The sequence below is a fragment of the Neovison vison genome, chromosome 4, assembly GCF_020171115.1.
Source record: "Neovison vison isolate M4711 chromosome 4, ASM_NN_V1, whole genome shotgun sequence".
Classification (NCBI taxonomy): Eukaryota; Metazoa; Chordata; class Mammalia; order Carnivora; family Mustelidae; genus Neogale; species Neogale vison.
In genome coordinates, this window is record NC_058094.1 from 135,813,428 (window position 1) to 135,954,676 (window position 141,249).

Below are 141,249 nucleotides of genomic sequence, written 5' to 3' on the forward strand. Positions count from 1 at the left end.
CTTACTTCAGCGCCAAGGGAGAGGATTTGCATCGCGGCTGGGATTAACGCTACCAGAGCGGGGCTCTCAGATTGTGGCTGCCCTCAGTGTCCCCGTGTCCCCTCCCATCCTGGCTTCTGACTCCATGTACCTGGCATGTCTCACCAGTGCCTGGTGATGCTGGTGCCACTGGTCCTGGGACCCCACTTTGGGAACTGGGACAGTGGGCCCCGCCATCAGATTCCACTCGGTCTCCATCCCTTCTGCTCAGACCACTATGTTCTCTGAAGCTGTCCTTCTCTCTCCCCACAGCTCCCTCAGCCACGATGGCTCAGCATGCTGGCCTCATCCCAAGCAGCTCTGTCCCCCTGCTCAATGTCACCCTGGAGCCGTCTCCATGCACGTTCCTGCTGACGCGGTGGACCCCGCTGTCTGTGGCTTCCCAGACACGGATGCTTGGGCGCTGCCCTGTTTGGGGTTCGGGGTCCAGGTGGCTTCACAAGCAGCTCTGCATCTGATAGTGGATTTCGGAGACGGCTCTGGGGTTCAAGTGACGGTCTGCAATGTGTCCGGGGGAATGATGGTCACCGCCTACCACCAATTTGGAAAAGGTAGGTTACTTGGTGTCAGGATCTGAACCCAGGCAGGGAGTACAGGTACAGCGAGACCCTGGAAGTAGCATTGGCCACACCAGGGCCGAAAGGAGACCCCATTCCCCCCCACTCCACCCGTGCCTGCCGTGTTCTGATAACAAAGGCTCGGGTGCCCACACTGTGCCTCCCCTATATACATTTCCTCATTGAGTCCCACCATCGCCCTGTCCTCCATTTGGAGGAGCACGGGGAAGCCAGAAGGGCAGGGGTTTGTCATGTGGTCACACACCTAGCGAGCCACGTGACCCCTCCACGGGGAAAGCTCTGAGCTTTGGTGTGGACTGCGGATACGGTCCTTCAGGTGCACACACACTCACACACACGCACACACTCGCACACACTCACACACGTGCACGCGCACACACACAACATTCACACTTAATCTTTTGCACTAAGAGGTCAAACACTTTGCATTTAGGCAAAGTCACAAAAGCTGTCTTTCTCCAGACATCTTGGCACTAGAACCAATCTGCGTGGACAAGGACCGAGTCCCCGGAGCTGGTGTTGGCGGGTGGAGGCGGGGGGCAGAATTCCGACCTTGTCCTGCTCACCGGCACCATGTCACCGTTTGCTTTCTGTTTATTTTTTATTATTATTTTTTGAGTATGATACATTCTCGAAGTTCCAACCCCCACCTTATAGGGAGCTGGGGACCATGAGTTCACCCCTCAGGCAGAGTTCTCGTCTCTGAGATGTCCGCTCAGTTGAATATTTAGTGCATTGCACTGTGCGTTCCAGCCACGAGTCTGAGGGGGCTGGCTTTGCTTTCTTTTTATCTGAATGGCCACCCCCAGGTGCTGCTGGCTCTGCCCTTGGGGGTCGGGAGAGCACCAGTCCCCACCCCCCAGCCTGCCCTCCTCACCCCCTGCTTGTGGGTTGGGTTCTGCTGTCCATGCAGCTGAGCTCCCCTCTGTTACTCGTCTTTTCTAAAATTACTCTGGTTATTTTTACTTGTCCGTTTTCCCACGTGGACTTTAGACTCCAGTGGCTCGCATAAAAACATCTTATTGCCCTTTTTGTCCGCATAATGTTAAATTCATGAGTTGATTTCCGCAGACTGTTTATGTTCAAGAAGCTCCCCCCTTGTGAAAATACCTTTCTCTGCCCAAGTCTTCCTTGTGTCTTTAGGAGAATTTAAAAGTGTCTTCACAGGGAAAGTACACGATTCTCGGGAGAGATTTTATTTTCTGTGCTGGGATATGTGAGATCTTTTCTTTCATTTTCTCTTCCAGTGGGTTGTCATTGGGACATGGAAGAGTCACTCGTGTTCGCTATGAATTCTGTACCCTCTGTCGCTCTGAATGACCACAGTGTGTGTAGTTACTGTGAAGCTCACTCCTTAGTGTTGGCCAGTCACGTGAACAGTATTTACAGATGGGGACACGCCGTCCCTGTCCCTCCAAGCTGACACCTGTCCCATCCTCGTCTCACTCACTCAGCGTGGCTGCTGCTTCCAGAACAAGGTGGCCAAGGACAGAGGACAGTGGCATCTTTGTTTCGAGATGCTTTTGGTGTCGCCCGTTAAGCTTGGTACCAGATTTGGGGCCGGTAGAACTTCCTGAATGTTGAGGAGCTTCTCATCTTTTCTCCTTTATCAGGACTTTTTTTTTTTTTTTAAATTTTAAACCCCAGTTAGGTCGCATACAGTGCGGTGTTAGTCTCAGGTGTGCAACACAGAGTCGACATCGCCCTCCATCACGGCAGGTGCGCTCCAGCATCCCCGTCACCCGCTTCCCCCCTCCCCACCTCTCCTCTGGTGACCAGCAGCATGTTCCCTGCAGCGAAGAGTCTGTTTCTTGCTTTGTCTCTTTCTGCCCCTTTGCTTTTTGTTTTGTTTCTTAAGTTCCACATATGAGTGAAATCACATGGTGATTGTCTTTTTCTGACGGACTTATTTTGCTCAGCGTAATACTTTCTAGCTCTATCTACCTCATCACAAATGGCAAGAGGTCATTCTTTTTGATGGCTGAGTAATATTCCATTGTATATATATGTGTGTATACACACACCACATCTTCTTTATCCGTGCGTCATTTGATGGACATTTGGGCTGCTTCGATGGTTTGGCTGTGGGTGACAATGCTGCTGTAAACATCAGGCTGCATGTGTCCTTTGAATCGGTAATTTTGTATCCTTTGGATAAATGCCTCCTAGTGCAATTCCTGGGTCGTAGGGTAGCTCTATTTGTAACTTTTGGAGGGATCGACATACTGTTTTCCAGAGTGGTCGCACCAGTCTGCATTTCTACCACTGTATAAGAGGGTTCCGATCAAGGGTTTTAAAATTTTTAAAATTTTTAATTTTTAAAAAAGGTTTTATTTAAACACAGAGAAAGAAAGGGAGCCCAAGAGTGGGGAAGGGCAAAGGGAGAACCTGAATCAGACACCGTGTGATATATGGAGCCCAATGTTGGGCTCAATCCCAGGGCCCTGAAACCATGACTTGAGCTGAAATGAAGTCGGACACTCAGGGGTGCCTGGGTGGCTCAGTCAGTTAAGTGCCTGTCTTTGGCTTAGGTCATGATCCCAGGGTCCTAGGGCCAACCGCAACGAGCTCCCTGCTCAGCAGGGAGTCTGCTTCTCCCTCTCCCTCTGCCCTTCCCCACTCTTGCTCTTTTTCTCTCTCAAATTAATAAATAAATCTTTTTTTTAAAAAAAGGAACCAGTCTTGGAATTTGGAAATTGACTGCATTTCCTCTTCTAAGTTTATCAATTTCCGCTTTTTATCTTTACTGCCTTCTTCCTGCTTTTAAATAATACTTTTGTTCTGGGTTTCCATTTTGAGTTGGATGCTTGCATTATTATTTATTATTTAAGTAAAATCACCACCTGTTGCATGGTCTTTCTCGTGTTCCGGCTTCAGTATTAATTCAAAGTTCCAGCCCATCATGATGAGTAGATATTTTCTCCCATTTTGCTTAAAAAACATGCCAAGGTTGTCTTTGTGGCTTAAAACGTGGTCAGTGTTAGAAATGAAACGATGACAGCTGGCAGGTTGTCGAGTGTCATAGCCCCCTGTCCCTCATCAGAGCGGGCGTGTTGGCCCCTGACCTCTTCATGTCCTGAGCACCTGCGCTCACCTTCTGTCTGGTCCTCCTGATCACACCCCTGCCAGGAACGCATGTGCGTGTGTGCGAGTGTTATATGTGAGTGTGAGAGCGTGTGAGGAGGAGGAGGGGGACCTGGCCTGAGGCAGGATTCGGGGGTCCTCCCCTTCAGCCCCTCTCTGTCTCAGCAGATAGCCCAGCACCTCTCTGTCCCACACTCTCGTGATTGCTGGATCCTAGAGTAAGGCTGTATCTAGTTTTATTTTTTTTAAAGATTTTATTTATTTATTTGACAGACAGAGATCACAAGTAGGCAGAGAGGCAGGCAGAGAGAGAGAGAGGAGGAAGCAGGCTCCCCGCTGAGCAGAGAGCCCGATGCGGGACTCGATCCCAGGACCCTGAGATCATGACCTGAGCCAAAAGCAGCGGCTTAACCCACTGAGCCACCCAGGCGCCCTGTATCTAGTTTTAAAGAAACCACCCGACTGTCCCTCAAAGCAGCTGCACCATATTTTTTAAGTTTATGTATTTATTTATTTAAGTCATTTCTATGTCTGGCATGGGGCTGGGACTCGCGACCTTGACATCTGGAGTCGCCCACTCCTCTGACGGAGTCGGCCAGGCACCCCGCATCGGCCGTCCCACATCCCCACAGTGGTGAGCGAGTGTTCCTGGGCCCCACATGTTGGCCAACGGTGGGTGTCATCGGGGGCGATCGGAGCTGTCCCTGAGGGGTGTAGTTCCCATGTACTCGGCCTTGACGCGGATGTGGAGCATCTTGTACATGCTGGTCCCTGTCTCTCCATCTCCTTGGGTGCTGGGCCTCCATCCAGAACACCCCCGTCCAGTTTCTGATCAGGCCGTCTGCTCGCCTATTCATTGAGTGTTGAGAGACCTCCGTACGTTGGGACAGCAGCCTGGATCAGACGCGTCGTTTGGAATAGGCGTGTCAGGAAGACTCGTGGAATACTGGTCCCACTTCTTCCGTACTCAGACTTGTTACATGTGAATGACAACTTGCTGGCTCTTCCGTCCTGGTCACACATTCTCTTCTTGAGGAACGGAGGGGTTTCTCTGCTCTCATCTGGCCCGAGTGGGGTCCCTGGACTGACATCATCTGTATCTGATATCGGGATCAAGTGCAGGTTCTCCGGCCACAGACGGGGACTCAGAAGTGCAGGGGCTGGGTCCTCGTCTTCGGGGCCGCGGGGAGCCATCCGCGGGACTGTCCACACTTCTGCGCTGTGGGGCTCTACGGTCAGCTTCCTTTTTCCTCCTTGGAGACAACTTGGTGGCTTTGTCTGGCTCAAAGTCATTGTTTAGATGTGACGTCCCTGCGCGGGAACGCGTCTCAGCGCCGGCTGTCCCACGTCAACTCGGTCTGCTGCGCGCTGTGCCTTTCCAGGGTGTCGGCATGCTTCATTTCCTTTGTTTCGGGAAGGATTTTTTTAAAAAGATTTTTATTTATTTGAGAAAAAGGACATGAGTGGGGGAAATGGCAGAGAGAGAGGGAGAAACAGATTCTCCGCTGAGCAGGGAGCCCCATGAGGAACTTGATCCCAGGAACCTGGGATCATGATCTGAGCCAAAGGCAGATGCTTTGAGCCAACCAGGCATCCCCAGGAAAGATTTTTTTTTTTTTAATGATGTCTTTAAGTCATTTCTCTGCTGGCATTTCAGCTTTCTTTATGGCACTCTGGCCAGGCACGTGCTAAGTCCCTTTGCTTCTCGAATCCTTTCTGGTCCTTTCATCTGGCTTATCCTTCTTGCTTTGCCTCCAGGTCCCTCCTGTCGTGCTCTCTGGTCTGTTTCCCTCCCGCCAGCTGGCTGCACCCCACCCCTCACTCTCTAGAAGGCCGGTGTGTGCATGTGTGTGTGCGTGTGTGTGCGTGTGTGTTTGCGATCGTCACAGCTCTTGCCTTCTCTTGCCTCACCGCGGAGTGACGATGTCTGTTTGCTTCCTTGTGAATACGTTCCAGTGTGTCGTTCCCGGGACCCAGGGCCGCATGAGAACGCAGCATCCTTGGTTAACAAACGACTAAGACATTCATGGCGCCGAGCATGAAAGCACACGCCAAGCCCTGTTGCATGTGATGTGCCCCGCATGGCCTACAAGGTGGCCCCTCCGGCAAGAGAAGGCCACCCATGCTGGGTCCATCCCCAGAGGATGCACCCCTCGTCGCTCTTGCACGGACGTTCAGGGTTGCACGTGCTCTTAGTAGCTATCACGTGCCTCTTCTCTTCCCAGGAGGAGTCCACGTGCTCCGGGCATTTATCTACGAGTTCTGTGGAACTGAAAAGGAGCTGGGGCCTTACTTTGTGGAGGTCGGCCCTGCGACCGTGTCCGTGTTCATGAATTCCAGCAGCATCCACAAGGACGAGCTTCTCCTCTTTGCCGGCCCCGGCGTGGGTCAGGAAGGTAAGAGACACACGTGGAGTAGAGCGCCCAGACCCGCCTGGGCTGGCGCAGTACCATCCGGGTCCAGCTGACTGTCTGCACAGACACGCATTCCTCCTTTCCCCCGCCTCATTGGCACGGCGCTGTGCTCTGAGGGGCATGCGCGGATGAAGTCCCCAGGTCCTGGTCTCGGGGTTGACCGTCTAGGAAAGGCATTGAGGTCGGTGTCAGAAACACAGGAGCTGAGGATGGATGAGCGCTCACCGGGGTCAGGCCGTCTGCTCGTGCTCTGCTCCCATCAGCCCCCAGTCACCAGCGAGGGGCCCCGCATCCACTCAGTGTCGTAGACGAGGAACCTGGGGGTTCAGCGGGGCAGGAGCGGGGCATCAGTCACGTGTCAGCATCACGTGGAGGGAAGAGTCGTGGGCAGACATGGGCGCCCGTTGAAGACGGCCACAGAGTGCTCCGCCTGAGTGGCTGGGGCGATGGGTTATGTTTCCCAGAAGCAGGAGGAGGGGAAGCCAGTGGGGCACGTGTCCCGAGGCACCCGCTCACGAGAAGGTCTTTGCACCTTGTTCCCTACACTGACTGTCCGACTTCCATGCGGTTGGCCTCACGGGAGCCTCTCCATCCAAGAAATTAGAGGGGGCAGGGGGCGGGTGGGCAGCCTGGCCCCGGCAAACCTGTGTCAGGAGCTGGGGGTCGGAGGGCACAGGTGTACGTGGCATGCCATGTCCCGCGCAAATATGCGCTGACGCTTCTCTCCCTCCCCCAATCTCACATGTGTTTCGTTCTGTGGCTGGTGCCACGGTCCCGCCTGCGGAGCCGCAGCTGCTGCCATGGGAGGGTGTCTCTGTCAGCCACGGTGTCGATTCCTCAGAATTCTAACGCTCGACGGGAGGGTGTCTCTGTCAGCCACAGTGTCAATCCTCAGAATTCTAAAGCTCGACGGGAGGGTGTCTCTGTCAGCCACGGTGTCAATCCTCAGAATTCTAAAGCTCGACGGGAGGGTGTCTCTGTCAGCCATGGTGTCAATCCTCAGAATTCTAAAGCTCGACGGGAGGGTGTCTCTGTCAGCCACGGTGTCAATCCTCAGAATTCTAAAGCTCGACGGGAGGGTGTCTCTGTCAGCCACGGTGTCGATTCCTCAGAATTCTAAAGCTCGGGTGAACGGGACAGCACTCTGCGTGACCGTTGTTACAAATGAGCCTTTCTCCCTGTGCAGGGAAAAATGACACTGGGCAGCAGTGCTTGAAGGGAAAGACCCCTCCTTTCCTCATGCAGACACGCAGGCTGTTCTGAGCCCCCCCAGACACGCCAGTCCTCTGGGACCCAGCGGGACGTGTGGTGCCTGTCCTCCGCGTACGCCCATGCACACACGCCCACGCACACACACACGTGTGCTCCTGTCCTATATGTGCGGCACTTTGCATGGCGTATCCGAGGGGTCACCAGCCCGAGGCTCACCCGGGGCCCTGTTGAGGGCCTTGTGCAGTAAGACAGCCCTGAGTGTGCCCATCGGGGAGATCCTTCAACACAAGGCCGTCCAGCGACGGATGAACACGCCCGCCCCGAGCACAGCCGCTCTCGGGAGCAGCAAACACCGAACAGTGTTGTGAGACACGTTCCGGACAAGGCCCGTGGCCCACCGGCCTGTCCGACCTCCAGGCTCCCTCGTCAGAACTTGAACCTCACCGGACCTCAGTGGCAGAGAGTAAATGATGGAAAATACTGGTCATCCACCACGTGAGGCGGAGGCCTGGCCCTTCCGGCCCTCACACGTGTTCGTTGTGTTTTGTCGTCTGTTCAGGCTCCGTTGTCTCGCATCGATTTCCAGCCGGTCCCTCGAGCAACGTGACCTTCACATCTCAGAGCCCAGCGGGGGGCGGCCGGGCGTGGGGCCACGTGACCGTCCGGTATCACATGCAGCGTACGTCCTCCCTCGGAGTCCGGCTGGGTAGGGCCCCGGAGGTCACCTGGTGCTCTGCGGAGCTCTGCTGAGAGTCGCGTTGGCCCTCGAGTCAGCTCTGTGCTCCCCTGCGCTTCGTTCTAGTGCTGTCTAGAAACCACACGTGTCAAGGCTTCGGCCTGAAGCTGTGGGGTGGGTCACGGTGTAGAAGCCTCTCCCTGCCCCGGCCCCGACCCGTGCTCTCTGGGGAGAGCTTGCAGGTGGTCGCTTTCACTTTATGAGCTAAGACTTCGCTGGCCTTTGATCTGGGGCCAGAGTCGCCCAGCGGGTTCCCACTGCAGCCATCCAAGTGGGATGGGGACCGTCCCCCCTGGCGCCCTGTGTGGGAGGTGAGGGTGCGAGGGCCCTGGCGTCCCTGCACGGCCCCCGCCCTCCGCGCCGACGCTTCTCTCCCTCCCCCACTCTCACAGCCGTCTCCGTCTACACAAACGGAACTGTGTTTGCCACCGATGCCCACATCACTTTTCTGGCTGTTACCGAGGAAACGACCCCCCTGGAGTTCATGTGGTCATTTGGAGAAGGTCCAGCCCTGAGGACAACGTCCAGAAGCATTAAGAAAAGACTCGGCACCCCCCAGTGGTGAGTGTGCGGGCGTCACACAGGCGGCTGCGGGAAGCTTGCCCGCAGCTCGCCTGCAGACTCCCCCGCTGCTGCTGCCATGATTTCAGACGCCGCTGCGGACAGGAGGGGCACACAGGGAAGGCTAAAGGATGACGAAGTCCCTCCCGCCTAAGCTAGGGGTGGGCGTGCGGCTTTGGAACCAGCAGTTCCAGGATCAGATCTCACCTTCTCCACCTAAGTCAGTCCCCATCCAAGCCCCCGTCTCAGTGCTGCTCCTGCCCCTCTGCACATGACTGACACAAAGACGAGGGGTGGTCCCACTGTCCCACGACCTCTCCCAGTGCGTGGGGAACCATGGGGGCTGGGGTTGCCTGCAGATGAAAATGCCCCCTCCCCCAACCTTTCTTTCTTTCTTTTTTAAAATATTTTATTTAGTTATTCGACAGAGATCACAAGTAGGCAGAGAGGCAGGCAGAGAGAGAGGGGAAGCAGGCTCCCTGCTGAGCAGAGAGCCCGATGCAGGCCTTGATCCCAGGATCCTGAGATCATGACCTGAGCCGAAGGCAGAGCTTAACCCACTGGGCCACCCAGGTGCCCCTCCCCACACCTTTCTCAAGGCTGCTCTCTACCTCTGACCCGCTCTTGTCCCCCACCTGCCCTTCCTGCCCCCTTGGCGATCCCCCTGCAGGTACAACGTGACGGTACGGGCCACCAGTGGGCTGGGCAGCGTGGCCTCGGAGCCCCACCGCATCAGGACGCAGAGGAGAATTGTTGTCAATCGGCTTGCGTCCCCCTCCTCAGCGCTGCTGAACACCAGTGTGACGTTTGAGTTCAGGCTCAACTTCGGCACCGACGTCACTTTCCTCTGGGACTTTGGGGATGGCACCGTGGGCCCGGGGGACCATTTAGCCAGTCACACCTATAGCAGGTGAGCGGCTCGGTCACAGGCACAGCTCTGTGGTGGCAGCTGGAAGGGCCTTTGTGAGACGTGAGCCCCTCGTTCTCCACAGCCAACCTGGCAGTACATGCAGTTGGCAGATACCGAGGAGAGTCAGATAAACCTGCTGTCCAGGAGCTCACTGGTCCGGGGCCTGGGGCCGGCAGGCAGGAAAACAGTCACTATGAGCACCTGGAAGCAGGGACAGAGCCATGAGACGAGGGGTGGGGGCGCAGATAGAGGTAGAAGGTGCCGGAAGGACTGCCAGGTGCTCACTGTCTGCTGAAGAGCTTGGGCTGTGTCCTTTCATTTGGCATTTACTGAGCACCTGCTGTTTACCTGGAAGGAACCATTATGGAGATCCAAGCACTGCTGGGCCTGCCTGGGGGAGGCGGGCGTGTCCACGGGAAACCACCAAGACAAACCATAGGATTTCCACCGTCAAGGTTAGGGGAGTGGTGAAGGGCAGGCAGGCCAGGTCTGAGCCTGAGCCTCCCGGCTGCTGCTGCTCAGCGGGGGGCGAGCCCTACCCTGGGTTGCCCAGGCTGTGCAGACCTCTGGGCGGAGCTGGGCCTCCGGCTGGCGTGGCACCGTTTACACTGCCGTAATGAAGTAGTGACGGATGCAGAAGGGCCCAGAAGCGAGGCCTGTGTGGCCGGCAGCAGCAGGGAAAGACGGCCGACCTCCCTGAGTGCGGGACTTCCTCGAAAGCCCCCGTGGCCTCGCCACCCACAAGGACATGCCTGAACGGCCCTTGACGCGAGCTCTCCCTGTGCGCCTCCTCCGTGGGAGGTGGGTGTTCACGGGAGGAAGGAGTTGATCGGGGGCGCCTGGGCAGGCAACCACAGGGGCACACCTGGGCCCCAGACCTGGGGATGTGCTCTGTGGCTCCGGGATGGACACACACTGCTCCGCACCCCTGCCTCATCTTTGGAGTGTCCCAGGGGTGCCCAACCACCTGGACCCTGAGGGGAACCCTACAGCCTGCACTGGGGTCAGCAGGACCCACCCTCCTTAAGGACACACCATGACAGCAGGTGGCACTCTGGTCCCGTGGCTCAGGGAGCAGAGCGGGAAGATCATGCCCACTTTCTGGGTGAGGGGCCGGGGTGCCCATCACATGGAGGGTCACCGTGGGGCACAGATGGGCCAGGCCATGGCCACCGGGATCTGTCCCCATGGAACAACTGTTTCTCCATCAGCAGGTGACATCAGTCTGGGAGCTGAGCGTCCAGCTTGCCCTGCACTGGGCAGGCAGCTGGTGTGTTAACTAGGCAGCAGATGGCCCCTACGGACCAGCCTCATGAGCAGACGCCCTCTGTGCTCACGGGTGGGCTGTCAGGCCATCGGGTCCCACAGTGACCCGGTGGAGGCTATTATGAGGGGGGCGGGAGAGGCAGATGCCTGGCGGGCTGGGTGTTTGCATTCCTGTGTGCTGTGGCCCTTGCAGGGAAGGAGAGTTCACTGTCCACGCCCTTGCCTTTAATGACGTCAGCACCGCCTCCCTGAGAAAGCAACTGTTCATCGTGCGGGAGCCCTGCCAGCCGCCCCCCGTGCGGAACATGGGGCCCGGGAAGGTGCAGGTAGACTGGGCTTGGGAACAGTGGAATTTTGGGGAACAGACACCAGGGGGGGCGCCTCTTGGGGCTTCTGAGGGCCCTGGCAAGGTTGGGGGATCGCGGGGTGAGGGCCTCGTCCTGGCCTTTAACGGGCTTTGTTGGCCTTTATCACTCTGGTGTTCGGTTTGGCCTGCTTTGAGGGGCTGTTTAAGAAATTGCTTGTGCAGGCCTGGGCGGCTCAGTAGTTAGCCCTCTGCTTCCCGCTCAGGTCATTGTCCCGGGGTCCTGGGATCCAGCCCTGCATTGGACTCTGCTCAGCGGGAGCCTGCTTCTTTCTCTGCCTGCTGCTCCCCTGCTTGTGCTCTCTCTCTCTCCTGCTCTCTGTCTCTCAAATAAATGAATTTTCTTTTAAAAAAGAGAAATCGCTTGTGCCAAGCACTCAAGCATTTTCAGGAGAAAGGAATGTTTGGATTCCTATGAAGTCAACAGCCAAAGACACGATTGGTCCCTTCCCAAGCATGCACTGTGGGTTAGGAGAAGGAGGGCGCACCCTCTGTGGGTTAGGAGAAGGACGGTGGCGTTTTACTTCTTTAGTTCCTCTGAGTTAGAGCAGATTTCCCATGTCAGGGCAGAAGTGTCTGTGACACATGGAAATCCAAGCTGTGACTTGGCTGCATTTCCAGACTGCATGCTGGGCCTCCGACCAGGGTCCAGGGCCAGGTACCTCCCACCGGGGAAGAGGTGGCGGGGATCGGGGGACCCACAGAAGAGCCCCCAGGGCAAGGTCTGGATCGCTCCTGCCACATGGCTCCTGCAGGATGGGGACGGCCCCTTATAAGCAGGACCCGAGCCCCCATTAGGCCAGCACACACCTGTGTGTGTGCACGGACAGTGGGCTTTCTGGGTCGGGGGGATGGACAGAACGTCAGAGGGACCCTACCATGGAGACGGGATGGCCAGGAACCAGGAGAGACAGACTGCGTTTAAATCGTGACTCTGCTCTCAGGTTGAGGCACCGGATGTGGCCTGTCCCTGGTTAGACAAGGTCCAGGGGTGTCGTCCGCGGCATGTGGTCCAGACTGTTACTGGTGATGTGACCCGGGGTTCTGTTCTAAAGAGAAGGACTCAAGTGTTCTTCATTCTTGAAACAAAGGAACCAACAGTGATGAGTCTACTTTTCCTTTATAATTTTTTTTCTTGTACACATTTTCTGGAAGTGTAAGGGAAGGGGGATATCATTTGGAACACAGCAAGAGAGCCCCACTGTGTCCCTGGACACACTTAAGGAAGGCCAAAGGTCCACTTCTAGTGTTAAGGAATACCGGTTTTAAAATCCCATTTCCCAGCTTCTTCTAGACGTTTACCCTTTTCCCTTTGTTGTGGGAGATTTTCATTAAACTGTCCTGCAAGGAAGCTTTTGTGCTTGTTCCCTCTCTCGCTGTGTCTCTCTATGTCAAATAAATAAATACAATCTTGAAAAAAAATAAATAAAATGTTTTTTTAAAAAGACGTATTTTTTTTTAAAGAGAGAGAACATGAGCAGGGGAGGGGCAGAGAATCCCAAGAAGGGTCCCTGCTGAGAGTGGAGCCTGATGTGGGGCTCGATCTCACGGCCCTGCGATCGTGACCCAAGCGGAAATCAAGAGTCAGGCACTTAACCCACGGAGCCACTAGATGCTTCTCTGTGGCATCAAGCATAACGGACATTTCGAGACCTCTTTCTCTCTAACCCGCAGGTGTGGCGGTCTCAGCGTCTGACCCTGGCCGTGACGTTCGAGTCTGCGATCCTCTGTGACATCTCCCAAGGCCTCTCCTATACCTGGACCTTCTGGAACTCCCAGGGGTGGCCGGTGGCCCTGCCTCCCACCGTCAGCACGCACAGGCAGACAGTCACTGTCCCCAGCTACTTCCTGGCGCCTGGCAACTACACTGCTCTTGCCAGGGTAGGTGGTCCGAAGACATTTGTCCCACCAGCTCTCGGGAGCTCAGCCCCGTCCCTCCAACCTGCTGTACCCGAGATAATGACAGTCATCACAACAGGTGGGCTGGGCTCCCGAGAAATGCTTAGCACCTCTCAGAGAGCAAGTTGCATGTCCAAATGCAGAAAAGTCATCGTGAAAATCTCATTCTTTTAGCAAAAGCCTCCTGAGCATGTGCTTTGACAGTGTCGCTGAGGTAGTCCTGAAATATCAGGGAGTGTCTGTGTTGTCACCGAGCGTCCCGCCTGTAACGGGAGGGCATGTTAGTCAGACCGCGGAGTCCAGGAGGACACCCTGCGGACCGGGCTGCTGCTGGCACTTGGTGTATTTTGGCTGGAAAAATGGTGAAAATATGTCATGGTCCTTTCTAGAAGAGTTGGCTTCATGGAGCAGAGTCTGTTTGCAGGTAGAGACCAGCCTGCGTTTTCCTGCTGTCTCAGAGTTCCCTGGGAGCTCACCACCTCCCAGGGAGGGGTGGCTGTGAGTCCTGCAGCGCGCCAGGTCAGGAGAGGGTTCCAGAATGGCAGAGGCCAGGACGGTCCCCTAGAAGCACGCAGGGCTTGTGGGGGTGGGTGGGGGACACGGGACTGAACACATGAGTAGGAGGTTCTTCTGAAGACCAGGGGAAGGCAGAGATGGAGTGATCGGGCCTCAGGGCTCAGCGGGCCGTGATGGCAATGTTGGAGGGAGGGCAGGTGGATGTGGGGGAGGGAGGGAGTGTGCTGGGTCTCGGGTCAGAGGCCGGGAGCAGTGAGGGAGAAGGGAGGGCAGGCAGCCCTTGTGTTTTGGGACTGGGGCAGGGGAAGGAGCCAGACAAGGAGGCGAGGTTTGGTCCGTCTGTATTAAGCATCATTAAGATCTGTGTCACTAGTTTTCCTTAAATTTTAAAATAGTGGAAAAGTTTTATTAGTTATAGTTTAAACAAACAAACAAACAACACTTGTTCCCATAATGGTCTGCGTTGTTTTTTAGTTTAACACAGCTTAACATCTTCATGTCCGATGTCACTTGGGTAGTGACGAGTAGGTGTTCCTTTTCCGTGACTGCCCCTGAGCTCTCCTTGTCGCTGAGGAACCTGGGAAGTGACTCCTGGAAGGGTAGATTTCAGCTGGACTGACAGGGCCAGAGCAGACTCTGTGAGGTCCACTGGACCGTGTTACCAGTCTAACCACCAGCGTCCCAGCTGGGCACGAATGGGGTGGTGGAGTGTGTCTGAGGCAGGCGTCTGTCCAGCCTTGCCGAGAGGCCACCTGTCTGGTCTGGCCCCAAACTTGGCAGACCCCAGATGGTGTTGTCGGTTTTGTTAGAAATGGCCATTCCTGCGGGGTCTGGTTCATACTGCGTAAGGTCACTAGTGCCTTGTGACCTGGCAAAAAGAGAAAGGGACAGGACAGTCCATGGGGTTTCCCTTCGATCCACTGGTTCTGAGCAAGTGCGTGCAGCTGGGTAAGGTGTGTGAATGTGGGCATGGACACGATCGGTGAGACCATGTGCCGGCAGACTGTGCGTCCGGTGCCGAGAGCTCCTTTCCCCCAGGCTCTGGGCAGTGGGGTTGTGGCACTTGTCCTGCCCATGTGGAAAGAGTGGAGGCTGGGATCCAAGCTGCCAGGTGCGGCGACTCCGTGTTGGCATGCTTGCTCGCAAGCCTGTCTGTCATTGCCCACAAGCAGCTCGGACGCGTCTTCCTCCGGGTCATGGGACCTGCCCTGTTGAGATGCTTCTGCCAATGTCTGAGCTTGTCTTCACGTTGCCTTGGGGGGGTCATACCCTCCGATGTGCAGACCTCCTGCTGTCACTGCCATCCTGACCAGCAGCGCCCCGGCACGTCCCCGTCTTTGGACATTCCTGATGGTTCCTCCGGTGGCAGGAGGGGCTGAGCAGAGATGGAGGTGTAGGTGGGAGTGGGATCACACAGTCGGTCGATGGCCATCGGGGCCCCACGCAGGAGAGCCACCAGCAGGGAACCTCGGGTGCCTTTCTGAAGGAGATCACAAAGAACCGGGCCCAGACCCACGAAAAGAGCAGCAAGTATGACACTGTTGTTCCAGATTGTGTCACATCCTCAAAGAGCCCTTTGAATGGCGGGTTTACAAAATGTTCCAGTATTCCCGAGTTTCAGAATCATTGTCTTACAGCTCATTTACGTTGCTTCAAGACTGTTGCACCAGGGCTAAAAATGTAGATTTTCTTTTTTTTTTTTTGAGATTTTATTTGAGAGAGAGCAGGAGCAGGGGGAGGGGCAGAGGGAGAGTGAAGCAGACGCCCCGCTGAGTGTGCAGCCCAATGGGGCTTGATCTCACGATCCTGAGATCATGACCTGAGCCGAAATCAAGAGTTAGCTGCTCTGCCGCCTGAGCCAGCCAGGTGCCCCAGAAATGTAGCTTACAGAAGGCCAGCTAATGCCATCCAAGACCTCGGACAAGCTTCCTGTCGGCAGAGCAGGCTGGGCAGCTGGCCCGTGTGCTGATGACCGGGACCATGTCATCAAAGGTGCACCTGGGGAGTCGCAGCTCTGCGTGCCCCCAAACGTGAGTATATGTCCCTGCCCGCCCCTGCCTCAGCCACCTTGGCTGCACTGGCACACAGTAGGCGGTTTCTTTGACACAGGTGACTGGTTGGTATTCAGAATAATGGAGCGTCTTGGTGAGGCACTGTTGGAGCTGGCGGCACGCTTACATTCACAGTTTCCTTCCAGCGTTATCTTATTTTGTTTTGTTTTGTTTTTTAAAGATTTTATTTATTTATTTAACAGACAGATCACAAGTAGGCAGAGAGGCAGGCAGAGAGAGAGAGAGGAGGAGGAAGCAGGCTCTCTGCTCTGCAGAGCAGAGAGCCCGATGCGGGACTCGATCCCAGGACCCTGAGATCATGACCTGAGCTGCAGGCAGAGGCTTTAACCCACTGAACCACCCAGGTGCCCTGATATCTTGTTTTTGAACTTACTTATTTACTTCAAAGTCATCTCTACACCCAAGGTGGGGCTTGAACTCACGACCTCGAGATCAAGAGTCGCATGCTCCACCAGTGGAGCCCACCAGGTGCCCCAGTCTCCTTGCAGCGTCAGAGGGCGTCTGGCCCCAGCGCGCTTCCTGCCCAGTCCCCTGGGTGACGCCCCCTTGTCGCCGCATTCCAGGTCCAGGTGGAAGGCAGCGTGGTGCACAGCAGCTACAGCGTGGCGGTGGAGGTGCGAGCCCGGGCCCCCGTCAGCGTCATCTCCGAGGGCACGCACCTGTTCCTCTCCAGAGCCCCCTCGTTCCCCGTCATCCTCACAGGCTCCCAGTCCTACGACCCAGACCACCCGGGGGCCATCCTCAGGTGAGCACGTGGGAGCCCGACTCACATCTCCCCCGGGAGCCGAACATACGGGAGACGGGGGACGGCTGTCACTCAGAGGGGAGTAGCGCTGGACGTCGGTGTTTGAGAAGTGAGGCTGCCGTGTGTCAGTGGTGCGCTGCGGAGCTCACGGGCAGCGGATGCGGCTTCCTGTGGACTGGAGGCTGGCAGGCGGAGGGAGGGCTGGCCGTTCGGTGTCTGGGACCACCTGCCTCCTGGTTCCTAGCTGGTTCTTCTCGCGGCGATCTCACGGGGCGGGCGGGGAGGGGGTGCCAGGGGCTCCGCCATAGGCACGCCATCTGTCCCTTCCCGGAGGCTCCATCTCCTCGACCTAATCCCCTCCTGAGGCCCCTGTCGTCACCCCGTCACACAGGACATTAGGTCTCCACATCGTAGCGGGACCCCTCAGTCTTTGGCAAGCACGTTACTCTGTGACTGACATTCTTGCTCTGACGAAGGGGGGACTTGAGCTCCACGTGCCCCTCTTCCTGCGCTGCTGGAAGTCCCCCGCTCAGGCCTTGGTCCCCCTCCCCATCCACACGCCCTCCCTGGTGGCCTCACCTGATTTCCTGATGGGACCCGATCCATGTGACAGTCGCCTCCAGCAAGCATCCTGCGTCCGCACTGCTATTGGCCTCCAGGCTGGGTGTCCCGCCTTCTCCAGCCTGGTCCCTGGGTGGCCTCCCGTCTCTGCTGATGGAGGGGTCCTTCCCAGCATTCAGGCCAGTCTTCACTGAGCAGGTGGACGGAGTCTGTGAAAGCCCCGTCACCGCCCCACCCCGCCCCCTTCCATCTGCGCTCGGACATCACATGCCCGGGGAGGCTTCCAATGACCCCGCGGTGATGACTGTCCCATGCTGACTCCGTGGTGTCTTCTTCCAGAGCCCCCACCCCCATGACATCCCACAGTCCTTCATCCCTGCTGGCATGTTCATACCAGCAGGCAGGGCCGTGCCTTGGCATGTCCCTGTGCCCGGCGCAGAGTGGGTCGTCCGCGGGTATTTCTGAATAGTGAGAGTGGACAGCTGCTGCGTCCCGAGCGTGCCTGTTGGTGGAGGCGAGAGGCGGTCTGCTGGACTTGCGGGTCACACGCACGTCCTCTGAACAACACACACGCTGGCACCGTGCCCCTGTGCCCCGGCCGCGGGAGACGGAGCGGGGTCTTGTTCCTTGTGGACCCTCCCCGAGAGCCCCGCGTGCCGCCCGCAGCAGGAGCCCAGCGTGTGTCTGCGGAGACGGGCAGAGTCCGCTCCCGGGGAGGGGGGACAGTTTCCGCCCAGCCCAGGAGGAGGTCTGCTCCCCCAAGGGCCTGAGCTGGACCAGCGCCGACCAAGCTCCTACAGACTCTGGAAATAGAGAGGCTTAGAACCGGTGCCTGGGTCCAGGTCACTCACAGTGCAGATCGGGAAGTGAACTCGGAGGGGTGAGCTGTGGTGTAGACTTTGGGGTGCTGGGTGGGGAGCACGTACCTCCTCCTCACGCACCTCCCAGTGGGGCTGCTTATCTCCATGTGTCCCCCAGAGGACCTGCTCCTGGCCAGGGTTGGGGCTGGCTTCCTGATTGTTGAGTGACTGTCACAAGGCAGAGCACGGCATAGGGGAGATGCCTCGTGCTCATCTCCTGGCCTGTCCTCCTGCCTGGCCCCTGATCTTGGCAGCCCTGCTCCAGCATTGGAACCGTCCATCCTACCTCCATCAGAGAGAAGGGAGACATCCCCTGGCCCGTCTGCTCCCCTGGGGCCCCAGGAAAGCCCCGTTAGTGGCCGGGGTGGTCACCTGACTGCTGGGGCAGGTGCGATCAGCCCCGTGGTGCCTTCTCCTGCAGCTATCACTGGAAATGCGCCGTGGCCAGCAGCCCCGGGCACTCCTGCTTCGCCGCCTCCTCGCCACACAGCCTGGATGCTGGGGCTCCCTCCCTTGCCTTCCCTTCAGACTCTCTCAGCGACAGCTATGATCAGTTTGTCGTGACACTGATGGTGTCCAGCGCCGGCCGGAATTCTTCAGAGGCGCAAGTGTTCCTGTCCCCTCGCCCCGACTCGGTGCTCAGGTACCTCCTGCCCCTCATTCCCTGCAGGACGGGTCCAAGGGCCATGCCCTTCCATGCCCTGCCTGACAGGTGTGGGAGCCAGCAGAGCCTGCTGAGGAGGAACAGGGCTGGCCAGTGAGGGCGGCGGAGCCCGCGCTCCAGTGGCACAGGGGCGGAGCCTGTCCCGGCAGCTGTCCCAAGACAGGGGTCTGTTGTCGGGCTTGGGGCTGAGACTGGACAGAGGCTAAGCATCTCAGGACCTCTGCGCAGTGCCTTCCAGGCATTGTGGGGCTGGGCCAGTGGTGACGTGGGGCAGCGCAAGGAGCAAGGTCGTGCTCCAGCCACAAAGCAGACCCGCAACAGGGAGGCCAGGCCAGCACCTGAGTGAGGGACTCGCTGAGCCCTGCACTGGACACAGGCTGGCGTAAGCCGCACCTGTTCCACATGCCCCCAAGGGGACAAGTGGGATGCCTGAAGGACTGGGGCACGCAGGGCTGCTCCCATACACGAACCCTGCAAGTGGTCTGGGCATTTACCATTGCCTTGTTGTGTAAAAACAGCTCGGGGTTAAAAGTGTGGAGAAAGAGTGGGTTCTGGCAGGCTTCCTGGAGGAAGAAGAAAATTAGCTGTGGCTGGCCAGGACCAACACAAAGGAGAGGGCGCGAGTATGGCACTGAGGTCAGATAGATGACTCTGGTGGAGACCGCCCCCGCCCTTGGGGTTCAGGGTTGAGGCGGTGAAAAATGCGTCTCAGCAGGCGGGAGCGGGTGCCTCTCCACATCCAGCCAGACCCAGGTCTCCTGCACTTTCTGAAAGCTCCCAACGTAAAAGTGCAGGAATCAAGGTTCCAGGCTGGCTCAGTCAATACAGCGTGACTTCTGATCTCAGGGCCATGCGGTCAAGCCCCATGCTGGGTGTGGAACTTACTGTAAAAAATATATATATATATTTTAAAAAAAGAAAGTGAAGGAATGTCAGTACAGGGCTACAAACCTCGGGTCGTAATTTAGATAATTATATTTAATAGATTTTTAGATATGAATTGGGTTAATTAATCTCAATTAATTAGTATTAATTAGAATAAGCTTTTATTCTAAAAACACAACATACTATGTAATTCTGCTGCTCGCAAGATAAAGATTTTATTTAAAAATACTCCTTCATTGTGCAAAGATGTGCGGTGGGCGTCGGTCAGTGTGGTCAGGCACAATCTAGGCCGCTGTGGACCACGTCCTGAGGGGCCGGGGGCCAGATGGGCCTCTTCTGTCCCGAGTCCACCCCGTCCCCACCCACCAGGCGCACACACACCCCGCAGGGAGACACGTTCACACACAGAGATGCACACACACAGAGTCAGGCCCACTGAGGCTCCTCGAGGAACCTGCGTGGCCCCGCGTGCTGGGCTTCCCCCACCCCAGGGTCCTGCACTGGGAGCCACATGTGGAGGCCACAGTCCGAGACGTGTGTGGGCATGCTGCCTTCACGTGGGAGATGCTGGCCCCCCATGCGCCCTTGGAGGGCTCTTTCCCATTGTGACCTGCTGATGGCCACTGAGTCTCTCAGGAGAAGGTCCTGTGAATCAGGCCTTGGTGGCCATCCCGGGGTACCACATAATGCCCTACGGGACTGCACGTGCCAGTCAGTGAGAGAGCCTGGCTGTGGGGCCACGGGACTGAGGGAGCCGGTGGGGTTCCCCACATGGGGTAGGGGGGCCAGACCACAGGGGGCGGTGAGGCCGCGGGACATGAAGAACATACCTGGCCATTGGGGGATGTCCAGGTGAGGCTTAGGTTGGTCAGAGGGAGCCCCGAGGTGCATTGAGCACTTGGGGGGCCTCCCTTTTGTGGAAAGTGCTGGTGGGGCTGGGGTCGGGGGGCCGTGGGGCCAGGGGGCCATCCGAGCTCTGCCCTGAGCTTTGTGTGACCTGGAGGACTCGCACACCCTCTCTGGGCTCAGTGCGTGTGCGTCCTGGGACCTGGCCCATGTCATGAGGTGGTGCCGGGGGGAGCAGGGGGAGCAGGGTGCAGGCTCGGCCGCCCTGCAGTGCTCAGACATGCCGGCCCTGGCACCGACCCGCCCTTAGCACAAATGAGCGAGGCCGCCGGACTGTCCGGTGTTCTCCCTAAAATCCCCAACCGGGTTCGCACGGCACAGGTTCATCCACATCTCCTGGGTCAGCTTTAAGGACGTGTTTGTTAACTGGAACGAGGAGCTTTCTCTTCAAGCCGAGTGTGATGAGTGTGGTGAGGGGTCCCCCCTGTCTTACTCCTGGGACCTCTTCCTGGTCAACGCGACCGAAAGGACCCGAATGGAAGGTAAGGTCACGGCCGCCTTCATTTTGTTAACCCAGGCGAGGACTCGGTGTTCGAGGGTTGCTGAGAATACACAGGCTCCGTGGCGCCCAGATCCGTGTCTCTGGCTGCGCCCATCACAACGAGCTCCCCAGCCCTTCTCCTTTATGCTCACGAAGACGGAGATGCCTGAACGCTGCGGCTCAGACACCTGCACACGACCCAGAACTTGCCTCCGTCCCTCGCGGCTCCTGCTGTCCTTGGGGCCAGTCCTCGCCCCGGCTCTGAGACCCACGACTCCAGGCCCTTCTCCGGGAGGTGGTTTTCTTGGGTGGGAAGGGTGGGTTGCAGCACTGCACAGGACAGTGGCCAGGTGACGTGAGATCGCGTGTGAGAACGTGCCAGCTCCAGGATGGGACATGGCCTGGGTGCGAGCCAGGAGGGGGAGGGGTTCTCACCCGTGGCCTCTGTGGTGAGAGAGACGGCTGGGAATGGCGGACAGAGGAGCTTTTGTTTCTGAGCTGGGTATGGCTGGCTCTGGGGGCAGCAGCTTGTGCCGAGGCCTCAGAGGCCCACACTTACTCTGTATCCGTTCCATGGGGCCGCACGAAGCTTCCATACATGGGCTCTGAGCGCAGGGGACCTCCCAGCGAGGGGGACAGGAACACATAGGGGCCATTGTGCCCTTCTTTGTGGGGTTGCTGTTCCCACATTCCCAACGTAATTGGGTTTTCCAGAAGCAAAGCCGGTGGGGAACACATGGGAGGAACCGGGGCAAACCGCACCCCCCCACCCCCAGGTGGTTAAACTTGCAGCCAAGCCTGTGACTGTCCGAAGGCCATGTGTCTCCCTTTCTTGTCACAGAACCCGTGTCTGTGACAGCAGTGAGGACAAGCTCACTCTAGTGAGACGTCCTCGTGTTACATCCAGAGAGGTTTTCTTTGTCGTTCATCCTTTCTTGTAATTATACCAGTGTTCTTTAGAGTCGTTACGTGCGACGCGGACAAGTGAGGGAGGGCCAGAGGCTCCACACGCCCAGAGAGTGTCTAGAGTAGACGTGAATAACCGTGCCAGGCTTGCTGGTGCAGGGGGAGTCCGTGGCGAGCAGATCCCGGGGGAGCTATAGCGCCCGCCACCCTCCTGCTTCCCCGGGGGTGGTCGGCCGGCCTCCAGGTGAAACCCACGCTCCCCGGTATTTTCTGGGACGCGTCCTTTTCAGAGATCGGTCACGTTTGTTAAAATGGCATGCTGATGGAATCTGTAGACCTTTGTATTTATTATTATTATTTTTTTAAAGATTTTACTTATGGGGGGGCACAAGCAGGTGGGGGCAGAAGGAGACGGAGAAGCAGACTCCCCGCTGAACACAGAGCCCAGTATGGGGCTTGATTCCAGGACCTCAGGACCATGACCTGAATCAAAACTAAGTCAGACAATCAACTAACTGGGCCCCCCAAATGCCCCCATAGACTGTTTTCAACCACATAGTTTTTCTGGTCTGAACGTCTCACCCGGTCCATGTTTGTTCAAGTCCCCTCTTGCAGAACAGTGGGGCTGCTGGGCGCTGCTGGCCTGGGGGCCATTTCGAAGCTGCCAGAGCCCAGTCCACCATCCACGGAGCCGAGCTGGCTGGAGCCCCACACAACGGGCACACTGTCTTCTCGGGAGCTGTCCCCACAGACCCAGGCCCCGCCGGTCCTCTCGGCCACCAGGAAACCCTCCTCGGGGCCCACAATCAGCAGGCACTGGGTTCCTGCTGTGGGTGACCGGCGTTCCCCAGGACCCAGCCCCCCTCGGAGGTTGTCCCCCCAGAGCCCGTCCCCCACCCCCTCTGGTAAGTGCTCCTGTCCCATCACGTCCGCACAGCTTGTGGGATGCTCATAGGGTCTCAGGGCGTTCCTCCCACCCACAAACCTGTCCAGGCTCTGACAGCTGTCCGTGCACACGGCCTCCCTCGTCCCTTGTCCTTCCCAGCACCAGGCCCTTCATGGTATCGCTTGTTTTCAGGCTGCCCAGAAATGGTTTCTGGGCCTCTAAAGTCGAGAAAGGAGCTCGTTGTCAGGGAGCAAAGCTGGCCCAGACTCTGCCTGTCCCTCATTGTCCCTCCCCACTGTCACCATTGACACTGTGCTTTCCTTAGGCTGTGGTCCGGCAGGTGCCACCCTGCCCCAGGACCCCCTGGCCTCAGGTCAGCTGCTAGGACAGGACACCGTGGGGACAGAACAGTAACGTCTGCAGCAAGACGTGCTTGTGTCCCCTGCTTCCTTCTGAGAGGAGGGGGTGTGACGCTCTCTGAAGGGACAGTGGGAGTTTGGAGAGTGGGGTCCCGGCCTCGGCCTGCACCCAGCGGCTGGCTTATCCCGGGAAAGCCACACACGCAGACACCCACCTCCACTGTCGCGGTGACGCGGTGACACACGTGGAGCCAGGTGTGGACTCGAGACTCAGACCCCGGCAGCCCGCGTGTGCCGTCAGGAGGGTCGTGTGGACTTTGGGGAAGTCTGTGGCTTTCCGTGACGTAGCCTGTTTTTCTCCTCATATAGATTTTGAAGCCTATTACAGCGATCTCCAAGAAGCCGTGCCGCCCAGAGGGAGACAGCCCGCAGACTGTGAGTCTGTGACCGTCACCTCTTCCTGGGGCTCCATCCACCCGCCAGTCTCGTCTCTGAAGCCCCTGAGATCGGGAATTGCCCCTCTGCTCCCCCACAGCACGAGCTCCGAGAGCTCCCCGAGACGCAGGGCACATCTGGCCCGAATCTTCTAGCTCACCCACTGCTACACTTCAGGTCCCCTGTGCTCAGAACCCCAGGTCGTCCCACCCCCACAGGCGGGCGCCGCTGCACTCCCATGCCTTTGGTCTGTAGGCGGTCGGTGCCGAACATACCCCCGTAGCGCCCTTCCCGGGACGTCACTGTGAAGCGCTGCCTCCTGTCGGTCGCCTTCTGTTTCCTTCCTCCGGGCGTCCCCTTGATCTTGACTTGTATCCCTTCTGTCCCGTGACAGCCCAGTGTACTTGTAGTGCTTGAAGCCGGTGCATGCGATGCTCGCGGCTCTTTCCCTGGCTGTCCTGCTCTAGCTCTCCAAGGACGCATCCAGGGAGCGTGGGGACCCCCATCCCAGACGACCGTGGTGCCTGGAACCCTGGCCCACAGCGAGTGTGTTCTTGAGTGTACAGATGTGTGGTCGGTGGACGATGTAGCCATGGACAGAAGAGCTGGACGGGCAGGGGGCGGCGTGTCCGTGGGCGGAGGAGCTGGACGGTCGTGGAGGGTTTGCCCGTGGGATCTGCTCCCTGTTTTCGCCGGCTTCCTCCTCTCCTCCTCCTCTCCTCCTGCCTCTGTGGTATCGTTAGGCCTGTCTGTGCTCCCTCCTGCGACCACACCCACGTGTACGCGGCTGGCTGCACGCTCACAGCACATGTCTAATAAGTAACACTGAAGGAAGAGAACTTCATATTTGTAAAATTGCCCCTCCTGACAGTGACTCACTCAGAACGGGGGGTCACATTCTCACTATGTCTTCTGTCCGTGACTGTGAGCCTGGAGTCCGTTGCTCTCCACGGCGTCCTGCCACGCCACGTGCTGGACCATGCAGGAGTCCTTCCTCTGTCCCTGCCTCCCTTCCCACCCCCTAGACAGAGCACACCCAGACGCCCCCTGCAGACCTATCCTGGGTGGCTTTCTGGCACTTTCTCCCACCTGATTTCCCTCTTTCCCACCCCCTCCATCTACATCTCCAACCTCTCTCCAGTGTTCACTCCAGAGCTCATTCTGGCCTCTGTCCACACCTCGCCTCCCAGGGGACTGCCCGCCGATGGCCCACAGCTCTGAGTCAGTCCCTCCCCACGCCCTCCCCTATCTGTCTTTGCTCACGGTCACCCGGTTCTGGAGTCCAGGGGTGGCGAGTGTCGTCTGGTTTGCTGGGCTGACTTGTTCCACTGGGCCGCTGGCAGCCTGGCCCCTGTCACTCTGTGAGCGGCTCTGCCAGGGACCAGCTCCCGGGCTCAGCGAGCAGGGTGTCTGCGGGGCCGTGGAGGCCGGGTGGGAGGGAACAGGCTGTCACACCCCCACCGCGCGGTGCTGAAGGACGGCTCTGGAGTGTGGAGTGTCACTGTGCTGCGACACGGGCACCCAGCACCTCTGGCGCAGTTACGGATGATGTTTCAGATCAGTGGGACTCTGTCCTCAGACCACGTGCTGACTTGCCTCATCTTCCCAGGGGCCGATGCTAGCCTCCTGGGAGCAGGCCCGAGTTCGAGTCCTGATGGAGGCGGCGGGGATGGAGACAACCTGCTGGGCCCTTTGGACTCTCGGGCCGCCGCCAGGCCCACCCTCCTCGTGGACTGGCCCAAGTCCCTGGTCAGCCGCGCTCGCTTCCACGGCTACACCTCCTCTGGTAGGACTCCTCCCTCTAGATCTGGGGCTTTGTAGCCGGGTCACAAGGGTTTGGGGACCGGCCCCTCCATTTCTTCCACAGCATTTCCTTTCATTGGAGAAGTCCTTGGGGTCATCATGCCTGTTCTGCCTGTGCGTGTCCCTCCGAGGCCTGCAGGTGGACAAGGCTCCTTATGAAAGGCAGAATGTGCCCCTGGGGCCCTCCGGGAGCCTTGCCTGCAAACGGGGTGGTGGAGGGGGTTCCTGCTGAGCTGATGCCCATGCACGACCCTGAGGCCAGGTACCCCAATGCCCGTGTGCACAACGGCCATGTCCTCCTGCCTGGGGACAGTTATCCCACAAAGTGGACCCCGGGGCACTGCTCCTGTGGTACAGCTACCTTCATGCATTCGTGATGGGCTGACCTACTGCCTCTTGTGGGGACACTTGGGACCATACTTCCTCCCCCCGTGGAGGCTCTGGGCCTCCCACTGTCAGGTGGCTGCCTCCTCCCTCTTTGCCCCCACATTTTGGGAAATGATGGTTTCCCTGTTGAGACCAGCAGCCTGCGTTTCCGGGTCAGCCTCTGTCCGCTGTCACCAGTGAGCACCAGTCACACCCAGATCTAAGAAATGGTTCACTGTCGGTGTCCTTCAGGGCGAAAAACTCACCTTGAAATGCCTTAAGCATGCCTTGTGGACAAAGTCAGTGTGTCAGTGAGCCAGGTTGGACACGGAAGGCCCACGAGGGGTACAACGTGAGCTCCCACCAGCATCCCCTCGTCGCTGGGAGCTCAGTGTGACCCGGGCCTGCCCCCCAGATCCCTACTCAGGGTCACTGCCCTCGGCCAAGGGAGGCTGGAGGAGAGCCTCCAGCTCCGTAAAGAGGGTGGGTGGTGAACTTCTAGGGGCATTTGCAGGTCGGAGCAAGCACGATCCACAGGAGTAGGGGGAAGCCAGCACAGAAGGGGTCTGTGTGCTCCTGCCCTGCAGAGCCGCTGATGGCCTTTTCCCTGCGGCCCCTTCTCCTCAGGTATCACAGGACGCACGGTGACAATAAAGCCGTTCTCACTGAGCCCCGGGGACACCTATGCCCTACAAGCCTCTGTGGGTACGTTACACTCAGTCGGCCCTGGAGTGTGGGAGGGTGGGTGTTCTCATTGAATTCAGGCTGTTTCCGGAAGCTGCAACCACTTCTGACCTCCCGGGCCCTTGTTCCAGAGCGTCCTGACCCTCCTCCCTCCATCCCCATGGCCCCGCACTGCTCATTCTCACCTCCTCCTGTGTTTCCGATCCTGAGGGGGTCAGGTGGGTGTTGAGGTCACAGCAAAGGTGGAGATGTTGGCCTTTAAAAAACCCGAAACGAGGTCTGTCTTTGTCTGATTTCTCAAGACAGCTGTGCATGTTGGTCCTTTGCCTGAACCGGCTGATAACCCAGTGCGTGTGTAAAACCCAGGAGGTGGAGGTCTTTGTGGGGCCCATGTCTGTCAGCTGCACGTTGACCCGGTGGCCCACTCTGCCTTCCTTCTGGCCTTTTCCATGACGCAATCGCATCTTCCTTTGGGGGGGCGGTTTTGGACCTTCTGCCCCATTTCTAGCGGCTTTTAGTTCCCTGTGACAAGCGCAGGGGATCTGACGGTGTGCAGACAGGTTGGGATCGGAGTCCCCCAGTTTGGGCTACTTGGAACCCGGGGTGCGTTTCCAGGCTTGTCTCCCACATCGGCCTCCTCTCATGAGGAACACGAGGCCAATGTCCGTGCGAAACCCCTTGGTAGGGCCCGTAGGGTCCCCGAGCTTTGTTCTCGCTCCCCTGTCTCTGCTGACAGCTTTGCAGATGTCCCCCTGCGCCTCCCCCGGTGCGCTCAGAACCGGGCCCCCAGGCCCCTGTGTTTGGCACAAGACACAATGCTGCGTTTGCTGTCACAAGCTCCGCCCCCCAAACCTTTGGCCCTCCCCACCACGGGTGCCACATTTGTCCAAGCGACGAGCCTGAGGGCCATTTTCTGAGGCAGGTCACACTCCTCCCCATGGTGGAGACTCTAAGCCTCTGTGCGGGAGGCCCGGGGCGTCACCTGCTCATCGCCCCCGCACGCCCAGCTGCAGCACTCGCCCCCGGGCTCCCGCACACGCCGGGCCGGGCCACAGAGCCGCTACTCCCTTCTCTTTGACTTGACCTTGTGGTGGGCTCCATGACCGTGCTCCTCCGTCCTGCACTGCCAGAATCCCATGGAGGGCAGGTCTCGGGCTCTGCACCCTGGCAACCCCCGGGCTGTGCTGGGAGGCCGTCACCGTGCCCCTGTCTTTCTCTGGGGCCTTCAGCCCTCGTCCTCCTGTCTGCAGCTTCCCCGCACGGCGTCCTGGGGAAAGCTCAGCTGTTCGTGACGCTCAATCCCGCTCCGAGGGACGTGGCCTGCCAGGTGCAGCCACATCACGGCCTCGAGGCTCACACAATCTTCGGCATCTTCTGCATGGCAGGGAGACCGGTACGCTTGGCCACCCCAGGTCTGTCCCGGGGTCTGGGGGCAGAGGCCGCTCTCAGAGGGGCTGGCCAGCCCTCGGGGGAGATGCCGTGGGACGCGAAGCTACACCCCGGCGGCAGGAGTGCCGTGACGTTGTTCCCCACACTCGGGACACACCGCCCCATTCCTGTCCTGACCCTGCTCCTTCTCTCAGAGGCCCACCACGTGCATCCCTGGAGGGTTCGATCCTGGCCTTAAGTTTTATTTATTTTTTTGAAAAAGATTGTATTTATTCATTTGAAAGAGAGAAAGCAAGAGAGAGCACAAACGGAGGGAGAGGTAGAAGCAGACCCCACCCCCCATTTATCAGAGAACTCCCCTTCCCAATGCAGGGGCTCGATCCCAGGCCCCTGAGATCATGACCTGAGCCGAAGGCACACACTTAACGTGCTGAGCCCCCAGGTGCCCCCCTTGTTAAGTTTTAATTTTAATTCCATTTGGTCCACATGCAGCACAGTCTGAGTCTCAGGTGTACAACACAGAGACTCACACTCCCCTGTGTCACCCAATGCCTATCACGGCTAGTGCCGTCCTTTGTCCCATCACCTGCTTCCCCGTCCCCCACCCCCTCCCCTCTGGTGACCAGCAGCGTGTTCCCTGCGGTGAAGAGTCTGTTTCTTGGTTTCTCCTTCCCTCTCTCTCTTCAAATGCCTGTTCTGACACTGAGAGCTGAGGGCTGTTCGCATGAGCGCCCCCGCTGCCGCCCCCCGCCTGTTGTATCCCCTTCACCCTGAGCAGGCCCAGGGATCTGTGCCTCTGTGGCTTTTGGGAGTTCCCAGTTGGTTCTGGGAGAGGGGCCCTGGAGGGGCGATGTCCCGCCGTGTGCGTGTACATTTGGGGACGGGAAGTCAGTGGCTGCCCCTGCCTGTCTGTACACGAGCTCTCGGGGTGCGGGGGTGTGAAGGACACAGGGGCGTCTGCTTACTGGGGATGTAATTCACGGTTTGTTCATCTATACACTGTTTTTTTTGCTCCACGGATCCTAGGACTTCCATTACGCATTTAGTTATCAGATAGGAAATGCCTCCAAACGCACTGTGCACCACGGGAGAGACAGCCAGTACTACTCCACACTGCCAGCCGGTGAGCCCTCGGACGATTATAAAGGTAAGTCAGGCTGTGCATTTGAGTGGCTGCTGTGCTCACGTGCGGCTGTAAACCTTTCCCCCTGCCTTTGGAACAGCAGAAAATGTTCAGACTGTGTATCCGGAAAATAAAATTCTTATCTGTTCATCTCAAAAAGTTTCATGCTTTTTGGATTAGGTGGATTACCTACTTTTTATTTATTTTTCTTAAAGATTTTTATTTATTTGACAGTGAGAGAGAGTGAACATGAACAGAGGGGAGGGGTAGAGGGGGAAGCAGGCTTCCCACCGAGCAGAGAGCCCAACATTGCACTTGATCCCAGGACCCTGAGATCTTGACCTGAGCTGAAAGTAGACACTTAACCAACTGAGGTCTTACATTACAGTGGAAACATAAGGTAAATACCAAAATGCCGAAGCCTACCCAGTATTTATAAATTAACTGTTTGAGACTAAGCTATGCCTTCCTCACTAAGGAAGTTTGTGGTGTCTGGTGAGTCCAGAGTTGGTTGTCAACGTCACCAACTCGAGGGGCCGCCCCCACGAGGAGGAGGCCGGGGTAAAGGGATGCAGGGTTAGCCTGGTCGTTCTCTGAGCAAGACTAGCTGTCTGTGCTGACAACTTCCCAGACCCCAGGAGCTACCCGCCCTGAGCCTGTTAGAGACTCGGCTGTTCAGGAACGCGGCTTCATCTGTAGGACCCACGCCGTTGATTAAAACTCCAGGGCCAGGTGGTTCCACGGTGCAGGCTCACTGATCTAGAACTTTCTTGGAGCTGGCAAGGTGAGATTATCTCCACCTAAGGTCTGAGCTCGCTCATCCATTTGGTTTCCTTAAACCTCGAAGCCCAGCCAGAAAGCTTTCTTTTTCATGAAAACTTGCCTGACCCCAAGTTGGGCACATGCGCACTGGCTCCTGGGTGCAGGTCAGAGACGTGGAGCGGAGGTGTTCTGAGCCGGACGCTGTGCTCCGTGAGGATGGATGCATCCACCGCGTGTCATGATGAGCACAGCGCGTGTTGGGTGGTTGGACGGACAGAGGTGGCACTTGCCTGCCTGCATCGTAAATTCTTCCTCAGTGGAGCTGCAGTTGCCCTCTGTCTCCTGGAAACTTCCCTCCAAAGGGATGCTCACCCCCCAGACCCTCACCTTGCTGGTGCTGGATGCAGAGTCCTGTGTTTGGTTCATGCCCGGCAGGACCCTGCCCCAGATGCCCGCCTGAAGGGCCATGTGGGACCCTGTCTGCAGGGGCCTGCAGACCATGGGGCCGGACAGACACCCACATAGGATGTCGGGCAAGGCCTCTGTTCTGTGTTGGACAGAAGGGCTTCATACCACGAATTGGTAGAGCCAAACTTAAAGCCATGGCACCGAGCGGCGTCAGGGTGAGTGACGTCACTCGGGCCATTCCCAAAGAGTGCGCGAGGCCTTATAGTGGTCAACACTGGGATGGTTGACAACTTCCAGAGCCCTACACGGGTGGAGGCCAGCAGAATAAATAAGGGGCAGTGATACTGATCCTGGCCTGTCCAGCTCTTGTGTGAAGGTTCCACAGACGCGGTGTCAGGTTGGAGACCGGTCTGGACTCTGCTGGCTCTCTTGCACTCTCTGCCCTTGTGTTTCGGGCTGAGAAGGCTTTCACGCCCCTGACACGCCTCTGGTCTGCCTTCTGCATGGCTCTGTGGCCGGCCCCGTGGCCTCCATGGCAGCATGATCCACATGTCCCCGCCCCGCAAACCCCAGGCCTCCCAGGCCCGCATCCAGTGTCCCCAGCAAAGCCACATCCTGCCATGCTCCCGGGACGGGACACGGACATGGCTTCTCTTCCTTCCTCTGTACGTGCCCTGTTCCTGGACATCACTGGGGGGCTGCTAAGAATGTGACTCCCACCCTTGACCCTCCGTTGCCAGATGTGGCTTTCATTCTTGGGTCTCCTGTGACCCTGGTGTCCCATTCACCAGTGTGGTCCTGCCGCCGTGGGCACACAGGGCCTGCGGGTCAGACGAGTGAGTGAGTGGGTGGAGCATTGCCCGGCCCCCGGCCTCTGGCACTCAGTGCCCTGTACCGCCATGTGGCCACTGGATGTGGGAATGCTGGGCTCACCGCAAGGGCAGGACAGCCTCGCACTCAGAGTCCGTGCCTTGCTATGTTGGGACGTCAGCACCCTGGGCACACAGGTCCACGCCACAGAAATCCTGGTTCCTAGGGTTTGCTCTCCACCGTGACCCTCATCTGCCACGTTCTCTCCAGTCACAGTGTCCACTGTGATCACAGACGGCATGGGCTCCCAGGCACCACCGTGCACCGTGACAGTGACCGTCCTGCCCCGTTTCCAAGGGAATCTCTGCCTGGATGAGGACACGTGAGTAAGCCGCGTGGAGACACTGTTGTGCATGCCTGTGTCTCCTTGGAAGCAGGGTCTCCCCCAGGTCAGCCACAGGTGGGGGCCCATCTTCTCGGGATGAGCAAAAGAAACAGCCAGGACTCCGCAATCCTAACTCGGATCTGCGTGGGGTACGTGCAGGTTCACTGGGGCCTACAAACATGGGGCGTCCTGGGCTGCCCTCTACGTGCCATTGGTCCTCGGTTTCAGGGCACTTACATAGCCATGCATCTGCTTCCTGAGCCCTAGTGTGGGATCATCTCCTTTGTCCCCTAAACCCGTGGGCTTGTTACCTGTCACCTTCCTTCCCCCCACAGCCTCAGACGGCCGCTAGCCCACCTCCCATCCACAGATGGGCCGATGCTGGTTATGGATGCAAACAGGGTCACAGCCCGTGCTCCTGTGTGCTGGCCTCTCTCACTAGCTGTGGTGTCTTTGAGGTCTGTCATAGCACTGTTTCCTCCCATCTGCCATGAGCCGCTTGCCCTTCCTCAGTTGGCAGACAGGGGACGTGTCTTCAGACTATTAGGGATAGTGCTGTTAAGAACAGACATGTGCGGGATGCCTGGGTGGCTCAGTTGGTTAAGCAGCTGCCTTCGGCTCAGGTCATGATCCCAGCGTCCTGGGATCGAGTCCCACATCGGGCTCCTTGCTCAGCAGGGAGCCTGCTTCTCCCTCTGCCTCTGCCTGCCATTCTGTCTGCCTGTGCTCTCTCTCCCTCTCTGACAAATAAATAAAAAAATCTTTAAAAAAAAAAAAAAAAAAGAACAGACATGTGGACATGTGTTTTCGTTGTTTTGGGGTACATACCTAAGGACAGAGCTGCTGGCTCACAGGGTCATCCCGTGTATATTACGTGGGGGAGACAGCCAGACTGCTTTCCAGAGTAGCTGCCCCGTTTCCCACGAGCCTCCAGTTTGTCCCTGTCTACACCTCACTGTACTGTCTCTCTTCTTCATTCTGGCCACCCAGGACTGCTGAAAGGGCGTGCGCTGTCCCTCGAGACTTGCATTTCCCTCATGGCTAATGGTGGAGAGCGTCTTTTCATGGGCTTGCACATCTGGCTTGGAGAAATGTCTGTTCAGCTTGTTGGTTTAAAAGTTGGATTTCTCTTTCTGATTAAGCTGGAGGAGCCCTTCACATATTGTGAATGCATGTCCCTGGTCAGAGACAGGATTTGCAAACATTTCTCCCCAGTTGGTGGTTTGTGTCTTCTCTTCCACGTGGTGTCCTTTGAAGCACAGAAGGGAGTAATTCTGATGAAATCCAATATACTAACATTCTCTTTCATTGCTTGGTGTAGCCATAAGCTTTGTTGCTGTGTTTTCATGTAGAAGATTTCTAGTCGTTGCTCCCACACTGAGCTCTATGACCTGCTTGGGGCTGGTGTGTGTGTGGTGTGAGGTAAGGCTCCAAGGTCGGTCCCACAGGGAGCTGTCCAGCACTTCCAGCACCGTTCAATCGCCTTAGTCACTTTGTCAAGAGTCGGTTGGCCGTAAACGCTGTGAGGTCTCAATTCCACTCCCTTCTTCTGTGTGTGACTTATGTCAGCACCACACTGTCTTCATTAGTGTAACTTCGTGGTAAAATCTGACATCGGGAAGCATGAACCCACTGACTTTGTTCTTCTTTCTCCAGATGGTTATTTTGGATCTCCTGGTTATTATCTGTTGATTCCGCAGACAGCCCTGTGGGGTTTTGAGAGGGACTGCACTCAGTCTGTTGATCACTCTAGAATATCGTCCTCTTGAGGATATGGGATCTAATGACCATTGGATGAAGTTTTCCCTTATTTAGATTTTAATTTCTTTCAGCCATGTTTTTTAGTTTCCAGTGTACGGGTACTAAATTTTTTGGTTAAGTCTAATTATCAGCATTTTATTCTTTTTAGTGCTATTATAAATCGAGTTGTTTGCTTAAAGTCTGGTTTTGGATTCTCACTGCTCGTGCATAGATACAGAACTGGCGTTATGTGATTGCTCTTGTATCCCGCAGCCTTGCCAACCTCATTTAGTTGTTCTAGAGCTTCTTAGCACACTCTCCGGTGTTATTCCGTGTGGAAGAGCCTGCCTTCTACAGATGGAGTTTTACTCCTTCCTTTCCAGTCTGGATGACGTCCCCCCCGGCTTAACTGTCCTGGTGAGACTCTTCCAGTTCAATCGTGACTAAAGAGCCAAGTGCATGTATCCTGGTCTTGCTTCTAGTCTAGGCCGGAAGCCATCCGGCCTGTATTTCTTGAGGTTGAAGAAGTTCCCTCGTATTCCTAGGTTTGGGGTATTTCTATCATGAAAGGAAAATGGATTTTGTCACTGCTTTGCCACATCTATTAAGTGGGTTGTCCATTACTGTGGTAAGTACCTTGACTGATTTTCCTTCTGGAGTTCCTCTTGCATTCCTGGCGTAAACCCCACTTGGCCAAGGTGTGCAGTTGGTGATCATGACATAGCGTCCAAGTGCGGTCTGAGTGTGCTCTGGGCTGTGGTTGTGGGTTTGGGTCCTTGCAAACCTCCAGCCCACTGTAGCCACAGTGGTGTCTGGTCTAGCTCTGTCCTGTCTTCCCTCACTTTCATTCCACTGGGCATCTCAGTTCTGATCAGGGCTTTTATGGAATTCTGATGTTCTGCCTCACTGTGTCTTTCCCAAGTTCCTCTTACATGGACGATCTGTCCTCTGAGCCATCTGCTGTCTCCCCCTCCCACCCACGAAGCTTTCCATAGCAAAAACCCCTCCTCCTCTGGTTGGCAGGCTAGAAAGCTTGGAGCAATCCTGGTAACTCTTGGATTTCTTTTAGCTATAACTCCAGCCTGAAGCATCTCTCCACCCTTCAGCTGATGGGCAGCTACACAGAGATCAGGAACTATATCACCATGATGACCAAGGTCCTGACTCGTTGGGCTGCAGAGGACAGAAGTCCCTCATGTGACCAGTGGTCACGAATACAGGATATGCTGATTTCTTCCACGTGCAGACTGCCTTTCGCAGATCAGGTGCGCGCTGCAGCAGGGCGGGCTCAGAGCCCGCAGGTCAGTGTCCGCGTGGCAAGGCCCCTGACTGCCTGGCTCACCAGCAGGCCACCTTGCTTAGGAAACACGGTCAAGAAATGGGACCCAGAGGGCCAGACAGTGAGGCCTCTCTCGTCTGCTCATACTTTCACAAACAAATGCTGTTGGTTTGTAGAAGTGAGACCATGTGCATCAATGTCACACAGATCGTTCTGCTCGTTTCTCTAAGTCAAGCGATGTGAGTCCCATCTGACTTGACCTTGCCAACAATGAAATGGTGGAGTAAAATGTATGATGACGGCAGCTTCTAAGGACATGGGCATGTATTCAGCCCACTGTCCTTGGTCACTGCCACTGCGTGTCTCCGCCTCCTGCCCACCCCTCACCACTAGAGAGCGCTTGCATGTCACAGTGTGCCTTGTGTCCCTGTGACCCTGATACTCTTATCCATGCTGTTTCTCCCTCCCTGAGGTCTCTCACCCTTTTCGAGAATTTCCCTGAGCTCTGTCCTCCTTCTCCCTCCCCTCCCCTCTGCTGGCAGGCACACTCTGGTCACACTCCTGCTGGGCTGGTGGAGGCCAATGAATGCCCAGAGGACATGGGGCCCTGGAAGGCAATGCAGGTCAAGGCGGACGGTCCCTCCACCGTGTCTTAGCTCAGACGGCCGGGCTGCTCTGTCTGAGAGCATACGGCGGACGATGCAGCTTGGAACTCATAACTAACTTTGCCCACCTGTGTGTTTGCTCGTTTCTCCTGGGCAGGAAGAAATGAATGATTCCATTTCCATGTTAAGGGACCTCCTGCGCTTTCCTCATAAGGTGAGTGCTGTGTCTTTCCAAGTCTATTTTCCTGCCCTTTTTTTTTCTTTGCATACTTGGGAGGACCTTGATCTGTTCTTGAAGAACCCACAGTGCAGGGTTATGTTTGACACTTAAATTAGAAAGGGGATTTGCTCTGAGAATACCCTTAAATGGCATTGCCCACCCCAAATCACTGGAGAGGAACTTCTTCCCTTATACATACATTAGAAAACACAAAGTAGAAACAGGCCCTGACAGTATGACCCGTGTGCTAAATGCTTCTGGTAAGGGGACCGTTCTGTTCTTAATCCAAGTGCTGGGGTTTTCCAGCTCACACCTTCTCTGTTGTCAAGTTTTTATTTAAATTCCAGCCAGTTAGCACACAGCGTAATATTAGTCTCAGGTGTACAACACAGTGGTTCAGAACTTCCCTATGTGACCAGTGCTCGTCACAGCAGGTGCCCTCCTTCCTCCCGTCACCTGCTTCCCCACCCCCACCTCCTCCCCTCTGGTGACCAGCAGTGTGTTCCCTGCACTGTTTCTTAGTCTCTCTCTCTCTCTCTCTCTCCTTTTTTGGTTTGGGCCCTTTGCTTGTTTGTTTTGTTTCTTAAATTCCACATACGAGTGAAATCATACAGTGTTTGTCTTTCTCTGCCGACTTATTTTGCTCAGCATGATACTCACTAGTTTCATCCGCATGATTGTTGAGGGTAAGACTTCATTCCTTTTGATGGCCGAGTAATATTCCATTGCATAATTATTCCACATCTTTATCCACTCATCTGTTGACGGACACTTGGGCTGTTTGCATGATTTGGCTTTTATTGCTAATGCTGCCATCAACAGCAGGGTGCAGGTGTCCCACTGAATGAGTATTTTTGTATCTTTGGGTAAATGCCTCATAGGATGATTGCTGGGTCATAGGGTAGCTCTGTTTATAACTTTTCGAGGATCCTCCACACCATTTTCCAGAGCGGCCATGCCAGCTTGCATTCCCACCAAGAGTGCACGGGGGCTCCCCTTTCTCCACACCCTCGCCAACACCTGGTGTTTCCTGATTGTTAATTTCAGCCATTCGGATGGGTGTGAGGGGGTGTCCCATTGTGGCTGATGATGACTGACGTGGAGCATCGTCCCATGTGTCTGTTGGCCACCTGGATGTCCTCCTTGGAGAAACTTCTGTTTGTGTTTTCTTGGAGCCTGATGCGGAGCTCTATTTCGCAACCCAGAGATCATGAGCTGAGCCGAAGTCAGAGTTAGATGCTTGGCTGACTGGGGCAGCTAGGCAACTCTCTTCTGCCCATTTTTTAACCGGATTATTTGTTTTTTGGGTGTTCAGTCTTATAAGGTCTATATAGTTTTTTCCACCTGTTTTCTTCTCAAATCTCCGGCTCCCGCTCTTGAGCTCCTTGTTGCTTTTCCCATTTCTCCCTCTCTGCGGGACAGTCCCCAGCTCAGTCCGAGTGTCACTTATTTAAAATCCCCCTGGGTGCCCCCCCATTTCCATGCCCCTTGTCTTTCGGGCACTGATGACTAAAGCTACACGTGGGAACACATACGCTTCGGTGAGCATGCCAGGTCCTGTAGTGAGGACGTTCAGGGTGTTCCAGAAAGTGCTGGTGCAGAGCACTTTGCCTGGCGGATGTTTGAAATTGGTTTTAAAAGATAAGTGGGAAGACTCATGAGTCATCTTGTTCGAGGTGACCGTGGCCTCGTGGGCAAAGGTCGACGAAGCCTCTGACACTTGATTTCAGCTCAGGTCATGATCTCGAGGTCATGAGATTGAATCCTGCCTTGGCCTCCGTGCTGAACATGAAACATGCTTAAGATTCTCCCTCTGCCTCTGCCCTCCTTTTGGTGTGCTCTCTCTCCCTCTCTCAAATAAATGAATAAATAAATCTTAAAAAAAAAAAAACCCAGGGACGCCTGGGTGGCTCAGTTGGTTGAACGACTGCCTTCGGCTCAGGGCGTGATCCTGGAGTCCCGGGATCGAGTCCCGCATCAGGCTCCCAGCTCCATGGGGAGTCTGCTTCGCTCTCTGACCTTCTCCTCGCTCGTGCTCTCTCTCACTGTCTCTCTCTCTCAAATAAATAAATAAAATCTTAAAAAAAAAAAAAAACCCCAGGAGATCAAGGAGGGCTAGAAGCTAGAACACCTATTGTGATGAGTAACGGTCCCAGCTGGGAGGGGTTGTCACAGCACTGTATCTTTCTCTCTGCTTCCATGTGTGTCTGGAAATGGTCCCTGCTTAGGGTTAGGGAAAGAGTGCCACAGGATTTTGCCAGCAGACGCAGGGTAAGGGCATTGCAGGGAGAAGCCTTGGTTCTTTGCGAACCATAAGAGGATGTGTGTGCTCCAGACACCTGTAGGACGCGGCAGGGCCCATTTCAAGAAGGGTTTGTGAAGTGGTCGTTGGCTTCAACCAAGTAGTGTCTTAGCATAAACGGCCAGTAGAGAGACCTTTATATTCTGTGGTCGTTTCATGGGTCAGGAGACCGAAGACCAGAGAAGAAATCGGCACCATGACATTGGCCAAGAATCCGCTGGACACCAAATATGGGCTTGAAGCCCGCCCTCTCGAGCCCTGGTGCTGTTTCTCTCAGCTATGGAAGATGCAGGTATGGGGAGACTCTCCCTCCACCTTCCCTTTCCCCACAGTTAAGTCTTACGAGTGCGGCTGTCATCCTCAAAGCCGCCCGGGAGCTCCGGGCTCAGGGCCTGCTGCTGGGGAAGCTTGCGGTGGACGAGGGCCCAGTGCGTGAGCTCATCCTGCTCGTGGCCGAGGTCTTGGAAGCATGTGACCGGGAGAAACCGAGGACTGCGGGCTTCCTGCAAGAAGAGGGGATTGAGGTCATCTCGGATCTCTTGTTGGTAAGCCCGACTTTCTCGCCACGGTCGATGACCATCACCTCCGGTACCTACTTCTAGAAACCACAAATGGAATTGGTTCCAGAAGTACTGTGGGGATTGTTCTGGGTGGCCCTGCGGTCGTTGGAAATCTGGGGGTTGAACTGCAAGTGTTTCCATGAGCTGTTGCCTCTGCTCCATGCTTCCGCATTTTGGGAGATTTCCTTCTGGGACGTCTGGGGCAGTGCCAGACTTAGAAGCGGCGTTTCTTGGCATACTTTCTGCTTCGCGAGGAGCTACGTGAAGTTATGCAAAGGATTCCTAACATGCGCCAGGGTAGAAAGCAACCCTCTGATACTTGACTGCAGAGAAACTCACCAAAGTTTATTTCCGCAGCACTACGAGAAATTGGGATTTACTGGGATTTTTCCCCCATAAGAAATGTCTGCTTTTAAAAAGCAGTAAGTTAACAGACAGTCTTCTCTCTTATTCTACCCATTTATCCTCCCTCCTGCCCAGCCCTGCTGGTTTCCCTTACATTTGGGCAATCAGGAAATCAGCGCGCTGTCTGAATCTGGTCATAGCAAGCGTGATTAGCCACGATGCGTGTGCACACTCACACCTACCGCCTGCCCTCACTGACCCCTACGGCCCGGGGCTTTGGCCCCTGCCAAGTGTGCGGGGTGCTCAGCCTCCTCCCGGATGCGCTGAGAAGCCCCAAGAACTAGAACAGAAGTATCACACCTGTCGCAAAGCGAGTAAGATCACAGGACGCTGAGTCAAAACCGAAGAAAACGGTTTGCGTTTTATTGCTATTGGGCATTTATATCTTTATACCAAAATGTTTGCTGGGGCCAGTGAAGCCCAGCCACGCCCAGATGGGCCGCCTTTCCCACTATTTGCCTCCTCGGCCCTGGCTCCGGATGCCGGACAACGCGCTTGCTACGCACTGCGAATGTTTGGATCTCTGTCTCCGTTTCAGGATGGCCTCTCTGCGAGCAAGGAGCGCCGGCTCCACGTCAGCGCCGGCCGGATGGAGTTCCGCACGCTCCTCCATCGCGACCTGCAGGGCTGCGTGCAGAGCCTGGGCTCCGTCCGGGTGCATTTACCTGCAGACCTGGCTAGACAGAGTCCTGCAGAGGCGGCAGCGCAGGGCCCGTGCTACGTCAGCCAGCTCGTGCTCTTCAAGGAGAACCCATTTCCAGGGGGCCCAGCTCCTGGTCAGGTACAATATGACCGGTGGTGGCCAATGACCAATGACCAATGTGCAGTGGTGATGCTTTGATGACGAAGTAGGGACCAGGGTGGTGGGGCATTTGGGGGACTCAGTCAGTTGAACCTCTGCGTTCAGCTCAGACCATGACCACAGGGTCCTGGGACCGAGCCCCGCATCCTGCTTCTCGCTCAGTGGGGAGTCTGCTTCTCCCTCTCCCTCTACTTCTCCTCCTGCATGTGCTTTCTCTCTGTCAGATAAATAAATAAAATCTTTTAAAAAATCAAAAAGAAAGAAACCATCTGAAGGATCCTTGGAATGGCAGGGAGCTAGGGCGGGGGGCAGAGCCCCGTGTTTTCTGTGTGTTCCACACCCCCAGCCTGGCTCCAGGGCCTGATAATGTCTGAATGATGGAGGGGCCAATTAATGTGGACCGCTTCTTTTGGTGACAAACGCTCATCTTCCAAAGCATCGACCTTTTATTATTTTGTAGGGAAATAGAAATGGTTAGCCAGCGTAAGAAAACCATTCAGACTAACAGGCAGTAAGGAAATAGAAATGAAAATGATTTTTTTAGCATGTGGCAGTGCAGGTGTTTAAAGAGACGGGCCTGTGTGAAGGCACCACGAGTGGGCGTCCGGGGTGCGTGCTCCCCGAGCAGTGCTCCTGAAGTGCTTCGGATGCCGGACGGCCGCTGCCCTTGCAGGACCCTTCAGGGGAGGCGAGAAGAGAGTTACTCAAAGCGAGATGTGTAGCTTTATTTATTCAAGACAGCATGATTCATGATAACCCAGACAGAGCCGTACCTGAATGTTCAACGGGGACACAGCTCACTGGGGATTTAATGCGTTACGGTCATCCATACATAGCCGATTAAAATGACGTCAGCCAGGGAATTTGAGTGCCTTTGGAAGATTTTATGTGAAACATGAAGAGCGCGTACTGTGTGCTATGTAGGTAGCCAGAGCACAGAGACGGTTTCAGCCGTGGTGTCCCCAGGTGGTTCTCTGAGCCAGCGTGTTCTCTACACCTTTCTGTCCCCTCAGTCTACGATCTGCCACTCTTTCTTTCTGTGTGAGCTTCCCAGGAAACAGCAAGACTCTCGGGGTGCCTGGGTGGCCTTTGTTAATCATCCGATTCCTGATTTAGGCTGAGGTCATGATCTCAGGGTCATGGGATAGAGCCCCACGTCGGGCTCCATGCGCGGTGGGCTGTCTACTCAAGATTCCTTCTCTTCTTCTGCCCCCCCCCATTAAAAAAAAAAAAACTGTGTTAGGGGCTAAAAATTATCAAGTAGTGAGAGTAACCCTCCAAGAGCAGCACGGTGTCCTCCAATCCTGCCATCCTGACCAGTTAAAGGAGCCACGTTTTTTCTGTGCTGCCTTTACCATCGGGTGCCCAGCAGGACACAGGAGGGGTGTCACTGCTCACCCCTGCTCCTAAGTGCTCTCCTCTCCGCAGATTGGCCGGGTGATCACCCCGTCCCTGTTTAGCTGCTCCAGCAGGAAACCCATCCGCAGATGGCGGCTACGGGAGCCCGTGACCGTGGAGTTTGGGGAGGACGATGACCTGGTGAGGGGTCCTTCCAGGCCGCCTTGAGTTCACGTGGGTCATGCCAGCTGGCTTTTCCTGCCTTCGCTGACCTTGCTTTCCATTTGGGGACAGGATAATAGGAACAAGACCACGTTTGTGCTGTTCCGGGATAGAGTGAATGTTCATCAGATCGTTGGGCATTCCGCAAACGCCCAGGAATCTCTGCACATAAGGATAGAATTTTCTAGGCCCGTCTTGAGAGCTTTCCCAGTCATGCTGCTGGTAAGGTATGTTGTGGGGGGGCCGCCACCAAGGGAGCAGGATGGCTACAAGAACGACAACATGATTCATGATAATTGTGAGTGTCTTGTGAAAACCAGGGAGTGAAATGCACTGTCCACGCAGTCCTGAGGTTCATGGGCTGATGAAATTACGGGACATAGTCACCTGCTTTATCTCCCTGAGATTGGATTCCTGTCCACGATGCTTGTCAGAGTAAGAAACACGGGCGTGTCAATGATAACACAGGGAGCCTCACTCAGAATCCAGTCCTCCCTCAGTGTAGACCTGGGTCTGAAGCCTATTGTTTGTTTATTTATTTTAAGAAAAAGATGTGTTCGGACTGATGTGTCGGAGGGGACTCAATAAATGAACCCTCTCTCTCAGCGATGTTGAGTTTGTGAGGCTTGTGCAGGCCGTTTCATGAACAGATCATGAGGGCGCACTAAGTGAATGACCACGTAGTTAGGTTTGGGGAATCCTGCGTTGACAGTGCCCGTGGAAGCCACGGGCTCTGAGCTCCGTGCTCCGTCTGGACCAGCCTGGGTTCTGCTGGAGCCTCTCTCCTCCCCTCGGGCCACCTGACAATGCTTCCCTCTGTCCCACTGCCCCGCTCAGATGGCCCCCCAGCCTGGTGGCCTTCTGCAGGGGGACGTCTACACCGCATGCACTGTGGTCTCCCTGTACTGTTGGCTGCACCCTCCTCCTGCCGCATGAGCCGAACCCTTCTCTGGAGCAAATGTCTTTTCTCCATTGGACTTTCCCTTCATTCTTTAACTCACACAGACAAAAGTCAGTTGGCCCCGACCAGCTTCGCAGGGATTACGCTGGGCTCACAGTCCGCCACCTGCCCGTTCTGGCTGCTCACGGGTACCGCGAGTGGGTCACTCTGACCAGTGGGGGCATCTGCCTTAGCGACCACCTTCCCAAGCACGTGAGGCGGCGCGGTGTTGTTCCCGCAGGCCGCGTGGTAACTGTTCCTGCTCCGTCCCGAAGTTCCTAGTCTGTAATGGGTGAGGAGTGACAGTGTCACGTGGCCCTTGTCGAAAGCCCAGTGATGCCATGGCGTCCCAGCCTGTGTCCTTGTCACCGGAAGGATGTTTGCTCGAAACCCTATGACTGAGGTCTTTGGGAGGAAACAACAAACAGAACTAGACACTGTTGCTTTGTTTTTCCATCCCAGGTTCTCCGAGCTGCCGACTCCTTCTGACTTCCTCGTGAAGAAGGTCTACGTCTGGGACGAGCAGACGGTGCACGTGTATGTCCCTGCTGGTCCTCTGAGAGGTCAGTGCGCAAGGCCCCATGATGTTTATGTTTCTTTTTATTTTGTTACGATTCCATTTATTTATTGGAGAGAGAGAGCAGGGAGGGGCATAGTGGGAGGGAAAAAGGCTCCAAGTCAGACTCCACACCGAGAGCAGAGACTGATGCGGGGCTCGATCCCACGACCTCAACCGATCACGACCCCGGCCGGGACCGAGAGTCGGACGCTCAGCCCACTGCACTGCCCAGGCGCGCCTGGTGCCACAATCTGTAGTTGTTTGCGTGATGACATGTGCTGTAAGAAGGTGGGCACAGATAGCGGTATCTTTCCTCACTGGTGGTGGAGACAGGAAGCCACGTCCGAGCAGGTGGCCCGTCTCAGCGCAGCCTGACCACGGTCATCTCTGCCCCGGCACCTTCCTGGCGGCTCCCCACCGTCCTGCTGCTGTCCTGCATTGCCTCCCTTCCTCACGTCCAACCCCCCCACCCCCTCGCTGGTCTTTAGCATTACACTTTGGCCTGTTTGGGTCACCTTCCCCGGTCCCCAAGGTCTCTCTGCTGACTGCTCCTCTGACACCTGTGTCTGCCTCTCCTTTTGGCCGCTCTGCTGCCTGGGGTCAGCAGCTGTGACTCCAGGGCCTTCCTGCAGCCCTCACCAGGGTCTCTGTTCTCCCCCGAAGGCAACAAACAGGCTCATGCACCTGTCCCCTGTCTCCACATTCATACGGGATGGGACTCTTCTTCTGAGAACCCGCCCTGCTGAGCCCTTCCTTTCTTTTCAAAATGGACAAATCTGTTATAAAACTCAGATTCTCAGTGGCAGTTTATTTCTTTTAAAAGATTTTATTTAGGGGCACCTGGGTGGCTCAGTGGGTTAAGCCTCTGCCTTCGGCTGAGGTCATGATCTCGGGGTCCTCGGATCGAACCCCGCATCGGGCTCTCTGCTCAGCGGGGAGCCTGCTTTCCCCTCTCTCTCTGCCTCCCTCTCTGCCTGCTTGTGATCTCTCTCTGTCAAATAAATAAATAAAATCTGGTGGGGGGGGAGGTTTTATTTATTTATTGAGGAGAGAGTTTGAGAGAGCACCAGCAGGGAGAGAGAATCTTCAAGCCGAGTCCCCACTGAGCAGGGAGCCGGATGCGGGGCTCAATCCCATGACCCCGGGATCATGACCTGGCCGAAGGCAGCTGCTTAACCACTCATTTGTTTCTGTCAGGTTTTACTTTACGTTCTTAGGATACGTCATCCCAAGAGTACCAAGTCAAAACTGCTTGGGTTGGGGTGCTTGGGTGGCTCAGTGGGTTAAAGCCTCTGCCTTCAGCTCAGGTCATGATCCCAGGGTTCTGGGATCGAGCCCCGAGTCAGGCTCTCTGCTCCGCAGGGAACCTGCTTTCTCCCCTCTCTCTCTCTCTGCCTGCCTCTCTGCCTACTTGTGATTTCTCTCTGTCAAATAAATAAAATCTTTAAAAAAAAAAAAAACTGCTTGGGTTAGTTCTTTTCAGTATGGACTTCCACTGTCAGTTTTATGGACCATTGGGTTTGCTGGGTTTTTTTCTAAATATGTTTAACATGAAGGGTCACTGTTCTCCATTTGCTTTTTCTGCTTGTTTGCTTGTTTTCAAAAATTTTTTTTTGCTTGTTTTTAAGTGATCTCTACCCCAATATGGTGCTTGAACTCACAACCCCGAGATCCAGAGTCACGTGCCCAACCCCCTGAGCCAGCCAGGTGCCCATGATCTCCTTTAGTTTTTATCTAATTTTTTAAAAATATGTGAGGCATTTCTGTTGTTCAGTTGCCTAAGCCTTATTAAAAAGGCTAAAAAATGTAACTACCCAGGACATAGGAAGAGTCTAGATGCGGTGTTCCAGGGTCGAAGGGCACACGTGTGTGCAGTTTCCGTAAATGTGGCCAAACCCCACACCCAGCCCGGTGTGAACACGGGGTCTGTTTCCCCACAGCTTCGCCAACAGACTATGTTTTCAAGATTTTGAATTTTTCCAGATGCTTACTTGAGAAATGGTAGTTTCAATATGCAATATATGTTGTGATATGAGCATTTCTTTATACACTTAAGGGCCTTACCTCCTTTTTTTTTTTGTGAGCGGTCCATATACATCCATTTCTGTCTTGAGTTTATTTTTTCTTGACTTCTACAGTTTCCAACTTTGTTTTTATTGAGCTGTTTTGCTTTGCAAAAGCTTTTTTTTTTTAAATAATGTTTATGAACTTTTAAAAAATTACCCTTAGATTGTGAGTGAGGCCTTGTTAGAAATCCATTCTTTATGCCAGGTTATGAGAGAAGATCATTCACATCTATGATTTCTTTTTGTGTCTGCATGGCCCCGTGAGCTTGCGTTTAGATCTCTGATTGATGGTGCTGTATAGGGCATGAGATGCAGATCTGATTTCCTATTTTTACAAGTAGGTTAGTAGCTACTTGTCCCAACATTGCTTAATCAAAAGTCTTAGGGGCAAAGGGCGCCTGGGTGGCTCGGTCAGTTGAGTGTCCAAGTCTTGGTTTTGGCCCAGGTGATGATCTCAGCGTCGTGGAATCGAGCCCCACGTCGGGATCCGTGCCCAGCATGGAATCTACTGGAGATTTTCTCTTCCTCTCCTTCTACCCCTGCCCCCACTCTCTCTTAAATAAATAAATACATCTTTTTAAAAAATCTTTTAAAAAAAAGTCTTAGGGACAAATTTTAAATAAATGGAATGTCAAATATTTTTCCTTCTAAACATAAGAAGTTACTCCCAAGTGACAGACTAACAATGCCTGGTCACTGTGCTGTCCTCATGGGGACCGCGCAGACCCAGGACCAGCAGCCGGCTGACGGGCCAAGGAGAAGCAGGAAGGGGCTGTGTGAAGCTGGGGGAGCTGCCTCCAGGGTCCTGTGTCTCCTGGCCAGGGGGTGGCCCATTCAGGGTGTCCAGAGGGTGCTGGCATGTAGGCAAACATATCTCACACTCTGCCAGCCCCCATGAAAATTGGCAGTGGGGGGCCTGCCTGGACCCGTTTTCCTCGCAGCTTCTGTGCCCTGGGAGAGGCAGTGCCAGAGGGCCTCTCCCCTGCCCCACCAGCCTCTCCCCTGCCAGCCCTGCCCCCTGCCCTTCTGCCCACTGCTCTGGCGCCCTGGGAATACATTACGCCTTTCTGCAAATTTCAGGTGTGTTTGTTTTTCCCTCTTTAGACACCCACTTGGGATATTTATCCTTACTAGACGCTAACTACGACAGACGCCCTCCAAATAAACATTTCGCACGGGCAGTGAACTACACGGTGTGTTTCCAGTGGGTGCAGTGCCTCTTCTGGGAAGAGAGGGAGTGGAAATCCGCAGGCTTCTCTCCACGGCCAGGAACATCTCCAGAGAAAGTGAGCTGTAGGTACAGACATACTGTTGAGGACAAGCTCGAGACTTTTAGAAGCTCACTCTACTTTCTTCCATGTGGGGCCCGGTGCCTGGCCTCCCTGGCCCCCGGTCCCTGTGAAAACGGCTGCAGTACCTGGATTGTGCACCCCTCCCCATCTGCAGGCCCAGCTCCTTCCGGGCTGCAGCTGCTAGGAGAGCAGGGTCTGGCTTTCCAGGGCTCTTGTGTCCCGCGCCGAGGTGACGGCTGTAGACGTCTGTTGAAACACGCTTGTGGGTGGATGGTGGTGCCCGCGTCTGGTCGTTGGCCGCGTGTCTGCCCACAGCGGGGCTGGGCTTACACCTGCCAGGCTCTGGGCTAACCCAGACCATGCACAGGGTGCACACTGAGCCATCCCATGAGGTTAGAATGACTAGAACCCGTCAGCCTTTCTGCCCCTCCTTTAACCCGCGTACGTGACACTGTAGACACACGTTTGGCGTCCTAACCCGCGTCTCCCTCCTAGCTACGACCACCTTGCGCCGGCATCTGTTGCGAGAAGAAGCCTGAATGCCACCTTTTCAATGAGTGACATTTCCAAGTGGCAGAGGTGAGTTCCGTTTTCTAGATCACAGATGTGTGAAACCCATGTCACCTGTTATTGTTTTGAGTTTTGGAATCTTCTCTGTCTGTCTGTCCATCCCTACATCCATGGACAGGAGACACAAAACCCCGAGAGAGTCAGCACACGTCTCATCCAGCTCGGCTTCGGTTCACCGTGACCCTGGTTGGTGGGCACTCACTGGGGCAGTCTCGACAGCGAGGACATGGTGTGTGCCCTCCTGCTTTGTGCGTTTTCATAGCTCCCTCTTCCTCTTCAAAAGTCCCCTTTTAGGGCGCCTGGGTGGCTCAATGGGTTAAGCCGCTGCCTTCGGCTCAGGTCATGATCTCGGGGTCCTGGGATCGAGTCCTGCATCGGGCTCTCTGCTCAGCAGGGATCCTGCTTCCCTCTCTCTCTCTCTGCCTGCCTCTCCTACTTGTGATTTCTCTCTGTCAAATAAATACATAAAATCTTAAAAAAATAAAAAAATAAGTCCCCTTTTAGCTGCTTTTTCTAACTCACGACCCAAGGATCAAGAATCACACACTCTAACTGAGCCAGCCAGGCGCCCTGAAAGTGTCCCAGTTTAGATAGTGGATTTCAACTCAAGCTTGCTTCTTTGGCCCGTGTTTTACACAGAACACGTGTATTTGGATTCTAAACTGTGGGTGAGTAGAGGGTGAGCTTGTGCCGGCAGGAGCCCTCTGCCCGGTCACCCATACGGAGCTCCGACCGGGCTCGGCCACAGCAGACACCGAGTGGGGGTTTGTGGAATGAGAATTGGTGGCAGGGTTGGTATTTCCTGCAGAGCGTCGGGTCTCCCTCGTGCTGATGTAGTGGGGAACCTTCCACGCCGTGTTACTGAATCAGTCGTCAAAGAGCTGATTGCTCTGTAGACCAGCCAGTGGGTCACTGACACCACGGTCGCCACAATGACCTCACTGACATGCCACTGACAGTGAGGCCACCAGGTGTTCAGCGAGTGGGACTCAAGACAGCTGTTCAACTGTGCTTTCAGATATGACTTGAGGGGGGACAGGCCTTGAGGACACCCAGATAAAAAGGCAGCACCTCGAGTCAGGCAGGGACAGGTGCATTCTGGGGGACTAGTGTCCCTGTGAAACACCTGCCAGCCCTTGGAAACCCCATCAGAGTCATGTGAGACTCCAGGTTGGGGTCCTGGCACACTGACTCGCGGTGGACCCTACTCTGTGGGTCTGGAGGGGTCTGGCCAGCTCCGGTGCCAGGGAGCAGGAGGCGAGGGCCAGGTGCGGCGGGGAGCAGGTAGCCCAACCACACAGGGTGGGAGGGACGGGGCACGTAGGCAGGGTCTCCAAGAGGGAGGGAGCATCTGATACGCCCACATGAAGCACTTTGCGGATATCGTTCTGCTGAGTCTTCACAGAAGGAGCAAGATGGCTGTTCTTACCACGTTTCTCCAAGAAAGGTCCTCAGAGAGAGGCCCTGAGTGGCCGCCCCACACGGGCTTCAGATGCAGAAGCTGGTGTCTCACCCGGCGTCTCTGTCCGAGTCCTTATGCCTGAGTCGGCCTCCAGCGGCTCCTTCCCCTGAGGGACTCAGACCTGTCCTGGCACGGGGACAGCGGAGGCCTCACAGCCCCCTCCACCCTTCCCTGCTTGGTCTCCTGCCCCAGTAAGAATCTACTTTCTCTTCGCAGTTTCAAGACAGACAAGCATTTACAAACGTTATCAGTGAAGACCAGTGTGGGCTTCTGTGTGCGTGTGTACATGTGTGCGTGTGTGTGAGCGTGCATGTGAGTGTGCTTGTGACTGTGCCTGCGTGTGAGCCAGTGTGGGGGGCATTGGCTAGTCTTTGCCCGAATGTTTATTTCTATAATTCACCACTTGCTCCTCTCCTCTCATTTACAGACGCCCGGAGAACCTGCTTCCCAGCATTTTGATTGTCGTTTTTACGGTGCTCTATGCACTTCTGGTTACTAAAGGCAGACGTGAAGATCGTCAGGAGAAGGAGAAAGCTGGTTACATTTTTCTGCAAGAAGATGCTCCTCCCGGCCATCAGCTGTATGCAGTTGTCGTGGACACAGGCTTCCGGTCCCCCGCCCGCTGCAGTGCCAAGGTAAGTGGGTCATCCTGGCACTCGCACTCTGTGGTGTGCAAGGCTGTGGATGGTGTGAGTGACGGCCCCGACACGCCCCGTGTGGAGGCTGACCTTCCCAGCTGCCCCATCTTCCTCCATCCAGAGTCGGGGGCTCCTTTCCCCCACCGTGCACTCCCTCGTGCCTGCCGATGTGAGCCCTCCTTGTCCTCAGGGCCGCCCCCCAACCCTCGGCCCCTCCACCTTCTCCGTAGAGAGCAGCCGCTCGTCCAGCCCCTCGTGAGGCAGACAGACAGACGAGGGCATGCGGGTACAGCTGGAGCTGGGCATTACGGGGCAGGATGGGAGGAAAAGGGGCCATTCCACAAGATACCGGGGAACCGTGGCCTTTCCTGTGGAAGAAAGCTCTAGTAAACCCCTACCTCACATTACACTCCAAAGCAGCTCCACAAGACTGGAGACTTGCCGACTAAAACAAAGTTTAGAAGCTTCTCAAAGAAAATGTGTGCTTTGCGATGGAGAGGGATTTTTAAAACTGGAAATAAATAAGGAACTTTCCTAAATCAAAGATGGATCGTGTGTTTCTGAGCCACAGAACCCACCCCGGTGGGGAGTCGTGAGCCCCGTGCAGCTGGGAATGTGTGTCTGCAGGCACCTCATCTAGCCCAGTCATGGTCACAACCCCCAGAGGGCCCTCAGGCCTTCCCGGTCTCCGTCTAAGCAGAGGGAGGAGGACACGCCCACTGTCTGTCCACTCCCTCCTGAGACCAACACATGCCCTAGGGAATCCGAGTTAGATCAAATACATAGAAATCTGGCCAGCCGGGCAGGATGAGCACTCTTTTCCAGGCCTCTCCTGGGGGAGCGTGGGAGGGGCCATGCAGGGACAGGACTGGTCCGTTGGGCCAGAAGGCTCTGGAAAGGCTGGGGGCTAAGTGGCGATACCCCTTTCTGACTCAGCTTAGTGTTCTGTGTCCAGAATCTCAAACCCCTACCTTGTGTTTTGGTCTCGAGGTTTACATTGTTCTACGTGGTGAGAACGGGTCTTCAGAACCCAGAGAACTCTACTGTCCGGAGAAGCCCCTGTTTGAAAGGAATTCCAGACACACTTTTGTCCTGAGGTGAGCAAGGCCCGTCCCAATGGTGTGGCTCTGTGCACAGACGGTCTTACGAAGTCCTTCACGGTGCTGTTGGACATAGATTCATGCGGGACGATGCGAGGGGGCAGCTAGTTTACACGCTGAGGGTGCTCAGACGGCACAGCGCCCGCTCGGCTAATTTGGGTCCCCCTACATTGGGAAGAGCAAGGACCCATAGCCGTGCAAAGACCATAGTGTGGCTGGACGGGAAGGGTCACTTCCCAGGAGTCCAAGTGGTTCAGACAATGGGGAGAAGCTGCACTAAATGCTTTTCTCCTGGAGAACCTCGTGTACGGTCTGTCGGTCTGGGTCCCGTCTTCACTATGAAGAGGTGAGCTCCAGACTCGTCCACGCCAGACACAGATATGTGAGGGAGCTGGGGTGGACGGGGCTCTAGGGGGCTGGCAGGCGTGTGGGAGTGGAGCATGGGATTACTGACCAGCATGGCCAGGGGCCTGCGGGAGCTCCCTGTCTGTGCCCCCATGCTCCAGAGGGGGTCTGTGGGTCATAGTGCATGGCTCAACAGGTCCGAGGTGCCTCTGAGGGTGAGAATTGAGGCTGAGGCTGCCCTGCGGGGTTCCCACCACCCAGACCCCGTCCTGACTGTGGCTGCTGTGTGTGTCCTTAGCACCCCCGCTCTGCTGGGCCCGCTCCGGGGCATCCGCCTCTGGCACGACAGCCGTGGGCCCTCCCCGGCCTGGTATGTGAGCCACATCATGGTGGGAGAGCTGGGGCCCGGGCCCAGGAGGAGCTGGATCTTCCCTGCCGAGTGCTGGCTGGCCGCGAGCAGGGAGGACGGTCGTGTGGAGCGGGAGCTGGGCTGCCTGCGCCGGGGCCTCGGCTTCTGGAAGGTAGGTGACCGGCCGGCCGACCTGATGCCAGTGTTGCTTCTCTCTGTGGCTGCTTCCCTAAACCGCACTACAGCTGGCATCAAGGTGGCCGTGCCGTCAACGGGGCGTCGAGCGGGCCAGTGTGGGCGAGGATGAGTCCCCCTTCAGGCACTGCTGCCCTGACGTAATAACATTCACAGAATTCACTGTTGCCTGAGGTCTGCAGGGTCCAGAGGGCCACTAGGTAAGGACGGCAGCGCCCTGTGCATCCTGAACCCCAAGATGACCCAGGCGTGACCTGGGGGCCGAATGCACGCCATCAAGGGCAAAGACAGGACCAAGAATCTCAGCAAACACCCGTGAACCTCGCTCTACGCGCGTCCCCCATCTTCTGGGAGAGGGTTTGGTCCAGTCGGGATGACACTTAGGCGTTTTGCACTTTCCAGCGAATTGTCCCCATGACTTTTCTGTAGACTCGGCACTGAAGGGCCGGGTGTGCCAGCTGGACAGGGTGGTTCTCTTTCCTGTAGTCGTAGAGACACCCTGACGGGGACTTTGTGTTCCCAGAGCCCAGTTTTGCAGCTGGCCTCAGGCGGGCGGAGGCCAGGGAAGGCCGGTGTCCTCTCAGGTCACCAGATCCTTCTCCCCAGCGTGTCCCTGTCACCACCTGTCATGGGCGAGAGGGCCAGGCTCAGCACGTGGGCGCTGCCGACAGAGTAAGACAATGACCGCGGGCACGGGCGGTGTGGGAAGTCTTCAGCCCCGCACAGCCGAGGGCCTGGCTCGGCCGGCACTTTCCCTCAGACCAGTGTCTGTGCGCGACCATGACGGACAAAACAGTCGCGTTCCTTCTCCAGCTGTTTTGCTTGAGAACTTGTGGGGAGAAGTCTGTACGTGTTAGTCCGGAAACCACCTGTTGGCCAGTCCACTGATGAAGATATATTCTTTTATTCATTCTAAAGATTTCATTTATCCATTTGAGAGAGAGAAGGAGGGAGAGCATGAGAGGGGAGAGGTCAGAGCGAGAAGCAGCTGCCCCGTGGAGCTGGGAGCCTGATGCGGGACTCAATCCTGGGACTCTGGGATCATGACCTGAGCCCAAGGCAGTTGCCCCACCGACTGAGCCACATCCCGAAGATACATCCTCATCTTGTTAAACCTGTTTTCCCTGGATTTGCCTCTGTGTTCTAATGCTCGCCACGGGTTTCCTAGAACAGCGCTGAGCACCGAGCACTCCTCGGGTTGAACTGAACCTTTTGTACCCAGTGCAATTCTGTAGGTGGCGAGCTGCCCGCCATGTGGCCGATGCCACGGGGCTGCCGAGGACACCCAGGGCCAGGCACGCTCCCGGCCCGCAGTGCGCTCAGAGTCCAGTGAAAATCACCTGTGTTGCGGGCAGCTTGCTGGGAACGGGGAGGGCTTGTAGACGGAGGTCCGCGGGGCAGGGCATGAAGATGCTGGGGGGTGAGACGGGAGAGGCGGAGGGACAGTTTGTCCCAGAGCCGCAGGTGCCCCAGCGCAGGTCCAGGGTGCCAAGTGAGAGTCTAGGAGGCCCAGCGACACGCCGAAGAGCTGACAAGCTAGTGGCATCGCCCAGAGAACCACTGCCCACCTGGAGTTCCTGCCGTTGGTCCAGCGTCTCTCTCCCGGTCTGTTTCAGCTCTTGTATTCCAAGTTCACGGAGTACCTGGAGGATTTCCACGTCTGGACCTCCGTGTACAGCCGGCCGTCCCCCAGTGGCTTCCCGCACACCGCGCGCCTCACTGTGGCCTTCGCCTTGCTGTGCACGTACGCCTGTCTCGCCGCCCTGCTCACGGCCGCAGGACCAGAGCAGGTGGGAGGCCCTGGATTCTCCTGGAAGCGGCTTCCGCTTCCCAGACCGTCCATGGACAGGTTCTCAGCCCCGGCGTTAGTGAAACTCACAGTCCTGGCAGAAAGGTTCTGAGTCGGGGGAGGGAGCCCGGTGCCTTGAGTGCCACAGAGGGGAGGCTGGCCTGGATGGAGCTGGGGGCAGGGGCTGCTGGGCGGGGGGGCTCAGGGTGGGGCCGACACAGGCCTCCCTCCGTGATCCCTGCCGCAGAGCTCGCGCCCTCCTGGTGCCACTGACAGTGACTTCTCCGGAGTGAGCAGTCTGGACTGTCCCCAGAGCACACTCCTGGATTTTTTTTTTTTTCTAAAGTTGGCAGTTATTTTAAATTTAAAAACTCCTCTGGCCAGATAAATCTATCCAGGCAGCAAGAATTTGAAAGGCAGGGTCGGCTGGGACAGGAATGGGCCGAGGTCCTGAACTTGCCCTCCCCTCTGGGGTCGACCCTTTGTCTGATCTTCTCTGCTCATGCTGGGGACATAGAATGTGTCCGGGACACGGACGCCTTCTCATCAGATCGTGGCAAGGACTCAGCCAGGGGCGCAGGAAGCTTGCCCAGCAGGAAGTGGGCACGCAGCACACGTTCGTTCAACCTGGAGAGATGTGTATTTTAGAAAAACAGAAGGATTCCTTGTACGTTTCCATTATTTCCGAGGGTTCAGGGAGACAGGGCTTTGGTTAAACATAGGGTACCCATTTACGTTAAAGACCTCGGTGACTACAGCGGACACGTTCCCCGTGTCCTCACTGCTGCCTTCCTACAGCTCCCATGGGTGCTCGGCACCCCCGATGCCACCGCTGGGTCCTTCCAGACAGGGCTCCTGTGCACGCTGCTGGCTACTCCCGGGGCACAGCTCCTGTCACTGCTCCTGAGGCTCAGCCAGGTACGGGGAGGCCTGCCCACGTGCCCTGCTGGCCCGGGTCCTCCACACAGTAGGACGCCCGTCCCCAGCAGCATCCTTCCTTCTGTAGGAAGCCAGCAGGCCATCCCGTGCGCAGACCTGCCTGCCCCTGAGAAGAGTGCCGGCCGAGGCAGCTCAGGGTGAGTGTGTGTTTAGAAAAATCCTGGAAGGTGTTTCCTGTTTGTTTACAAACCACAGCAATGGCTAGTAGTGAAGTCTCCGCCCTCCGTCCTGCAGAGGATACCTCGGTCTCCCGTTCCCCATGTTTGCTGCTGTTCACTGTGAGGACAGTGAGCTTCACTCCATCCGCGTGAAAGCCCACGCAAGGGGCCGTGCAGCCCATGACCCGCGGGCGGGCCACACTGGCAGCCACATCCTGTGTCTCGGGGAGGCCTATTTCCTGAGGGAGGCTGTCTCCCAGAGAACTCTAGACCCCGGCTTTAACGTCATAACTCAGACTTTGTTTAAATCAGGCCCTCACTCCCACGGGAGGACGGCAGACGCCCACAAGACGCAAGAGGTAAATACAGCTGTGCGTCTCTGTCTCTGTGTCTCTGCTTCTCTGTGTCTCTGTGTCTCCTCTGTGCCTCTGCGTCTCTGTGTCTCTGTGTCTCTGTTTCTCTGTGTGTCCCTCGGCCGTGGCCTGGACGCAGCTGGTCAGGCCCAGCGCGGAGACCCTGAGCAGGGCGGATCCTGCAGAGAGATGGACCCATTCCCCAGGGAGCTCGAGGTCCGCTGTCAGGAGCCCCAGCGGAGGCCATGCAAGAGGGGTGCGGTTGCTGGTCTGTCCTGATGTTTGGGGGACATGTGGTCCTTGTGCCTTCCAATCTCTGCCTCCCCACTGAGAGCTCCCGCTTGTGCAGGCCTCGGTCCCCTCTGCTCCCTGTGCGGGGCCGCCTCTCTGCCCTGCCACGGTGAGCCTTGCCCAAGCCCTGCGCTGGCGGGTCCAGGTCGGCCTCCCAGAGGGCAGGTGGCATCCCTGTTGGCCGCAGCCATCCCGTCCTTGCCTGCGGGCACCCCGCCACCCTCTACAGATGCGAGTGAGCTGGTCCCAGGATGGCCCGCTCCTCCTCCCCAGAACCTTCCCCAGCCTGAGGCTCATGGAGGTCGCGGCCCAGCTCCTAAGAAAGCTTGCAAGCCGTGCCACGGAGGACACAATATGGCAAGGGAACTGCGGGCACCGAGGTTTTAACCTCACCCCGACATTGTCTCTTCCAGGGTCAGGGTCTCTCGGGGCACGCCAGAGCCCATGGGAGGGCAGCAGGTGGCCAAAGTGCGGGCTCTCCATCCCCAGAGCAGGGGGCCCGCAGAGCTGACCCCGGCCAGCAGGCTCCAAGGGAGAAGGGGACCCACAGCGTTCTCCGTGTGCAAGGTGACGTTGGGTACAATGCTGGGCCCGTTCTGCGTCCTTGGCCCCTGGGAGATGTAGGGGTCACCCAGCAGGAGCTGAGCCCAATGAGGCCGGACGCTCTGGTCACATGACACCAAGCCCGTCCAAAACAGCCATGGTTCTGTTCCCAAGTCCTGACTGTTTCTGCTGTATATGCACGTGGGTTTGCTCACGTCTTGAAAAGGTCAGGAATAGGCTTCAGTTACTGTGGAGCAGCGTGACTCGCAACAGCTTCGGATGAGCCAGTAGTTCAGTGGAGAACCTGCGGGGATGGGGCCCCTAGGGGGCGGCTAAGCCTCCGGTCAGTGCTGTCTGGGGGGGCTGTCCGGGGCCTGGCAGGGCAGGTGTGCATGGCTGCGGGGCGCAGGGCTGCAGGTGCATGAGCCGCGTACTTCCCGGCTCCTGGTCACCCAGGTTTGGCACTGACCGTGGACACTGCTCCGTGGACCGTGGTTGGCAAGGTGGCAAGGGCAGCAGAGGCAGCTGGGTGTGGCTGGGCTGACCCTCACAGCACCCCATGCACTGGGGTGTGCGGTATAAATGCCCTGGTTTCCATGTGCGGATGGGGCCTGGGACTGGTGTCCTGCAATGCTGGGACTGGTGGAATGAGGAGGGCACACGCCCTGGGGATAGCACCCCACACCCATGCCCGGCCAGGGTAGGGGGTGGAAGAGTACAAAGGCTCATGCCCCACTGACCGGACATGGGGGAGGTCCTCAAGACAGGACAGCGCCTTGCCTGGCGTTCCCCCCACCAGCGGGTGCTCCCGAGTCTGTGTCAGCTAACCGCCTTCTGCCTCCAGACGGGCCCTGGGACATCTTCCTATTGGAGGCACCGCCTGAGAAAGCGGGGCTCCATGACTTCCTCTTGAAGACGTGAAAACAGGCGGGGACCCTCTGATCATGTGTCAACCCCAGGGGGACTTACCCAGCGGAGCCTGTAAGAGGCCGCAGCTGCCCACATGGTCCCTCCTCTGTGTGCTGTCCTCCCCTCCCCCTGCTCCTCCCTCCCCCTCCTCTCTGCTCTGGTCCTGTCCTCCCCCCATTCTCACCCTTCCTCCTCCTCTCCTCCCCCTTTTCTCTTCCCTCTCCTCCCTACTCCTCCCCCTCCTCCCCCTCAGCCCCTCCCCCTCCTCCCCCTCAGCACTTCCCCCTCCTCCCTTGCTCCCCCATTCCCCCTCCCTGACTCCCCCCCCCCCTGCCCCCCCAACCCCTCCCCTTCCTCCCCACTCCTCACTCTGTCTCCTTCACGCACACAGTAGAAACTCTAACCTGTGGCCCGGACTGTGCCATCGGGCTGATGGAGGACACGGTGTGTGAAAAGCGCTCTGCCCTGAGGACGTGAGGAAGTGAGGCCCCTTTCCATCCAGGCCAGGGAGGGTGGTTGCTACACGCAGCCGTGTCGCTGCTGTGTAGACCTGGCTGCTCTGCGCAGAATTGCGAGTCTGTGGCACCGGGTACAGGGTGTGGGAAGGACGCGTGTGTACGTATAAGGAACCGGCTCGCTCGCTCACGGGGGCGGGTGGGTCTGAAGGCCCCACGGTCCACAAGCTGGAGACCCAGGAGCACCATTGTTTCAGTTCAAGTCCCAAGACAGGAGAAGGCAGGTGTTCTGCTCAAAAGCCCTCAGGCAGGAGGAACTCTCTCTTCCTCTGGAAGGTTGGCCGTTTCTTGTATACCAGCCTTCACCTAATTGGATGAGGCTCACCCACACTGGGCAGGCAGCCCGCCTTCCTCTGTCCAGCCATTTACATGTTCATCTCCCTAGAAACCCCCTCACGAACGCGCCCAGAATACCAGTCACCCAATGTCTGCACACCCACGCCCAGGCCCACTGACAGAATCAACAACCACACTCAGGTGGACGGAAGTGATGAGGTCTCTTACATGTGCCTCTTCCTGATCTCCCTTAGCCCCCGACAGCGGGCTTGGAGGACTTGCTGCTCTCCGGTGGCTACGGGTGCTGCTGCCTTGGTCAGCATCCGCAGTGTGGGCCGTTTGCGGGATGGTCTCCGTGGCCTGTGGCGTAGGGACAGCACTTCTAGGATACAGGTAACCAGTCACGGTTTTCAGATGTCCCCGAGTCTGGACCCGAGAGTCTGGACTTAGCAAAAACCTCCAGGTGTTTCTGGTAATGCAATGTGTGGGCCCAGATGGGCTATTGCAATTTTGGTCCTCATTTCTCCCTCCCATGGCCCTGGGGATGAGGAATTCGTGTACAAACCCCAAAGGGCCACTGGGCCCGGCCAGCTCTGCGACAGCAGTCTGGCCTGGACGGAGTCCCAGTGGATGAGAGGCCGGGGAGAAGGGAACACCGCTGCAGAGCTACCGAGACACTGTGCTCTGGGCCAGGTGTGCTGGTACAATGATTCCCATTTTCTCAGCTGGGAAATGGGAAAATCCACAAGGTTTTAGGAGGAGCTACTGAAACCCTCCGTCCTCGCCGCCTGGCACCTGCTCAGTGCTCTGCAGATGCAAACTTTATTGTCATTATTATAACTGACGCCCCCCACCCCGCTGCCCCTACCCACTCCGTGCTCTCCATGTCCCTGTGCTGGCTTTTCCTTTCTCTTCCATGCTCAGCAGCTTCACGGGGGTGACATCCCACCGGACCCCTCCTAACAGATCTCCCCCGACATTGGGCAGAACGACAGGATGGCCAGCTCCAAGGCCCCTTCCCCGCTGCAGCCCCACTGTCACCTGCCACCCGGGCCCTCAGGCACGATGTCCCCATGCACATGCAGGCGGGTGCTGACAGCTGTTGTCTCTGCGGGGACAGGTTCGACCCGAATCAGTGTGTGCGCTGGCTGCACCTGCTGACGGTGTCCGTGCTGTGCTGTGTTTTCATCACGCAGCCGCTTCTGGTGAGCGGGGGGAGGGGGCCTCCTGCGGGGTCACTGTGCATCAGCGGGGCCTGGGAGTGGGGGGAGGGCTCCACGTTCCTGACCCATGATCCCATGTCTTCGCCTTTGACTGAGTGTGAGGAGAACCTGGGAGACAGGCCTGTGCCGTGCTGTCCACACACACATCCCAGGATGGGGGGCATCTCTTGAACCCCATTTTCACTTGAGGACACGGAGCTTGGGGAATGGGGGGCCTGGGAATCCCGGGCAGGGGACACGAGCTTGTGTAGGATCATGACTAAGGACATGGGGCAGCGACCGTGTATGCATCGTCGGGCCTCTCCTTCCAGGTGGGCCTCGCCGCCCTGGGCTTTGCCTGGAAAAGGAGAGACGATGCACACTTCTTCACCGAGTCCCTGCACGCGGCCACCAGAGACCTGCACTCGGAGCCGGAGGAGCGTGCGAGCTCCCGCATACCCCACCCTGCCAACCAGATGGCCGAGGTGAGACCCGATGCGTGCCCCGGCCCAGCCCTGCCTGGCACCTCTGTGCGTACTCTGTGGATTCAAAGTCAAGGGCGTTTTGGGGTGTGATTTAGTTTTTCTGCTCCTTTGTGTGCACAGACGCGGTGGGTGAGCACAGGATCCGTTTCCTTCCTTCTACCCCATCCCAGAAAAATCAGACCATCGAGAACGGGAGCTTAGTTTAAGCTATTGAGGCCAATGAGTAAGAATTCTTGGCCATAATTTAGAGAACTTTGAGGCCTGTCAAGGGGCAGCCTTGATGTGGGGCCGGCGCCGCACCTCCTAAGAACAGCACGTCTCTAAGCCCGGCGGACCCGAGGGGACGGCCGCTGACTCCTTGAATCCTGACACCTGAGTGCCCACATTCCCAAGGCATCCAGCCTGGTGTCTGTCCCCCACAGGACTCAGGATGGTGCATTGGCTTCAAGGGGGGAGGGTCCCAGACCTGGGATTCTGCATCTGTGACTTTCCAGGACGAAGGGTCCCTGATTCTGTAGGTGTCCCAAGCACCTGACCCAGGCTGTTGTCCAATGGCTCCAGACCGGCTTCCGCGCAGTGAGACTGCCCACAGAGCTGGCCTGGGCCAGGAAAGCACTGTGCATGGCCCACTGCCCGCCAGCCTGGTGTCGGTGACCCACACAAAGTGTCCCTGTCCCCAGCCCCCGGGGGCACGAACAGTGCTGCTGCTCCCTGGGCTTGGCCGGAGTGCCGGAGCTCCCCGCCCTCATCCGACCCCCATCCGTGGCCCCAGCTCACAGCACTGTCGTCCCCACAGATGCTGGCCGCCCGACAGCGAGCTCGCCGCCTACGCTGGGCACGTCCGCCGTCCGCGGCCCAGCTCAGCACCGTCAGAGAGAGGATGAGAAGAGAGACCCGGACACAGGTGGCCCTGAGGTGGGTGGCGGCCAGTCGGGCCTTGCTCTGGTCCTGCGGCCCCTGGGGACAGGGTGTACAGGTGGGGCCCAGCTGCAGGGAAGGGGACACCTAGGGAAAGTGGGTCCAGAGACAGCAGATCTGGAGCGAGGCTGAAGCCACTCCTGCATATGCCGGGCCAAAAAGTCCGGAAAATCTTACAAAAATGAAAATGAGAAAAGCAGACAGAACGTAACATGTTGTGACACTAAAATGCAAAACCCAGTGTCCTTCATGCACACAGTGCAAGCCAGTAGAGGACTTGACAGAAGTCTCTTTACCGCGGCCAAGGAATGAAATACCGCAAACACACGCCGGCATCACCACGAGAGGAAATGCCCACGAGTTCCGCAGGAAAGCGCCCGCGGTCCTGAAACACACAAATGTCCTGTGAACATCGTGTCTTCTCAAGCTCTGTCCAAATCCGTGTCTGACTTCAACACAGTCCCCACCAAAGACCTCGAGACCTTTCTTTCCTTCCTTCCCCTTTTCCTTGATTGGATCTAGTCAGTTGCGCAGTCCCGTAGGCCGGACGCGGGGCGCCGAGGAGGGGAGCGGTGGGGACTCGCTCTGCCAGCCGTCACTGGAGCCCAGGCCCCCACTGCGGAGTGCAGCTCTGCGCGCGGACAGTGGACAGCTCTGGGACGCGGGTCGGAAATCCAGAACCAGACCTGAGTACAAGGGCTACGGCACACGAGTCTGTGACGCAGAGGCTATTCCGGCTCTTTGGGGGAGAAGATGGGGTTTTTAATGAGGAATAACTGAACAGTCATGAGGGTGGGGAGTGCAAAAACATGAACAAGTGGATGCTTTTGTCCCAATGTACACAAACTTATTCCCCACGAATAAAGATTTAAACGTGACAAAACCATACACATCCTGGGAGAACGCGTGTGTCCGTGTATGACCTGTGGGCGAGGAAAACCTCCTGTGACTTAGAATCCAGAAATGACAAGAGAAAGCAGATTTAGTGACATGAAAATTGCAGAAGAAAATCTCGTGCGAGATTGATGACGTCATACGTTATGTAAAAAAGCAGTGGTGGACAAGGAAGAGTTATTTGTAGCAGACGAAGGCTTAATCTTCAAATACAAAGAGGCTCCAGAAAAATGGAAAAGAGCAACAGCCTCTTTAGAACAGGACGTGGACCGCTCACCGAGAAGAGAAAGGTAGACATCACTTGCACGTAGGATGAGAGATGGCCAGTTAAAGTACCGAAGTCTGGAAGCTGGTCCCCGTGCGGCGGCCAGTGAGCCTGCGGAGAAGATGGGACGCCACATGGTCCCATGTGGGGACTGGCAGGCGCCTCGCACAGGCACAGACTTACGTAGCTCCCCCAGCACCCCTGCTGCTGGGAGCCCATCAGCAGAACCCTGGAAGAGCTAGGTGCAAGGCAGGCGGGGCAGGACCCCCTATAATAACCTTGGGGGGCCCAGGGGGCTCCGATGGTAGAGCATCCAACTCTGGATTTCAGCCCAGCTCGTGATCTCAGGGTCCTGGGATCGAGCCCTGCATTGGGAGGGGGGGGGTCCACGCTCAGCGGGGAGTCTGCTTCTCCCTCTGCCTCTGCCTCCTCCTGCTTTGAGTGCGCTCTCTCGCTGTCAAACACATAAATAAATAAATAAACGAGATCTTTAAAAGGAAAAGAGGGAGAGAGGAAGAACTCTATATTATGTGTCTCCTGACTGAAACGGATCACCAAGAATGTAACCTACCCCGAACAGGCTGGTCTTAGTCTGACCACGTTCTTGTCCCAGCGTGCGGTTGACCAGAGAGCACACACTGTGTCCCTAGGAGGCAGGGCACAGAGATGGAGGGGACAGCAGTTATCTCAACAAATAAGCCCCGAGACCCAGTAGAGATGGAAGTGCTGCCTTTGGGGTAAAGGAGACGCGGGAAGGAAGCAGTGAGTCGGGTCCACGGTGCGAGGGACGAGTAAGCAAACTGCGCTCATCTCAACAGACGGGGAAGAAACCATTTGGCAAAATTCAACACCCATTTACGGGAAAGAAAAATATCTCAGCAAACTGGGAATGGAAAAGAAATGCCCTCAAGTCATAAAGGGTGTCTGTGAAACCCTTTCACAGGGTTTCGTACGCCTGGCCTCGCGCTCGTGACGAGACAGCGTGGGCTTTTAAATAACAGGAACAAGGTGAGGAGCTCCCTGTGTCCGACTCTGATTAAACCTCACATCGCAGGCTCAGCCGCTGCCGGAGGCAAGAAAAACAGGACAGCCTCTTGCCAGAGGACATGAATAGTATCTGTAGAATATCTCGAATATTCTAATTAAATTGAAGAAAACGTGCAGAATTGATATGTCAAAAACCACAAGACGCCAATGGACGATCTCAGAGAAAAGCTAAAGAAATGGAGACACACGTCCCATCTTCTGGGACACTTGTCTTAAGGTGCCCGTTCCTCCCGACGTGATCAGTCCCGACCAAAGCCCCACAAACTTTCCTGTAGATGTCGGCTAGCTCATCTGAAAACTTACATGGAAAAGAACCAGAATAACCAAAACGATTCTGGAAAAAGAACGACAAAGCCAGAGGGCTGACTCTATGTGGCTTTAGGGTCACGACGAAGCGAAGCCACGGTAACCGAGACACCGGTAACGGTGGTCGGTCAGCGCACACGCGCTCAGCTGATTTCCTCACAGGACACCGAGGCCCTTCGCGGTGGAGAACGGATTTTAAAAACGGTGCTGGGAAAATTGGACGGCGACGTGCAGCAGAAAATGCACACAGTTCACACCTTCTAGGAAAGTTCACCCAGGGACTTAAGAGGATTTAAAAGCCAGTTCCGAAACCTGTTTTGCTGGGTCTGGACCCCCAGGCTCCGTGTGGTGCTCACTGTGTGATGTGTTTCTCGTAGAGACACCTGCCTGTGCGTCCTCATGCTCCTTCTGCGTGTGTTCATACTCTGTGGGCAGCGCTCCCAGGACGAACGTTCTCTCGGGCAAGCCATCCGGAGTGAGTTTACGAGGTAGGATGTGTTGTCTACCTTCTCCAGACCCCCGGGCACGGCACCAGCTGTTCGTGGCCAGCACACACTGATGAGGGACCCGAAGGCCAGGGTTTCCGGGTGAGGGGTACTTCGTTATTTTGAACCAGTTGTGTCTGTCTGCTACTACAGTCTGTCCGAGAAGAAGGGGACCCCCAGACCATTGAGTCCTCGCCCTCAGGACGTTTTAATTCTGCAAAACAGAGGCTCTTGGCCACTGTCCCAGAGAGGAAATATGGAAAAAGTGGTCAAATTGCCTTGGGCACTGTTTCCCCCCAGTTCGTGGGAAGCCTCTCTTTGCAGACTTTGGGCACGTTCAAAGCATCTCATTTTGGTCATAGTGAAACAATATTTTGAGGCACGTTAGGATCTGAGTGCAAAGACGCTAAGACAGGTTACTGGGGTTGCTTTTGCCTGGAGGTTACAAGTTCCTCGAAAAAAGACTTGCGATTCACAAGAAATGGCACAAGATTCCAAGTGGTGATAATTCCCCTTGAGTTCTCCACCGCTTCTCAAGTGCTCATTTGTTTCGTCCTACTTTTTAAAAGCAGTAGATGCTGGGATGCCCAGGGGGTTCCATGGAGTAAGCCTCTGCCTTTGGCTCAGGTCATGATCCCAGGGTCCAGGGATGGAGCCCCACGTTGGGCTCCCTGCTTGGCGGGAAGGCTGCTTCTCTCTCTGCTCCTCCCCCCACTTGCGCTCCCTCTCACTCTCTCTCAAATAAAATAAAATCTTAATAATTAAATAAATAAAAGTAGCAGATGTTTGTTGTAGGTAAATATGGAAGGACTGAAAAACAACAAGCAGAAAACCCTCAATGACAGTCACACGCAGAGGCAACCACGGGCAGCACTTTGCGCTGCCAGAATTTTCTCTATGTTTCAGCCTTTCTGAAATTGGGACAGGAAGCATATCAAGGTGGAAACTTCAGGTGGCATTTTTTTTTTTTTTGACAGTGGTTACTAAATGACTTTGTTTCACCTGTCAAAAATACTCAGTCTGGTAGTTCTTTCCAGGACGTTTGGCTTTGAATTCTGAAGGGCGTGACAGGACCCCATACAGATTCTTTACTACCGTTTAGGAGGCAGAAATAAAACACGATACTCCAAGATTTACTTTCTCTTTCTCTGGAGAAGATTTTATTTTATTTTATTTTTTAAAGATTTTATTATTCTGAGAGAGAGAGAGAGAGAGCATGTGTGCACTAGCAGGCAGAGCCGCAGAGGCAGAGGGAGAAGCAGGCTCCACTGAGCAGGGAGCCCCACGTGGGCTCAATTCCCCCAGTCCTGAGATCATGACCTGAGCCGAAGACAGACACTTAACCCACTGAGCCACCCAGGCATCTCTTGCAAAAATATTTTAAAACACATTACTGTCTTTTTTCCTATGGGTATGTTGCCCTTGACTAAGTAATTCAATTTGATGCGCTCCAGTTCTGCTGCTTTGGGGGGGACAGAGGTGGGTGGCTGGCGCATCTGTTTGGTTTTATCTACTATTTAAGGGTGTATTTGTTTTCTTCCATGTGAGAGCTAGTGATTGATACCGCTGAGATGCTGGGTGAGCAAAGTAGGGATAGAAACCACTAGTGGACGCCCGGGTTCGTGAGTCTGGACACTCTGTGGGACACAGCAAGGCACCTGCTTGCAGGTGAACACTGTAGCCACGAAACTGCCTCTCTTTGTGCAGAAACTGCTGTTCTTTGCATGAAGGACCGGGGTTCAGCCAGCTCTCCAGCCGCCCCCTTCCTCCAAAGCACAGCTTGTGCCGCCAGGGGGCACCATGCGCAAAACAGCGTGACCGCATGGCCGCCCCTGGAAAGGGAAAGGCCAAGCTGAGCTATTTCTGGCTTCAATCGTTTACTTTTGATCTTGTATTTCGTGAGTCAGTGCTACTTGACATATTTCTCATGCGAATTGTTGCCCCTTGGTACTCAAATCAGAAATGCCCCAGCCGAGATAATATTTGCGCGACGGTTCCCACGAGCCGTAGACACCTTGGAGGCACCGCTCAGCACTGGCCCCGGGTGTCACGGACCCATATTTCCTGCATGATGCAAAATCCCACTACCTCTGGTGGGCTGGCCACCAGGCAGGGGCATCTGTGTCCCGGTTGGTACTGGGATGCTCAGGGGGACCCTCTCCACCACCACCCTTACCCCGCCCGGTACCTGATCCTGAAACTTCGACAGCGTCTCAAGGCTTAGAGTTTACGGGATTCCAGGAAGAACCATGCTCAGCTGGATCACGTCTGACTCAGGGCCAGGGCTCTGTCGTGCTCTGTTCTGCGAGCAGAGTCCCCCACGGCAAGTCCTCCAACTCGGGGCTGAGTGACCCCATCTGCAAGGCGAGGCCATTGGGCCGCTAGATTCCTCAGGTCGTCACCAGAACTATGATCGCGATGTTCCATTCCGTCATAGTCGAGTTTTCTTTGAAGCCTTTCTGGAGTCAGTCAAGTCTTCATGCAAGTCCAAGTAAAACAGAAACAAACCAGTGAATAAAGCCCCGATAAACGGGATAGTCTCTCTGTCCAAGAGCGGTGAGTGGGAGAGAACTACTGAGTCAGTTTTGCAATATTTCGTGCACTCTGGAGGCCTGTTTTTATTTAATAGCTAATTAATGCAGAGTGAGAACATTCTTGAACGGTTTGGCTCATTCTCTGCTCTCCGCATGTGTTGAGAACGAGGCGTGAGTTGTGCACAGTCTGGGCGTGTGACAGCTGTCTCTGGTCACATGCAGGTCTTTCCATTCTTTCCCTTAAAATGTTTATCTATTTTAGAGACACAGAGAGAGAATGCTTGGTAGGTTGGGGAGGAGCAGAGGGAGAGGGACAAGCAAACTCTGCACTGAGGGCAGATGTGGGGCTCGATCCCAGGACCCTGAGATCGTGACCTGAGCTGAAACCAAGAGTCGATGCTCAACTGATTGAGCCCCAAGGTGCCCCCACATCTCAGTCTTTCTTGAAGCCTCTGTTTCTTCAATGTCATCCCAATGGGGAGTGAATGCCAGGAAGTGATAGCAGTCCCTCCAAATTGTGGTTCTACTAGGGTTTTGATCCATGATCGGAGCTGATAACCAGCACCGTATAAAGGTTCAGCTTGGATTAGGCTCGGAAAGTGGACGAACCGAGGGAACGATAGAAGTCAGGTGCGGTGAGTCTGTAAGGAGATAGAATCAGTGAGATACGCTGGCTCACCAGACTTCCTTCCATGTGCCACAGACGTGTTTGAACGTATTTGGGGCACATGCCAGTGTTGGTGGACATGATTCGCTTCTCTGTTAATCTATGCACCAGTGACATAGCGCTAACAGGTCACTAACAGGACACTTCTTCCTCTCGGAAGAAGTATCCTTTCCTTTCCCTTTTATATTGTCCAGTTTCTGTCATGACTGTCAGGTTTTTTTTTTTTTTTTAAGGCTTATTCATTTATTTATTTGATAGACAGAGATCACAAGTAGACAGAGAGGCAGGCAGAGAGAGAGGTGGGGAAACAGGCTCCCTGCTGAGCAGGGAGCCTGATGCGGGGCTCGATCCCAGGACCCTGAGACCATGACCTGAGCCGAAGGCAGAGGCTTTAACCCACTGAGCCACCCAGGCGCCCCATGACTGTTAGGTTTTAAAGCACTTCCTGAGGGTCTCTAAAATCTGCGTCCGTCAGCAACATCGTAACTCCCAGTCCCTCGCTGGGACAGTCTCTGAGCTGCGGTGGTAAGTGGAATGCGGGCTCTGGGGAGCGACAGCCCCCAGCTGTCACACCTTCCCACCACGGTCCGCTCCACGCTACGGCCACAGCCACTGGGTGTGGAGCCGGGGGGTGGGCGGCAGCGACTCAGGAGCCTTGGACGGCCCTCCTTGCGCTCACATCTGTTTCATGAGACCAGCCTGGCGTTGGAAGAGCTCGCTGTCGCCGTGTTCTGTGGGTGGGGGTCGAGACTGGGTGGCAGGATGAGGCAGGACGATGAAAATTGTGTTCTTGGATGGCTGGGGTTTAGATCTTCTCCGAACTGGTCACAGCTTTCCCGCAATATGACTCAGGGGAGCAGAGGGCTCCCCAGGGTCGCATGGTACCTCCTACTGCTCATGGCTCTGCCTTCACGCCCGCAGGTGCCTCTGACTCGTGAGAGAAAGATCACTTGTTGTCTCCGCTCTCGTGTTCAGGGGAGCCGGGAGCGCCTCCGGAGGCCTGAGGAGTGTGGGGGACTGGTGGGTCTGGAGTCTGACCACTCTGCTGGACGGCCTGCACGGGACAGGCGCCCCCACCGCCGGCCCGCCGGGCGCTCAGGTGGGCTTCCGTCTGCTCTCCGCACGGGGTCCTGGCGGCAGCGGGCCCCAGAGGGACAGGGATGCCGGAATGCCGGACCGGCAACGCCACATGCGCTCTCTCTTTCCAAGATGGATCGACTGATTTGAGAGAGACAGAGAGAAAGAGCACGAGCCGGGGGAGGGGCAGAGCGGGAGGAGAGAAGTCGACTTCCTTGCTAAGCTCAGAGCCCGACATGCGGGGCTCGACCTCACGACCCTGACATCGCGACCTGAGCCGATACCCAAGAGTTGGACACGCCACCAGCTGTGTCCCCAGGCACCCCCACTGCGTGTACTCTTGAATGGCCGGGAGGCGGTGGGCCAGCGGCTGCTTCCCGCTGCTTCCCCGTCCCCGCACACCCGCCCCAGCTGCACGTCAGCTGCCAGGTCGCGCGGGACATGGCCAGTGGGGACAGAGGGCTAGATCACTATGCAAAACGCTGCAACACGGGGCACAGGACACCCCGGGACGGGGGGAGCATCCAGGAAACTGCCAGGAGACAGGAGAATCTCCTGTCCAGAATTTCCCCAAATTCTGAGAAAAAATTGCCAGGAATCTGCATTTCCTAGAATAACCCAATTCCCTGCTTATTTTTCATTTTCTTCCTTGTTTTAAAAAAATAAAATGACTTTGTGTTGCATTCCTCAAACACCACACAGTCGACCCTTGAAGAGCATGGGGTTAGTAGTCCCCCCCCCCGGCCCGGCAGTCGAAATTCCCCGTATCATTTTTGACTCCCCCAGAGCTGAGCTCGAACCAGCCGACCGTGGGCCACGAGCTCCCCGAGTGCCCAGTTGTTTTGTGTACCAGCTGCGTCCTGCGCTGTGTTCTTACAAGAAAGCCGGAGACAAGAAAATGTCATTAAGAGAATCCCGAGGGGGAGAAAAGGCACCTACAGCGCCTTCCTGTCTTTCTCGAAGGACATACACATTTCTGTGGATCTGGGCCACGAGAACCCATGTTCAGGGTCCGCGTTCCTTCTGATGCCACTTCTGTTGTGGCGTGCAGCCGCATGCGATAGCGCCCAACACACTCTAGAAAAAGACACAAAGTGACGCTTCAGGTTCTGTCCAGAGAGCGCGAGGAAGCCGTGTCCTCCTCAGAATGCTCTTCAAGGCGGTGGGGGGTTTGCAGCAGGGCAGGGGGGACCGTCCTGACATCTGAGCTGAGGCTGTCCCAGCACAGTGAGCGGCACGTTCCAGCTGCGCCGTCTGTCCAGCAGTCTCACGTGTCCCTTTCTCCTCCAGCCGGGAGCCCTTGGCGGGAAGTGCTCCGTGCTGGGCGCCGTGCTGATCCGGCAGCAGAGGGAGGCTTCCGGCGACGCGGGCGAGGTACGCCGCTCCCCGCCCGGCTCTGTGCGGGTGCGTATCCCCCGGGGCTCACCCTGTGTGTATCCCGCCCCGTGTGCACTTTTAGTGAAGCAGATTGGACACACCGGGTTACGTAAGTCTCAGGTGCATGCGACACCGATGTAGCCCTTCTGTGTGTCACCTGCTGCTCATCACGTCTCCATCCCCGCTGGTGACCACAGTTTGTTCTCTGTGAAATACAGTGAGAGTTAAAATAACCTTGGACACATCGGGTGGGAAGGCCGCAGACCGCTGGAACCCTCCCCGGGACCCTGGCTGTGACTCGAAATCCTCCGTGGCCGGGATCTGGGATAGCCAAACCTTTCCCGTGCCCTCTGCCAGTCCAAGCACGCTGTGGGAAACCAGGACATCCCTATCTAAAATCCTGAAAGTACTCCTAACCAAGATTCTCGCATCTCCTCCTGGGTGGGAGGGGCTGCTGGACGGCGGGCATCTCACCCTCGTCCTTCCAAGACGGAGCCCTTCTGACGTCCAAGCCCGGACAGGTGTACAGCTCAGGTGCTGGCTGGAGCCCTGATCCTTCGGGCTCAGCTGGAGCCCAGGGACAATGAAGGGGCTTTGAGGGAGCAGGGGCCACGGGTGGCCAGCCTTGGACCCCCCAGGCCACAGGGCTGACTCTGAAGTGAGCGTCCGCTTCTCCTTCTGACTGTCGGTCTCTCCTTCAGCCTCCCGGCCCAGCTTCAGCGCTTACAGAGGACTGTCCTCCCCCACGTGACCCCAAAGCTGGGAGCCCCGACATCCCCTCCGCGACAGATCCTGCCACCCAAAGAGTGGCCCCAAGCGGCCCCGGAGACTGTGGGGCCAGGGAGTCCTGGGAGCTCAGCCTGGGCCGCACCAGGTCAGTGGGATTCAGAGGTCGGCTCCGTCCAGCCTGCCGGTCCCTGGCTCGCTGTGCAGCCCGGTGCTGGCAGCAAACCCTTCCCAGGGCAAGGGCAGGTGTGTTCTCACCGCAGAGGAGGGGAGTGAGGCCCAGCGCAGGGAGGCCGTGTCGGAAGGTCAATGCCGGCAGAGGGCTTCAGTCTCTGAGCACAGGAAGGAACAAGCTGAATGTTCCTCTAGAGTCTGCCTGAGGCCTAGAGGTCCAGGGACCTAAAGGACACTTGTCCCCGCTGGCTTGGTGCTGAGCAGATGCTCACGGGGCCTCCTGGTGCTCTTAGGGCTCCGCGAGGGAGGGCAGCCCCACCTCGGTCCGGCGCTGTGCTGACGAGCCCTGAGCTGCAGCTACAGGCCCTGGTGGGTGGCCCGGGCCCTGGCAGCTGTGGCAGCGCACGACCTGTGTGGGGGTGGACTGGGTGAGGGTGACAGGGGCCCTGCAGCAGATGATGGATGTCTCCGAGTGAAGCCGGCAACACAGGAGCGAGACCCTTTCATTGTTACCAAACACGGACAGGTCAGCGGGAACTCCTTTCCAACAGCAGAGCGAGTCCACAGCAGGAAAAGATACAAGAAGGTTCTAGAGGCCTCGCAGACAGAGGTGGTCACGTCTCCCCGAGTCGTGCCCATGAGAGATGGAGGGCCTCCCTCCTGGGGGCGCCCCAGCCTCAGGGTCCTGGGCAAGGATGGGGGATGCGCCCACGTGTGTCTGTCCAGCCCCAGGAGCCCGGGCAGCCTCAGGGGCCTGGGGTGCGAGGCTGGGGGTGGGGGCTCCGTGCAGGCCTTGCCCCGACCTGCTGCTCTTTGCAGGCTGGCAGCGCATGCAGCCCTGAGCGGCCTCCGGGCCCGCGGGTGGATCGACCGCAGCACCAGAGCCGTGTCTGTGCACTTCACTCTCTACAATCCTCCCACTAGACTCCTGTCCAGCGTGTCCCTGCACGCCGAGCTGCTGCCCACGGGGGACCTGGCCCTGTCCCCGCTGGTGCAGTCGCTGGCTGTCTTCGACAGTGACTCGGCCCTGTGGTCCAGCCCCACGCTTCCCGAGGTGGGTCCTCCCGCCCCTCCCCTGCACGCGGATCCCGGGGCTCCCCCTGCGGCCTGCCCCCCACCTCCACCCAGACCCACAAGGACGCAGAGCCTGGCACTCAGTACCATCAGCCTCTCTCTGTTCTGACCTGAACTTCGGCCCAGGCCAGCACTGCTCCCCAGAGGGACGGAGCAGCGTCCTGAAAAGTGGCTTTATTAGCCTCAAAGTGTCAACCGGGAGGGTCCAGGGAAGCCAAGCAGGGCTGACCTGCCCCGACCCTCACTGAGCTTCTGCTTGCTGCTGGCGCTCTGAGCGAGTGAACGCAGGCAAGCAGGAACGCGCAGCTCATCGAGGCCAAGAGAAGCATTAGAGCTTCCGGGAAGTCCTGATGTGAGAGCTCGGTGCGGCCAGGGAGCCCATGATATGTGTTTCACGAATGTGGGAAAAGTCGTTCTTTGGAGCCGGTTGAGGACGGGCGGGGAGGACCCTGATGGGTGGCGCTGAGGGTCTGCCTGTGCACGGGGCCTGCAGTGAGCTCACCCGCGTCCCTCACGCCTGGCCCGGAGACTGGCGGGCGGCTCTGCGGGAGCAGGTGCCCGGGGGGAGCAGGCTTAGCGCCCGCGCCCTGCAGAGCCGGAGACGGCTCGTGCTGCGTCTCCACAGGAGGGGCCGGCGGGGAGGCAGCCGGGAGTGCGGGGCTCGGGAAAGCACGGGCGCTCTGGGTCCTTCTGGGTGCTCTGCGGTCGTTCCCTCCACCAGCTGGCCTTCCTGCTGCTCAGCCTGACTCACGTCTGCTTGCAAGTCTGCAGCCTGGCCGAGGACGGCGTCCGCAGATACTGGCGCAAACCAGGGAACTGGCTGCAGGTAGCCACTGCCGTCCTCTGCCGTGAGGAAAGCAGGGACAGCCACGTCCGCACCTGGACACGATCCTGCTTATGCCCTGGCTGACTCCAGCCGCCTTGCTGTCTCCCCTGCGGTCGCGTTCATGACCGACAGCACGAGATCACTGTCCCCTCCCTGCTTGCACCCTGATGTTGCGCCCTGAGCCGTGGGGGGCCCGTGGGCCCTCCCCAGTGCCCTGAGGCTCTTTGCCTCTCCCTGCTGTAGCTTGCCATCCTGGGAGCCAACCTCGCCTGCCACGCAGCCTCCAGCCACCTGACCACGCTCACTGAGGACGTGATGGACCACTTCCGCAGAGGACATTTCCAAGGATTTACAGACCTCAGCCTTGCAGCCTCGTGGAATCAGGTAAGGCAGGGCATCCTGGTGGTCCACGCCCTGCGACACTGTCCAAAGGAAGAGGTCATACACATTCTAGAAAGTTCCAGACAAGGGATTTATTCCATACTGAGAAAATGCTCTGAGCTCGAGGACGAGGGAGAGCGGGACAGGGAAGGGCTGAATCCGTGTTGCGGGGGTGGGGAGGCAGGAGTGTGTGTTCTGTGGGCAGCATGACTCAGAACATGGAGGTGCTCAGTGACTCCCCGGGACCCTGAGTGGGGGAGGGAACAGGTGTGGAGGAGGCGTAAAGGAGGCACAGCCGGACTCAGACACGTCAGGTCTGTCCTCTCTTCCTTCTGCGGCTATCCCAGCGGTGGGTGGTGTGAGCCGGTCCTGCCATGGGGACAGGTGCGGCATGAAGCGGGGACTGAGCCCCACCGGAATGGGGTCCACCAGAGGAGCCGACCCAGCCCAGTGCACCCCTTCCCGGCATTCATGTCTCGGTGAAATGTCACCCATCCTCATGGTGCTAACCAGCCTCCGCTAGGACCTGCGTTGTGATAACTTGGCTCATTGTCTGTCCGTCCTCAAGGCTGGAGGCTCCGGGAGGGAGAGAGGTGTGACACTTCACCCACATCGGGCGGCTGCTCCCCGGGACAGATGGCGGGCTCCGGGTCTGCCTGTCTCTGTGCCCTGGTGTCCCTCGGCCTCTTTCTTCCAGCGGGATTCCGGCTTGGCCGTGCCTGGCTTTCCCTTGCTGGGCTCAGGGAACCGCAGGCTGCTGGCCGGCACACCCCATCTCTGGGCACACTTAGCAGGTTACAGAGGGCTGGGCCTGGCCTCAGGAAGGGGTGGTACACATTCTGTCCATGATCTTCTCACCGATGTGGACAGGGCAGTCCTGTCCAGGGGTCACTGTGGGGTGACAGTGAGTGGGGTCCGGCGTGCCTGCGTCTGCGTACCCTCCGGAGCTGGGGGGGACATGCCGACCTGCCCTGTCCTTCCGTCTCAGAGGGTGACCTGGCTCCAGGGGACCCTTTTGTTCCTCTTGACGCTGAAGCTCGCCTTCCTCGTTGGCATCCAGAGCTCGACAGCCTGCTGCTCCCTCCTGCTGCGTCGCTCGCGGGCTGGCATCTGCACAGCAGGGGTAAGAGGGCTCCCCCGGGCTGGTTCTCTCCCTGACGAGCCAGCGCAGTCCATGTTCTCTCTGGGGAGACACGAGCCTAGAGGCTGGGCCATCCAGCACCCTGGAGTGGTTTTAGATCACGGGTGCTGGTGGTTCTAGGGTGAGGTGAGCTCGTGAGCCGGGGAGCCAGGACGCACTCCACGGTGCTCTGCCAGACCCCCGCCCCGAGCACTCGTTCTTATCATTCGTGCCTGTGGCTGTCACCACCCACGGAGCGGGTTCTGCGTGCCAGGAATGGGGCCTGGGCTCTCTAGTAATTCCCGCCCCAAATTATCACAACTAAGCATGGTGGCTGGGGTAGGGAGAGTTCTTCCTCGGAGGGAGGAGCAGGGTGCTAATGCCAGCGAGGGCCCCCATCTCCCTTGCTCCTAACTCTGGCCCTGCACCCAAACGCCGCCCGTGAATACCTGAAACCCACTTGAGTGCAGTTCCCCCCCCACGTGGCATCGGCCTCAGTGGGCCCAGAAGAAAGCGCACATGTAGGGTTCTCAGGAAGCCTGGCTCCCACCCCGGGCACTGGGTCTTAGTTCAGGGCTAGCCCCGTCTGGCAGACTGTTGATGCCCAGAATCAGGAGGCCCAGAGCCCCGCATGGGATGTTGGCCAGATTCTGGGGTGCGGGTGATTCTGACCTGGCCCCCGGGGGGAAGAGCTTGCCCCAGCCCAGCAGCCCCTGGTGGGCCCCCACAGCCGGACTGTCATCAGACCAGGACAGTCGGGGCCAAGTGGCCTGATGAGAGGGTCTGGCTGTCAGGGTCCCAGGCTCAGGCAGCTCACAGGGAACCGGGCACAGGTCCCCCAACCCTGCTGGCCTTACGCTCAGTGGGACAGACTGCTCAAACCAGGACAGAGAGGCTGACCCAGGAGTCGGAGACCCAGCTTCAAGCCTAGCCACACCTCCCCCAAACCCACTGTCCCAACTGAGGGACCAGTGCCCGAGCTCCAGCTCCAGAAGCTCCTGGCAAGTGTGTGCCTGGTGGGGCATGGTATGCTAAGAGATTACATGTATGTGGAACTTACGTATTAAACTGGTCATTATTCTACCACGTAGCGATGGGAAAAATGCTTTTTTGTGAAGGAAAAAGCACAGAATATCATGAATAAATCGTGTCCAAATTAGGTAGTGGGATCCGAGCCATTCAGAAACCACGGGTGGGTGAGGACAGGTGTTCAGGGAGACCGCACTGGCTCGGTCTAGATGGTGGACCGCTGCAGGGTGCGATCCCACGTAGGGAGTGAATAATAGTGGAGTGAGTGCCCGAGTGTTTGTAGGGAGGCTGTAGGTGCAGGGCTGCAGCTAGGAGCGAGGGAAATGGGGGCCTGTGGGGGCCTGGTACGGATGCAGCCTGGGGGCCCCTGTGATGGTCAGTGCACACACTGCGGCCCGTATGGGCCTGTGACAGTGGGCTGCCGGCCTGTGGTGCAGGTGAGTTAGATACACACACACACACACACACACACAGAGCCGGGGGGACAACCCCAGGCTCCCAGGCCAAATTCCCAGCCTGTTACAACAACCAGACCACAAAACTTCACCTGAACTAAACTTAACAGCCTTTACTTCTGAAGTGGCTTATTTTATTGAGCCCTTGCTGGGTGCTGGAGACACCAAGAGGGTGAGGGAACCAGCCCCGGGATAGCGTGGCTGTCAGCAGCTAGGGCGGAGGGCAGGGAGGAAGCAGCAGAGATGCGCCCCCCCCACCCCCCCACCCCTGCCAACTTGAGATGGGCAAGGGATGGGGGATGCTGGGAAAGGGTTGGAGCAGAGAGAGAGAGTGGGGGAGGGATAGTGAAAGGGGAAGGGACGGGGAGAGAGGGAAGGCGAGGGGAGCAGGGCCCTAGAGGGTGTACACAAGACAGATCCAGGCCACTAGGGATGACATGGTCAACACTGCAAAAACTGCCTTTCCAAGCTTGTTGTTGCTTTAAAGCATTAGGAAGCCAGCACACCAGTCTGGGCTCCGAGGCCCCAGAGCCCAGAGTCACGGATCTTTCTCCCCGCAGCTGGCGGGTGTCCTGATGCTGGCCGCCCGCTGCCACCTGCGCACGGTACCGCCCGGCACCTTCGCAGACTTCTCCCGAGACCTGCTGTTCCGTCTTCCAGGAAGAAGCCAGACACACACATCCCGTGGTCCTTCCGAGTCTGACCTGTGGGCCCCGGCTGGGTGCTGCGGGGCCCTTTTCATAGCATTGAGCACTGTGTGGTGGGGAATGGTACGTGCATGCGTCCCAGTAGTCGGGGTGTGCCAGGACCCACCTGCCGTGGGGTGAAGTTCTCCATGGTCCGCGTGCACGTTTCTGCTCAGCCTAGGCTCCCTGAGGCCCACCTGTCCTGCGCTGCACACTGTGGCATCCAGGACAGGTCCAGCAAGACCGGCATTGTGGGGTGCGGGCTGCCTTTTCTAGGGAGCCCTCCAGGCGCTGAGCCACTCCCTGTCACTTTCCTAGCCTCCTCCCACAGTGGCCGCTAACTCCTCCCTCGTTATTTCAAACTTCCTGTCTCATAAAGGTTTCCCTCCATCAGTCAGCCTTCACTGGATAGGTGTTCTGGCCTCGGGGGGCTGAGTTGGGAATGGGGCTCCCTGTTTACTACCCTCCTACTGATCTGCCACCTGCAATGTAGTCATATCACACACACACCCCAGCGTAAACTCGAGCCTTGACAATACTCAAACCTGACCTCTTTGGTTTTTTTTTCAGTGTTCCTAGCTCCCTGCTCACTGCTCACCCATCCGTGTAGTCTCCCATCTTCCCACCCATCCATCCGTCCACCCATCTCCCCATCCCTCGCTCCCTCCCTCTCTCCTTCCCTCTGCCTTTCCTCCATCCACCCACCTAGTCTTCCATCCACCCATCCACCCACCATCCATCCACCTGTCCCATCCACCCGTCCGTCCATCCGTCCATCCATCCATCCTTCCATCCATCCACCCAACCCATCCATTCGTCATCCATCCATCATCCATCCATCCATCTACCTGTCCATCCATCCATCCATCTACCTATCCCATCCACTCGTCCATCTGTCCATCCATCCATCCATCCACTCACTCGTTTTTTCATTCATGCATTCCTTCAGCAATTGCTTAAAGAATACCTATTCTATTCAGGCAACGGTGGAACAAACATAAGGGGACACGGTCCACATAAAGGAAGACACGTGTATAAACAAAGAATTATAGCAAACTTTGTATTTTTGATACCTTTCCTTCATCGGATATGTGGTTTACAAGTGTTTCTCCCATTCTGTGGCTTTTCCTCGTTGTTCCTCTAACCGTGTTTCTTGCAGACGTTGTTAACATTTGCAGAGGCCGGTTCCTCGATTTCCTCTTGTGTAGATTCCGCTGGGGTCCTATCAGCGAATGGCAACCCCACACTCCCATGCATTTTCTCCTACGTTTCTTCTAGAAGCTTTATGGTTTTCTGTTTCAGATGTAGGCCAGTGGTCCATTCTGAGTCCACGTTAGTGTAAGATACGTGGCTCAGAGCAGAGTGAGTGTTCTTGCCCGTTTGGGATGTCCAGTTCTTGTTGACACCGTCTTTGAAGAGCACGTCGGGGGGCACCTGGCTGGTGCTACTGGTTGAACATCCGGTTCTTGGGTTCAGCTCGGGTCGTGATCTTGGGATCCTGGGATCGAGCCCCGTGTCGGGCTCAGAGCTCAGCACAGAGTCTGCTTGCGATTCTCTCTCTGCCTCTCTCTGCCCCTCCCACTCATGATCTCTCTCTCTCTCTCTCTCTCTCTGTCTATCAAATAGATAAATAAATCTTTTTTAAAAGCATATTGAATTGCCCGTGTATCTTCATCACAAGCCAGTCTGTGGCTTCTGCGAGTCTGCTTCTGGCTCGTCTGTTCCGGTCCACCGACCTGTTCCGTCACAGCTCCAACTCTGTTGTGATCGCTGGAGCTGCACAGTGAGTCTTCACGTAGCACAGGCCAGTCTTCCAGATTCGCCCTTTTCCAGTCTGGGCTGCTCTAGTTCTTCTGTGTTTCCACATAAGTTATAGAATCAGCTTGTCGGCATCTGTGAAACAGCATTTCGGGGTTTTGCTCGAGCTTGCTGCGGATGTGTAAATCAGATTTGGGGAGAACAGACATCTTCCTAATACGATCACCCCAAGAATGCTGTTGGTGTCTCCATTTATTTCGGTCTTTTTTGATGTCTCTCTTCAATGTTCTGTCGTTTTTAGCATTTGTGCTTTTTTAATTTTATTTTTATTGATGTGTATGTATTTATTTATCTGAGGCGTCTCCTCCAAGGAAGTGACGTCCGTGGGTGGGAGGAGTATCCCAGGAGCAAGGGTGGTGGCGAGGCCCGTGCTGGGGCCCAGGGTCAGGCAGGTGTGGCTTTGGAAACGATGCTTGGAGCCAGGCCTGGTGGGCCCTGGACGTCTCGCTAAGATGATGAAGTGCTTGGGCTTTATCGTCAGGAACCAGAAGGCAGTGGTCCCGGGGGCCCTGCACGCAGGAGTCGGGACACATCACAGCCGGCTCCTGGGGCTCATGTGGCTGGTAGAACAGGGAAGCCTCAGACCCACGTATGCAGTCTGAACGGACGGTGTCCTGTCCTCAGGTACCTAGACATCCCTGCAGGGTTCTGACACGCAGGCAGGGGCCCAAGGGATTTAAGTCTGATCCGGGAAAGAGATATGACCATGAGAGACAGTAAGACACACAAGCTGTATGTGGCCATGTCCTGACAGGCGTCACAGCCCAAGCCTGTCCAGACACTGTATCTTGAGGCTATCGTCAAGAAGGGGAGAAGTGGGGAGCCTGGGTGGCTCAGTGGGTTAAAGCCTCTGTCTTCGGCTTGTCCCAGGGTCCTGGGATCAAGCCCCACATTGGGCTCTCTGCTCAGCAGGGAGCCTGCTTCCTCCTCTCTCTCTGCCTGCCTCTCTGTTTGCTTGTGATCTCTGTCTGTCAAATAAATAAACAAAATCTTAAAAAAAAAAAAAAGGGGGGGGGGAGAAGGGCAGGGGTGGGAGGGGGTCTTTTAGTGTAGACATTGCCCAGCAGCAAGCAGGAAGTCTGAGACAGACCTGCCAAGGGCAGCAGCATGTTGGAGTCCAGGAACTGGGTAACCGCTGTCTGTGCGAATCTGCAGCGTATGCAAAGCAGGCTCTAAAGGGCCCAAACTTGGCTTGTTTGGACTATTTTTACAACAGTTGAATGCTTGCAACTTTGAGTTCGGTGCGCACAGGCTTTGTGAGCCTGAGATCAGGTCTCAGCCTGCAGTAAAGAAGGAAACAGCTGGGCCCGGTCCACAGGGAGCATGTGAGCTCGTCTTCCTGTCTCCTGGGCACAGGCGCTGCTCACGGTGGGGTCCCCAGAGCCCGGCGGGACCGCGGAGCACCCCAAAACCAAGTCTGCCTGTGAAAACGCACACCATGTTGACAATCTTCATCCTCTCCTGTTAGAGACTGAAAACACCCTTGATGTATATGCCCGTTTATACAGCCACGTTCATTGTTGGGTTCATCTCGTTGAGGTTCAGTTCTGTGCACAAGAGCTATTTCCCAGGTTTGGTTTTTTTTTTTGTTTTTTTTTGCTAAGCAGTTGCTGTCTTACTAAAAGGTCCTAAAACAGCGTCATCAGATAGAATCTCCATTTTACAGTCTATCACATTAACAAAGCCATGTTTTGCCTGATAACATGAAATCCGTCTGTCTTTTCTTTCTTCTCCCCAGCTCAGAGGGTCCCTCGCGGCTCTTGCTCGAAAAAGGAAATCTTTTCAAAGCCAGTCACTGGTGAGCCTGGCCGACCTGACTGCCTACGTGCGGGGGGCGGTCCTGGCCCGGCTGGGAGCGCGGAAGCCACCGCAGGAAGAGGCTGACGTGTCCGCGAGGCGTGTAAGCTGCGGGTGTTGGACCGGCGAGCGCGATCTTTCCTTGTAGAACCTCACTTGTGGCCATTAAAGCACGTGGGATTCTGTGCGCCCTCTCATTGCAAAGCCGTGGCATTTCCCGTGGAAATTCTAGCACTTAGCAAATGACCAAGCACATTCTCGTCCCTTAACTCGTGATATCCTTGGACGACCAAGTTTATGATTCCCGCCCCCTACAACACACACACAGCCACTCTGTCCCTACAGAGCGGCTCTTTGCTTTGGGTCTTGACCACCAGGGCCAAACTTCTCCGCAAACACGGGGACGCAAGTAGAGCATTTGGGCCTGGTCCCCTGACATGCCGGCAAGCGAAGCACACTGAATGCCTCACCAGCCTTTGTGACCGGCACTGCGGCGTCCTGCACTATAGTCCCAAAACCAGTCGCGGGTGATGGCGATCTTGGGCTTACAGAGGACTTCACTCTTTGTCATGTGCCTTTAAATCTGTGCTCATGCATGTGACCCAGGGCGTTGGGGATGCGCATGCACACACGTCCGTGACCAGTGTGTCAGGGACACATGTGCACACTTATCTGTAACCAGGGTGTCAGGAACGCGAGTGCACATGTGTCCCTGACCCAGGACATCTGGGACATGTGTGTACACGTGTCCGTGACCTTGGGGGGTCAGGGGACTGAGATCAAGAACTCGGGCCCAGCACCAGGTCGCTGGCTCCAGGGAGCGCCCTTACAAAGCACAACACCATTTAAAGTTGGGACCATGAACTGCTTCAGAAAATGAGGGGAAAATCGTTTCTTGAGGGCATTCACTAATCTGATTTCCTTTGCTCCAGAATCACTACCTGGATGAGGTCTCCGACCTGCTGGACGAGCTCCTGTGGAAGATTCACGGTTTGTCCAACAGCCCCCAGCGTCCTCTTCCACGGGAGCGGTCCGGGGATATGGGAGGGGCCGGGCCAGGAGGCCGTCCCTCGGGGGGTGTCTCTGCCTAATGAGCCACTGGGGTAAGCAAATGAGAAATTATTTTTATCGCTCTTCTTTAGAGCAGAAATGTTTTTTACATTGTAAGGGAGGCCTGACCTGGGGGCTGTTGCAGATCATGAGGTCCCTTTGCATAGATATTCCCTCCAGGTGGGTGGCTAGTGGAAAGGGCGCTCTGCTCAGGGCAGAAAGACTGACTGCTTCCTCTGGGCCAGTGTCACCTGTGACCGCCAGCTTGCGGGGGCGACCGAGCTGGCTCTCTGCTCCCTCCCTCTGATTATAGCTGGGAGCAACAAAGGTAGGGAGAACCAGAAATGGGAATTCCATCCTTCCAAACACCAGGAAATATCTGTGCTCCAGGATGGGACCAAGAATCCCCCAAATGGTACCCACTGCAGAGAAAATTAGGCTAAAGGGGGAGAGGACTCTGCCCCTTCCCAGAGCACAGATTTCTCCCTTCTCAACAGCACACATGGCAGGGGCTAGTGAAGGTCCCTGGTGTGGAAGAAAAGATAATACAACAGCACAGAGCTAAAGGAATCTCCTGGAACATGAGTGTTGGGGACACGGGGCTGCAGGAAAGCCATCTGTTGCAGAAGCTGTTGAAGTGGAACCAGCAGAGGGGCTGTTGGTGGCCCAGAGTCCTGGAGCCAGGAGAGGCACGTGCTGCTGGTGGGACACAGTGAACAGGCACGTGAGTGTCAGGCTCCCGTGTGACTTGTGATCTCAGGGGGCTCCCTGAGATCCAGAGAGACACCGTGCTGCCCAGACTGGCCGCCAGCGACATGGGCATTCTCCCTGGCCCGGTGAGATGGACCCCTGTGAGCAGAAGTGGACACGCATGACCAACGCAAATCATGATGTGATGATGCGACCTGCAACCCAAGAAAGCCATCGGTGAAGATGACTGGAAGGGGACGCCTGGGTGGCTCCGATGGTGAAGCGTCTCTCTTTGGCTCAGGTCATGATCTCCAGGTCTTGGGAGATGGGGTCTGATGTTGGGCTCCCAGCTCAGTGGGGAGTCCGCTTCTCCCTCTGCCCCTCCCCCTGCTTGGGCTCTCTCTCCCCATCTCTGTCTCTGTATCTCTCTCAAATGAATAAATAAAATCTTTAAAAAAAAAAAAAAAAAAGATGACTGGAAGGGATAGACACGGAGACCAGCCCTGCAGAGCATTGCCACATGCAGGTGAGACCGCAGGCGAGCTGCTCTCCGCACGCAAGACTAAACGCACAGGAAAGAGTGGGGAGCTGAGACGGCAGCTCTGAACACTGGCATAAAACACAAAGGAGAACGGATAGAGTCAAGGAAAGAAAAGGACCAGATGACAAAAACATAAGCTGAGCAAAAGAAAAAGGTAACAGATTCACAGAAAAGAGAGCGAAGGACACGGATGGCAAGTTTGAGAACATTCTGCAAAATGAGATTAAAAATAAGCAATTAAAATTGATTTTAGGGAAAATCATACACACAGAAGTCAGACAGAGAAGAATATGTGTAAGACGAAGAAAGGACATGAGTCACCTCCTAGTGTCCTCCTCTACCCCCCAGAGAAGAAAGTCGGAACACACAAAAAAATATTTAAAGATATAATTTAGGGGCACCCGGATGGCTCAGTCGGTAAGCGTCTGCCTTGGGCTCAGGTCATGATCTCGGAGTCCCTGGACCGAGTCCTGCGAGGGGCTCCCTGCTCAGTGGGGGGCCTGCTTCTCTCTCGCTCTGATCGTCCCCTCTCTCCTCCTTTCTCTCTCTCTCTCTCAAATAATAAATAAAATCTTATTAAAAATGTCATCTTGCTGGGGCACCTGGGTGGCTGAGTTGATTGAACATCAGACCCTCTGCTTCAGCTCAGGTCATGATTTCAGGGTCGTGAGATTGTACCCCACGTCGGGCTCCTTGCTGAGTGTGGACTCTGCTTGGGATTCTCTCTCTCTCTCTGCTCCTCCACCCCTGGTCATGCTCTCTCCTTCTGTCTCTAAAAAACAAAACAAACAAAAACAATGGCAAACAGAATCCAGCATCAGATTAAAAGAATAATATGCCGTGATCATCTTTGAGTATTAAACCAAAGTCATGTTTTAGTATCAGGAAACAGACTGGTGAACCCCCCCCCCACCAAGAGATGGCGGAGACTCTCATTTGATTTTCCGTGACTGCATTTGATGAAATTTGACATCCATTTCTAATTTTTATTTTTTAAAAGATTTTATTTATTTATTTGACAGACAGAAATCACAAGCAGGCAGAGAGGCAGCCAGAGAGGGGAGAAGCAGGGTCCCCACTGAGCAGAGAGCCCGATGCGGGGCTCGATCTCAGGACCCTGAGATCATGACCTGAGCCAAAGGCAGAGGCTTAACCCACTGAGCCACCCAGGCGCCCCCATTTCTAATTTTTAAAACACACTCTTCATTGATATAATTCAAAAATCAGACCGTATGTCAAGTCAGTGCTACGTGTCAATGGTGTCATGGCCAAGAGCTTCCCACGGAGTCAAGAACGAGGGGAGACAGTCGGTTCAGAAGTCCGACGGGAGCACTCTGTCGGGGTTTACTGGTCTCATTCCCGGAAGCGCTGCCCGCGCTTGCATAACTAACAGCACACAGCCTCACAGCAGGGTCGCTGGGGTTTGCCGGGATCCCAGCGCACAGCGCAGCCTACGGTGGGTCCTGGGATGCACCCCAGCCTGTGCCGTTCAGACCAGTCCTGAGGCTCGAGGACAACCGCACTCCGTACCCACAGGGGCGTGGGGGTGCCCGTGGATCTCAGTTCCTGCCCCGGGATCTGCTGGCCCCTCACGGGAGGGGACCGGGAATGTGCCTGGCCTTGGAGCAGACCCGGCAGGCCCTCTTCTGTACGTCGTGATGCAAGCAAACAACCCGCTTGAATTTCCTAACTTCAGGGCAGCTGTTTTCCGTCTCAGCCATTAATAATTAAGATTGTATCTGCGTGCACGGGGAGGGTCGGGTGCCCGGAGCTGTGCAAGCCGCCCGCTACGCACACGGCCCTTTGTCTTTTCCAAGTGACTCAGCGCAGCGCAGGGGGCCGCCCGCCTCCGCTCTGGTCCTCGCCCGCTGGGCAGCCGCAGGTGCCTCGGCCCGCTCTCGGCTCAGCCGCATCCATCCACTGGGGCAGAGCTGCACCAGAGGACTTGGCTCCGAGTCCGGCCTGATGCCCGGGACCCGCCGCTCTGCAGGAGAGATGAGCTGAGACTCGGTCGCAGCTTCGAGAGATGAGAGTGGTTTTTCCTGCCGATTTGCCACGCAATTCACTTTAATGGATAGAGTTGAGACAGGCAGGAGCCCTCTGACCGTGGGTTACGTCGGGAGCAGCTTGGTCCTTCTCTGCAAGGAGGTGCCGTTCCTTCACTCCCACCGGCCGGGGGAAGCTGGGCGATTGGCGCAGCCGTGGAGGAGCCCAAGCTCACTTTGCACCTCTGTGGACGTGGGTGTGCGGGGGGTGGGGCTGCTGCCCCTGCACCATGGCCTCTGCCTTCAGAGAGGTCCGCGTGTGCGCCCCGTGAGTCAGGGAACGTCGGGACCCAGGGGGCCGTCAGACTGTGGATTTTCGTCCCATTGCTTCCCTTAACTTTGCCAGTTTGTGGGCGACTTTAAAAGATGTTTGGAAGACTTGACTTTCCTTAACGTGCACAGCCTACGAAGGTCACAGGAACCTGTCCAGGAAATTTGCTGAGCTCTCCCCTCATATCCAGGGCTTTTTGTGGCCCTTAATCGAGTTCCACAAACCCAGCTTTCTGGACTCATGAACACATGAAACCGGAATCCTTGAGAAGAAAACAGGTTATAAAGGGTTTAAGGAATTACCTGCTCGACTTGTGCACACAGAAGTAAGGGCACCCCAGAGAGGCAGGCAGGACGTGCTCGAGCAGCTGCTGAGCGGTGGGCGGGCCCCGGGCAGTGACTAGCATCCTGACCCTCAGTGTCCGCCCCGTGAAGCAGGTTCTCCCAGTGCCAGGCTTCCTACATCATTGTTCAACCTGGGTTCGTGTTCACTCACCAAGTACGGCGGCGGCACTCTAGAAGACACAGTGTTCCTGGAACTTGGAAAATACGAGTCTTCGAATTGGGAGCAAAGTTCTGAGCGACTCCAGTGCCCACTTGGAACGGCAGCAGGACGTGCCTCTTCATGAGAGGCTGCAAGTGGCCATTCATGGTGCAGACCCTGGGGTACAGTGAGGTCTCGGGGTATGCAGCTGGCTCGGTCAGGGGAGCACACAGCTCTTGGTCTCAGGGCTATGAGCTCAAGCCCCACACTGGGTGTAGAGATGATTTAAAGATAAAATCTTTTTAAAAGACAATAAAAAATAAATTGAGGGTCACCCAGGTGATTCCAGTCAGTGAAGCGTCTGCCTTTGGCTCGGGTCATGTTCCCAGGATCCCGGGATCGAGCCCCGTGATGGGTTCCCTGCTCAGCGGGAAGTCTGCTTCTCTATCTGCCTCTACCCCTCCTCCTTCTTGTGCTCTCTGTCTCTCCAATAAAATCTTTAATAAGTAAATATTCTCCTTTAGGATTTTGATGGAGAACATAGGCATTAACCTCTTTGACATCGACCACAACAACTTCTTTCAAGACATGTCTCCAAAGGCAAAGGAAACAAAAGTGAAAATGAACTTGACTTCATCAAGATCAGAAGCTTCTGCACAGCAAAAGAAACAGTCAACAAAACAGAGAGACAACCCACGGGATGCAAGAAGACATTCTCAAATGACAATACAGACAAAAGGCTGATATCCAGGATCTATAAAGAACTCCTCAATCTCAACACTCAAAAAACAAATAATCACATCAAAAAATGGGCAGAAATGTGAGCATACGCTTCTCCAAAGAAGATATACAAATGGCTAATAGACACATGAAAAAAATGTTCATCGTCATTAGCCATCAGGGAGATTCAAATCAAAGCCACATTGAGATACCACCTTACACCAGTTAAGATGGCCAGAATTAATAAGACAGGAAACAACAAGGGTTGGAGAGGATGTGGAGAAAGGGGAACCCTCTTACACTGTTGGTGGGAATGCAAGTTGGTGCAGCCACTTTGGAAACCAGTGTGGAGATTCCTTAAGAAATTAAAAATAGAGCTTCCCTATGACCCTGCAATTACACTACTGGGTATTTACCCCAAAGATTCAGATGTAGTGAAAAGAAGGGCCATCTGTACGCCAATGTTTATAGCAGCAATGGCCACAGTCGCCAAACTGTAGAAAGAGCCAAGGTGCCCTTCAACGGACGGATGGATAAGGAAGATATGGTCCATATATACAATGGGATATTATGCCTCCATCAGAAAGGATAAATACCCAACTTTTGTGCAACATGGACAGGACTGGAGGAGATTATGCTGAGTGAGATAAGTCAAGCAGAGAGAGTCAATTATATAGTTTCACTTACTTGTGGAGCATAAGGAATAACACGGAGGACACTGGGAGATGGAGAGGAGAAGTGAGTGGAGGAAAATCGGAGGGGGAGACAAACCATGAGAGACTATGGACTCTGAGAAACAAACTGAGGGTTTTGGAGGGGTGGGAGTGGGCGGTTTGGTGAGCCTGGTGGTGGGTTTTAAGGAGGGCACAGATTGCGTGGAGCACTGGGTGTTATACACTAACAATGAACCATGGAACATGACATCAAAAACTAGTGATGTACTGTACGGTGACTAACATAATAAAAAATAATAAACAAACAAACAATGAGGTTTCCTAGGAAAAATGTGCTCCCCTGAAACTCCCAGGATTCACTGGCTACGTGAGCAGAAGATTGGTCCTGGATGTGACTGAGCTGACTCAGCATCCCCGCAGGTCTGTGTCCCCCTCTTCTCTCAGGGCTTTCTATAGAGCCCGGTGCTCAGTAAATATATAGTAATCGGCGATTGGTCAGAAGAAGCTACTAGAGTATGTATATGGGTAGAAAGCGGAAAGATAAATGGGGCAGAATGTTAATATGTGATTCCAAGGAGAGGTATAGGAGCACACAACTGCACTATTCTTGCAACTTTTCTTGTACATTTGAGAAGATTCCAAACAAAAAGCTTCTGAGATGCCTGGCTAGCTCAGTCAGTGGACAGTGTGGCTCCCAATCTCAGGACTGTGGGTTCGAGTCCAATGCTGGCCCTAGAGATGGCTTTAAGAAAAAAAAAGAAGAAGAAGAAGGAGGAGGAGGAGGAGAAGGAAGAAAGGAAAAGTCTCTGTTGAGTCATTCCACGGCAAGAACACAAGATGCCAGAGCCACAGCTGTGGGTGTGATTAGCTCTGATGCTTTTTGTCGTTTTCTAAATTTTCTGCATGCCTAAGTACACCTGGGAATTTTTCCCTTCCGTGGACCTCACAGGAAAAGCTAGTTGAATTTAGGAGCACTATTCAGATGTGACTTACAAATGTGTAATATATCAGAAGTGCAAAGAACCAGACAGAAATGGTCCAGCAGACAGTCCTCAGAGATAAATTTCCTCTGCTTTCGGGATTCTACGTACGTCTGCCCGTGATAACTTCATGAGATGGAGCGCTGTTGTCAGAGCCGGATCATTCCTTCCTGGAAGACCTGCTCCAGCAAAGCTGGGATACTACTGTTAATGCCTTTTTCAGCTTGATGTGTGCTGAGGTAGCACTGAAGACAGGATGCATAGAAACCAGGATGTCTGTGTGCCCGTGGAAACATAATTTATTTGCTTGAACCAAGTTATCTTGTAGCAGGAGCCAAGAAAGCTGGATTCCTGAAGACGAAATGGCGCTATAGGCTGGCTTCCTTTCGCAGAAGTTTCTGTTCTAGCTGAGAGTCTCTCAAACTACAGTTATGTCCCCAAATAACAAGCAAAATACTACATTTGTTTCCCGGGGCGGCTACAATGAGGCCCCGGAAACACGAATGTGTCCTGTCAGGGTGCAGGAGTGCCAGGATCCCAGATGAGGTGCCAACGAGCTCCACACCCTCTGAAGCCATGGGGGGGGTGGGTCGGCATCAGGCATCCCCCTCTCCCCGCCCAGCTCCTCCCCTAGGGGACCCCCCAGGTCCTGTTTTCCTGGAATGTTCCCGTGCGCATGTCTATGTGTTTTATAAGGTTGTGGTCACCTGGGGTCAGGGCCCCCCATGGGACCTCATCTTGATGTGATCATCTACAGAGTGAGGTCATGTCCGCAGGCACTGGGGCGGCACCTCAATGTCTTTGGGTGGGGGACTGATCACAAATACCTTTGAGCAACTGTCGCTATTTGAAGACAAAGGCTCTGTCATTTCAATTAATTTCAACATTTTGAGGAATCTCATTCCACTGAGGTGATAAAGGTAAAACAAAAATTTCACAAACTTTCTATTTTTTACTCCGCATAGATCCCCCTGCTGGGAGGCTTTCCTAGGACTGATGTTTGTGTGTTGGGCCATCTTGATTATCATAAAAGCTATGGAAGGAATGAATCATCTGAGTTCTTGGACTCTGAAAAAGATCAAGGGATAACCAAAAAATAAATTCTTGACATGGCAGTTTAAACCAGGAGCACGATGGGGCATCTGGGGGGCTCAGTCAGTTGAGCATCTGACTCTTAAGTTAACTCAAGTCATGATCTCAGAGTCATGAGATTGAGCCCTGTATCAGGCTCCGTGCTCAACAGGGAGTCTGCTTCTCTCTACATCTCCCCTGCCCGCCACTGCCCCAGCACTGTCTCTCAAATAAATAAGTAAATCTTAAAAAAACACAGGTGCACAACTGAGCCTCCCCCTGAAACCATGGGTATCTGTGTACCACACCTTTAGCAAAGGATGATCCCGTTCCCCGGCGGCTTGGAAGGAAGTGTCTAGCCCTGGTAGATTCTAACCCAGTGGTTCAGAAGGGGCACCTGCCTCTTGGGGATGTGTTCATGACATCGAGGCGTGAGGCATATAATTTGCAGTGGGACCAAGGGGAGAGGAAGAGCAGAAGCCAGAGCTTCCCCGCCAGACCCCACTCCCCATTTCTGGCATCCCCAAGTCTTTCATCTTTGGAAGAGGAAGGGCCCTAATTATAGCAGGCACCCTGGGCATGTCAGACCCAAGAATTCCCCACTCACTGCCCCAGGGTGACAATGTACGGGACTAGACCTGCAGAATTAGAGTGCTTGAGGAAGGGAGCTGTGGAAGCCTCTGGAACTGGGGACCCCTATTCCAGGCCTGGCCACCTTCTCTTCAATGTCTCGCACTGCCGTGGATTGTCTGGAACTGGCTGAAGAGCATGAAAATACTAGCCTTTGGTCTTAGAAAGGTAGAGCCCTTAGGAGGACTTTCTGTGCGGTAAGCAGAGCTCAGCTGTTTCCCAGAGACACGTGCTGGCCAAGGGCACCTTCATAAATTAACTGCATCTCGTTTCCATCATCTTCCTGGCCCTGTTGTCAGGCGAGGAGCTAGGAACCTGGATCATCACATTTCAGGAATGTGAGCTGACCTTTCAATGGCCTTAGCATGCCCAGTGCCCTCCAGATGATGAGCAGGTTTGTTCCCAAAGCTGTGGGTGGCGACGTTTATAATCCTCAGAGACGGCTGATTTCTTGGAAGCTGAGTCAGAGGAGAGGGGTGACTGTGCCAGGTCAGGACAGTGAGGTGGGGCAGAGCATCAGAAACAGAGGTCATGGGGACAGAGCAGAGAACCTAGAAATAGAGCCACAAAAACAGTCCTGACCAGTTTTTGACAAAAGGGCAGAACAATTCAGGGGAGGAAGACCAGCCTTTTCAACAATGGTGCTGGCATGACTGGACAGCTAGGAGCAAGAAAAAAGAAAACTGTGCTCCAACCTGCTCCTCACACCCTAGACAAAAAATTAACTCAAAACAGATCAGGGACTCCAGTGAAAAATGTAGAACCACAACATTTTTGAATAAAGAAGAACTAAAGAAGCAAATCACCACAATCCATAAGATCAAAATTAAAAAAGCTTTGATCTGTGAACCACCCTGGGAAAAGGGTAATCAGGCAACTAGAGACTGCAAACCACACTTCTGAGAAAGGACTAGTGTCTAGAATATGTAAAGAACTCCCAGAACTCAGCAATAAGTTACACATAATCCAGATAGAAAACAGACTGAAACACAAATGGACATTTCACCAAAGAGAATGTCCAGAAACTCACGAGAAGATGTGAGCCTCAGCAGCCGCCAGGAAGACGGAGAGTGAGACCAGAGAGTGTCACCCCTGCACCCATGACAACGGCTCAAGTTAAACTAGTGACACTAAACGGGGCGTGCGTGCAGAGACCAGCTCTCTCCTCCATCACTGGTGGGAATGTAGAGTGGTACAGCCCCTCCGCAAAATGGGCAATTTCTCATAAAATGAAACATGAAAGCTTGGGATCCGGGAATAGTACCAAAAATGATACATTTATCCCAGAGAAATGGAGACTGGTGTTCACAAGAAAACTTGTGCATGCGCTTTCCTAGCTTCCTTATAACACCCCTAAGCGGGGAAACCTCCCTGATACATGTCCCTGACGAACAGCTGAACCGTAGGACCTTTGCCCGTGGAGCCCCACACAGCACAGAAGCGGCACAGGGTGTCCTTGAGTGCAGCAACCAGGGTGAGTCTCCAGGGAATCATGCTGACCTCAAGAGCCAAGCTTGGGTTCCATAGTCTATGGGCTTGTTTATATAACTTGCTTGAAGTTGGCAACGTTATAGAGTTGGGAGAGCAGACTCTGGAGCAGGAGGGAGAAACGTGCAGCTAGAATAAGGCAGCAGGAGGGCCCCTGGGGGTGGAATGTTCTGTATCTTCACCATATTGGAGGTCACCTCCCAAGCTGAAACTGTTCTGTGGTTGCACGAGACGTTACTATGAGGGAACCACGTAAAGTGTTCATGGGATCACTTTACAAGCTTTTACAAGTTTGGGGTTTATCCTTTCCCTCCATTATCTTACCAGGGTGAAAGTTCCAGAGCGCGGAGACATTTGCCATCCTCCAGGAGGTGATTGTCCCAAGTGCTCTGATTTCTGCCTAATGAGGTCTAGCCCTGTTTTGGGCCCCACACCATCTGTTTCCACTTCCTGTTGTACCAAGACTCAGATGGGGGAGATCCTGTGCCACGGTGGGTCCTAGAGAGGCCCTCTTGGAAGCTCAAAAACTTGGGATTATTTGTGATCAGAGCAATATGTTTGTGTCAGTAACCAGATATCTGCAGAGAGAACGGGATCCGGAAGTGTGGGTGGAAGAAAGATCAGGACATTGGCCAAGCCTGAGAGATAGAGGAGCTCTGCCTACAGTGGGAACCACCCTCCTGACATAGCTCAGCGAACGGGCAGCTTGCTCCTTACCGAGCAACGCATTTCTGCTACGAAAGGCTCCCCGGCATCTGAACAGCATCAGTACCCCAGAGCGAGATGGACGAAGGGAAGCAAGTCAGCCCGGGACCATGCACGTTTGCTGTCCATGTGCACGGCTCAGAACTTGGTCTCTGCTCTCGGGCAGCCCACTTGGCAGACAGGCAGCAGGCAGGCTTACTGGCGGGACATCTGTTTGCAGGGTCTAATTTCTTTGGATCCACATTTGCTGCCCTCACCTAAGAAATGAGGGGAAATCCTTGGAGTGCTGGGCAGGGCCGATGCTGTACTTCCAGGGTGCTCTAGACCAGGTAAGTTAAACCATGAGAATACTGTCAAAGCCCGCTGAGATTCCCCAAGGGACAAACATCCTGACTGAATTACTAACATAGCAGCTTGTCAGCTCTGCTCATGTTTAAAAAGATACAGTCACTAGTTTGTTCTATTCGGGCTAACCTCCTTCCAGATAGTCTTGCCTTGCATTCCAGGTAGGTCTGGTTCAAGAGCGGAGGTGCCTCAGAGGTCGGTAGGAGCCACCACAGCCCCCGGTGTCAGGGACGGTGGTCAGTGCGGGGAGGTCAGTGCCCACGGGCTGAGAAGTCTATCCGTGCGAGGCGCGGTGAGAGAGGAACTTGTCAGTCACTGACCTATGTACCAGGATACAGTTGCATTTCCAGTGCCTTTGTCCCTCCTCCAGATTCAAATGCACTGGAAATTGACGTCTTAGGTCAAAGCCCTCAGCACATCAAAGAACAGAAGGGGCTTTATTATTTGCAGGAGAAATATTTTTTTCATCTCACCCAACTGTAAACTGTATTTTTTGGTGATGCCGCCAGCCCATCTGCCATTGCCCAGCCCCCACACACGTCTGCCATCGCCCCACCCCCGCCGTCCCCATCTGACATTTCTCTGAGTCCCTTCAGTTGCCTGGTGACTCCTGGTGGTCCTGCTCTGGCCCGGTGGGCACTTCCGTGTGTCGAGAATGATAAGCAGGAGTCCGGGAGTAGGATGGTCAGAGAAGAGAAGTGCTGTGCTGCGGGGGCTCGGGGAGGCTGGTGTCCCGTCTCCTTGGCCCGGCAGGGGTCATCGGGCCACAAAGAACCAGCTTCCGTTTCATTGCCTTTCTCTGTTCAAGGCGCTGATATCTGTCCTGATCTTTAGTGTTTTCTCTTTCCTGCTGACATTAGGTTGAACTGGTTCTTCTTGTCCTTCAGACAGAAGCCGAGGTCACTGGTGGGAGACGTTTCTTCTTCCCCGTTAAAAGGGTTTAGTGCTGCGGTTCTCACACAGGCTGTTACAGGCCATGTTTTCGTTTTCATTGAGTTGAAAATGCTTCCTGATTTCCCTTTTGGCTCCTTGTGACCCCATGGATTATTTAGAGGCATGTGTTTTAGTCCGCCAAAATCACGTCAAAATCAGTTACATAAGGACATCCAGAAAATCCCCCAAATTAGGGGGACATTCCTTCAAGTGTTTTCCTGACACCAAGCACCTGTCAGGCCCCCTGACGTTGTCCCACAGCTCACGGGTGTCCTCCTCTCTTTGTGTTCCATTTCCAGTATTTTAAAGAGCTATACCCTCAAGCTTGCTGATCTTTCCTTTGCTGGTGTCTAATCTTCTGAATCCCGTCAGCATATATATTTATATACGTACACACATCTTCTCTCACACTTTATCGTTTTCCTCTCTAGAAGTTTGGTTGTGTTTTTTTTACCCCCAGATTTATTTATTTATTTGAGACAGAGAGCGAGAGAGCGAGCATGGGGGGGGGGGCAGAGGGAGAGGGAGAATCTCCAGCACACTCTGTCCCAAGGAGGAACCCCACATGGGGCTCCATCCTGTGACCCTGAGATCATGACCTGAGCCGAAACCAAGAGCTAGATGCCTAACCCACTGTGCCACCTGCCCCTCATCAGTTGGTTTTTAAACATATCTTCCATGTCTCTATGTCATTTCTTGAACAGCTAGAAATCTAGTTATAATAAGGCCTTCGGTTTAGACCTGCTGATTCCAGCACCTGTGTCCCTCCACACCGGCCTTAACTGTTGGATTTCTCTCCTCATTCCGGGCCCATTTCTCCACAGCTTCATGTCCCTGCTCTACCAGGCATGTGAACTTCACCTTGCTGAAGGCTAGATACCTTTTTGTCTCTGCGAAAAGTCACACGCTTTGTTCTGGAATGCAGTTGAGTTCCTTGGAAAGACGCGGAGCCCCTTGACTCTTGCTTTGAAGATGTGTGAGGCAACCTGGTTGTTGCTGCAGAGACGAGGCCCTTCTGAGTGTCCCACATGAGGACTTGCGGATGCAACCATGAGTGTGTTGTGACTGGAGCCAGACCCACAGCTGCCAGCGGCTGGGGGCAAACGGGGGGTTGCAGAGCTACAGGCTTCCGTCTTGGTCAGTCCAATGGGCCAACTCGTAGGCCATTGTCTTAGCTCACATTTCTTTGATTGTTGGTGAAGTTGAGCATGCTTTTTAATGGGTGTTGGCCACTTTTTTTTTTCTTTTTCTTTTTTAGTAAATTGTTCATGCACTTGACTCACTTTTTTTTTTTTTTAAGATGTTTTATGTATTCACATGAGAGCGAGAGAGAGCATGAGTACAGAGCTGGGAGGAGGAGAGGCAGAGGGAGGGAGAGAGACAGGCTTCCCACCGAGCAGGGAACACGATGTCGGGCTCGATCCCAGAACCCCAGGATCATGACCTGAGCTGAAGGCAGAGGCTTTACCATCTGAGCCACCCAGACACATCTGGCCCATTTTTCAATTGAAAAAAATATTTACTTTTGTGTCTGATTAAAGGAGGTCTTTATTTAGTAAGTGTCTTAATTTGTTAGGGCAGTCAGAACGCCGTAACACAGATCGCATGGCCGGGATGGAAACGGATCTCCTCCCTGGGCCGGAGGCTGGAAGTCTGAGATCGGGGTGTTGGGATTGGTTGTCTCGAGGCCTCTCTCCCTGGTGGGGAGACACCATCTTCTTCCTCTGTGTCCTGACCTCCTCTTATTAGGATACCAGTAAGATGGGGTTAGCGCCCTCCAAACAGGCTCATTTTGCTTTATTCATGTCTTTGAAGGCTCTATCTCCAAACACGGTCACGTTCTGAGGTGTGAACATGGACAGGGCCGTCAATCCCAGGGCGATGCAGATTCGCCTGTAACACTAAGAATTCTAACCATTCTACCTACTTCATTTTTTGCCTTTGAAGTTCTTGTTGATGGCAAATACAGCAGACCATCTCTATGTGTAGGTACATATTTTGTTGTTGCTAGCCGCATGCCAGTCACTGCTCGAAGTTTTGTTCTGTTTTGTTTCTTTTTTCCAAACATTAATGGGCTGAGTCTTCACACAACCCTGAGAAGTACGTTTGGTTAGCATTAGCCTTTTTGTCGGGGCACAGCAGAGAGGTGAAGTAATGTGTCCCAGGTCCCAGAGCAAGAAGACGGGGACGCTAGCATGTGAACTGAGCCCCGGGGTTCTGGAACCTGCATTCACACACCGGCCTGTCCTGCCTCTCGGGGGGAGCAGAGTCCACGGAAACCTCAGCCCGGGATGGACTCAGCATCTGCCCTTGGGGTTTGCTCCACAGAACCTTCCCCGTCCTGACAGTTCATAACACAGATGCATCTATCCGCCGGCTCCTTATCTCAGGTGTGTTTGGAATTTTTTTCCGTGCAAGATGGTTTTCATTTTTTCTTTTTGGCCACCAGGCACAGAGGGTGGACGGCAGCCCAGTGCCCCACCAGGGTGCTCTCGAACCCCTGAATCCCCTCGATGCCGTCAGCAGCCGACATCCGGGCTTTACAGGGGCAAGAGCCAAGCTTCCAGGAAGGAGCCTATGATCCCGGTTCACACAAGTGTATGGAAAGCGAAGTCACAGTCAAGGTCTGTCTGCCGCTAGACCATCCCTCAAAACTCCCTTCCCAACAGTTCACGTCGGGATAAGTTTCCAGCTCTGCCGTTTTCCAGATAGTTCCTTTCCCAGCTGCCCTGGAACTACAGGTTGCTATATTTGTTTGCTTTTCTGTTTTACTGAATCCGTCCAGGTATCAGAAGACTCTCATCTTATTTTGTGAAGTTTCTCTTCCTGCTGCTAAGTCTCCGTTTCTGTAAGTTAACACATAAATCTAATACATGCAATGAGTGGACGGGGATGGGACCTCCTGGGTGGCTCGGACTCTTGATTTCCGCTCAGGTCATGGTCTCAGGGTGGTGAGATCGAGCCCCCCGACCGGGCTCCCCTCTCAGGAGATTTGCTCGGAATGCTCTCTCTCCATCTCCCTCTGTCCCTCCTGCCCTGCTCCCTCTCAAAGAAAGAAAGAGAGAGAGAGAGAGAGAGAGAAACAGAAACAGAAAAAGAAGAACAATTGGATCAGGATGGGATTTTTATTTTTAAGTAGGGTTTTTGAAATCCAGTCCTCATGTTGTAAAGGTAGCAATTGAATCTTGCTAGATTAATGGCTATCATTTTTGTGACTTACTAATTCAATATAAAATGATAATTCAAGCAGAACCTTTGAAGTTGACTGGGTTGCTATTTTGAACCCATTTAAAAACCTCCATGCTCTTTTTGCAGCTTCTTGGGGTACAAAAAAAAGAAAAGAAATTTGAGGTGATGATATTGTGGTGACCATTTGCAACATGTATAAATGTCATATCATCGCACTTTACACCTGCAACTAATGTAATGTTATGTGGCAATTATGTCAATAAAAACATTACAGTGGGGCACCCAGGTCGCTCAGTGGGTTAAGCCTCTGCCTTCGGCTCCGGTCGTGATCTCAGGGTCCTGGGATCGAGCCCCACATCGGGTTCTCTGCTCAGCGGGGAGCCTGCTTCCTCCTCTCTCTCTGCCTGCTTCTCTGCCTACTTCTGATCTCTCTCTCTCTCTCTCTGTCAAATAAATAAAAAAATATTTTTTAAAAGAATTACAATGTGTAAGATTAAAAAAAAGTTTTTTAGAAGTATTTTTTATTGCAAACAGTGAATTCTATGTATTTCTGGTTTTCTTTATTCTCTTTATGCCCAGCCTCTCTCCAAAAAACTAAATGAACAGAATCTTGAGGTAGTGTACAAACAAGGATGTCAATACTGCACAATAGTTGATAAACCAGCTGGGGAAGAAAAGCCATGGAGAAGAAAGCAAACAGTCTGTTAAGGGTCTGACTCTTGGTTTCTGCTCAGGTCATGATCTCGTGGATCATGGGATCCAGCCCTGAGTCAGGCTCCACAGTTGGTGAGGAGTTTGCTTTGAAGATTCTCTCTCGTCCTCTCCTTCTGCCCCTCCCCACCCCACACTCACTCTCTCTCTTTCCAAAATAAATAAATCTTGAAAAAGAAAAGAAACCAAATGAGATTAAAGTAAGCTGTGTACCTATCTGGGAGGTGGGGATGGAAGAAATGACAGGCAGAAAAAATAGCAAGTGCAAAGGCCCCGAGGTGCTCCCCCCTCCCACCTGCAACACAGTGACAGGAGACAGGGACAGAGAGAGAAGAGCAGAGAAGGGAGAGGAGGTATGAACCTATGTAAGAAGACAGCCAGCAGCTAGGGCATGGGGAGTCTTGAAGATACAGTAGGACTGTGAATTTTATTCTGAGTGTGAGCAGGGAATGGCATGATCGACATGTTTTTAAAGATCTAACTCTTGCTGTATGGATAAGAGGCTGTAGGGGAGCAAGAGATGAGGGAGGAGGGAATGGCTGGGAGGCCATGGAGTAACCCAAGCAGAAGGTGGGGCTGTCTCGGGGAGCTCTGTGTCAATGTAAAGCTGTCAGCCTTTGTGCATGGAGTGGGCCTCGGGTGGACGAGTAAGGGTAGCCCTGAGCGGGGCCGTGAGCAGGAGCGACTGGTAAAGTGATGGAATGGGTAGTTGACACGTCCATGGGGAATTCATGGTGTTGAGACCATTGGTGTCCACATGTGTGAAAATAAATTAGATCCGTACCTCACACTACAAGATATGAGTATGTTCCCAATGTGTCTGAGACCTACATGCAAAAAGTAAAACTTTAATATTTTTAAAGGAAAAATTACTGTGGCCTTATTTAAAGCAGAAAAAAAATTTTTTTAAATCAGACACAGAAGCAAAACTCAAAAAATTAAAAATAAATTTTATTACTTAAAGCTTTTTCCCAGCTTCATTGAGATATAATTTACCAATAAAATTGTAAGTATTTAAGGTGTACAACATAATGACTTGGTACACACATGCATTGTGAAGTGATTGCAATATTAGCTAACTCACACATCTATTAGCTCACATACTTATCATTTGTGTGTGTTAACTCAAGATCTACTGTTTCAGCAAATGTCAACAATACGATGTATTATCATTAACGATTGTCACCATGCTGCACAGTAGATCCCTCTAAATTATTCATTTTATAACTGAAGGTTTATGCCCTTTGACAGATGTCTCCCCACCTTCCCCCCACCCTCCAGGGGAAACAGAGCAACATTCTGTTGCAAGCGATGTTCTTCCTACCATAACTGACAATGGATTAGTATGCACCATGTACAAAGAACACCAACATGTCGTTGCAAATGAAAGAACTTCCTTTTTGAGGCCAAATAATATTCCCTTGTACATAGACCACATCTTCTTCTTTATTTATTTTTTATTTCTTTTCAGCATAACAGTATTTATTGTTTTTGCACCACACCCAGTGCTCCATGCAATACGTGCCCTCCCTAATACTCACCACCTTATTCCCCCAACCTCCCACCCTCTGCCCCTTCAAGACCCTCAGATTGTTTTTCAGAGTCCATAGTCTCTCATGGTTCACCTCCCCTTTCAATTTCCTTAAACTCCCTTCTCCTCTCCATCTCCCAGTGTCCTCCATGTTATTTGCTATGCTCCACAAGTAAGTGAAACCATATGATAATTGACTCTCTGCTTGACTTATTTCACTCAGCATAATCTCTTCCAGTCCTGTCCATGTTGCTACAGAAGTTGGGTATTCATCCTTTCTGATGGAGGCATAATACTCCATCGTGTATATGGATCACATCTTCCTTATCCATTCATCCATTGAAGGGCATCTTGGTTCTTTCCACAATTTGGCGACCATGGCCATTGTTGCTATAAACACTGGGCTACAGATGGCCCTTCTTTTCACTCCATCTGTATCTTTGGGGTAAATACCCAGTAGTGCAATTGCAGAGACCACATCTTCTTTACCCAGTCATCCACTGATGGACACCTAGGTCATGTCCATGTCTTGGACAGTGTGAATAATACTGCAGTGAACATGGGGCGTAGAGATCACTCTGAAATGGTGACTTTACATCCTCAGGATAAATAACTAGAAGGGGGATTACTGGATCATGGAAGCCCTATTTTAACTTCTTGAACCTCCATGCTGTTTCCATGATGGCTCCACCAATTTACATGCCCCACAAAAGTGTACAAGGGTTCCCTTTTCTCCACATCCCACCAACATGTGAGGTCTCTTGTTGTTCTGAAAACAGCCATTTTCTGACGGGTGTGAGGTGTACCTAGTTGTGGTTTGGATTTGCATTTCCTTGATGATGACTGATGTTGAACATCTTTTCATGTGTCTGTTGGTACATTTCTATGTCTTCTTTGGAAAAATATCTATTCAGTTTCTTTGCCCACTTTATAGTCAAGTTATTTTTTTGTTTGCTTTTTACTACTAAGTTTTTACTACTTTTTACTACTAAGCCATGTTGTATAGACATATCTGTTATTAGCCCCTTTTCAGACGTATGTTTTATAAATGTTTTCTCCTGTTCTGTAGACCGTCTTTTCATTTTGCTGATGGTTCCTTTGCTGTGCAGAAGTTTTTTTAGTGTGAAGAAGTCCTCTTGGGTTTTTTTTTTCTTTTATTGCTTTTGCTTTTGGCATCAAATCCAAGAAATTCATTGCTGGGACCAATGTTGAGAAGCCTCTTCCATAGTGATGCCTGGCAGGCTCAGTCAGGTAAGCATCTGTCTTCAGCTCGAGTCATGATCACAGGGTCCTGGGATCAAGCCCCACATTGGGCTTTTTGCTCAGTGAGGAATCTGCTTCTTCCTCTCCCTCTGCTTCTCCCCCTGCTTGAGTGCACATTCTTTGAAAAATAAATAAAATCTTTAAAAAAAGAAGAAGAAGAAGAAGACTCTTTCCTATGTTTCGTTTTTGTTTGTTTGTTGTTTTCCCCCTAGGAGTTTTATGCCATCAAGTTTTACACTGAAGTCTTTAATCGATTTCAAGTTATTTTTTTGAGTGGTAGAGGTCCAGTTTCATCCTTCGGCATGTGGATGTCCAGTTTTTCTAGTATTATTTATTGAAGACTGTCCCTTCCCTGTTATGTGTCCTTGGCACCCTTGTCAAAGATTAGGTGCCTATGTCTGTGTGGATTCATTCTGGGGCTCTCTATTCTGCTCATGTCTGTGTCTGTCATGTTCATGTCTGTTCATGCCACGTGTCTGTTAGTATATCAGTACCATGCACCTGTTTAACACAGTTTGAAATCAGGAAGCATGGTGCCCCCAGCTCTGTCCTTCTTCAAGGTTGCCTTGGCTATTCGGGGGTCTTCTGTGGTTCTATGTGAATTTCAGGATTGTTTTTTCTATTTCTATAAAAAACACCAATGGAATTTTGATAGGGATTGCATTAAATCTATAGGTCATTTTGTGTAGTGTAGGTATTTTAATGATATTAAATCTTGCCCTCCAAGAACACGGGATATCTTTCCATTTATTTCTGTCTTCTTCAGTTTCTTTCATCCAAGTCTTATAGTTTTCAGAGTATAGATTCTTTTACCCTCTGGTTAAACTTATTCCTCTAGTGTTTTATTCTTCTTAATATTATTATAATTTGGATACATTTTTTGTAATTTCTTTTCTCACCTTTCAAACCTTAAAAATTTTCTCTGAAACTAAAGCCTACAAACAGAGTGCAGAGACAGCCGTGGGGTGAGAAGTGTTGTTCTTACTATGTATAACTGACAATGAATTAGTATGCAGCATGTACAAAGAACACCTACAAATCCATGAGAAAAAGGCACATCCACAAAAACGGGCAAAGTGAAAGGACAAGGGACACAACCATCAAGTACAGCAACAACCGTACAAGGAAAGAACAGAGGTTCAAACTCATCAAGAATCAAGGAGCCATTAAAATAACCTGCCCTGCCACTTCGTACCTCTTAGTTATGCACAGATTAAAGTGTGTGATGACACGAGCATTTGCCAGGGGACAAAGAAGGAAGAAAACCCCTGTGTGCTGTGGGAAAACACACATTCCTATAACCACTGCAAAAAACTACATGCTGGGAAGCAAATCTTCTGGGGGTGCCTGGGTGGTGCAGTCCGTCGAGCATCTGACTCCTGGTTCCAGCTCAGGTCTTGATCTCAGGGTCCTGGGACTGTCCCACATTGGGCTCCAAGCTCAGGAGGGGAGTCTGCTTCAGATTCTCTGTCTTCCTTTGCCCCCTTCCCCACTCACACTCCGTCTCTCTCTCACTCTCTATCTCAAATAAATAAATCTTTAAAAAAAAAAAAAAGAACAATCTTCTGTGGCCTGTGTGAGGAGACCACTGGTGGCACTCGTGTCTATCTGAAGAGCTAACATTGGGAAGCTTTGGGAGGAAGACACGGTCCTCCTTGGGCCCTCTGTTCCCGTCTGTGCCTCGCTGGCTGTGCCAAGAATGCAAAGCCTTGACTGCTTTTGACCCACCGTTTTTCAAAGCTGTGTTTGTGGGAAGGAACCACGAGGAGAAGTCACTCCAGAACAGAGTGACAGATATGTACCACATGCTCTGCACCCACAGGGTCCCTCCAAGGTCAAAGGCCCTCTCTTGAATGGAACCTGCAGCATCTGCAGCTGTCACCTGGCCATCCGTGGTCAACCGGTGGGTCCTGGGGGTGGGGAACCCGCGCCTACACCCTGGCCCTCTGGCTCTGCTTTGACTGTGAATAACAGAGTCTTCCGTCTCTGACCCCAGAACCTCATGTCTTCCAGCGACCTGAAACTGGGGCAGCCCAACTTGCCAGCCAGTAAGTAGGTGAGATTCCGGACCTTGCCCAGTTCTTGACCGAAGCCACCCAAATATTCACGGTTACCACAACTAGACTGTGCAACGCCTATGAAATGAAATGCTCCGCGCCCATTAAACGAAGTGAATTATGCTTCATGTGTCAGTATTATTACGCTGCACGAGCATCATGTTTGGTGGACGCGAGCTCACTACAGAATGCTGCGTTCTCACACAAGCTCGGGCCTTTGCTCTGGACTGGGTGTGGACACGGGCATCCGTAACTGAGCAGAGTTTCGCCCTGGGCGTGAGAACAGCTGTTGAAGGACGGCAGGTGTAGCACAAGGGGCCTCTCTGTGGGGTTTATTTCTTAGTGAAAAAGGACACAAATATGGCAAAATAGTAGGATTTTTAAAGTGGGCAAGTAAGTGTTTGCTAGGCTTCTCTCTAAACTCTTGTACATTCGAAATGTGCGGTGACTTAAAATGCCACTGGTGATGGCCTGATTGGCCTCGGACCCCAGCCCGGCCTCACGTTTTCCTTCAAACATGAATTTCTGTTCTTGTAGTTGCCAAATTGAGGCTTCCAAGGGTCATACATGCTTCTGAGAACACCTTCCAGCCCGGCAGCCTGGGAAAACCATCACGAATTGGCCAGGCCAGGAGGAAATCCAGTTTTTTTAACTTGTGTTAAAGAGATAAAACCCCAAACCCAGAAGCTCCATTAAAGTCCTGACAAGGAGGCAGAATGAGGGCCCACGTGGCTCCCCATCCACCGGCTGGCGCCCCCCCCCATCCCCCTCCCCCGCAACCTCTCCCGGGCCTCCGACTCCTGAGTGCCCAAACTTGCAGACTGAACTCTTGTGGAAACAGGCGATGTGGACACAAGCTTTGCCTCGAGAGAAAAGATGAATCACTGTGCTCTCCTGGTAACCTGATCTCTGCCCTTCTGCTGGCAAACAGTGGAAAGACACATGGGACATTCTCTGCATCCTAAAGCCAGAACAGCACATAAAAGGGCCACGGGGGGTTGGCCTGAATGGGGGAAGCCATTTATCACCTTCAGGGAAAAAGAATGTCAATAGGCTCGGAGTTATTCTCGAGTTCTCCCAGGGGCCCAGCCACCCCAGAAGTACTCACCTTGTCTCACTGAGTGGGCCAGGGGTCAGGGGTCAATAGGGCTGCTCCGGCGGCCCCGTGTGGCCCAGCAAACAGGCCCCACAAGGAGATGCTGTTTAAGTCCAGAATTGCTTTCATGGAAGCTCAGGGGTCAGCCAGCCGGCGTGGGAGGGTCCCGCCATCCATCCTGCCCCTCGCTGCCGGGGCCAGTGGGCGAATCAGATTAGAAACACAAGGGAGCTTCCCCAAGAGGTTGGGGGAGCTACACACTCATCTTCCACGGCCCTGAGCCTGTGGTGACACCTCTTGACACCTGTCCCCGGGTTGGTGGCCACCTGCACACTCGGGGGCGGGGAGGGGGCATGGACAGCAAGAACACAGGCTGGACAGTGGGGGTGGCATCCCACAGAACGAGGCGGGCTCCCCAAACTGGACAGAGCCCCTCCCTCTGCAGCGGACTCACCCAGGAGCCCGGATGAGGAGGGAGACCCCATGTGCAAACTCCCAGAGAACTTTGAGAAATGTGTTGGGGCCCAGAGGGCTCACTGATTGGCCTCTGGCTTTAGCGTGTTGGAAGAGAGGCCGGCTAACTGCCCTCTAGCGTGTAAATCAGTGTGGATTTGCATGATCTGAGGAGACTGCGAAGGCAGGACAGTCCTGTGTGTTTCAAGGGTCTGAAAATGGGCCGCCGGGCCGCCCCAGAGACCTGGGGGCTGGAAGCCCCTCGATCTCTCTGAGGCAGGAGGGAGGAAGAATCCTCTCCCTGGAGTGTAGACGGCCGTGCACTCCTTGTGTCCCTTGCATCGTGTTCTCCCTGGGCGTGGCTCTGTGCAAGGTTCTGGTTGGTTTCTGGAGTCCTGTCATACTGGCCCGGGCCCCCGCTCCCACGCAGCCCAGCCCCATCTTCACCGGGTTCCATCGGCAAACCCTGCTTCCAAATGAGGAAGAGGACATCCCGGGGTGCCAGGACTTCAATGTATGCATTTCGGAGGGACACAGCTCCCCTTCTACCCCTGCCCAGTCACCTCGCAGAAAGCTTGGGGCGACGCGCTCCCAGTATCCAGAGCGTGTTTGCATGTCCGCTCATTACCATCTCCCCAGCGTGGCTGCTTGCTTCTCTTTCTTGATCGCTGACTGATGGGTTTGTGAGAACTGGGAATTCATTCTTGAGTAAACTGGCCGTCTGTGAACTGGCCGTTTGGGGCCTCCCCAGACCGTGGGAGCCTCTCTCCCCTCGTCGTGGCCGGAACTGAGAAGGGCGCCGAGAACCGGCAGGCGCTAAGCGCTTGGTTGGCAGGTGGGATGGCCCCAGCCTGACCCCCAGGCACCTCCCTGTGGGGAATGTCCTCCCAGAAGCCGCCATCCGTATGGCAGAAGTAACCTGTCCCTTAGAACCAAAGCACGGGATTCATGGCACGGCTCTGGCAATTTCTGTGTTATTCTTGCTGATGCTTGAGAACTTCATCATGTCAAGAGCAAGATGGAGACAAGGAAGCCTCCTTGCTGGCTCCTGAGGCTGCAGCGAGCTCTGAGGGCATCAGGCTCCCTTGCATGGAGGGGCGGTTCTGGGGAGTGTCTGGGCCTGGAGCCGCTCTGCGAGGGCCAGAATGTGTCCACGGAGTGAACAGGCCCATGTCACGGGGGCGGGGGACCGTCTGAGCACGAGCGCCAGGCTCTTAATGCGCGTTAGCGGGCTCCTGCTCAGAGAGGAGGCCCATCCTTCAGTGGCCTGCTGCGTGTGGCAGAATCGAATCACGCAGGGGAGCTCATGGACCGAAAATTCGATTACTTGCCATATTTTTTATTCGCTCGTTTCCTCCCTTCCCTGCTAAATTTAATTTTTCTCATTCTAATGAAGCTCCCCGGGAAAATCGAATCATTGTCTTATGTGGATCCGAGTGATGAACTCGAGACGGAGACGCACGGATGGACGGGGGTACGGCGGACGGTGTTCGAGGCAGCCAGCGGTGGCGTCCGGGCTTCGTTCCCCTGGGTCCTTGCTGGAAAGGATGCGTCTCGTTCTGCGCTGAGTACCAGTGGGTCGAGGGCCAAGGACGTGAGAATATAAACTACCCCAAAGAGAGTTTTCTGGAAGCAAAAGATGGCCTTGATTCAGTTGCGACCTGCTCTGTGTCAGCTCTCTCAGAAATGTAGGAAGACTGTAGAGGACAGCGTTTTCTAGAATCAAGCTGTAGTCTAACAGCAGATCATTGCCAGTCAGCCCCACTGACAGCTTGACACGGGCTCTCATTCTTCTCCAGAAGCAGTCTGAGTCTGTATGTGCGTCTCGGTCACTCCAACCGTGTCACCCCCAGCTGTGGACCCCAGCTTCCTGCTCCTGGGTGCACAGCTGTGCTGGCCATCCACGCAGGCCGCTGCCAGGCATTTGTCAAAAATGGGGGCTTCTCCCCTGGGGGTCAGTCGTGTGCACACCCACGTTTCCAAGGTCTTGTCACCTCCCAGAGCGCAGCCCAGACAGTGGCACTTGGAGCTGTTGCCTGGGGAGATGGCCGGACCCCTCCCACACTTGTGCACGCAAACATGTACACACACGTGCACGCACAAGTGCATATGCAGAGCCACATACATGCACACATGCATACACACACTTATACACGTTTACATGCAGGCACACCCATGCAACCTCTGGGGATGGTTATGAAGGACGGAGGCGTTCCTGTGGGTTGTGAAAGGAAGAGACAGTTGGGTGTGCTCGCTTCTCTCCCATCTTCGGAATTCCCTGAGCGGCTGGCCTGGAGAACCTGCACTGGCGAGACTCGGAAGTGTTGTTCCCGGTTGTCATCCTCCTTTCCAACCACCCCGTCCTTCCTCGGAGGCAATAGAGGTCCAGCTGTTGGCTTGAATGTAGCGGAGTGGGGAACAGCAGGGAGCAAAAACTAGCCGATCCATTTCTGAAAAAAATTGACCCCATTATGCCCTCGTGCCATGAAGAGCCCACATTCCGACAGCAGCCTGTGCTGGGTTGGGAGCGGCAGGGATTTATCTTGGGAGTTGACCTGATGCCAGCCCCGCAGGCAGGATGAGTTGATGAGGGCCTCGGGGAAGCCTGGTGGGAGAGGAAAGGCTTCACTCTGCTGCCAGGGATGGGGGGCAGCACCAGACGGGGGCCCGGAGAGGGGCCGGGAACAGCAGGTGTGCAGTGGGGAAAACATATAAGAAACACACTCTCCACCCCAGGCACTGTTAAATATTTTATACAACTTCCCAATTTCCATATCAACTGTAGAGTACATGATGTTTTCTCTATTTTATGGAAGAAGAAACTAAGGTTCTGAAAGGCCACGTAATTCTTCCCAAAGCGTTCCTAAGTCCCGAGCCTCCCCTTACAGCGAGGGGCACAACCGTCACTTAACAGCTCGAGACAGAAACCTGAATTCACACGGGACTACCCCCTTCCCACTGCCACCTTCTTCATCTGGTTGCTCAGGGAGCAGGTCCCCTTGAGGGGACCTCCCAGAACCCGCACCACGTCCTTTCACTTGCCGCCATCTTGGTTTCCTGCCTAGATTGCTACAACAGCATCTTACTGGTTTTCCAGCCAACAGCTCTCCAGTTGGCCTCTGAAAAGAGCATTGGGCTTCCCTGCTCAGCTTCCTGGGACACCTTATAGACCTCAGCTCCCAAGAGACCCCGTTCACCTCCATTCTCCTGAAGAAGCATGCTGGAATTCTCTCTAGAATGTCTGGTCGCCCACTGGGCACAAGTCTGAGAGCTCCACTTGCTTGCCAGCGAAATGAAGCATGTTTTCCTACAATCTAAAGTAATCTAAAGTATATGAAACCGGGATGGTTTGGATCCAGACATAAATCCTTAGCAACAAAGAACATTTTCGCTGGTTTTTAGGTGACTTTATTTTGCCCGAAATGAGGAAAACACACACATGCTGATTCAGTCACAAGAGTTACAGGAAGTTTCAGTTCTGCTTTGACTTCGCAGCTGGCCATCCCGAAACTAGACCACAGATCCTTGTGGAACGCATTGTCCGAGCTACCACCTGGGCAGAGACAGAAGCCTGACCGCAGAGCAGATGTGGGTGAATTATGACGTCGGGCTCCCAGGTCACAGCTGGTTTTCATTCCATTTGCTCAGAGTGGCACTGTCCATCGTGTTCTTCAGACACTGTGTTGAGACATTGGCCGTCACCTAGGAAGGAACAAATACTAACATTGTTAGTACACAGGAAGAAGCTTGATTTTCATTGTCCAGAAATATGTAACAAATAGAGAGCTTTCCTTAAACTCTCTATAGTCTGTTCCAGGAAATAGAAGCAACGTAACACTTCCTATTACGTTCTGTGAAGACAGCACCAACCTAATAACACCGTCAGACAAAGACGCTATAAGAAAAGGAAGCCACAGATCGATACATCTCATAAACCGAGATCTGAAAATTCTCAGCAAGTATCAGCACATTGAAGCCAACAATGTATAGAAAGAATTATGCACCATGAGCAAGTGGGACTTCTCCAAGGTGTGCAAGACTGGATTGACCTTCAAAACCCACATAATGCAGTCCATCATGTCCACAGGTTGAAGGAGAAAAATCAGTCCATTGATTAAGAATGAAAGGATTATGAGACAAGGACCAAACATGCAAGCTGCGGATCGCCCACAGGAGCCCCTGTTCACAGGCTGCCAGGAGGAGGGCCGGGTGGGCTCAGGCCCTGAGAGCCCCACCGGGCATCTTGGCCAGCACGCCTCCAGGCTAAGCTCCCCACCGCCCATGCATCCTCTTCCTCACCCTGCCTTGCCCCCCTCAGGGACTGACTCACCAGCACCCTGATTTGGCAAGACCAAAACTAGGGTGCCATCCCTGACAACAAGGCACAGTGGAGGCCTTGCTCACCCCACATGCACACGCCTCGTCTCAACCCTCCACCAGCCCCTGTGACAATAACCGAGACAGGCTGCTCCCCCATGGGACCTGCCCGGTGGAGGCGGCCCCGGGTCACTGCAACCTGATTCTCTCTGTAGAAGGCCGAGTCTGGGCACTGGCGCTTCATTTGGGTTTGATTAACGAGGCTGTGGAGGGTCTCCGGGGCACAACCACCCCGACGCATGCTCCCTCCCAGCGCCTGATACGCCAATTATCTGTGTCTTTGGGAGAAGACGGAGGAAGTGGGCAGTTAGCAAAAACACAGACTCACTCATTCTAATAAATTGTGGTGAAAAGTAAAACAAACATGACCCACTCATAAAGGGGAGAAAAGCCCAGAGGTGAGAAGACAGCAGAAACGTGAGAACAGACGTCTGCTGCTCGGCCCGCCAGTGCGACACGCAGCCTCACCCACCGGGCTCGCGGGCTGGGGAAATGCCAGCGTCTGGACACTCTTGTTCCGCAGAGAGCTCCTACACGGTACAGAGCCGGCTCCCTGGAGGCCAGAGAGCAGCGGACCGGTGATCACAACTGAAGGAAAAGGACTCCGGAGCGTACATGGAGAAAATGTCCACCCTTCCCAGTGATGAAACAAATAGCAATGACCATAAGGAGGGCCTTTCATTGCTTATGAAATTAACAAAGACCCTGGAAACAAGGTCAGGCCCAATGCTGGTAAAATCAAGGGAGTTCCTGGGATGTTGGTGGACGTGGAGCCGGTTTCAAAGGCGACCTGGTGGTACGGATTAGGAACCATGAAAGGCAGGATTACATTTCACCTGATGTTGAAGCGGTAATTTATGGCAGTAAATATGACCCCCCCCCCAGATCCCGAACTATTTAATGTAAAAAATACGGATAAGTCAAAGAAACAAGTATAAACACAACCCAAATTCCACATACAACGCCACTTGTCATAGACTGGGAACAACCTAACTACCCCTGAGCTATCGGGGGGCGTTTAAGAACAGGTTGCAAAGACATCTGCCCACTCGCACAAATGTGCGCCTTCGAAGGTCGGAGGACGCAGCCAACGGTAGAGACGCTTACCTAGCTCAGCTGCGATGATGCAAGCAGGTCCTGACATCGGGACGGGAGGAAGACAACGAAACAGCAGCGGCACTCCTATTTTGGAACTTGGACACAGTTAATGTTTCGGTTCTAACGTGCTGGTGTTTCTAGTTTTTTTTAAGTGAAAATGTACTTATAGTAGGAAAAAAACAAAGATGAGCTCAGATCTTCCCAGTGACTCGTTCGTTGCTCGTCCGTCGTTCATGAGCGTATCGGGACTTTCCGGGCCCATTGACGCTGTCCTCCCACGTGTGCTGTGGCTAATGAGCCACGGCAGGAGTCGCTGCGGTGCAGACGACTATTTCCTTCGCTCCCGCATCCATGCGCGCCCTGGGCTGGGGTCCTTATTTCTGCAGCAGCCACACGCACAGTAAGTTCCTGTGACCGTGGTTCCTCGAAACTCCTGGAGATCCCAGGCTCTGCTTAGAGTGCGCGCAGGAACGTGGCACTTGGCCACATGCAGGGGAGAGGAATGTGGTCACACCTGCAGCCAGCGGCTCCCCATTGAGGAAGAGTCCACGGGGCCCACACAGGCCGCGCCTGCTCTCCGGGTGCCTGGCCGGGCCTGCACGGTTGGCACGTGCACAGGGAAGTGAACAGAGGCCCAGAGCCCGCGTCAGAGCAGCACCCACGAGGAGTGGCCCAGGTTAGGCCCCAGATCAGCGGGAGGTGAGCCAGGGACAGGTCCAACGATACCTTTCTGCTTCCTTCTGTGGGGCCCTCCTTGGAGGAGAGAGTCTCCGGGGTCTGTACGTGGGTTTGTGGTTGGGGGTCAAGGCAGAGCATGAAGAGGGCTCTTTCTTTCTTCCTCAGTGGGGGACACTCATTCGCTGGGGCCAGTGGCAGGTGGAGGGCAGGGAGCGCAGGGGGCCTGGTGGCAGGAGAAGGAAGAGAATTTCTCTCACCTCCATTAGGGCCTTTGAACAGTACTGGGAAGGTGGCTCCATGTGGCTGAGCGGATGGCGTCAGAGCAGCCAGGGGCCCCTCTGGGGTGGGGGCACAAACTCACAGAGGCCCAGACACAGCTGGGCCCTTGTCTCCAGCCTGGAAGCTAGAACCAGGAGATGGGGGTTGGGAATCATCATGGCAGGCCCAGGTGGTTTCGGAGACGCTGCCATTGAGCACCCCACGTGCCTTCAGGGAGCCATCAGAAACGTTCACATCTGTAACAAGAGCTACTTTATGTGCCTTGAATTAGATCCTCAAGGACTCATAACATTCATCCAGAACATTCTCTGTCGGGGGCTGTCCTGGAGGCCCATCATCCCACAGACCCCAGCAAGAAGTCCAGAGCCATGGAGGGGCCGGGAGACGTCCTCACAGAGTTCCCCATGGGTCCCGAGTGAGTGGGAACCCACGGAGCATTGTCCCCAGGCCGTCCCCCACACCTCTGCCTGCAGGGCCCGCAGACGCACTCCCGTGGGACAGACCAACAGGTCGTCTTCCCAGGTAGCTGCACCCCGAGTCACAGATCCAAGACTCAGACACATTAGTCCGACCTCAAATCCACTGTCTTCCCCCTAAACGTCGATGCTCACGTACTAACAAACCGAGCTTCATTTGTTTCTAAGTACACTCATGAAAGAATGGGTTTCGCGATGCCTTTCTTCCTTTAGTAAAACGCACACTTCCTGTGCCTTTGTCGCCGAGCCCCGCTAAGTATCCACCTCACGGAGAAGACGGTGCCCCTGGGAGAAGAACTGGCCCATGGAGGGCAGGGGCGGTAGCTGGAGGAGGCAGAGCAGATGTGCCCAGCGCCTCCAGAGGACACCTGGCCTGTCCCCTTCCTGTCCTGCCCTCTCCTGACCAAGAACGTGGCATACCGTCTCTGTGAATTAATACAGTCGTGTTTATCAAAACCCCTACAGGGACAAAGCTGGGCACAGTGTCGTCCCTCGAGTGACCGCCAGAAAACCCCCACCAGCCGGAATCCTAGGAGGTGTCATCTTCGGGGACGGGCCAGGGTCCCAGCCCCAGCCTCTGGCCGATGGCCTCCTGGTTTGTCTCTGAGCCTCCGTGCCCTGATTCGTAAAGTTTCGATAATTCATAAACTCCTCGTGGAGTTTAAACATAAACTATTCATTCCTGGCCACAACTTAGAAGGGAAACCATCCCTTTGCTCTGGAAACACCCTGGTTCTGCCCCTGCGCTAACCGCACTCTGATCGCCTTTGCCCCCGTGCGAGGCTCCCTATGTCCTTCCGCACCTGCGTCCACCAGGGAGGCACAGAGTGCTGTGAGAGCACGGCCGTGTCCGGCTTGTGCCGCAGATGTGGCCTGATGTGGCAGGTGTAACCTAGGCCCCCCTACCCGGTAGCTCACGTGGCCGCCTGAGTGCCTCAACCGAGACTGAGTAAAGAACAGGCGAGGCTAGGGAGGGAGAGACAGGCTCTGGCCGCGGAGAAATGCTGTAGACACGGTGTCAGCCAGAGAAGTGAGCATAACAAGCCCACCCTGTTTGCTTCAGCTGGTGGGGGGGAGGGGCGGTGCAGCCTGCAGCCCACCTTTAGGAACCCACCTTATTTGTCCTCCGTGTTACAGACAAGATATTTACCAAGTTCCCTGGCCAGTTTCCATAAAAGACTGACTATAAAGGCCCTCGACGGCAGCCGGCAGCAGGTCTGGGACCCGCCTCACTGTGGGGAGCTGTTCTCACCTTCTCTGAATAAGCCTCCCTCCACCTCGCCCTGTTCTCCGCAGCTCCGTTCTGCGATCCCGAGAGACAAGAATCCTGCGATCCTGCGGCAAGAGGAAGCTGACTTTGTCGGGTTCTGCAGGAAGCTGGCCGCATCCCGGTGTAAACACGGTCGGACCGGCCCCCAGGACCCCCTGGATCTCAGGCCGTCCCATCCTCAGTCATGAGAACCTCAGAGCTGTAGCCAAGGAGCCCAGCCAGCCGCGGGGGACGCTTGCGGGTCCCACAGGGTGGGGAGAGCCAGAGGCAGCGTGCAGGGCTGCAGGCCGCACCCCACCCCCAACCAGCTGGCCTGCGCTGGCTGAGCCCCGCGGTCTATTTCCCGGGGCCGCTGTAAGCAAGCACACAGACGGGGGCCCAAACTGCAGGACTTGGACCTCCTTCGGTTCTGGGGACTGAAGCCTGGACTCGAGGGGTCCGCCAGTCTGTGCCCTTTTTGAAAGCGCTAGAGGAGGATCTTCCCAGATTCCTCGCATTTCTGGCGGCTCCTGCCTTTCCGTGGCCGTGGCTGCACCACACCCGTGTCTGCCTGCGTCCTCACACGGCTCTCTCCCCGTGTCTGTGTCTGTGCCTCCGTCTCCTCTTCTTATCAGCACACCAGTCACACCAGATTAGGGCCCCCTAATGACCTCATCCTCACTGGATCCCGTGTGGGGGAACCGTTTCCAGGCCAGCTCACATTCACGGGTCCTGGGGGTGAGGCCTCCAGCAGACCTTGTTTGGGTTGGTGGAGAGCCGGGGATTAACTTTTATTTCGCACTCATGGAAACCACAAAAAGAGGTTGACATTTCACATGCCACAGCACAGCATTTCAACAGAATAACAGACCTCGAGCCCAGAGTAAACCCTCCTCAAACAATAGGTTCTGTTGCTCAGGGGGGTACAGGAAACTGACTTCGTAAACGTCTGCTGATGGAGGATACTGAAGTCCAGACGTGAACCCACGGGCGCGCTGTTCACTTTCTACGCAGTCCCGTGAAAAGATGAGCTCAGGCCTAGTCAACGTCGTCAGAGTGTATCCGAGCGCAGATTCTAACGCGGCAGCGCCAGACCAGAAGGAGTCGGGAGCACGGCGTCAGGAACCGGGAGACACATCGGGGGAGCAGGTGCAGAAGTGGGCGGCCCGTGGTTGGTGGGCCATGCAGACAGCTCAGCTGGCGTTGGGGACTGCTGGTCCCCGGTGTTTTTACTTCACACCCTCGAGACACTGACAGGCTCAGACTTCAGTCTGCTGAGCTCAGTCTCGGCATCCGAGCGCCCCAGTCTGCCGGCCTCCTTGTGGGAATGATCTCGCAGCCCATCACGAACCAGTCTCCACAAGGGATTAACACCCGTGTTCAAAGCTGTCTTCCTGCCATGGCTTGGGGCACCTGGAGGATAGCGGGAAGGCTAAGCCCAGTCCCAAAGCATCAAGAGGCTGGTTCTGTACTGCACGGGGCTGACCATGCCACGCCGACTACTTCATTTCCTGTAAGTGCATTTTCAAGGTTGGGGAGCATGTCTCTCCTGCAAGGGGAGAGCCTGTCCCTGAGGCATCAGGCAGGCACCATAGCTTTGGGTTCTCAGCTGGCTGGGAAGACATCTGACGTCAGGGGAGAAGGTCCGTCCTGCTAGGGGTATTTTCCCGAGAGCCAGAGCAGTGCGGAAGCCAACGGAGATGTCCTAGCAGGGCCCCCCTCAGAAATCCCCAAGACCCGCTCTGGGAGCAGCTGTTGCGGGAAGGCCCATGGCCTGGACTCCAGGCTTGTCCAGGGGTTCCAGGACCAGCTGGCCATGCGGATGAGGGCCAGCCTGCCACGGAGGCCAAGGACAGGCACCCCAGCAGGCTGAGCAGGTACTCTGCAAGGAGGTGGGAGGAACATTCCAGAACTGTGAGTCACGAGCTGCGCCAGAACAAGACACAGGAGTCGACACCAACGGCATGAGAAGGAGAACACGAGTGATGAGACGTGGCAGATGTTCAGAGAAGTGGGGCTGGGACATGTCTCGCTGACCGTGGAGGGAGGCCACGGGTGGACGTGTCCACACAGGTCTGGAGTGTGAGTGACGGTAAGGACCTGAAGCTTCCGGGTCTGCCAGGCTGATTCCTAATAAAATATTCCCCAAGCATCTGCCTCCCCTTGTGCTAAGAAGCTCCTTAGGACGTGAGGCACTTGCCGCCTCTCAAGTCTGAGGTTTAGGGACTCGTCACTTTCCGGTGACAGAAGCGCCCTCCTCACCGTCACTCCAGCAGCTGCAGGAGCCCACTTCAAAGCTGCGGTCGTTCCCACGGCCATGCCAGGAGCAAGCCCAGCCTCCTAACAAGCAGTACGTCTGGTGTCCAAAGGGATGTGTCGGGCCTCTCTCCCTGCGGGAAAACAAAAGAAAGAAACTGGGGCAGCTGGGGGGCTCAGGTGGTGAAGGGTCTGCCTTCAGCTCCCATCATGATCTCAGGATCCTGGGATCGAGTCCCGCATCGGGCTCAGTGGCGAGTCTGCTTCTCCCTCTGCCTCTGCTCTGCTCTGCAACTTTGCTCCTCCTCTCTCACCAATAAACAAAATCTGTTAAAAATAAATCCCAACAGAAACACAAGCATGCGTATAGCAACAAAAACTACACATGAACGCCTATTGTGGCTTCATTTGTTGTAACTAAAAATGAGACGAAAAGGAAAACCAGTGTCTATCAGCAGCGGAATGGGCACGTCGTGTAGTCAGAGCAGGAGAGTCACACGGGTGTGCTGCAGACGTGAGGTCCCCCCAGACAGCCCAGCCAAAGGCACACCTAGTGCATGATTCCTGATACAAGCTGGAGGGCCACTTGCTGTCAGAAGTCGGGACTGTGGTTACCTTGGGGAGGGAGGAGAGGGCAGGACGTGGGACGGGTCACGAGAGGCCCCGGCGTGATGACAGGTATGCAGGTGTATCTGGATCCATCTGTGATGGGGCCCCACACGGTACTCCAGTGACTTACGAGTTTATTAAAATTCCGTGTTTGAGCTCTACAGCCAAGGAGCTTGACAGTGAAATGCTTGGAATCGTAGTACGAATCTTGTCGACCTGGAGTTTTAATTTGCAAATATGCAGTCCTAAGCACCCACTCTCCCAATGCTCAATGTTGGGGTCTACCCAACCTTAACAATTAAAATATTTCTACTATTGTCCATAGTCTTACTTTCATCTAAGCTACAGTGACCTTAAGTGGGAAGTTATGGGTCTTCATCTGGAAAGTCATCTATAGTCTCAACATTTTTTAAAAACAAGAGCACGTCTGGGTCTTCTGATCATGAACAGCTCCTCCGTAAAAATGGCTTTTAAAAGCCTTTCTTCCTAGGGCAAGGGATTGGATCTCTTTCTAGACTATCATTTGGAGAGAAGATGTTGAACTAAAAACTCTTAATGTATTAGTGTTTGATTTTGTTTTATAGCCTTGCAGTTCTCGTAACTGATTCTGACTCCCCTTAGAACTGAATTGGAATGTGCCCACTTGTGTCAATTGTAGGTCTGTGTGTGCCTGTGTGCACATGTGTGAGTGCGTCTGTGTGTGGATGCATGTGAATGCATGTGTGAGTGCCTTGTATGTGGCTATGTGTGAGCACACGTGTATAAGTGCATTTGTGTGCATCTGCATGTGCATATAAGTGTGTTCAAGTTCACATCTCTGAGTACATGTGTGTGTCCGTGTGTGTAAGCACACGTGTGCATAACCATGTCTAGTGTGTGAGTGCACCTGTGTGAGTGGACATGTGAGTGCGTATGTGAGTGTGTGTGCATACGTGTGTGTTGTGAGTGTGCATAAGTACGTCTGTGTAAGCGCCTGTGTGAGTGCATGTGTGTGTGTTGCAGGGGAAGGCGTGTAAGATGGCCTGGAGAGAGTCAGAGGTGAAGAGGAAGGGTTGGAATGACCTCAGGGCATACGTGAGGACTTTGGTCAGCTCGGACTTCCAGGCTGCTCCACACAATCTCATAGGATGACTGTTTGACATTTCAGTAGAAGGGCCTGCGGGACTTGTCTTTGCTTTCTCACTGCTTTTCTCTTTGCCTGTGTGGTCTGATTCTCTCTGCATGTAAGCACGTCCTACCTCCAGCATCAGTCAAAGATTTCTGGGTCCAGGTTGCTAAACTCCTCAACGTGCTCCAGGAGTGGGCACAGGTGGGCATCCCGGACTTACCCAACAGGCTGGGAGATGGGCCACTATTCCACCTGATCATCTAAGGGCTGCATCTCTGATCACCACTCTTGTAAGAGATCATTTCAGTTCAAATTTAGCTCGGAATGAACTGACACTTTCTTCTTTTCAGATTTATGCCTCTTACACCCGAGCCTGTCATCCAGCATGCTTGCCCACTGCTGTCATGGTCATCTGTGTCGCATGTGTCCACTGTATGCATCCCTCGTAGCTCTGTCCATTAACCAGAATATCAGCACACACATCAGGGGTGTTCCTCTTCGGGGAACATGGTGTATCCATAGTTTCCTCCATTTTTAACTAAAAGTCCTGAGCACCCTATAAAACACAGACTAGGAAGCCTCTGGAAATGGAGGGAGGCAAACTGGCTACAAACCTTGGCATCTGAGGGATGGCCCAGCCAAGAGCTCCCTGGGTTTCCTTCTTGCTTCTCAGATCCCGGACTGGGCAATGGAGAAACCAACAGTCTGCAAATGCCAGGAGGGGCAGAAGGACTGCAAGACACAAAAACCACAGCTTAATCTCTACAGCCTGGGCCGGGGTGGGGGGCGGGGTCGCGGCTAGAATGGGGCACATGAGCAAGACAGAAGCACCAAGACTGTAGCAGCCATTATAGAAACGCTTCCACGGACAATCAGGAACACACCTGAAACAAATGGCAAGAAAATTAGATGGCACAAGAACAAAAATGAAAGCTATCAAGAACCAAATGGAAATGTTAGAACTATAAAACCCAATAACCAAATTTAAAACTCAATGGATGAGCTCAAGAATCGGAGGGAGAAGAGTCACGAGCTTGAAGACAGAAGTTTAGAAATTACTCATCCTGAAAAACAGAGAAAGCAGGCCAGTGGGATGGTCACAGTAGTCCTAACTCCCATGTCAACAGAAATCCAGAGGGGACCACAGGAGAGACAGATGTGGCTGAAAGAGTATTTGGATGAACAACATCTCAAAATGTTCCAAATTTGGCACATGCAAAACCAAAGCCAAAACCGAAAACAACCCAAAACCTACAGCTTTAAGAAGCTGGGTGAATCCCAAACAAAATATATCAAAGAAGCCCACAGCAAGATTCATGATAACAAAATTGAAGACAAAGAAAAAAAGTCATGAAGGGAGCCTTTTACCCACAGTGGATGAAACCATCCACATGACAGCGGATTTCTTATTGCAAACTATGGAGACCGGAAGAAATTGGCATAACATTCATCAAGTTGTGGAAGAGATGTCGCCCCAGAGTTGTGCATCCAGGAAAAAGACCTTCAGGAGTCCAAGAAGGAAAGTGATGGGAAGAGAAGAGGTTTTGTCACCAACAGACTTACCCTAAGTATGGCCACAAGAAGTTCTCTAAACAGAAAAGGAAACAAGATAACAAATACTGGGTCATCAGGAAGGAAGGATGAATAATGAGAAGAGTAGAAACATAGGCAAATACAAAAGATAGTCCTTTTTCTCTTGAGTTTTCTAAATTCTGGGTGATTTAGAGAAAAAACTGCATCACTGTAGTTCTCAAGAAAAAACCTCCGCGTGATGTGTCCTGCCCTGCATTTCTTCTGGACAACAGTGCTCTGCATAATAAGGAAATTGTAAAAACAGTAACAATTTTTTTAAAAAGTGGGGTACACGGAGAGTCCCAAGATGCAGTCACCTTCCCCATAATTATTCCCAGTGGAAGTGTTTGTGGAAAAGCACTGATATCTCAGGAAACCAGAATTTCCAACCATTCATCTGTCAGGGCAAAAGAAATGCATGGATAGAGTCTAGAACACAATAACAGGGTTGTAAGGGAGAAGGACGTGAGCGGGTGGGCACCCACCATCACAGCACCAGCTGCCCCCACACCTGGGCCGGGTCCACGTGGAGCCTTGCAATCATACCAGATGAGACCTTGACTTCTCTCCTGCCCTCTTCTCAACCCCCTTCCTCCCCAACTGTCTCCAAGTGTGCATTTCCAGCATACCTTGCCCATATAACAATCCACAGCCTCACGAAGATTCCTGAACTGGGTAGCTTTTTAAAAATGTGTTTTTGACAATAAACTTTCCAACCAAGGATATATTCAAAAGGAAAGCCAAACGGGCATAAAGAGAACTAGAGCGGAGAAGGATAAGGAAGGATCTTCACATTGGAGAGCCATGGACCCGGAACATCCTTACCCCTGGATGTTTTCCCCACGTTGAACTCTTTATGGCAAGTTATAGTCAAGCACATCCAGAAATGAGTTTCATTCGTTGCAGTAAGAACAGGCAAACAAGTTCATCAACCAAGGCAGTAAAAATCTGGTTTCTGTGCTTAATGTCAAAAACAAGTTGACATTGCTTGCTTGGTCTGAATGTTGAGGAAATGTGAAATCTCTTTACACTTCTATAATGAGATTTCCTATTGCTAATCTATAACTAGTCCAACAGAGCTTTAATTTCCTCCTAATAGGGAAATTTAAGAATTTACCAGGTTATGGAGAGTTCAAACATGGTCAGGCTTTCAATCAAGAATTCCTAATTCAAATCCTGTCCTCTGCTGACTAACAGGCACTAATAGGGATCATTACATCTTTGCAAACCATGACAGAATGGTGCGGGGTAATCGGCTTATCCCTCGCCATCTGGCCAGAATGCCCGCAGCTGGCTCTGGGCTGCAGACAGGCTTGGCTGGATGGTAAATCGTGCAGGAAAAAGCCCTGGCTGGAGGCTCCCGGTTGGCTTTATGGGGGAGTAGCAGGGTTCTCCGGTGAAAAAACAGAACCCAGAAGCAGTTCTGGTGCCAGTCAGTCTGGCTGGAAGGTACCAGCCTCCTCTTCCTCATCCTCCACACACTCCTACCTTTTCGGGTCCCTCCAACAGCACAGTCACTAACATCTGTTGTGTTAGGCTCCATGGGGCATGGCATCTTCCCTTCTCCATCTCATTAGGCCCGTCCAACCTGTGAAATGGGAAGGGCTGCGCGTTTATGGGCAGGGAAACTGAGGCAGAGGCACATAAAGACACACCCCGGAGGACACCAGATTTTCACCAATGGGTGATGCTGTCTGTGCCTTGACTCTTTCTTCTTGTTTGACTCTTGGCTAAACCTTCTCTCAATGTCAACAGCTGACATAATTTAGTCATGTCGGAGGGCCAACATCGGGACAGGCTTCCCTCCATTGGCTTAATCCAAGTTCCAAAGGGAGACAGTTCAGAAGAGGCACATTTTCCCAGAATCCTCCATGAACCTGAATATGTGAGTGTTTCTAAGGGGAGCCTTCAATGAGCATGGACAGCAGGGGCTCCTACCTTTCTTTCTGCACACACAACATGTTTTTCTGACTGAAGGCAGATCCATAGCAGAGTCCTCATCCAGGAGGGGCTGGTAGAAATGGATTCACTGTAGAATGGAGAGTCTTTCCCTTTCTGCCCAGTGGGTCCGAGGGAGAACCCTTGACCCATCAGGTCTTCTGATAATGATTTGCTGAACAAACAAAAATGGCTCTGGGTTTTTCCAGAAAAACAGAACCAATAGGATATAGATATAGGTATAGATGTGGAGACATAGAGATAGAGTGGGGGTACAGATATTCATTTGGGGGAATATAATTGTGGAAGTAGAGGCTGGGAAGTCTAAAATCTGCAGGACAGACCAGCAAGCCAGAGACTCAGGGGGTGCAGTTTAGGTGGGAAGATGTCTGGAAGCAGAACTCCCTTGTGCTCAAGGGAAGTCAATCTTTTTCTCTTAAGTCCTTCAACTGACTGGATGAGGCCCACCCACACTGTGAAGCATAATCTGCTTTACTCCAAAGCCCACTGATGTAAATGTTAATATTATCACAGAAAGTACCTTCACAGCAACTTTTAGAATGATGGTTGACAAAATATCAGGTACCAGCGCCCATGAAATTAACAATCGCACTCTCCCATAGGACACAAACGGGTCTGGCAGTGACATCAACGGTCAGGCTCTAAGCGATTCAGGGCTTTGGGGTCCTTCAAGGGCAACACTGTTCTTGAAGCTCCTCATCTGTGGTGATTTCTTTGAGGCAGTTTGTGGACATTCTGCAGAGGAGGCTGGAAAGTTGTGCTAGCAGTGTGGGCCTCACAGGGCTTGTCCGGTTCCCAAGGGTGGGCGGTCCGGCTCCCCATGAGCACCATGGAGGCTGTGAGCATCCCACCCACCTGCAGATCATCCTCCTGCCCCAGGCTGGCCGTCCACCCTTGCTTCTTCCCATTGGAAATCCCAGAACCCGAGCATCTGGACGACGTCAGACTCTGGAGTCAGGTTCAGGGAATCCCTGGAGCCCTCTGGGGTTAGCCCAAGCCACCCACGATCGGCCCCTGACCCTCCCTGCAGATGTTGACTTGTCTCTTCCCCTGCACATTGGCGCTTTGTGTCAGGCACTAGGACTCCACTTCACTTCTTCAGGGAAGTCATTTGAAGTCATCACGGGGTAGACCTGGGACCTGAGTCCTGTGCCTTCCACAGGCAAATGCGTCCTTTAAGTCTGTCACAGGATCAAAGGAAGGGTAGAAAGGGAGGGCTTGGGGGGTGTTTTCTTCCATCAGCAGAGACTTGCTTGTGTCAACATTTCAGATGATACGCGATCCAAGCTGACTTGAAAGAATCCTGTTGACGCCGTCTCTGGATGCTTTGAAGAGCATTCTGTCACAGGACTGGGGTGGGCTGTACTGGAGGGATGTCCAGGGGCTTTTAAACTGTTGGACTTTGCTAACCTCCTACACTGGACTTGACCAGCTGCATCAGGGGCCGAGGCGGTTTGGATGCTCGGAGCTCTTTGTGTCGGGTCGGGGGCGGGTAAGTCATCTCACACAATCCTGACCGCACCTACCTCCGGGCTGTTCTACCTGCTTGGGTCTCCCTGCCTTTCCTCTCTCCTGAGCCCTCTCCGCATCACAAAGAGAAAACCCCATGCTGCACCATCAGGAGCACAGCCTTCTCCAACACCCTGCTCTGGGCGGACACTTGTCTTGGGATTAGAGTATCACCTCCCCCTGGACTGCAGAGTCCGTGAGACCCAGACGGAGAAGCCCAAGTGTCCTCTGTGTGGCTGGCCTGTGGGACCAACAGAAAAGCACCCACTGGGGCCTGAAGGGCAAGAGAGTCTCACCCCTGGGAGGGTCCGGCCATGCCGGGGCTTTCCCGCCCACTCCACCATGGATGGTGCAGACAAGGCCACCTGTGTCCGTCCAGGATTCACCAGCCAAAGCCAAGAACATGGGTTTCACGTCCATGAGGAGTCACATGGTGGCTTCGAGTCAAGGGGCTCTCCTGTCTCGGGGGCACAAGGTGACCATGGAGATGACCTAGTGAAGCCCGGCATTTGGGACAACGCCAAGCAGACATGCCACTGAGCCAGCACACCAGCAGGTGTTCAGCCTTTGCCCGACTCCAATCTCCTGCACTGAACACGTCTCACCACAGCGGCCATGGGGAGGTGAAGGCCGGAGGCAAAACTGCGTGGAAACCCTTAATCCATCCCTTGTCCAAATTCTGGGGTAAAGATCCTTCTAAGCTTTGCAACTTTGCAGTGGGGAGCAGCGCACCCTCCCTCCCCAGAACCAGTGTGCAGGAGAGAGGCCAAGGGCAGCAGGGGCAGGGGTGCAGGCAGAGGGCGCAAGGGGACAGGACACAGGAGTGAGGCCTGGCCAAGGAGGAGGGGCGCAGCGTCAAGCCCCAAGGAAAAGTCGCAGGTGCCCAGGAGATGTGATGGTTTCCACCATCCTCCCCAAATCACCATGATGCAAGAGAACGTCTGGTCTAAGTTCAGGTTGACATAGCACGTGCCCTCTGCCCGTCCATCCCCAGAGGTCCCCCCAAGCCCCAGCATGATGATCTGCAGACGGAGACCCTCTCCGTGGCCAGACTAGCCCAGGGCCCTCGGAGAACATGGTGGGTGGACGGGAGCAGGGAGGCACCTGCCGCCGTGAGAAGCAGAGATCGGTGGGGTCACCCTCTACCTTCTCTCGGTTCCTCTTGCCTTCGGGAGTGGGGGGCCCATAAACTCTGTCTGTGCCTCAACAGGTCATCTGGGACCCGGCGGGCTGCCTCTCGCTCGGCCCTACCCCACGCCAGGCCTCACTACTCCCCTCTCTGTCCACTCCTCACCCCGGTTGGGGCTGAGCACCTCCCGTGCGCCAGGCCTGGGACAGGACGGGGTCATGAGCAGGACCCAGGGCTGCACACGGACACTCAGGCCGCAGACTCGCTGTCTTCACGCGTCCCAGTGAGCTGGGTGGTAGTGAGGAGAGTGTGGGGAGGGCTGAGCACCTTCCCCCAGACACACAGAGATACAGGCCGGGGTTCTCGGGTGGGGCCCATGCGGTCTCGTGTGTAAGAGAGATCGAGTTCAGCTGTTATAGCAGCAGAGTGTTGCCCTGCCCGCCAGACACGCCTGCTGGTGAGGCCCAGGGTCACGGTGCAGGGGCGGCTCGGCGACCCGGGGCCCTGACTTCCCAAGAGAGGCTGGGAGGCTCCGGCAAGGTGGCAGGCAGAGAGGCCAGCACCCTGCCTAATGGGGGGGTCGGCCGCCGGCTCTCCGAAGCCCCGTCCTGGCCACCATGACCATCGAGTGGGGAGAGGAGGCAGTGAGAGCTCTCGGTCCAGGTGGGGGCCGGCTCCCGGGGGACGCCCAGAACGGAGGCTGCACCCCCAGCCCCACGCCAGCCCCGGCGCTCCGTGTGGATAACGAGGCTGGGCTGGGCAGCCGCGCTCTTCATCCCCCCATAAACGCAGCGCGGGGCGGGAGAAAAGAATTCCCGATCGCTTGGACCCGTATTTAATTATTTTGATTTATTAACACTGAGTACACAGAGCCGTCCCCTGAACGTGACAGCCCTCCTTCCCCGGCGAGTCTGGGAGTCTGGCTGGCCTCCCACCGCCATCCGCACGATCCTTTTCATTCCAGTCATGTGATTATCCACCAAGGCCGGGCGGGGGGGGGGGACAGGGAGCAGGGCTGGCGTGCAAAGTTCACCGCGAGTTCAAGGGCTGCCCACGAGGCCTTGGGAGCCGCCGCAAGAGTCGGAGAACAGCCTATGGGCTGGAGGGGGGGGCCCTGAGGGTCTGAGGGTCTCCAGGGGCCCTGGCCCGATGGGCAGAAGTTGGGGACTGAGGGGGGGCACTGACAGAGGGCGGGCTGGCGCCACTTCTGCACCTCCTTCTCTCCTCCCCACCTTTCTCCGCTGCTCCTGCTGCCCCCCTACTCCCTCGTCCCTCCCCTCCCTCCCTCCGCCTGTGCTCCCCTCCTTTTTCTCCTTCGCATGCTCCCCCTCCTCCCCGGGGGCTGGTCCAGATCCACGTGGGGAGCAGGTGCCCCGCGAGGCCCCCTCGTCACGCGTCCTGGTGCTTGCGTCTCACCCAGGCGAGCTCTGCCCACTTGTCTCAGACCCGGGAAGCCCAGAGGGTACATTCCGGCTCCAGCAGGGTTGACCTGGGGGACATTAATCCCTGTAGCATCAGAGGCTCTGAGCCCCAGGCTGCAACAGTCGGACTGAGACACAGAGGGTGGGTCCTCGCCTGGCCGCGTGTAGAGGGTGGGTCCAGACGACGGCGATCCGAGATGTCAGCAGTTTCTCAGGCAAATACACCATCAAACACCTGGGGGCTCAGTCGGTGAAGCGTCTGTCTTCGGCTCAGGTCATGATCCCGGGGTCCTGGGATCGAGTCCCGCGTCAGGATGCTCAGCGGGAAGCCTGCTTCCCCCTCTTCCTCTACCCTTCCCCCTGCTTGTGCTCTCTCTGTCTCTCTTTCTCTCAAATAAGCAAATAAAACCTTTAAAAAAAACAAACATAAAACGCTTCAGACACGCACAAGGACCTGGAACCTGCCCCACGCAGCCCCTTCTTGCCTTGAGATAGCTACCGTGGGGCTTAGGGAAAGTCGTGCTCGGTGACTGGGGCTCCTGGGACAGTCGTCACGTGCCCACTGGGGCTCAGGCCATGTGGCAGTCTTCTAACGTGAATGCAGAGGACAAGTGACTCAGTAGCAAGAGGGTTTCCGGGGACCAACACGTGGCCCTGCGTCTGCTCTCTCCATCCCAACGAGCATTTGCAAGGCTAGGAGGAAACCAGGTAAGTGGCCTCCCCCACACCAACCCCTGTGCCCCCAGAGCTGTCATGCTTAAGCACCCAGTGGACACGGCCCCAAATGCTGAAAAAGAGCCTCTGCTCTTAGGCTCTCGTGTGGGGATCATCCGCTATCCGCTCCACGCAGGGCTAGGGAGCTCTCCTCCTCACCACAACTCTGCACGTCCGCCTTTGTCGCCCATTTCACAGCTGGGAAAACTGAGACTCACAAGCCCTCCCCGTGTCATGGAGCCCATAGCGGTGGCACAGAAGCTGCCTCTGTCCCCACCCCACCCCACCCCCCCGTTTCACCATCTCCCACACTCCGGGAGTCTCCCTCCTGTTTCGGTAGAATCAACATGTGTTCTGTTTGGTTCGTCTGGGACACGCGGGCTTTCCAGCCCCGGCATGAGGCACCTGGAAGGACAGCCCACACCGGGTAGCCAGGGAGAGAAGGGAGCTGTGCCTGGCTCCAAGCCGGACGAGTACTCCTGCCCACGGGGCCGCCCTGTCCGCTGTTCCCGGCGTGCACCTGTCTTCCCAGAAGATGGGCCAATCTGCAGCATTTCTTCGGATGCAGAAACTCACATCATGGGGGCTTTTCGGGCTAGTGTAAGGCTCCGACTTCTGAGGAAGGAGCGTGAGCATCCAGAGCGCATGGGCTGATGTGCGTGTCCGCTGCCCACGCCTCACACTGTCCTAGAAGTCATGGCGGATGCGGACCATGAGATCAGAGGAAGCCAGACATTGAAGGCAGGGAACCAAACACTGGCTTCCTGTCCAGAGAACGTGGTGGGCCCCAGCAAACATGTCAGAGAAGCAGGTAAAGGTTAATGGATCAAAAGCTTTTCCAGTTTTCAACCATCATCAGCAAGAGAACGTCATTTTTTTTTTTTTTTTAAGTGTTCTGCTCATGGGATGCCTAGCTGGCTCCATCGGTACAGCACACGACTCCTGATCTCAGGGTCGTGAGTTCGAGCCCCACCACACTGGGTTTAGAGACTGAAAAATAAAAGGGGTGCCTGGTGGTTCAGTCGGTTAAGCACCTAACTCTTTTTTTTTTTTTTAGATTTTATTTATTTATTTGACAGAGAGAGGCATAGTGAGAGAGAAAACACAAGCAGGGGGAGTGGGAGAGGGAGAAGCAGGCTTCCCGCTTGAGCAAGGAGCACGATACGGGGCTGGATCCCAGGATCCTGGGATCACAACCTGAGCCAAACGCAGACACCCAAAGACTGAGCCACCAGGTGCCCCAAGCCCCTAACTCTTGATTTCAGCTCAGGTCATATCTCAGGGTCCTGGGGTCCCGCCCCATGTCAGGTTCCCTGCTCAGCGGGGAGTCAGCTTGAGACTCTCTCCCTCTGCCCCTCCCCCACGTTTCCCACCCTCTTTCTCTCAAATCAAAAATAGATCTTTAAAACGTCTTTTAAAAATAAAATCTTTTTTTTTTCAATTTATTTATTTTCAGAAAAACAGTATTCATTATTTTTTCACCACACCCAGTGCTCCATGCAAGCCGTGCCCTCTATAATACCCACCACCTGGTACCCCAACCTCCCACCCTAAAAATAAAATCTTAAAAAAAAAGTATTCATTGATAAGAAGAAGCAACATATAAAACACTCTAGATTAAACGTAAGATCTTCAGGACATCAGGAAGGCAAATGAGGAAGCAAAGACCGTGACATCATAACACAGGGTTTTGAAGACTCAGCCTTGCCAAAGAGGCCGGACAACAGTGGTCCCAGCTCCGTTCTTGACGGCGGGCCCGCGGGACCATAGTGGGCACAGAAAGATTGACGGTGGCCACAGTTCAGGACAATTTCATTTACTGAAACTGTCTGAGGGACCTCGTTGGCCAACCTCGGCTGCAAACGCGTCTCTTTCTTCCTCTAGCACAAAATAACCACCATGAGCATTCTACAACTTCTAAACCCTTCCCTCTCTGGAGATACTCCCTGAAGAGAAATTATTGGAATTTAGATCCATGGGCCAAGGAGGACAGGATGAATTCCAGGTTTGGGCCGCACCTCGCCACGCTGCACCTGACCAGTTATCCATGTGGGTGACTGTTCCACCTTAAATGTCACCAGCATTAGAGAAATCTTAACAAATTAAATTACTCCATCTGCAATAGATTTTTTGCCATAACTATAGAGGGGTAAAGGGAAAACCCTTTTTTTCTTTTTTGTATTTTTCAGAATTATTAGGGTTCTCCACCAAAACAGAAGTGGAAACTCTTTAAAGAGAAAGGGTGCTTTTGCGATCCTATGGCTGTGCACATCATCTATTTTGGGGTTCTCCACCTCAAACGTCTGAGTCTCGTGCTATTTAAAGATGATCTTTTTATGTTTATTTTAAAGGATTGACTTTGAAGATGTTAATTTAGCCAAGATGGGGCAGCATTGTGGTTTAACGGCTCTGAGGTTTATGAACATAATTGAAGTCAGGCCTCGCGCGGAGGCTCCTGGCTGCTTCCAGGGCGCTGGGTGGGACTTGGGGTCCACAGCCTGCCCCTCCTGGCCATCTTTGACCCTGTGCCACCGCTGCTGAGGCCCTGCTTCCGCGGGGGAAGCGGGGGGACCGCCTGTGGGGCTCGCCCGCCATCGTAAGGCCGTTCACAGCTGCCCATGTTTCATAAGGTACATTTTGATTGTCTTGAACTTACTGTGAAATGTAATTACTTGTATTTTATATGGATGCAAATCCAGGGGGAATGAAGGACAGCGTTGGTGTTTGGCTCGTCTGTGTCAGAGGAGCGGCCCCTGGAAAGGCACCATTGCCCCAGATGAAGTCAGGAAGTGACTCAGAGTTGGCGTCTGGCTGTCTACATGGCCCATGTTTTCCTGAAACAAAAGCGAGCAGGGGCTACAACTCGGGACTTGTGCAGTAAACCTCCCCTGTGGGGCGCCCCTGGGGAGATGGACACCCCCGACCACTGAGGGCCGCCGTCAGCAGGCCAAGTGCACGCCCCCTGCCCCCCTTCCCAGGGCCTCTGCCTCAAGCCCTGAACCACCAACCCCAATGGGGCATGCTAACCCTTCACAAGGCCCAGGAGGGAGTCTCTGTTCCTGACCGGTCCCCTTGCCCTGAGGAAACTGAGGCACAGGGCCCAGTTTGCCCTGCCGGGGGTGTCAGGCAGTGAATTGGGCCGCAGCCCTGTGTGCCCCACCCCACCCCCTGCACCACAGCCTTCTCCTGACTCTCGCCCTTCCCCTCTCTTCCAACCGCCTGCTCTTGGCCTCCTTGGAGCCCGAAAGTTGCGCCCTCCAGTCGTCCCTGAATTAGGCTTGAAGAAGGTGAAAACGTCCCTTCCTCGGGAGGGGCCCGCACCGTCCATGGGTCCACGGGTGCGTGTGGCCTTGTTCCACACACTCAGGGACACTTTGGGCTCAGACGTCCATGGACGCAGTGCTCCCTCCTGCCACCCCGAGCTTCCCCACCCCACGGGCCCCCACCACCCCCCAGGAACCCACGTGAGTGTCCCCGGGCAGCCCTCCCCAGTCCTGCGCCTCTTTCCAGAACACCCTCTGCCCACCTCTCCTGCCTTGGGCCCCATGCCAGGCACAGCTGGGTTTGAAAGCCCTCTGGGCCCTCGAGCAACCACCTGGCTCGGGTTTCAGGGAGCGATTGGCCCCCAACCCCCACTTCCCCACGGCTTGGATGGAGTCCCAGCATTTTGTCCCCAACACAACGCATGACAGCTCAGATGCAGACCCTGGCTGGGGCCTTCGGATCGGCCTCGGCCTCGAGAGCCACACAGTGGGTGTCTGCCCTGATGCACGGAAACGGCCCCCTGAGGAGACTTTGAAACCCCTCCACGCCTGCCCCAGTTTCTGGCCTAGCCGTTGTGGCGTGGGGCCTCCTACACTCTCCAGCCTCCAGCCGCCCCTGTCCCGGGCCGTCGGGCCAGACTCCAGCCCCTCGCCCCCATGTCAGCACCCAGGCCCAGCCATGCGGCAGACCTGGGCCCTGAACCAGGGTTCGCCACCCCGGCTTGCAGCCCTGTCCCCTTCACAGAGGACACACATCCCTCAGAGAAAGCCCAAGAGACCTTTCAGCTCGGCCAACACACGGAGCCTCCAAGTCCGGCCGAGTGTGGAGTGGGGCAGAAAGCAAGAACGTGTGACTGGGGTCCCAGGGTGCACACCCTGTGAGGGGGAACCACTGTGTCCGTGAGGACCTATGGCTTGGCCTCTCATCTCTCTGGGTCCAGCACAAATTAGGACAGACACCCCCGGGAGCCCGGGCCCCGAATCTCGCCTGCTGTCGGCAGCCTGTGTCCCGCTCCGCTTCCCCGAGCCCCCCTCTGCAGGCGGCTGCGCCCCTTGCCCAGCCCGGCTCTCCCGGAGCCCCCAGGCCACCTCTCTCACCCTGAGGCTTTCATGGGGCACTGCTGTCTTTTGCCTGGTCACCCCAGAGGCCTCATGTGCCTCGCACGGCTCCCCTCCTCCGACAGCCCTTGGAGGCTACTTGGGCTTTCCTTCTTTATGCTTCAGGGGCCTGGGGCCCGGGTCCATCTGCAGCCATGGTCAGTGGCTGGTGGGACTGGGGAAGGGTTCGGGGGGCTGGGGCGGTTGATGGTCACAACGGTGGATGTGCAGTATTGTCTCCATGGTCTCTCCTGGGGCCGGACCCAGAGAACTGGGGCGTTAAGGCTGGGGTTGCTTCTCTGCGTCCTGGCCAGGTGGGAACAGAGGCAAGGGCGTGGTCCCCAGGAAACAGGACAGAACCAGGAAGGGGACAGCCAGGAGAGCAGCTCCTGTCCTGGAGTGCCCCACCCCAGTCTCGGCTAGGACTCCTGGCTCCTCAGCTGGAGATGACATCGCAAGTCGCGGGGCCCAGTAATGTCCATGACGCATCAAGAAATCGAATTCTACGCGCAGAAAAAAAAAGCATACGCACCTAGGAAATGTTACTTGGGGGATGGTGCCTTCTCTCCATATCCCGTAGCCTCCTTCATTAGCCTTACAATGACGTCACTGTCACAGCTGCTCCTTTCCTGCCCCAGGAGGTCGGGATCCTCGAGCCCTGCCTGGCCTGCCCTCTCTCCCCTGTGCACGGGCCTGGGAAGGAACGTTCAAACCACCGCCCGGCTTCCTGCCGGCAGCCAGCAACGCTTAGAGGAAAATCATGAGCTCCAAGCCTGTTTTATTTGGAAGACTTGATGCCAGATTGCTGCTAACCTTGAGGGGACCGAGCTGGTGCTGGCATGCCCTGGAACGCCTCAGTTCCCCCTGGGGGCCTCTCACTGGCCTGCACACGGCTTTTCCAAGGCCTTTCCCTCCCCTCTCTTTGACTTCTCATTCACAGCTGCCCCCCACCCCCGCTTCTGCTCTGTGCCCTTCTTACTCCTACAGAGATAAGTGTATCCCGGGTTTATTTTTGGCCTTTTAGATCCATGCTCTTTTTTTCCCATAAGACTGAAAAGAAAACAAAACAAAACAACCTTTCCTTAAGGGTTAACCTACAGTCGCACTGATGTCCCACGGCCTGAGTCCCTTTCCAGTAATGGGCAGGTGAGCCCAGGGGGGGCCTTGCTCATGCTCTGCGTCCAGCACGGAAAGGTCTGTGCTGAGCGCCCAGAGCTCACGTCAGAGCCCGCCCATCGTGAACGCAATAATTCACACGTGGAGGGTGGGACGCTGGATCTCAGCTCCGGTCTTGATCTCAGGGTCTTGAGTTTGAGATTTGCATTGGGGTCCATGCTGGGCCTGGTGGAGCCCTACTTACTAAATAAAATAAATTAATTAAATAAAATCTTTTATTTAAAAAAATTTTTTTGTAAAGATTTCATTTATTCATTTGACACAGAGAGATACAGAGAGTGCAAGCAGGGGAAGGGGCAGAGGCAGAGGGAGAAGCCGGCTTCCTGCTGAGCAGGGAGCCCAAGGTGGGCCTCGATCCCAGAACCTGAGATCACGCCCTGAGCCAAAAACAGACATTTCACTGACTGAGCCACTCAGGAGCCGCAAAATCTTTAAGAAAAAAAAAAAAATTTAATATGTCCTAGCCATTTGACTTGTGGTGGAGGTAATTTCCACTCTTCTCGATTTTTCTAGGAGAAAAAGAGGATCTCCCTGAAGATGGAAACCCAGGGGTCTGTGGCTAGAAGTCTCCCACAGGTGGGTGGTCCCACTGTTCCCATCTGCAGGGAGCCCCTGATTGCGTTGTTCCCAGGCCCCACGCCACCTTGAGCCCCTGGCCCAGACCCCGTCCCTGCAATGCCCTTCAGCCTGCGGCTCACGGCAAGCCGTGACCAGCCCAAGGCAAGGAGGGGTCCCTGCCCAGTGGGGGCACAGGGGTCACACTCTACAGTCAGAAGCCCTGCCATCAGCCACTGTGTCCTTTGACAAGCAAGGAGCAGCATGCCCTTGCTGCTGCGGTTTCTGAAAGCATCAGGTACGGATGGTGACCTCACGATGTGAAGACTGTGTATGTACATAAACATATTTTATGGGAGAGTAGAGCCATGGGATACACGGAGCAGACGGCTCCGTGCCTAGAAAAAATCCAATAAAAGGTAGGTGCTACTTAATCAAGACTTTATAAAGACAATAACATGTCCTTTGAAAAGGACGGGCTGACATTGCCCGAGGAGCCGTGAACTCACGGCTGCGTCTTTATGAAGCTCTGATTCAGCCGCCGCACTTCTGGGGTGGTCCCCGACGCCCCATCCTCCTGGAGGTACAGTGAAGCCCTTGCCAGGTCCGAGAGTGGAGATGCTTTTCTCCTGATGCTTGGTTGTCCTGAGCCCTCCCTTCCTCTGCGAACCACATCTGTTTGGCCGAAAGCGATGCTTCCCTCTCTGGTGGCTCCTGGGGGAGACAGTGCAAACTTGAGTTTCACGGGATGGCACCCAATGCTCAGCCGTCCCCACGTTGTCAGTCAGTGGACTTCTCCAGCTCTGGCCATCAATGCTCCTAAGGCGACGCATGCAGAGCCAAGCAGTGCTTCCCGTGCACACCCGAGGGACACTGTGCCCACCTGTCAATGGCCATCTGTCCCCGGGACACCATGAGGCAGCGGGAAGGCGCATGGAAACCCCAGTCTGGACAGGAAGAAGATGGTGCCCTAGTTCCATGCTGTCTGAAAGCAAGACCACCCTCATCTGGAGGACATCCCGCAAGCGTCCCTGACCCTTGCAGTCTGTCTGGGGGCTCTGTTTTGTGTCATCAGCACACCAGGTCCCGAATGGAACAAACAGACATGAGTGACTCATCGTTAGCCTTCGTAACAGAGAAAGAGAGGCAAGTCACATCCCCTGACCCTTCCAACTTCTACCTGGAAGTGACTGCCATCATTTCTACCCACATTAGGATGGACAATTCAAGTCACACGGCCACACCGGCCTCTGGGTGCATGGGAACAGCGCCACCATCCTGGAGCCCAAGAGTGGGAATGCACATAAACACATGCCCTCTTTGGGCCAGATCCCTGTCAGAATGATTCAACCCTGACTCCACATCCAGTCTGTGGAAACCCACGCCTTCACCCCTCTGTCCACGGAATGTGACATTGGCCTACAACAGCCCGATTTCCAGCGATCCAGCCAGACTCTCAGCTTCAGATGTTTCCAGGTGAGTCAGGTAGGAGATTCTGCAGAGAGACCCTCCTGGACCACCCCTCACTCAGCGGGCAGGTTGGGAGGGCGGGGAAGTACCTCTCACTTCCCCACGGAGGGAGACCAATGCTGAGCACCCCGATTCGCCCCCAGATCATTTCTCCTGCCTTCCTCGTGTCTCCTGGATGAAGGGGATGGGGTAAGCATAAATCCAGTGTTTAATCCACTGTGTCCAGCCTGTGGGGGTCTGTATTTGGAAACCAAGATAGCAGGGAGAGTCTCATGTAAGTCCTCCTCCACTCACAGACCCAAAGGGTCGCAGTCCACAACTCCTGTCCTCCAGAGGTTTCTAGAACACTTGGATACATTGGAATCTTTGAATGCTGTCATCACTTCCCTTACCGTAAGCAAAATCCAGGGTCAACATCCTTGCTCTCTTCCCTGAGTGACACACAATTGTGTACGCACACGCTCTCGCACGCTCCCATGCATAAATAAAATCCCTTCCCCAGCGTCCCACTGACCCACAGCCAGAATTTTGAAGCCATCTCCCTTCTGAGCATTGGGAAGCTGGATTCTGGCACAAAGTCATCCTGCCCAGAAAGTCTGAACAAGGTAGAAATAATGGAACCAGAGCAGGTCTGGGAGACGGTCGATCGGAAGGGATATATTGATCTTTCTCCCATTAAGTGAAAATTGCATGGCTGTAAACACATGTGGGTACAGACAGGAGCTGGTCTCCCAGAGACAAAAGCCTTTCTGCTGAGTGCGGGTGGACCCTGGAGGCTGTTGGAGAGCAGGCGGACAGCTCGAGAATGCTGTCAGGGGTCACGGAAAAGAATCCATTTCACAGAAGCAACGGGATTTGGGGTCTCTGATAGCGGACCCATGCGGTTGATGATTCTGGGGGAACGTATCTGGTTCCAAGTTTTCAGGCATGGAAAGCCAAAGGAGACCCAGGTTACGCAGATTTAAAATTTGGACAACACAAAACAGATGCTTCCAATTGTGGAGCCTAAGTATTTCCTGGAACGGAGCTCACACGGGGATTTATTGCCCCTTGTAGTAGGCAGTACATTCCGCCACGGTTTTACAAGAGATCTCAGGACAAAGCTCCATATGGGCAGAGAATGTGCCCATGAACTTAAGTCTGGGGCTGTCTTTAGCGGCAGACCCAGCACTGTGCGTTCTGACCCCCAGGGACAAGGCTCAGAGCCTGGAGATGGGGGTGGGCCCCCGGCCCATTTGCAGGGGGCCCCCAGATTCAGCATCAGAGGCTAGCTCCCACCCAGATGAGAGAGGCCCGTGCCTGTTCAGGAAATTTTTTGATCATTGTGGCAAGTCTGGGCTTTTCTCAAATGAGATGGAGCACCTCTGGGTCATTTCCATTAGACTTGGGTTTGAAGAGGCTGCCTGGTCGTTAATCAGGGTAAGAGGGAGAGAAACCAGCTATGTGGCTGTTCTCAAGATGAGGTCAGAGACGGGGAGCAGAGAAGAATGGACGGTTTCGAGGGGAATCTGGGAAATCAAACCCATAGAACGAAACCAGTGACACAGAGGATGGGTCAGTGACAGCACCTCAGGGAGGGTCCTTTGGGGCACGGTGCACGGTCCCTCTAACCAGGCGGCCGTGAGGGGTCAAGACACCTCAGGACTTGGCTGGACGCAGACAGGGGGCGTACGTGACAGGTGGGTGATGACTGTGACCTTGAGAGTTGAGATCATCATCGTGGCTGAGAGCAAAGAGGGAGACTAGCAGAGTCAGGGGCAGCAGAGTGGTGACCAGTGAAGCAGTTGGGGCTGGGGTCTGGGACACCTGAAGGGGGAGATGCATTCCAGACGGGTCCTGCTAGGACCGAACATGGTGGTGTGTCCTCTCCAAGGACAGACGGCCCACCCCACAGCTTCCTGCTTTATCTGGTGGGATGGATCCGGTCTCTTGACTTTCCACTGGGGCTGCCCCTTCCCCAGCCACGGCTTCCACACCCTGTGGCCAAACACCAGTTCTCTCAAACAGCCAACGCCTTATCCCGCTGTTTTTCCAAATGCTAATCCCATTGTGCAAGGAAGAGCAAATGTGGTGAGAAGCAGCGATGTTAACTCATCAGCTCTTTGGAACGGCTCCTTAAAAAGATGGACGACTTCACCTTTCAGTGATTGAAATCAGCAACTGAACATGGTACAATGCGTAAATCTTCCAAATTTGAAAAGAGAGGGGAAATCATATTCTGAGACCCAAAGACCAAGTATGGTTTTTCTACTTCCAACCCTTCTGTAATAAAACACACCAAAAATATCTTAAGAAAAATGACTATGAAAGATCACTCCATCCATGAACCCTTAGCCTGCTGTTTTTCCAAATAAGGACCAGCACCGTGGATTTTCTATAAGTCATAAATTATTTTGATATTTTTTAGTAATGCAATAACCACACGCATAATATGAGTGAAATATGATGAAAAAATTTATGTGTTGCTCTTGGAAAAAGTCAAATTCTCTACTTGTATTGAATACAAACCAGTCTTTTTAATAAGATTCCAAAAAAGTCCTATTGAGCTGTTCAACCTGATCTAGCAAAGACAGAAGTAAATTATTATATCCTTTGTCTTCAAAATATTTCATGTTCTAATAGGTGTGTATCAAAGGAGATTAGATTCAAGCAAAGCCAGCTAATTTCAAGCATTTTAAGATGGTACAGGACTGGCGATGTCTAGCGTCTTCCATCTGGCCCGCAGGCCTGCAGAACCACTCAGGAAATCTGCACACCGGGGGTCTGCCGTCCTGGCTCCTGAGAATGTGATTGGTGTTGTGATCCTGGAATGTTCACACATTTTAAAAATCAGCCTCTCTGTGTTCAATGTGAGGAAGGACGGAGGGGTTATTTAGTGCTGCACATAAAAGGGAAAGTGGTTTTGAAGGTAGAGTAAGAGAGAGAGAAGTTAAGATCGCTTTCTTGAACAAAACCAGCATTTTGTTTTATTTTAAGATTGTATTTTTAAGTTCTCTCTACACCCAATGGGGGGCTTTAACTCCCAGCCCCAAGATCAAGAATTGCACACTCCATAGACAGAACCTGCTGGGCGCCCCTAAAGGTAAGATTTTAGTCAGATTATACAATCCCCCTCATTATGGAGGTCTAGGACACTTGAATAAGAAGAACACCCTTACCTACATTTCAGCCATCAGAGCACCAGGATGAGCACACAAGTCCATGGCGCTCCTCAGTTATTATCGGAGGGGAGGGGAGGCAGTGGATGGGAGAGAATCTTTGCTCAGTGTCACCATGCACCGGAACCCCTCTGGCCGCCCCCATTCATTCTCACAACTCACTGCTGAACTCACTTCACAAGGGAAAAAAAGTGCTGTCCCTTCTAAGCTGCTTCAGTTCCCTAAAATAGCTACTTGTATAGCCAATAAGTGTAACTGGCGAATCAGGAATATACAGGAAATTCACAAATAGGACTTATGTAATTAAGTTACTAATGTAGAGCTAAACTGTAACTATGTAACTTATATGTAACACACGTATTTATGTGTGTAAAGTGTTACATAATTGGTCGCACTCACCTTAAATAGGGCTGCAGAGACCTTGAAGGTCCTCTTTCTGCCCACTGCTTTCCCCACAGCCACCCTGCAAACCTCACTACACGTCGCCCACATGCTGGGAATGTCTCCGTGCACAACCATGAGGTGCTCTGAGAAACCGGCCAGAGGTCTGACAGCTCCGGAGCCAGGGACGAGGTGGAAGGGCCAGAAGGTGGACTGTGTGGCCATCGGGAAACAGTCTGGTATTGCCCCCATTGGCAATCTCTGGACACAGCCCTTCCCGCCTGAGGCGAGAAGGGAGCAGGAACTCCCGCCCCACTGGAGAACTAGCTGCCCGGCAAACAGAGCAGCGTTGCTCCAGGACATCTGGCAGCAGGAAAACTGGGAAATAAAAGTGGGCATATTCGTGCATGAACTACACTCAACAATGTTTATCTTCCAAGTGAAACTGAGCAAAAGACTTCAGAAGCAAGGGTGTATCGTTGGAGGCTTTATTCACATACGGCTCAGAAATAAGCCTGAGGGACCCATTTGGGGTACATGTTTAGATATCAAAATACAAGAAAGAACAAGGAAATGAGGCTCCCAGAGGCGGGAGGGGTCCACGGGCCAGCACAGCGGATGACCCAGGAGGACTGTGCCTGGACCGTGTCTGGGGACTCCCGTGGCGTGGCTGGCGTGTGATGATCGCCCGCTTCACGGCATGCCATCTGCTTCGTGCCCTGTAACTGTGCTGTGTTCTGCGGTAAAGGGTGGGCACACACCAGCCCCTGTGTGTACACGGGTGTACCTGTTTATGCAAACAGACCCGTTTAGTCACTTGTGGCCTGTGGATATAGGTTTTCTATGTTTAGTTTCCCCAGTTTTCTGCAGTGAACAATTAATACTACAGTGAACAGAAAAGTGTCTCTAAAAATGAAGGCAAGCAAGCCCAGCTGGGGGGCCGGGTTGGGGGGAAGCGCTCAGGTAGGGCTTTGGAGGGGAGAAGAGGTTTGGGCCAGCCAGCGTCCCAGGGGGCATGAATGACTTTACCTGTGACCTCCCACAACCCCTGGGCTAGCCTCCGTGCGCAGTGAGCCCAGGACGGTGCCAGTGGTTGACAAGCAGGAGGGTCCCCTGGGCACAGGGGGGCAAGGCCAGAGTCCTTCTGTTGGCTCGCCAGGCCCCGGAGCCCCCTCTTGTCTCCTCCCTCATCTGACCGTGAAATCCCTTCAAGATGGTATTTGGACCTCCACAGGGTCTCCTTCCAGCCCTGATACACTTTTCTGACCCTGTGTTGAGCCGAGCAGTTCCTTTTTATGTCCAGTAAGCCTTTCAGGCTGTGGTGGCTTTCCACCCTCCCGGCCACACAGGGGCCACGTACACCTGTTCCTCATCCCTCATTCACTGGGCAGACAGGACTGGAAGCCCCATGCAGCTCAGCCACTCTTTGGACTGCCCGGCTCAGAGCATGGTCCTTGGCAATGGCTTTGGCTCCACCGGGAGGACTACAGCGTGGTGAGGGGGCAGGGGTCGGTCTAGTCTAGTGAGAAATCACATCATCAGAAAAAGGCTGCCTCCTGTAAACACCTGGAGTCTTCCTGGTCAACCCGTGACTCAGGTGAGGTCCCCAGTCAGCATATGGGATGCCAGACCCCAGCTGGCCTCCATCACAAACACACATTATCCCCAAGAGTGGAGCCAGAGCCCAAGATGCTGCCATTAACGGAGTCTGGGTCTGGTTTGGTTTTCATTTGGAAACCCATGAGTTCTCTAGTGATCATTTTTCAAACCATTCCAGTAATGAGCTTAATAAAATTGTCCGAAATTAGCCGCAGACCTCGAGTGGCAGTCACTCGTAGAAACGGGCAGAACAGTGGTCTCTGAAATTCACATCCTTGTGAGTCAACCACCAAAAAAAAAAATCCCAAATCAGTGTATCTTTTCAAGATTATCATTCGCTTCTATAAATTACGCATAAAATGCCGTGATCGTTGCATTTTTCTGCCAGAGTTTGTTTACTTTATCCATGTGTGATATATTTTCAGAAATTGAATCTTTAATCAAAGTTTTCTTTTTTTTTTTTTTTTCCTCTTCAGAAAGAGCAACGGGATAGGAAGACAGAAGTCAGATGTGTGGCAACTTGAGGTTATCAGGAGATCAGCTCTTGGGGCGCCTGGGTGGCTTAGATGGATAAGCCTCTGCCTTCTGCTCAGGTCATGATCCCAGGGTCCCAGGGTTGAGCCCCACATCAGGCTCCCTGCTCAGCGGGGAGGTTGCTTCTCCATCTCCCTCTGCAGCTCCCCCTGCTTGTGCTCTCTCTCTCTCTCTGTTGTCAAATAAATAAAATCTGAGAAAAAAAAATAAAAATAAAAATTAAAAAAGAGGCAGGTCTTCCCAGCCTGAGCTGTAAGGTTCGATGCCGTTCCGATCAAACTCCCAGTGACTACGTTGTTGATATTGACACAGTTCAAATGGAAAGGCAGAACACCCAGATCGACCAGCACAGCTGAAGAAGAGAAACAAAGCCTGGGGACTGGCGTTACTCACCTTGAACTCTAGAACCGCAGTAATCAATCAGTGTGGTACCGATGGAGGAAAGGACAAGTAGGTCAGCGGAACAGGATAGAGAGCCCAGAAGCACACCCTCGTCAATAGGGTCAACTGAGGTTCGACAAAGGAGCACAGACGACACCATGGAACAACGGTGGCCCCTTGGCCAATGGGGCTGCAACGGTTGGAAACAAATGAATCCAGATACAGACCTTACAGCCGTCACAAAAATCAGCTCAAAATGGGTCACTGACCTGAATTTGAAACAATAAACTATAGAATTCTTAGAGAAGAACATGGATGACATCTAAACGACTTTGGATTTGGTGTGACTCTCTAGATACAACACCAAAGATAAGGCGCCATGACAGAAAAAAAACCAATGAGTGGGACTGCATTAAAACTGAAAATTTGGGGCACCTGGGTGGCTCAGTGGGTTAAGCCTCTGCCTTCAGCTCGGGTCACGGTCTCAGGTCCTAGGATAGAGCCCCACATCAGGCTCTCTGCTCAGCGGGGAGCCTGCTTCCCCCTCTCTCTCTGCCTGCCTCTCTGCCTACTTGTGATCTCTGTCTGTCAAATAAATAAATAAAATCTTTAAAAACAAAAACAAAAAAAACCTGAAAACTTGTGTTGGGGGAAGGATGCCGTCCGGAGAATGAGAAGATGAGCCATAGACTGGGAGAAAATGTTTGCAACACACACTCCTGATGATTGACTCATACCCACAATATACAAAGAACTCCTAAAACTCAACAACAGGAAAACCCAATTAAAAAATGGGCAAGAGATTTGAACACACACTCACCAAAGAGGACACGCAGAGGGCAGACAAGCTCATGAAAAGTCGCTCCACACTCCATGTCATCAGGGAACTGCAAATGAAAACGACAAGACACCACTGCCCTCTATCAAAACCATCCAAATCTGGAACAGACGACACCCAAAGCTGGCGAGGTTGCTGAGCAGCAGGAACGTTCACTCGTTGGTGGCGAGGACAGCTTGGCAGTTGCTTAGAAAATGAAGCTTACTCTTGCCGTACAATCCAGTAATCACGCTCCTAGGTGTTTACCCGAACGAGCTGAAAACTCTGTGTCCACACCAAGACCGGCGCATGGATGTTTGCGGCAGCTTTCCTCCTAATCGCCAAAGCTTGCAAGCACCCACGATGTCCTTCGTTGGGTGAGTGGATAGCAAACCGCGGTCCGTCCAGACAAGGGACTCTGACCCGGTACTGAAAGGGAATGAATTATCATGCCATGAGAAGACACGGAGGAACCTGGGGCGCTTCAGTAAGCGACGGAAGGCAAGCTGCACAGGTTAACGCCGAATGGTTCCAACTCCGGCATTCTGGAAAAGGCACGACTGTGGAGACAGTCACGAGATCATTGGCTGTCGGGGGTCCGGGAAGAAGGAGGACGGGCAGGGGAAGCTTGTTCCAGAACCACCCCAGGCGGGGGTAGGATCTCTCCGATCTCCCCTGAGCCCTGAATTTGCACCGAGAGTGGGCTGGTGGCCCGGGGCCCTCAGAGCAGGCTAGGGAGTGGCCGTCCCAGGACAGGAGAGAAAGCCAGCCTCTAGAAGCTCCTCTGGGCTTCTCAGCGTCCCCTGCCTTGTGCACCCCACACTGCCTCGCACACAGATCAGAGGGCGATCCTGCAGAGACACCCCCCACTGGGGGACGTCCTTCCCGAGTAACCAGCCTGTGCTCGCTGACCGTAAACACAGAAGTCCAGAGCAGATGGGGGCCGGCTCTGCACATGCGCCCTGGGACACCCAAAGTCCACCCAAGTCTTCCGTGGATTTCCTGGGAGGCTGGGGCACTCGGGGGCAGGGAGAGCCTCTGGGAGTTAACACGGCTCTTGGAGCCTGTGTCGCCTTACGTGCTTCCATGCGTGGAGGGCCTTGTCCCCTGGATGTTGATTTCTGCTTTCCACTGCCTTGGCGCAGCTCACCCCACCCCTGCACACATACACACACAGACACACAGGCATGCACACACACGCACACACTCACACACATGCACATATAGACCCCGGCATGCACGCTCATGTGTACACACATATAAGGACACATGCATGCTCATACCCACACGTGGACTGTGGGTGAGCCACTTGCACACGTGTACACGTGTGTGCAGACTTCCACGTGCAAACACACAAGCGTGCGCACTCGTGCACACATGTATGCAGTCACGCACGCACACACACCCTGTTCTTTCAGACGGGGGGCACTGCAGCTCCCACGTGCTCACACGGCCCCACTCAAGCCACGGCTGGGAACTCTCAGCCGCTGGGCCTCCTGTAGCCCCACACACGGTGCCCATGCCTGTTGGCCCCCTTGCCCAGCCCCGCACCCCCACCGCTCCCTACCCACGTCCTCCCAGATTGACCTGCACACCCCAAATTCTTCTCAATGCAGGGCAATCTGGCCTCTCTGGCCCCTGCTCCCAAACTCGTTCCAGAACCACCTTGTAAACACCAGATGTCTGCAAATTCTGGCTCAGACCCTATTACTCCCGGTGCTCATTAAGAACCCCAAAGAGCTTCTGTTTATGTGGGTTACATGTGTTAATATTTTCCATAGCAGAAATTAAAATGGAAAAACCCAAACACTTATCGAAAACATGATAATTACATGTTAACATCAATGACGGCTTTTTAAAAGAAAAGTAGCATACATTCCCAAACCAAACGATTTAGGCAGCAGAAGAGTACGGTTTCCCTTTTATGCAGACCCGATGTCTGCCCTGGGAGTCGGCTGGATTCTCTGTCGGCTCTGGTTTCTGTCTCTCGAGATACTACTTTGGTGAAATGTATACAGAACATCTGGCCTCACGCAGATAAGTACTTAGAAAGGGAAGATCGCTTTTACAGTGTTTTTGAATCATTATGGATTTTTTTTCTTTGAGAAGATACCAGAACCAGGCAGTCATGTCTTAAAGTTGAACTGCAGGGGCGCCTGGGGGGCTCCGTCGGTGAAGCGTCTGCCTTCGGCTCAGGTCATGATCTCGGGGTCCTGGGATCGAGCCCTGGGAGATTGGGCTCTCTGCTCAGCGGGGAACCTGCTTCTCCCTCGGCCTACCGCTCCCCCTGCTTGTGTCAAATAAATAAATAAAATATTTAAAAGAAAAGTTGAATTGCTAGGCTGCATCAAAATCCTACCGATGCATGCGTCCTGCATGTTCTGTAAAATCCCTCGGCTGGACGGATCTCTTGCACTTTTAATCGGTCTCTCCAACTGTGCACAGCTTTGCCACATCATGCCTTGGTCATTTGCAAAGCATCAGCTCGGTGAGTGAAACAGATCTCCCATATGATGGCCAATTTCATTATCTAACAGCAAAAAAAAAAAAAAAATCCAATCATGTGTTCTGGGCCCCAAAGTTCTCGTCCGCAAAGTTTCTACGCGGTAGAAGGTTGTCAGGCTCGCAGGCCGATTACAAGAGGTCCAGAATATTAACCTTTCTCATGAAAGCTTGAGTTTTATCCTTGGCCTTGAAATACTTTCGGGTGTTTTCCTTGAAGCGGAGGCTTTACCAGGTTCATGTTAGAGAAAACCCCCACTGATCAGTAACCAGTGTCACCCGGTCCCCATGCAAAGACAGGGCCCCGGCACCGCAGCCCAGAGTGGGAGCGCGTCCTCAGGGTGCTCTGTGTCCTTCCCTTTGGTCCCACAGAGTAGCAGAAAGCCTGTTTGCGGGGAGGACCCACATGTAATTATTAATTTCTACTACGTCATCAGAGATCCACGTTTTGACAGTGGACTCAAGGCCGTGAGGAGTCCACGGCATCCGTGCGCCGCCCTGATCCACAGGAAGGCACCAGCGTCACCTGCCACCTTGGCTTTTGTGTCTGCAGTGACCACCGAACTCAGCCATAAAGGCAGAAAACATGTTCTCAGGGACGTGGGGTGGTGTGGACTTCGTGGTCCCCTGAGGGGCTCTCGGGGAGCCTCAGGGGGTGTGGCCCATGCTCTGAGAACCACTAATGACAACAGGGCCACTGGTGGACACCAGACCTCCAGGGGTATGCCCACCTAGACAGGAGGCGAGCGCGCGTGTTCCTGGAGCGCACACCTGAGGCGTAAGCACCCAGCAATGACAGAGAAATCACGCAGCAGGGACGAATGTCACTGGGACCCAGTGCACGAGGCGGAGAGCCGTCCACAAGGAGGCAGCCCCGTGGCCCCCTGCTCTGTGGCCTGGAGGGAGAGGGAGAGGTGACAGGGGACTTTGAAAAATAATTCAGAGGCGGGAAGGGTTTAAGGCGTGCTGGGATTGTAAACTGCCTGCCTCGTTGCTGTGAATTCCAGATGTCCATGTGTGTTTCTCTAATTTCTCTCTTCCTAAAGCACCACGCCCTGTCCCTGGCATAGAACTGACACTTGATGCGCACTGGTTCCGGGCACTGGCTAAAAAGTGGGCAAGCAGATGTTTTCCAAACACCTGGAGTCAGACTTCACATGGGGTCAAAAATCAGGGACACAGGATCTCCAGAGCTCGGAAGCACAGGAGGCGACCACCGGACCTCCGGAGGTCAGAGAGACCACAAGCCTCTGCAAGAGCCGGGTTCCAGCCCAAGGCTGCCGTGGGGACAGAGACGTCGCTGCTCCGTGCCACATCAGATGGGCCGGAGCGTAAAGGACGTCCGTGGTTCTAGCTGCATCTGAGTTCCCTTCAACACGAGAGCTGGGGCTTGAATGCTGCTCTGCGAGGTAGGAAATCTTCAGTAAGTAAAGTATCTGATGACCTCGGCCCCGGAGCTTGGGTGCCCTGTCCTCCGGGCGGTGCACTCACCCTTGCGCAATCCAGGAAGTCTGCTCAGTCCGTCACCGTGAACGTTCCTGGAGAGAGATCACAGCCCGCTGACCTTTTTTTGTGCACTGAGAGGTTGTGTATGGTCTCGTCTCTGAACTGTTCTTCCAGTCTTGCCTGGGCACCTTGTTGAGTTCCGTGCAGCAGGACCAGCGCATCGGGGTGTATGTGCATGCGTGTGCACGGGCATGTGTGCCAGTGTGAGAGTTTATGTGTGTGCGTGTGTGGGTGTGAGTTGTACACGTGTGCATTGGTGTGTGCTGTGCACATGGGCGTGCATGCCAGCATGAGTGTGCATGAGTGTGAGTGTGCAAGTGGGCGTGAGTGTGCACCGATGTGCTGCTAATGTGTGTGTGCATTTGTGTGCATGTACGTGTGTGCCCCTGTGAGGCTGCATGTGTGTGTGTGTCAGAGTGGGTGTGAGTGTGAGTGTGAGTGTGCGTGTGTGTGCACGTGCGTGTGTGAGCATGTGTCGTCTGCTCCACCCTGCTCTCTGGCCGGTCCCTCTCCGCCCACGCCGGGGCTCCCGGTCCCGGTCTACACGGCACCAGCTGGTCTGCTTTGCAATCTGACACCCGCCCTTATCGCCCACTAGAACCTCCGCTGCTCACCTCCCGTGGGGCTCAGGGCATCTGGCTGGCGAGCCTGGAGCCCTCTGCCCTCGTCCCTCTGATGTCAACCATTGTCCAGCCCAGAACACCAAAAGGACATCACGTGTCCTCTGTGCCTGACCCCTGGACAGCCCTGTCCTGGGCAGGGGCACGTGTTGGGAAGAGCCAACAGCCCCCGGGGATCTCCATGGGCCCCCAGGCCCTGAGTGTGCCCGCAGGCTTTGCTTGCTTCCCGCCCTGATGCCCCACGCTGCTCTTGACTCCTGACGTCCCCTGGGCAGTCCGCTGCCTCCTTGTTGCTGGAGCACAAGCTGGTAAGGCCGTGGCCTGGTGGGTTCCGATCTGGGCTGCCCCCTGGGCCTGGCACCAAGTAGGCCTCAAGACGAGTGTGATCAGGTGTGTGCCTCTGCCCCTGGGGGGGGTTCCTCTGAGCCCCCAGTCACTTTCATCCTTCATCCTTCTGGCCCCAGTCCTTGGACCAGCCCGAGAACACAGGAGCACACCATGCAGGGCCACGTGTCATCACGGGTGGGATCCTGGGACCCCGGAGAGTGTCAGGCCGCCGCACCAGCAGGACGGGCGCGCGCACTGCGTTTGGGATGCGGTCCGACCCTAGCCTCCGGGGCACCGGATAGGGAAGCTGAATGTCGGCACAGTGGACTCCCGACCCCCACCTGTGTGCATGGTTCCGCATCCCTGTTTATGACGTGTATCAATCACCCCAGCTCCTGGTGATGGGAGGGGCCAGCCACCGGTCCTGCCACCCCCACAGACCCGGTGGCTTCTCCTCCACCTGCCTTTCCACCTGCAGAGAAAGCCCTCACCCGCTCTGGCTTCTGTACAATTGTTGAGAAACACCTGCCAGACTCTGGTGATAATTAGCCTTTATTGCTCCTCATTAGGACGAGATTGTCAGTCAACGCAGATGGGCCCAGGGAGGGGACAGGACAGGTGGGGAGGCCACTCCCCGTGGCCTGAATTTCTTGCTACCTGGGGCTGCAGGGTCCGGGGTCCGCCCTCACTCCCACGGCTCGGGTGACGCTGGGCAGCGCAGCTATGGCGACAACCGCTGCCGTGGACGTGGAGGAACCGCCTGTCCCTGCTGTGGGGCCGGGAGATGGGACCCACCGTGGGGCTGACCCTGACCGGCGGGCATCTCTGGCTGTCCTTCTGGACAGAGATCTCTTCAAACCAGCCCTGGTGAGGGGCTCAGGTGGTTCATCCTTACTGATAAACCCGGGATCCTACAGAGCCGGGTGCCACCCCCACCTCCTGCCCCACGTGAGGGGACAGCGCCCTCCATGCGGCCCACAGGCTCTCACATCCTCTGTACTTGCAGACTCAGACGCTCCTGGGCCCATTCTGGCAGACTCCAGCCCCCCCGGAGGACCCTCCTTCAGCTGCCCCCAGGATGTGCCCCGCACGCCATCACTGGAGCGCCATTTTGAATTGACATTGCAGCTGGAAATCTCTCCCTTCCCTGCTGGTCCCCCAAGGGCAGGGCCCCATCCGATGGCCCCGAGTGCCCAGGCTCTGGTCCCCAGACATGTTCAGGAACGTCTGTAAGCGAGGCCCTAACCATCCTGGTGAGAGAGGCGCTAGTTGGGTCCCACTTTTCAGATGGAGAAGCCAAGGGCTGAAGCCGGTCTTCCTCCTGATCA

At 54.6% G+C, this 141,249-nt stretch overlaps 1 protein-coding gene across 1 annotated transcript; it reads left to right on the plus strand.

Annotated features, from left to right (window-relative positions):
- The first annotated feature begins 295 nt into the window (after positions 1–295).
- On the plus strand, positions 296–78,265 carry PKD1L1 (polycystin 1 like 1, transient receptor potential channel interacting). Its single transcript, XM_044246995.1, has 51 exons — positions 296–590; positions 5,927–6,097; positions 7,887–8,006; positions 8,456–8,624; positions 9,295–9,534; positions 10,994–11,126; positions 12,839–13,045; positions 16,215–16,396; positions 18,239–18,460; positions 20,594–21,061; positions 21,595–21,634; positions 22,219–22,564; positions 23,274–23,339; positions 24,949–25,125; positions 26,136–26,213; positions 27,443–27,585; positions 28,608–28,728; positions 30,955–31,066; positions 33,879–34,074; positions 34,851–34,907; positions 37,548–37,760; positions 38,719–38,961; positions 40,411–40,521; positions 40,615–40,769; positions 41,945–42,045; positions 45,212–45,404; positions 45,895–45,978; positions 47,859–48,066; positions 49,060–49,166; positions 49,813–50,035; positions 51,675–51,848; positions 52,646–52,765; positions 52,854–52,923; positions 53,257–53,303; positions 54,002–54,155; positions 56,086–56,224; positions 56,952–57,036; positions 57,366–57,518; positions 58,315–58,433; positions 61,326–61,436; positions 65,610–65,733; positions 67,002–67,085; positions 67,790–67,962; positions 68,808–69,042; positions 69,784–69,888; positions 70,132–70,272; positions 71,258–71,392; positions 72,799–72,855; positions 73,434–73,643; positions 77,116–77,277; positions 78,107–78,265. Exons 1-51 carry the CDS (start codon positions 377–379, stop codon positions 78,263–78,265), a joined length of 7,857 nt encoding a protein of 2,618 aa, XP_044102930.1. The 5' UTR covers positions 296–376.
- Positions 78,266–141,249: the final 62,984 nt, after the last annotated feature.

Coding starts and splice junctions, on each gene's coding strand:
- PKD1L1 (XM_044246995.1), top strand. CDS start 377: ATGCACGTTCCTGCTGACGCGGTGGACCCCGCTGTCTGTGGCTTCCCA. Junction 21,635..22,218: donor GTGAGGACAAGCTCACTCTA/GTGAGACGTCCT, acceptor TCAACCACATAG/TTTTTCTGGTCTGAACGTCT. Junction 51,849..52,645: donor CGGCCGCAGGACCAGAGCAG/GTGGGAGGCCCT, acceptor GCCTTCCTACAG/CTCCCATGGGTGCTCGGCAC.